General features: G+C 46.2%; 2 protein-coding genes across 2 annotated transcripts; both read right to left on the minus strand.

The window, feature by feature from the left end:
• Positions 1-20,008: 20,008 nt before the first annotated feature.
• On the minus strand, positions 20,009-109,743 carry slc12a3 (solute carrier family 12 member 3). The gene is made up of 24 exons (XM_038806874.1): positions 109,684-109,743; positions 101,905-101,980; positions 98,329-98,424; positions 94,803-94,942; positions 92,802-92,912; positions 88,424-88,535; positions 87,235-87,365; positions 84,613-84,697; positions 81,548-81,702; positions 54,381-54,488; positions 50,569-50,692; positions 48,708-48,809; positions 46,847-47,002; positions 41,877-41,976; positions 40,789-40,900; positions 39,791-39,925; positions 36,543-36,649; positions 33,606-33,688; positions 28,145-28,246; positions 25,232-25,343; positions 23,338-23,424; positions 23,069-23,204; positions 22,630-22,697; positions 20,009-20,376 (listed from the first exon to the last, which is right to left on the minus strand). The coding sequence occupies exons 1-24, from the start codon at positions 109,684-109,686 to the stop codon at positions 20,235-20,237; spliced, it is 2,583 nt and encodes an 860-aa protein (XP_038662802.1). The 5' UTR covers positions 109,687-109,743; the 3' UTR covers positions 20,009-20,234.
• Positions 109,744-128,063: 18,320 nt separating this feature from the next.
• Positions 128,064-131,508, minus strand: LOC119971402 (nuclear pore complex protein Nup93-like). The gene is made up of 4 exons (XM_038806878.1): positions 131,365-131,508; positions 130,715-130,798; positions 129,231-129,359; positions 128,064-128,293 (listed from the first exon to the last, which is right to left on the minus strand). The coding sequence occupies exons 2-4, from the start codon at positions 130,793-130,795 to the stop codon at positions 128,183-128,185; spliced, it is 321 nt and encodes a 106-aa protein (XP_038662806.1). The 5' UTR covers positions 130,796-130,798; positions 131,365-131,508; the 3' UTR covers positions 128,064-128,182.
• Positions 131,509-131,761: the final 253 nt, after the last annotated feature.

Genomic DNA, 131,761 nt, shown 5'->3' on the forward strand with positions numbered 1-131,761 from the left:
CACTCCTACACACAAACCCCCATATACATAAACACACACTCACCACTACACATGTGAGCTGATACATAAACACGCAGACAAACATGTATAAAGATCTACACGCACACACAAGCGCATACATGCGGATCCACACACACGCAAACCAACAAGCACGCATAGAGATCCACATGCACACACACAATCACACACATACACACACAAATTCACACACAAAAACACCCATACAATCAAACCCACATGCATACTCAACCCTGTCCCATACACACACACACACCCACACCCAATCCCATTCCACACAGAAACCTACACACAAACATCCCCACAAACTCCCCAACACAAAAAGTGCTCCACACACTCAAATCCACAGACGCAAAAACATCCACATGGACACACATACAAACTCACAGACACACACACAAACCCACACGCATCCATACAGACACACACAAAACCACACACACACCCTGATGCGACCATCAATTCACACGAGACGGAGAATTGAAGTGAACTGTGGCTTTAATCAGCTAGAACTGTGCCTGCCTGCGACTGCCCTGCACTGAGAGTCGCCTGCAGGGCAGCAGCTCTATATACCCCCCACCCCCCAGGGGGCGGAGGCAGGGGTGGAGCCCACAGGGCACCAACAGGGTCCAAGTGTTGTAATACAATAAAATGGTCCATAGGTGGAGCCCACAAAGGAAACAACATAGTACAATGCAATACAGTGGTGAATGGCTGCCATAATACATTCATCACACACCCCACGCAGATATGTGCAAACACACACACACCCGTGCACACACTGACACTCACACAAATCGACACATCTTCAGACACCCACACACATACATCTGCACACACTCAGTCATCCATACAAACTCACAAAGATACACACAAACTCACACACACACCCAAACACATACAAACCCACACAGATACGCACACAAGCCCACTTGCATCCATACAGACATGCACACAAAACCACACACACCCCACACCCATGTGCACTCTCACACTCACATAAATCCACACATCAGCAGCCACCCACACACATACATCTGTGCACACACAGACATGCACACAAACCCACAAAGACAAACCCAAACACATACACAGACACACACAAACACACACACAAACCCATACAAACACTGAACACCCATACAACCTCGCAGACACACATCTGCCCAGTGTCAGCAATAGTCAGCATTCAAAAGGCATGCTGAGAGTAACAAGATTAGCAGGCCCCCAGATTGAATCCGCCAGTTGTTTGCACTGCATCCTAACAGTGCCAGGGACCTGGGTTCGATTCCAACCTCAGGTGACTGTCTTTCTGAAGTTTCAACGTTCTACCCGTGTCTGCGTGGGTTTCCTCCGGGTGTTCCGGTTTCCTCCCACCATTCATAGATGTGCAGATGAGATGGATTGGCCATGCTAAATTGCCCATAAGTGTTCAAAGTTTAGATGGGGTTACGGAGGTAGGGCAGGGGATTGGGTCTAGGTAGGATGCTCTTTCGGAGGGTTGGTTCAGACTCGATGGGCCGAATTGCCTCCTTCTGCACTGTAGGGATTCTATGATTCATCTGGTGAAATCAGCACATTAGTAGAAACAGTTCACCTGGATGTCTGAGTGATCAGCGGGAGCATACACATGCTAATTTCTAGAGTCAAGGAATTTGAGCAACCAAATACACAGAATGAGGAATCAATAGGGAAATATGATACAATTGCCAGCCCCCTCGGAAGACAATAGGCCAGTTTACATCTAACAGCCGAGGAGGCCATTTTATAACCAAGTCTTAGAGCCATGGCCGTGCATAAACCTTCATAAAGGCAGTTTAAATATCTCACTGGACCAGGAAAATATGTTTCCCAGACCTGACTATCAGCCTTGTGGTAACTGTAAACTGGATCTGAGTTATAGATTTATTTAATGTTTGGAAAAAGGGAAAGTCTTATGGAGTTCAGGTATCTTAGATATATTTTCGAACAATAAACTGTTCGACATAAACTGTGTGTTTGTTTAATGATTCATATACTTAATTGTCCTAGAATATTGTGGTCCTGTTTGTGTGTAGTTGTCTTTTCTTTAATTTAATAAATAATCTTTAATAACTGTTACATGACCACTGGGCTGGTTATTCTCACCGGGGTCTCGGGTGCCTCCTCACACCATTCCAAAAACAAAACTATACAGTCCCATGAACCGATGTTTCAAGTTGGCTTACCCTCGCAGATATCATCAGCATGCTTCGTGACAACCCTTACGCAAACAAACACAGACCAACGCACCCACACAATTACAGTCACATGCATCCACCTGGATACCTACTCAGCCCTGCCCGTGCCCCCAATAAATACTTACACTGCAAGTGTCTTGTCGTATTCAATATTTTCCCCGCTTCTTGACTGTGATAGAGAAATTCAAACAGCATTCATTAGGTAAGCAAAACTGAACTTTATTTACGAATTAGAACTGACTGCTAGCAGTAAATGGCTGAGACTTGAATTCGGAAGGCAGTCAATTACAAACTGCTGAGTCCGTCCCAAGTCTGCGATATTACAGAAAAAGAAGGCGATTCTTATACATTATAGGATCAAGATAACATGAATACAACTTGGTCAGGAATTTAATCGAAAGTAAAACATAAGTAATAATCGTTACAATGGCGTCACCTTGCTGACCTTTAGGGGACTGGAGTCTCATATCATTATCTCGTCTTTGTTTTAAGAACTGGACAAACTTGTTTACATACAGGAAGAGACAATTGATCAGCTTGGTATGTATTGAGACTACTTTTAGTCTCATGATGAAAACACCTTATCTTAGAATTTCAGAGTCACTCGGTTCTTAGGTCAAGTCGACCTCGGCTGTGTATATCTGTGTATTTTGAATCTGTGCCTTAGGTTATGTGAAAATCCGTTTAAATTCAATTGTACTAAGAAGACTTGACTAGTTTTCCCATCATGCAATTATTTGCTTCACACAATACCACAGTCTTTCCTGTTTATTTCCTTTCTTTTTGGTCCATGAACCCATTATCAGAATGTGCCTTTGAGCACAAGATTGCTTGACTTCTTACCAGGACAGTGTGTTCCTAGGCTTTGTATTTTGGAGAGGAGAAACCAAACGCGTCAGCACCGAATGTTAGGAACTGGTTTTGGAGGAAGTTGGTCCGATTGGCTAACTGGCAACCAGTGGATTGGCCAGGGCCTGTGTTCTGCCTGGCAACAGTTGCCGATTGGTTCCTGCCAGATGGATTTCTCGGAGAGAACCTAGCAGAAGCTTCCCCCGAGAGAAGAGGAGTTGTGCTTTGGCCATGTCGGGTGGATTGGCCATGCTAAATTGCCCCTTCGTGTCCAGGGATGTGTAGTGTAGGTAGGGTTGCGAGGATGAGAGGGGGGAGTGGGTCTAGGAAGAATGCCCTTTCTCAGGGTTGGTGCAGACTCGATGGGCCGAAAGGCCTCCTTCTGCATTGTTCAGGATTCTATGGTTCTCCCCCTCTCTCCTGCCAGATGCCTGTTGTCTCTGTGGGTCTGCAGTGAAGATCATTACAAGCTGAAGGATAAGTAAGTACCCAACTGAAGGCCTAATCTTGAGATAGAAACTAACCAGAAGACATCCATCTGAATCTGATGAGCCATCAATTGCACGAGAGACGAGTTGCTATACAAAAGTTAGTCTTTAATAAGCTAGAACTTAGCCCTGCGGTCAACTACAATAAAATGGACGACCGCCGGGCGTTTTGACTATTTATACCTCGGTATGGAGGCGTGGTTAACTCAGCCTCTCGACCAATCGGAGAGCCGTCACATGACTGGTCTCAACCAATCGGTCGAGAGGCACATGACCGACCAGGGCCAATGGTAAGCCGGTGTTCTGCAACAATGGCAGACAGCTATGAAAATCATACCACCACAGAATCAAAGATTCTTTATCCTTTTATTTTATTATTATTTCTCTTCCCTCTCCACCACCCTTTCCCCTTTGTTTTGTTTATCTGTGTGTGTAAGTATAGGGTAGGGTCAGTTAAAAAGGGGAGGGTGGTTGGGAATCAGATAGTGGATAGCCAGTTGTTTTTTTTGGCTATTTCCTTATAATTACTGTTAATAATAAAAGGTTACTTGTGTTTAAATATACAATCCCGGTGACTCAACCAAAGCCGCAGGTATTAATATAAATCTAATCTGAGGTCAAGTGGAGCTGGAGTTGACCATGCACTAGTCCAGGGAAACCTAACAACACCCACTCACAGCCCTCCACTACATCAGATAGCACAGTGGTTAGCATTGTTGCTTCACAGCACCAGTGACCCAGGTTCGATTCCCGGCTTGGGTCACTGCCTGTGTGGAGTCTGCATGTTCTCCCCATATATGCATGGGCTTCCTCTGGGTGCTCCGGTTTCCTCCCACAAGTCCCGAAAGTTGTGCTGTTAGGTGAACTGGGCATTCTGAATTCCCCCCCGGTGTACCTGAACAGGAGCTGGAATGTGGCGACTAGGGGCTTTTCACAGTAACTTCATTGCAGTGATAATGTCAGCCTACTTGCGACACTAACAAAGATCTTTATTATTGTTAAATCCTTTCACAGTTGTGAAGGACGCACTAGGTAGTTTCCAACTTCTAGTTTTGAAAAGTCCCACCAAATTAAATGTGTCATTACACAGGCTGGTTATGATGAACACACTGCCAATCGTGGAATAATAAAGAAAAGTTGCAGACAGAAAAGTCTACCTTGCTGATTAATTCAAACAGCTTACTACTATCTCCCCAATAGTTACTGTAGCATCACATTGACTACTCATTTGATTTGATCCGATAGATGCTTAGAGCCCTCCTCTCTGTATCCCTGCAATAATTTGCTACAATCAGTGACAGCTAGCCAGGATTCAACTTTGGTTGAAAACATCCATTTTTTAAAATATTGTCGATTCTGTTCTCACATTGAATGACCCCGTAGAGAAGTCTGTTCAGTTTCCACAGTGATGTACATTTCTCAGCTATAGAGTTGTAAGGGAGGGGATAGTAGTTAGCTGGATAGTTAGCGTGTGGGTTTATAATTACCCCATCAGCCTTTGGGGGGGGGAGGGGACACTGGGTAGGGAACAGCAGATGAGAAGTTAGACTTTTTTTTAAACAAAAGGGAGACAGTCACCGAGAACCAAAGTACCTATTACAGGAGTGGGATCAAAGAAGACAAGAGGTCAAGATGTTAAAGAAACAACAAAACTTGAGAGTAAACAAAGGAAGTCCACACCGGGACAGAGCTGTACAGATGTACAGGGAGAAAAGGAGCAAATTTTTTTTAAAAATGAACATAAGGGAGTGATGTTTGTGAGGGAGAAGAGTTAGTTGTGGAGGAGGGAAACCACCTTGAAAATGCAAGTCGTCTGTTGTCGAAAAAAGCCATTGCTTGACTTTATCACGGTGCAATAGGGCTGGGAGGACCAGATCATGTGATGTTTCCGATGGCTGGTTGGTGTATCTATAAAGATTGGTGTCACAGTGCTACCTAGTGGGAGGTTCAGCTCAGAGAAATAAACAAGCAGCATTGAATTAACCTGAAAAATTAGGGTGGGGGACATGAGAGAATAATAGAATTTACAGTGCAGAAGGAGGCCATTCGGCCCATCGAGTCTGTGCCCTACTTAAGCTCACGCCTCAACCCTGTCCCCGTAACCCAACCTAATCTTTTTGGATACTAAGGGGCAATTTAGCGTGGCCAATCCACCTAACCTCCATATCGTTGGACTGTGGGAGGAAACTGGAGCAGCCGGAAGAAACCCAAGCAGACACGGGGATGATGTGCAAACTCCACACAGACAGTCAGCTGAGGCAGGAATTGAACCTGGATCCCTGGAGCTGTGAGGCAGCAGTGCTAATTAAACAAGTCTGATGTGTCAGGCAGGTTGGTTCAACGTTGACTGCACCTGGATGCAGGGAAGCTAGAAACAAACGTCTAACACCGGAGATGATCCAACACTGTTTTATTTAAACTATGAACTGCTGTACATGTTCAGCTGTGGGTTGACACTCTACTAATCTTACTGATGACCTCTTACTGGCTGGACCAGACCTACTAGCTGCCACATGGCAATAATGTCCACTGACTTGTGCACTCTGACTGTCTCAGTGTCTGGGTCCCGAAAAGAGCAGGAGCCTAAATGCCTTGTGGGCTGTATAGTGGTGGTGTCTTGTCTGGTGATTGGTTGTTCTGTGTTATGTGTTCATTGGTCATCCTGTGCGTCAATCACTGCCTGTCTGCATCTCATTATATACGAGTGGATATTATGACAAAGTCCTGGGCCGACAACTCACAAAATAAAGGCAACGGGCGCGATTCTCCGCTCCCCACGCCGGGTGGGAGAATCGCGGGAGGGCCAGGCAAATCATGACACGCCGCCCTGCACCCCCCGCGATTCTCCCACCCCCCCCCCCCCCAAAATGGCGTGTCGCGGAATTGCTGTTCGCCGTTTTTCACGGCGACCGGCGATTCTCCGGCCCGGATAGGCCGAGCGGCCTGACGTTCCCGACCTGTTCACGCCGGCGGCAACCACACCTGGTCGCTGCTGGCGTGAACATAGCACGAAAGGTAAGTTTGGGGCCTGTGGGGAGCCGAGAGGGGATCGAGCACCACGGCCGTGCTCGGGAGGGGACTGGCCCGCGATCGGTGCCCACCGATCGTCGGGCTGGCATCTCAAAGGGACGCACTCTTTCCCCTCTCAACATGTTTGACAATCAATAAGTTATTTTGAAGTGTAGTCACTGTCATAGTGTATGGAAACACAATGGAAACACATACAGCAAAGTCCCATAAACAGCAATGAAGTAAATGACCAGATAATCTGTTTCGGTGGGCGGATTGATAAATGTTGCGCAGGACACCGCGGTGTATAAAGATGCTGGCTGCTCTTCTTTCTGAAGTCTCATGGGATCTTTTATGTTCACTTGAGAGGGCAGATTGAGCAGTTCCTCCAGAAGTTGACAGCTCCAACAGTGCCACACTCTCTCAGTGCTGCAATGGAGTGTCAGGCTGTACCATGTGTTCAAACAGTGACCTTCAGTACGACTGAGCCAAGGCTGATATCAGAGCGAGAAATAATCAGAATGTAATCAAATGGCAACAAAAATAAACGTAATGGCAGGCAGATATCAGATTCTGTTTTTCCATAAGAATGGTTGGAATTTATTTGCAAAGATCAGCAATAGTGGGAATTTGGGTCATGTAAGTAGTACAAATGGTGTAATGGCCACTCGAAAGAGCTACAGTTGCAGCAATGGAGAACAGGAAAACCATCAGCCAGAATGAAAATGGCCACAGCAGAGCCAACCCAGGTGTGAAGGCTACCATTAACATTACATACAATAAATCTGGCACCCAAACAAAACAAGGCTGGCAGAAGCCAAATCACTCTGATTTTATGATCCAGTGGCTTTATGAGTCTTCAAATTGTTCATACAGGTGTGCACAAAGTGGATTCTGACCTGGGAGAGCCGTGCATGTTGCCCGCGGGACCACAGTAATTTGAGTGACCAGCCTCACTAGGATTATACCGATGTGCTTGTTAGGTGAGTTGAACTTTCTGAATTCTCCCTCAGTGTACCCAAACAGGCGCCGGAATGTGGCGACCAGGGGCTTTTCACAGTAACTTCATTGCAACGTTGATGTAAGTCTACTTGTGACAATAAAAAAGATTATTATTATTACCCACGTTTCTGGGCAGGGCGGTAGTGATGCAAGTTTTATCACAGCACTTTTTACTTCTGAGAGCAGAAAAAGCAGGGGACGATTCACTTCAGAACGGCCTTGTTTGTCTATGAATACACAGTTACCCTTTAATGGAAGTATATTTCTGCGCAGTGCTGAGAGGCTTTATATCAGTTTAAAATCTGTTGAGAGATTTATTTACAAGTAGGATATAAAGATTAGAAAGACACAGCTAGGTTTAATCCCTAACACTTGAAAAGCAATAAATTACAATTGATTGACAAAGAAAGGATAATGTATCCTTTTCCAATCAAGCAATTCTACCCAATGCCCCTCACCGGAACATTTCTTTCTGTGGAACCGCAGAACAGCAACTGTTCAGCAAGGTGGATTTTGTGGGAACTTTGCACAATTGCGTGTCAGCTTCCTGGGAAACTCAAAGCTTCCTTAAATATTGTGTTGGAATTGACCACGATTTAAAAAGAAACAAGATGGAAGGGATAAAAATCAAACAGCAAACTGATTTAATGCTTTTTTAATTAAAACCTTTTTAATGCTCACCCACCTGGGAAAATTTCATCAACCGTTTCTGAACTGGTCAGTAGAAACTCAGTATTTTCTGAATTGTAAGCCAGAATCTCCAAATCTAAGCAAAACATCCACTTGGCAAAATGCAGGAATTAAACCCACTGATTTTATTTCAACAATGGCGTATTAACCCTCTGATTATCACACACAGGCTTCAATGAGAAGGCCACAGGGTTTAAACTGGAAGATGTAGCATTCGGCAATGTCCCACTATTGTCATTTCCTGTTATTGATTTACGGGATGTGTGCCAGCCTTTATTGCCCATCCCTACTTGCCCTCGACAAGATGGTGGTGAGCTAGCTTCTTGATCTGCTGCAATCCCTGAGGTCTAGATACACACAATGCTGGTAGGGAGGGAATTCCAGGATTTTGTCCCAGTGACAGTGAAGGAGCAGTGCTATATTTCCAAGTCAGGATGCTGATTGACTTGGAGGCGAACCTCCAGGTGGTGGTTGTGGTGTTCTTTGTGATTCTTGTTCTCAGGATGGATGTTGTAGTTTTCACACAGACCACAGAAGCTAAGTTCATAAACAAAGCTAACTTTTATTTACACTACTAAATTAAGCTCGACTACTTACTCCTATAGTAAACAATAAACTAATAATCTATAATCTATACTCAACTACACTAGTCTCAACATTCTATCTATAACTGTACTAAACTCTCTATCATTGCTCTCTCGTGCTCTCTCAGAAGACTGTGAGTCACTGCTTCATATAGTTCTGCATCTAGCTCCATCTAATGGTTAATTATGATATGACATTGACCCTTTGTCTTCTGTACATTTCCTATAATGTCACAGTGGTGTCCCCCGGCATCTGCTGCCCTTGTCCTGCAGATGTTTTGTTGTCAGGGTCCACGTTGGCTGGCCCTTGCTGTCATTCTCCATTGAAGGAGACATCCCGCACAGCACGGAAGTGATCCCGAGATATGGTTATGAAATTAGTATGTGACGATCTCGGCCCCGGGTCACTGGCCGTGTGGAGTTTGCACATTCTCCCCGTGTCTGCATCGGTCTCACCCCCACAACCCAAAGATGTTCAGGGTAGGTGGATTGGCCATGATAAATTGCCCCTCAATTGAATTTTTCTTTTAAAGAAAATAAATTAGTATGTGTATTTCTAATAACCTTCACGAGGCCCATGGAGATGACCCAATTGATCTGCCCATGGGCTCACGGAATACGAGCTCCCCCGCTAATGAGCCATCAGCTGTGGTTCATAGAATTGATTGATCGATTAATTGTCACATGTACCGAAGTACAGTGAAAAGTATTTTTCTGCACCAAGGACATACGCAGTACGTATACAATAGACAAAAAGAATAATCAACAAAGTACATCGCCAAATAAGTAATTGCTAACAGCGCGGAACAAGGGTCGTACAGAGCAAATACATGAGATAGTGGCAGCATAGGGCGTGGTGAATAGTGTCTTGCAGGAAACAGCTCAGTTCAAGGGAGAGTCGTTGAGGAGCCTAGTAGCTGTGGGGAAGAAGCTGTTCCTAAGTCTAGATGTGCGGATCTTCAAACTTCTGTATCTTCTACCTCATGGAAGTGTGTGGAAGAGGGCAAAGCCTGGCTGTGAGGGGTCTCTGACAATGCTGTCTGCTTCCTGAGGCAGCGGGAGGTGTAGACAGGATTGGGACCGCCATGGTCGGTAGTCGCGGTTGGGATCCATGTGTTGTGCACCGCGTTGCGGCCTTTTCTCCACCACTCTCAGTAGAGTGAAGAATTCATTCTGAAGAGGATCAATCTCCTTCTCCAGTCGAAGTGGCTCTATTCAAAGCCCTTATTTAAAATTATTTTTCCTTTGAGCCATTTGGCCCTTTAGCGAACTCAGTTGTCCCTTTGATGGAGAGATTGGCCAGCTGGGGTAGAGTTTGGTCCCAGTGGTCCACCCCAACTGGATGAGTGTCCCTGACCCTGGGATTTAGTATGGGACATGTTGTGTTAAAGATGGTTTCTGCTCTACTGCACTTACCCCAATAACCAGCAGCCCCTGGTAACTCCAGAACTTTCTGTCCATTTCATTTAGTAACCGTGTCCAACTCCTTTAACCCATATTTTAGATCTCTATACATTTAAAGTAATGAAGGGGAAGAAATGTAACATGGACACAAAAGCGAATTAAGCCACCGAAAGGTCGATCTCGTAATCGGATTCAGACATGAGAATTAATTTTATTTGCTTGCATTACACAGTTTACATATCACCTTCAAACTTCAATCCCCAAAAGAATACCAGCTGCTGATTGCATTTTTCATCCCAATATTGAATGTGATCAATGTGTTCAGATTTGGAACTTTGAACTGGCCTTTTCCAGATGGTTTGGGAAGGTACAGTGCTGATAATCTCTCAGACCCAGGGGCTGACCAAACCCTATCCATTAATGTAGTGTTATGATTTTGCGACCTTAAAAGGCAGTTATGATTTAAACTGTCTCTTTTAATTTAAGGTAAAGCAGGATGTCCTGGAATGAGGGAGGGTGATCATATTGAATTATGCCCGGAGACAAGCCCAAGTAATTTTTATTGTCCTGGGGCAGATGCCCAGGTCAAAATTCATAGGACTCAAGGGCCAGTTTTCACACCTTGACACAATAAAGGAGCAGTTGGTCTCGCTAGATATAGACTATCATACTCAGATAGACCGAGAGACCTGGAAAGGAAAGCTGAAAATAGCAGCTGTCCTGCCAAGCAGCAGGAAAGGCTGTAACTTGTGTTAGCCACCAAGCAGAATGCTGGTGAGTAGGGATTCCCTGATGAAGGCTCAAGACTTATACAGATGTAAAGATCATGGAATCACCAGAGGGTCCCTTGTTGCTGGTAGTTCTTTTGAATTTGAGTGAGGGAACTTTTAATAGGAAACTGGAAGACTCACCTTGGTGTGGCAGGGAGAACAGAGCCTGCTAGAGAGCAAGGGGGCATTTATCACTTTATTTACAAGGCCAAATATCTGCTGAGATTGTGATGTAATGTATAAGTGTGGCAAGGGATTTTAAGTTGTGTAAATTATTTAAAGAGGAAAGTACCTACTCTGTAGTTTAGTGTATTAGTTGCCCACTAAGTAAAGTTTAGTCTGTGTTGATTTTAGTCTGTAACAATCGAAGTCTTAAAACATGAAATTGTGTCAGTGTCCGTCACTGGGAAATTTGTATCTCTTTTTAAAAGTTATTGGGCTCTACAAGGATCGTAACAAGAAGTGGAACACTGCTTTGAAGCTTTGGCAATCTTTTGGATTTTTCAGCTCCATAGGACAGGGGTAAAACAGAAAATGCTGGGAATATTCAGTAGGCCAGTTAGCATCTGCGGAGAGATAAACAGAGTTATTGAGTGAGATTTTCCAGCCCCTTCCGTTGGCAGGATATTCTGATCCCACCGAAGCCAATGGAGATTTGAATGGCTTGTTGCATGGCTGTAAAATCCCAGTCAATGTTTCATGTCAAATGACCTCTGATGAAAGGTCTTCTACCCAAAATATTAAATCTGTTTCTCCCTCCATAAATGCTTCCTGGCCTGCTGAGTGTTTCCAGCATTTTCTGTTTTAATTTGTGGCTGATAATCATTGGCAGTGACTGAGGTGGGGAAGAACATAAATAGAACAAGTAATTGTAAATTGTTATATTGGAAAGTCCCGAAAGATGTGCTTATTAGGTGAATTGGACATTCTGAATTCTCCCTCGGTGTACCCGAACAGACGCCGGAGTGTGGCGACTAGGGCATTTTCACATTATCAGAGAACCCTCCCACCTAGGCTTTGCCTTCTTCCAGACCCTTCAATGAGGAAGAAGATACAGAAGTCTGAAGACTCGCACATCCAGACATAGGAACAGCTTCTTCTCCACAGCTACTAGACTCCTCAACGACCCTCCCTCGGACTGATCTGTTCCCAGTAAGAACACTATTCACGATGTCCTATGCTGCTCTTGCTCATGTATTTACTTTGTCTGGCCCCTTGTTCCACACTGTAACCAATCACTGTTTGTCGATGTACCATTTGTCAATGTACTCTGTTGATTATTCTTTTTTTGTCTACCATGTACGTACTGTGTACGTTCCTTTGGCCGCAGAAAAATACTTTTCACTGTACTTCGGTACATGTGACAATAAATCAAATCTTTTTTTTTATAAATTTAGATTACCCAATTATTTTTTCCAATTAAGGGGCAATTTAGCGTGGCCAATCCACCTACTCTGCACATTTTTGGGTTGTGGGGGCGAAACCCACGCAGACATGGGGAGAATGTGCAAACTCCACACGGACAGTGACCCAGAGCCGGGATCGAACCTGGGACCTCAGCGCCGTGAGGCGGTTGTGCTAACCACTAGGCCACCGTGCTGCCCTCCAATAAATCAAATCTAATCAAAATTGCAGTGCAGGGCGGCACGGTGGTGGCGGTTAGCACTGCTGCCTCTCGGCACCGAGGACCTGTGTTCAATCCAGGCCCCAGATCACTGTCCATGTGGATTTTGCACATATTCGCCCCGTGTTTGCGTGGGTCTCATCCCCACAACCCAAAAAGATGTGCATGGTAGGTGGATTGGCTGCGCTAAATTGCCCCTTCATTGGAAAAAAAGAATTGGCTACTCTAAATTGTTTTTTAAACTTCATTGCAGTGTTAATATAAGCCTACTTGTGTCACTAATAAAGGTTATTATTATTATTTTCGGTTACCAGGGAACCAATTCTACTAAAACAAGCTGTGTCTCTCCTGTGCCTGTGTTTGGCTGTACAGTTTATTTTGGTGTTAAAATAGTAGAAATATCTGTAACCATGACTTCAAATAACAAGGTGACAGGTTTTTTCACATGGTGCTTATGAAAGGATGTCAATGAATTGCTTACTCAAAAAAAAATCAGGTAAATACACTGATATACTGGACAATGAGTAATGTAGAAGACATTCTGTGGTTTGGATTATTGGATGAGGATAGAAAGAAAATGTTGATAGGAAGTTTGAAAAGCATTTTCCGGTCATATTTGAGCAAACGTCACCTGCAGATGCAAAGAGAAGGCAAATAGTCAATACATTTATCATTTCATTCATTCAGTGGGTAGCACTTTCCCCTCTACGGTGGATTCAAGTCCCACTCCAGAGACATTAACACAAAAATCTAGGCTAAGACTGCCAAGCAGTACTGATGGAAAGCCGCACTATTTGAGGTTCTACCTTTCAGATGAGATGTTAATTCAAGGCCCAGTCTGCTCTCGGAGGTGGATGCGAAAGATTTCACAATGTGTTTCAAAGGAATCCTGATTTCCTCGAAAATATTTATCGCCCAATCAAAATCACCAAAACAGATAATCTGGCCATTACAGAATAATTACGGTGCCAAAGGAGGCCATTGGCCCATTATGTCTGCACCAGCTCTCCAAACGAGCACTATGACTTAGTGCTATTCCCCTGCCTTTTCCTTATACCCCTCCACATTGTTTCTATTCAAATCATCTAATGTCCTCTTGAATGCCTCGATTGAACCTCCCTCCACCACACTTCTAGGCAGTGCATTCCAGACCCGATCTACTCGCTGTGTGATAAAGTTTGTCCTCACATCACATTTGCTTCTTTTACAAAACACTTTCAATCTGTGCCCTCTCGTTCTTGATCCTTTCATGAGGGAGAACAGTTTCTCTCTATTCTATCCAACCCCCTCATGATTTTGAACATCTCTATCAAATCTTCTTTTAGCCTTCCTCTCTCCAAGGAGAACAGTCCCAATCTCTCCAGTCTATTCCCATAACTAAAGTTTCTCATCCCTGGAACCATTCTTGTAAATCTCTTCTGCACTCTCTCCAATGCGTTCACATCCTTCCTATAGTGTAGTGCCCAGAACTGTACATAATATTCCAGATGAGCTCCAAATAATGTCTTGTACAAGTTCAGCATAACCTCCTTGCTCTTGTAATCTATGCACCTATTAATAAAGCCCAGAATAATAATTGTTTTATTAAACGCGCTCCCCACCTGTCCCGCTACCGTCAACGATATATGCCAAATACATCCAGGTCCCTCTGCTCCAGCACCCCTTTGAGAATTTTACCCCTTATTTTATATTGTCTCTGCATGTCCGTCCTACCAAAATGCATCACCTCAAACTTCTCTGCTTTGAACTTCATCAGCCACCTGCCAGCCCATGCCATCAACTTGTCTAAGTCCTTCTGACGTTGCACACTATTATCACATTGCTGTTGGTGGGATCTTGCTGTGCACACATTGGCTGCCGCATTTCCCACATTACAACAGTGACTACACTTCAAAAGTACTTCATTGGCTGTAAAGTGCTTTGGGACATCCTGTGGTCCTGAAAGCGGCTTTATAAATGCAAGTCGTCCCTCCTTTGAATTAATTGTACTGCCTTTCAGAACATTGTGCTTTGAATAACAAATTAACCTGTGATTGTCCAGGTACAGATCTGCGAGATGCGAAACATTGCAAGATCCCAAGTGGGCAGTGAGATCTCTCGGGAGAATACAATTAATCAGATCTGACAATGCAAAATAGTTGCATCGGCATGCACCTCACAGGTTCTAATCATATCGCTGTCCTCAAAGTACAACTGTGACTAATGTAAAATTCATTATAATATAGGACTCTTCATAATCATACACATCTCAGCAGCATTTATTACTGGGGAAGAGACACAGAGCTAATTAAAGCACAAGATCTTTATTCTTTTTAAAAAGCTGTGTTTAATTCCTTGCTCCATTACAACCACTGCAGAGTAATAGGAGACTGCACAAGATCAAATACTGTTCATTCAGTTAAATATTTTTGATCAATCGAATTCTTTTATCCGACAGTTCAAGATTTCCAAATTTCTTTTTCATTCTGCACTTTGCCAACCTTCTGACTTCATATTTTGTTGCACCGACTTGATCCTTGCAAAATTCCTCAGAAATTGCTGATCGGGAGCTCAGTGCCCAGTTCACTGAAGGCTTTACCTTGTGACAGGCAGTTGGGACAGAAACATTTGCAATCCTGTCCTAAGTGAAAAGCAGAACTGGTCTGAAGAGGCCGAATGGCTCACTCATGTTCCCACATTTCATGCAGTTCCAATCTGGTAGCTGGGTGAAATTCCTGAACATATTCCATTGAAGTTTAGGCTAAAATCATAGATACAAAGAAAATATTTAACAGGAATAACAGGATAACAAAAAAAGAATAAAATTGAATAGAAGAGAATATAATAGCAATAGGCTGAAAATCATTAAAGACCGAGGGAGGGTAAAGCATGTGCTGTCACAGGCCTTTTCTTTCCTTGATCATTTTTGCATTAAATGTTCATAACCACAGTAGTAGTCCATTCAGCGCCTTGATTCAGTTCTGGCATTCGATTCCATCAGGGTTGATCTGCACCTTAACTCCATTTTATGCGTTTTTGTCCGCATTATTTCATTTGATTATCCAACAATAGTATGTCAATCTCAGCCTCGGGATCAGTGTTTAAAAATAAGGAGAGATGAGGAGAAATGTTTTCACTCAGAGGGTTGTGAACTCTTCCAGAAAAGGTGCTGGAAGCAGTCATTGACTATTTTTAAGACAGAGGTGGATAGAGTCGTGGTTAGCAATGGGCTATTGGGAGTAGGTGGGATGCAGACTTGAGGTCGCTAGCAGATCACCCAGGATCTTATTAAACAGAGGACCAGGCTTGAGTAGAAGAATGGCCTACTCCTGTTCCTTGTTCATATGGAGAGCTCCATTGGAGCCAGCATCCACAGCCTTTCAGAGGGGAGTGATCCAGATTTCTCCCAACCTTTCTCTGAAGAAGAGTTTCTAGATGGCCTACTTATTATTATTCTATTTTCAATAATTATTCTTCTGTGCTCAATCAAGTAACAGTATCAAAGGGAATATCTCCCAGTAGGTGGCGATGTTGACCCTATGCAGTTACTCAAAGACAGATCAAGGAACAAGGACATCAGAATAGGGAATTGACATTCGTAGGAACGGGGATCTGGCATTAGTAGGAATTCATTTTGCAGTTTGTAATCTTTATTGGTGTTACAAGTAGGCTTACATTAACACTGTAATGAAGTTACTGTGAAAATTCCCTAGTCACCACACTCCGGCGCCTGTTCGGGTACACGGAGAGAGAGAATTCAGAATGTCACTTAGCATTATTCAATTCAAGGTAGTCCACAGGACACACATGACGGTGGGCAGAATGAGCAGGTTTCTTGAGGTGGTGGACGATAGGTGTAGGTGGTGCGCTGGTGGGCCCGTCCGAAGCTGGAGGGATTCTGGCGGCGGTTTGCTGACGTTATGTCTGCGGTGTTGAGGGTGAAGGTGGTCCCGAGTCCAGAAGTGGCAATCTTTGGAGTGGCCTTTGCCTCCCTGGTAGCCCGCAGACGGATCTTGCTGGAATGGAAGGACTTGGGTTTCCCAAATTGGGGGTGTGGGTGAGCGACCTCGCAAAATTCCTCAGGTTGGAAAAGATAAAGTTTGCGTTGAGAGGGACTGTGGAGGGGTTTGCCCGCAGATGGAAACCGTTTATCTACTACTTCAAAAATAGTTAAGAAGTCAGCGGGGGGGGGTTGTGAAGAGGTTGGGTAGGTGGAGAGTAGTGTCGGGGAGGGTGGACAGTGGAGTGTTAGATATTTATTTGCTATGTGAATTCCTGTTTTCTCTCTTTTTAGTTATGGTTGTGTTTGATGTGTATATACAAATGCTTTAATAAAAACACTTTACTTGGGTTTCACCCCCACAACCCAAAGATGTGCAGGTTAGGTGGATTGGCCACGCTAAATTGCCCCTTAATTAGAAAAAAAAAGAATTGAGTACTCTTATAAAAAAAATTTTTTTATAAATAAATAAAAGCATTTTACGGGCAGCATGATGGCACAGTAGTTAGCACTGCTGCCTATGACGCTGAGGACCCGGGTTCAATGCTGGCCCCGGGTCACTGTCTGCATGGGGTTCACCCCCACAACCCAAACATTTTTCGGTTAGGTGTATTGGCCACACTAAAATTGCCCCTTAATTGGGAAAAAAATTATTGGTTACTTTAAATTTATTTAAAAAAAATAAAAACATTAAAAAAAAAAGAGAATTCAGAATGTCCAATTCACCTAACAAGCATGTCTTTCAGGACTTGTCGGAGGAAACCGGAGCACCCAATGAATGACATACAGTCTCTGTTACAGGTGGGGCAGACGGTGGTTGGAGAGGTGCGTGGGTGGGATACTTGGGTTCCGTGCGCTCCTTTCACTGTCAACACTTTACTTCAGCTTGGTCAGGTAATGAAAAGCGAAGTGTTAATCTCCTTCCTTGATGTTTTTCCTCCACTTCGGATGGTCTCGGGCCTGTGATTCCCCAGGTGCCGGGAGGGATGCTGCACTTTTTCCAAGGAGACTTTGAGGGTGTCCTTGAAATGTTTCCTCTGCCCTCCTGGGGCTCCCTTGCTGTGTTGAAGTTTTGAGTAGAGTGCTTGTTTCAGGAGTCTACGAGTCAGCATGCGGACAATGTGGCCTGCCCAGCGGAGCTGATCAAGTATGGTCAATGTTTCGATGATGGTGATGTTGGCCGAGTGAGAACATAAACATTGGTGCGCATATCCTGCCAATGGATCAGCAGGTTCTTGCGGAGGCAGTGCTGGTGGTACTTCTCCAGGGGTTTGCTTGCTCTACGTGGGCCATATCTCTGAGCCATATACAGTAAGAAGTCTTACAACACCAGGTTAAAGTCCAACAGGTTTGTTCCAAACACGAGCTTTCGGAGCGCAGCTCCTTCCTCAGGTAATTCACCTGAGGAAGGAGCATTGCTCCGAAAGCTCGTGTTTGAAACAAACCTGTTGGACTTTAACCTGGTGTTGTAAGACTTCTTACTGTGCTCACCCCAGTCCAATGCCGGCATCTCCACATCTGAGCCATATAGGAGGGCAAGTATCATTACTGCTTTGTAGTCTCTGGCACCGGGTCTGAGGTCCTAGTCTTCAACAAGGTCAACCAGGTAGATTTCAGGGAGCGTCTCAAAGGAGAAAAGTGGGGTAGAGAGGTGGAGGGAGAGAATTCACGAGCTTGGGGCCGAGGCAACTGAAGGTACAACCACCAGTGGTAGAAAACTGGAGATGTCAAAGAGGCAAGAATTATACCAGCACAGATATTTCAAAGGGCCGTGGAGCGGGAGGGGAGTACAGCAATAAGGAGTGGCAAAGTCAGGGCTGAATTTGAAAACAAGGAAGAGAATTTTAAAATCAGGGTGTTGCTTGACCAGGAGCTAAAGTAGGTCAGCGAGCAAAGGGTGAGACGGGAACAGGACTTGCTGCAAGTTAAGAAAGGGGCAGCAGACTTTACGATTATCTCAAGGTGGAACGTGGGAGACCATTAAGGAGGAGTGTTTGGAAGAGTCGAATCTATAAGTAACAAAGGCACGAATGATGGTTTCAGCAGATAAGCTGAGGCAGGGGGTGAAGTCCAATAATATTATGGAGGTGGAAATAGGTGGTCTTAGTTATGACATGAATAATAGGCCAGAAGCTAATCTCAGGGTCACATTTGACACCAAGATTACAAAGTGATATGTATATATAATTATATTACTTGTTAGTAATATGTCGTTACTCTTTTCTTTATATTTCCAGAATGATCTGATGGTGTGATTCTCAAGAAACCACTAATCTTTAACTCAAAGCAAAATAGGTTTAATGAATAACAAATTGAATAATGTTGAGTTTGTTCACTCTTACAGAACTATAACTAGTGAATAAGTAATTCAGAATAAAGTATTAACTATATTTAACTACACGTGCTAACTGCTATTATCTATCTCTCTAAAACACTGCTGTCTAGTCACTCCTGGTTCGAAGAGACCCAAGATCCTTTGAGTTCACATATTTATGCATGACTCTAGTGCTGCCATCTAGTGGTTGTCTTACACTATGATGTAGTTATTAACCCTTTACATACCTCTACACAAACAGATTAATCTGAGACTGTGACCAGGAAGTGGGATGTACTTGATATAATTCGGGAATGGCGTTTGTGGCAGGAATGGAAAGCATTAACTTCAGTTTTCCCAGTATTTAATTGGAGGAAACCTCCGCTTATCCAGTCCTGGATATTGGATAGGAAGTTTGATAATTTAGCAATAACGGGGGGGAGTTGATAGAGCTAATGGTGAGGTAGAACTTTGTGTTGATGTACGTGATAATTAATGCTGTAATTTCAGATGATATCGCCACGGTCAGCATGTAGATGAGAAATAAGAGAAAGCCAAGAATAGATCCTTACGATACAAGAGGTAATGATGCTGGAAAAGGAAAAGAAGTGTTTCAAGTAATACTCTGGCCATGGTTAGATAGATAAGAATAGAACCAGGTGAGAGCAGTCCTATCCAGCTGGATGTTAATGGAAAGAATTACAGGGGACTGGTGTGCTCAACCATGTCAAAGATGCAGGCAGGACAAGGAGAATGAGGAGGGACAATTTACCTTTGTCACAGTCACACTGTTATCGCAAAAGTTTAAAATCACATCCTATAGCTTTGTTAAGTTTTGTTGTCCTTTCATGGTGAAAATGAAAATCGCTTATTGTCACGAGTAGGCTTCAATGAAGTTACTGTGAAAAGCCCCTAGTCGCCACATTCCGGCGCCTGTCCGGGGAGGCTGTTATGGGAATCGAACCGTGCTGCTGGCCTGCCTTGGTCTGCTTTCAGAGCCAGCGATTTAGCCCAGTGTGCTAAACAGCCCCTTGGTATTGTCATCATAGAATTCATACAATCTCCTTTCATGGTTGTTTTAACTTATACTCTTAAATTTTCTCTGGTCTTATATTCTCAAGTCACCGATTTTATGCTTTCCAATCTCGAACACAGATTTACAAAACTTGATGCAGCGTTACAGATTGATTTCAACATGCTATCGATTGTGTGGTGTCAAATGTTTGTGCAAATATTCAGTTCAAGTGTGTTAAAGTAAATAAATGACCAGTCCTTGAGCCAGTGTTATTGACAGTAGAAGGTCAGGACATTTTGCTGGTTTCCTCTGATTAAGAGGACAGGGGGACGCAAGTCCTGAGAAAGTGTCTCCAGCCATGCCAGGTACAGTGTGCTTGGACATTTATCCTTTCTTGCAACAGGCATAGTACTGAAAAAGATAATAAAGAACCACACAATATCAAATTTCACTCAACAGGACCCCAGTAATGTAAAATAATAAACGTGCTCATTGAGAATTCTAACACCTCAAAACACTTAGACAACACTAATTTTGGTTAATGTAACTTAAATACGGAATCTCACCACTGTTAATCATTTCTTTTTTTTAAATCAAATAATTCTGAAGCATTATTTTAACTTGAATATACTTGAAAATCATCAGACCTATGAAAAGAATTTTAAAGATCCAAAAACAGCACATGACTGAAGAGAAAGGGAGATGTGGACAATTTTCTGTGATAGGGAAGATGTACCCTCTGTCAATGGTACTTTCACAGGCAATAATGAGAGTGAATGGTAGACATTCCTTAAACAAGCTTTGGTCAGGTGAAGGCATCTTGATATATGTAGTGCAGAGAATTTTACGAAAAATTTAAACTATCCAAACCTCAACTCAGCTCAGAGAGGCATGGATAGAAACAGACGGCATCACTGTTTTATTGACCAGTTGAAAATTTGATCAAGCTATAGGTAAATTGGTATTTTATATTTTCCTGTCATCATTTCAATTCTATTTTTCAAACAAAGGTTTATACCCTCATATGTTTAATAACTTCATAGAATTTATTCAAATGCATGTGTGCACATTAGGTTTCTAAGATATATGTATAACTGTGCTCACATAACTTCATAATTTACAGTCATATTTGTGTCCCATTGCTTCATAAAATTTGAATGTACTTTCTTGAGAATTTAGTGTATGTTTTTTTTAAACATTCTCGTTAAATGGTATATTATCAGAGAGCAGATTTGGAAAAATAGCTGTGACTGATAATACAATGGAGCAGAGCTGATAGCAATAAAAATAATTATTAACTCTGTTTCAATATTCAGGTCAGTTCAACCTTGTGGTTTAATTTTGTTCACTAATGCACTGGAATCAGTAACTTTACACTTTAACAAAATAATATTCAAATAACTAACCGACATTAAATGTAAAACTGGTGTCAAAGTTAGTCAGAACTGGTCTCACCACCACCCCCCCCCCCCCCCCCCCCCCCCCAATCCCCGCCGAAAAGTGGTCCTGGATCCAACATGTTGTTTAACAAGGCAAATATATTTTTGGCAGTCTGAATAGTTTATTTCAAATATGCGCATGTCCACGCATGCGCACGGCAGCGGCCTCCGGCGGCCAAGCCGAACGTGATGGCGGACTCAGCCGGCGAACCTGGACCACCAAAACAAGGTCCCCACCATCTGCCCCGCGCCACTCCATTTAACCCGCCCGATCGCCGACCCGGTCGCCCATAAGGCCCCACCCCCCCCGGTACTTGATCCCCCGCCCCCCACCAGGGCGGCCGCGGACTGAGTCCCGACCGGCCAGACGTGGTTATAACCGCGCTGTCGGGAATTCGGCAAGTCGGGACCGGAGCATCGCTGGGAGGGCCTCTGGCAATAGCCCCCCCCCCGCCACGCCACGTAAATCGTGTGCGAGTGATTCTCCGGACACCGGAGAATTGCAAGAGCAGCACCAGGCCTGATTCGCGAGTAAAAGCGGATTCTCCGTCCCCGCACCAGCCCGCGGGGCTGCGGAGATTCCAGCCCATAGTAATTAAATATTTTAGGGCACAGGTCTGACTGACTGAACACAGAGGAAGGGACAAAAATAGTTCAAGCTGGAGATCACAGTGAACAGGTTTTGGACGTCATTGATTAGGCAAGGTTTTATTGCCCATTCCTAGTTGCCCTTCAGCAGTTGGTGCTGAGTTGCCTTCTTGAACTGCTGCAGTCCTGGAGGTGTAGGCACACCCACTGTGCTGTTAGGGCGGGAGTTCCAGGATTTTGTCACAGCGAGAGTGAATGGAACAGCGATATATTTTCAAGTCAGGGTGGTGAGTGACTTGGAGGGGAACCTCCAGGTGGTGGGGTTCCCAAGTATCTGCTGCTCTTGTTCTTCTAGATGGTAGTGGTTGTGGGCTTGGAAGGTGCTGTCTAAGGAATCATGGTGAGTTCCAGCAGTGCATCTTGTAGATGGTACACATGGCTGCCACTGTTCATCGGTGGTGGAGGGTTTGAATTTTTGTGGAAGGGGGAGCAGTCCAGTGGGCTGCTCTATCCTGGATGGTTTTGAGCTTCTGCCTTGTAGATGGTGGAAAGGCTCTGGGGGGTCAGTAGGATTCCTAGCCTTTGACGTGCCCTGGTAGCCACAGTATTAATATGGCTCATCCAGTTTCATACTTACACAACTATAAGTGCAGCATCACGGGAGTAATCCAATAATATCTCGTTCAGTCTGACCTGCCGGAGCGACTGCAAAGAAAACACGCAGAGTGTGAACATCTCCCATAGCAATCATTTCCTCAATTCCAGGTTCGCAGAAGCATAACCTTGATCCAGGACTGTGATTGATACATAAATAAATCAAGTGGAAAAATGTTGGTGGTACACATTAGCACTATAAGCCCTATTGCTGAGTTTATTTAATATGTTACACTTTGTTAGATCATGTCACCAACATGCTTTTCTGAGAAGGGCAATTTAGGTTGCTGCATCAATATCGTCTCACCACTCACTGATCCCTTAGCCATTCCAGTCCACAAGCAGACTAACTCCAGCATATCAAGTCACCTTTGATTAAACACCAGTAACTGAACAGAAACTCCAACTTGATCTTTACATACTTTTATCTTGTTGCTCTTAATCTCCTCATCTGAGATCTTCCAAGGACAATCTTTCCTCAGCTCGTTAACAATGGTTTCATCTTTGAAGCCATCATTCAGTCTGTAGCGAGCAATCAAATCCTCGAATCGCTTTAAACTACAGCACAGGGAAGGGGTGGGGAATGAAAGGAAGGCTTATAAAATCAAAGAGCTGTAACTAGAATCACTATCACCTTTTATGTTGCAGAGGGTTATAAGAACTACAGGAATTGTGCTGAAATATTCCTTACTGTTCAGGACGTGGTTTCTGGTTGATGTCCGGAAGAACATGGACCTCATGGAAACCAAGACGGAATTTCCTTAAGAGAGTAATCATCCTAAAACAGAGAGAGCGCTGTTACTCCAGTATTAACTGTTGATGGGGAAATTGGAGAACTTTATTTTTTAATATTGGCAATGAGACCTGACCTAGGAGCGACTGACCAATATTAAGCAGCCTAAAGTAAGGACAAATCCGTTTTCCACCACTAATCGCCATCACTGTTTTAAGGAGTACAAAATTAAACATCATAATTATGTACTTTAAAAAATTGGTGAAGTTTTGGAGGCTGGTTTTATTTGATTTTTGGATTTTTTAAAAATGTGTTCATGGGATGTGGGTGTTGCAGGCTGTGCCAGCTTTTATTGCCCATCCCTAATTGCCCATCCTTAATTGCCCATCCCTAATTGCCCATCCTTAATTGCCCTTGAGGGGGACAGTTAAGAATCAACCACATTGCTGTGGATCTGGAGTCACATGTTAGGTCAGTCCAGGTAAGGACAGCAGATTTCCTTCCCACATGGGTTTTTATGACAATCGACAATCACTTCACTGTCATCATTAGACTTTTAATTCCAGGTTTTTATTGAAGTTTCACCATCTGCAGTGACGGGATTTGAACCTGGGTCCGCAGAGCATTAGTTTGGGTCTCTGGTTTACTAGTCCAGTGACAATATCACTATACCACCACCTCCCTGATTACAGATACTTACTTGTTAAGCATCTTGTGACAAACAATAAGAACCTTCCTTCCAAAAAAAATGCTAGGGTTAGGGTTAGGGTTAGGGTTAAACTCATGAGAATTAACTCAATACAATTGCAGCATATGTATGATTAGAAATACTTGGAGCTAAAGCCATCAATATATTTGCATAATCATGTGTGCCAAACTAAAACAATGAGGACATAACATGTCATTTAATTTTGGATTATATTTCATAACATGCCTGCTAGTGTAATTGTACTTGTGGTTATTTTGTTTTTTGTATTATTTGAGGGGATAGGCCATAAAATTGCTGTACCATTCACATAGAGGGTAAAGGTACCAGCGTTGTCAACTAAGTTTGGGCTGTGGGAAGTAAAATCTTGGATACACAGTATCACTAACTGAGTAGCAGAGTCCACACCATATGGGTTCACTGGAGAATCCTTACCTAGTGTCTTCACTATAAGGACACAATAGATTACGTAAAGGGATACTACTACTACCATGTTGCCCGAGACAGTCTAGACAGATGTAAGCAGCCTAAAACTGAGTATTCGTGAGGCAAATTCATCACAGGCAGAATTATTTGCCACCACAATCTATAACATCATGACCCAGCACAACATGGGTCTGGTCACATTCTGGTTATGTTCCTGGACTAATAATCCAGAGTGACAATTCCACCACGGCAATTGGGGAACTTAAATTCAATCAATTAAATAAATCTGTAATAAATGGCCAATGTCAGCAATAATGACCATGAAACTACCAGAGCCTTGTAACAACTCATCTGGTTCACTGTTGTCTTTGAGGGATGGAAATTTGCTGTCCTTGCATACTGCAGCCTTGCCCAGTGCGGCCTAGGTGTGACTCTAAATCGACAGCAGTATCATTAACTCTTAACTGCTCTCTGAAATGGCCCAACAAGCCACTCAATTGTCACCAACACATTCTCACGGGCAATTAGGGATGGGCAACAAATATTAGTCTTGCCAGCGACACCCAGATCCATGATTTGAAATCTCATTCATCCCTTAGCCTAAAACTGACCTTGTGAAGAGGAGAATTTGTCATCACAAGGTCTGCATGGTGGTACTCAAAACAATGCTATCATAGCCAGACAACAAACACAAACTAATCCAGATTCTGGTGTACTTACGCCTTTCTCTCCTCATCCATACGATTGATCTGACCTCCCACAAACACACGGACCTTACAATTGCGCCACCTCTTCTTGCGAGTGAGTAAATATGGGATTAAGAGGGTGAGGCCTACAGTGGTGAAAAACAAAGATTAGTACAACAAGTGTGACAATGGGACACGTTGGCTTGACACTTTGAGGTCCTGCAATACTCATTTGCAGCTCTATTCACTTCCCCATGTTGTTTAAATGCCAATCATGGTCATGCTGTATTCCGGCTTGACAGGAGGGAGATCAGATGGAGATTTCGCATACATTCCTGAGGTGGCAGATCAGAGCATCACTGGCAGTGACCTTGAAACAAGTTACCAGTCTATCTTAGGAACATGTCATGCATGACTTTAGACCTCGAAGGATCAAAGAGCATAGGATAAAGACATAAATTTAGAACATCACTATCTGTTGCTCATAAATCATTAAACAAAGCAGACTAACACAGGCAGACGAGGAGAAGGCAGGGGGATATAAAAATCACTCAATCTATCAAACACAGTCCGTGGTGGGCAACCTGTGGCCTAGAGGCCAAATGCGGCCCTTCTGTGTTCTGAGTGTGGGCCACGAGACATTTTGTTGACCATTGTCTATGCTCAGGGTTGTCACATTCCACTGATTTCCATCCACACAGTTATTTTTCTACCGGTATGACTGAAGTGATATGCATGCAAGTGAAGTGCGTGCTGATTTTTCACAACACTGACAGAACCCAGTGCTCCCTTTGCCTAGGTTGTCCATCACCCGTCCACCATCTTCCTAATTATACGGTCTTAATGGGAGAGGAAAATACAGTGCGGCGAAAAAAATAACAAGACAGATTTAGGAAAAATTCTGCAAATTCTCACTCTAATTCACTAGGATAGCCAAGCAAAGCTTCAGGAGAACACAAGTTACCGACTACATGAAAGAAAGATAAACTTGCATTTATATTGTATCTTTTATAACCTCAATGTGCCCCAAAGCACATTACAGTCAGTGAAGTATTATCTGAAACCACCCCCCTCCAAGTGAAGTCAGTGTTGTAATGTAGGAAACATCGCAGCCAAATTGTGCACAGCAAGATCCCACAAACAGCAATGACCAGATAATGATTTAGTGATTTGACAAAGGGGTAAATAAATATTGCCCAGTGATGTACCATCAATTGAACGCGAGACGAGTTGCTGGACAAAAGTATGGCTTTAATCAGCTAGATGTTAGCCCTGCGGTCGATTACAGTATAAGGATGACCGCCGGGAGTACTGGCTCTCGACCAATCGAGGAGCCGTCACATGACTGGTCTCAACCAACCGGTCGAGTGGCACATGACCGACCAGGGCCAATGGTAAGCCCGTGTTCTGCACCAATGGCAGGCAGCTATGCTAATCATACCACCTCACCCAGAACACCTGGATAACCCTCATGATCTTCTTCAAAATTATGAAGGGCATGGACAGAGTGGATAGTCAGAAACTTTTTCCCAGGGTGGAAGAGTCAATTACTAGGGGACATAGGTTTAAGGTGCGAGGGGCAAAGTTTAGAGGCAATGTGCGGGGAAAGTTTTTTTACACAGAGGGTAGTGGGTGCCTGGAACTCGCTGCCAGACGAAGTGATGGAAGCAAGTACGATAGTGACATTTAAGGAGTGTCTTGACAAATACATGAATAGGATGGGAATAGAGGGATGCGGGCCCCGGAAGTGTAAACGGTTTTAGGTTAGTCGGGCAGCATGGTTGGCACAGCCTTGGAAGGCCAAAGGGCCTGTTCCTGTGCTGTACTTTTCTTTGTTCTTTGTTCTAATGCCATGGGATCTTTTATAGCCACACTAGAGAGTAGACAGAGCCTTAGTTGAACATCCCAACAGAAAGGCAGCATCTCTGACAGTGCAGCATTCCCATTGTACTGCACTAGAGGGTCCGCTTAAATATTTGTGCTCAAGTCTCTGGACTGAGACTTGAATCCATGACCTTGTGACTCAGAGGTGACAATGTTATCAACTGAGCCATGTAATCACTAGCAGGAGCAAGCAGCAAAGAAAGCTGAATGAGCTGGATGTCAATGATGTTGATCCGCCTTTCCCCCAGTTGCTGAACTAATGGATCCTCTTCCCCAAGATTGAGGCATTATTTTCAATTAAGAACAGAAAAACAGTTGATGATGGATGAAAATTTTAAAAATTATTTGTAAGTAGGTGGAAATTAGTTCCCAGTAGGAAAAAACTGTCCGGACCAGTATTCTCATCTCCCGGTTTTTCCTGGTGTTCCATTTTAAGGTCGACAAGGCCAGTTCGGACCACTGTTCTCATTTCCCAGTTTTTACTGGTGTCTCCTTCTGGGTTGTAATGTTGTTCCTGACTAAAGCTGATGGAACATTTATGATAATAGTAAAAGGCATCAGTCGATCTTCTCTTCCATGGAGCGTCCTCTCCTCTGTGGTTCCTGCCTGCCTATCATTTTGTGACTACTGATGTCTGTGTACCATGGTCCCACCCAATCCCAACCTCAGCTGATGGACCTGTATCCCTCAGTTTGAACCTATTTCCATCCAGGCAGTCAGACTGCAGTGCTGGCTTCACCCTAAACCTACACCTAGAGGTCGTGCTAGCCTTGATGTCTGATGAAGACCACAACAGCTAATAGGATGGGCTATCCCATTGAAGGTAGACCCACAAATATGACAGGGAATGATGGGCAAGTGACAACTGTAGAAAATCTCATAGTCGATATTTAACTATATCCAAGATAGAGTGGGTAGCATACATACATATCAATTTTAATATATTGTGCTCTGGGACTTCTCTTTCTAGATAATTGTAGTTGCAAAGGCCTACAAAAAAATAAGATAACAATTAAATGTATAGCTCCTCCTTCTGTTATTTATGAACGGTTCTGAACATTACCTCCATCATCAAAGAGCCAGTAGATGTCAATGGTCTTTCTGCCTTGCTCCAACTGGAAGATGGTACTGGCCTGTTGTGTAAATCCAACAGTACTGGAGTCCACTGATTAAAAAAAAAACAGCAATCGCTTTTTTTACATCAGCAAGTGGCAGAAATACCATCCAGTTCAAACCACACAATCCCAGTCAGCTGCCATAATTAAAACAGAAAATGCTGGGAAAACTCAGCAGGTCTATAATAATAATCTTTATAATAAAGCGTGTAGTGACGCAGTGGGGAAGGTAACACTGACAAAGGAGAGTACTTGCAGGCACGGAGATGGGTTGAAGTGTGTATACTTCAACGCAAGAAGCATCAGGAATAAGGTGGATGAACGTAAGGCATGGATCGGTACTTGGGACGACGATGTGGTGGCCATCACGGAAACTTGGATAGAAGAGGGGCAGAAATGGTTGTTGGAGGTCCCTGTTTATAGATGTTTGAACAAGATTAGGGAGGATGGTAAAAGAGGTGGGGGTGGCATTGTTAATTAGAGATAGTATAACAGCTGCAGAAAGGCAGTTCGAGTAGGATCTGCCGACTGAGGTAGTATGGGTTGAAGTCAGAAATAGGAAAGGAGCAGTCACCTTGTTGGGAGTTTTCTATAGGCCTCCCAATAGCAGCAGAGATGTGGAGGAACAGAGGAGCAGAAGTCACAGGGTAGTGGTCATGGGTGACTTCAACTTCCCAAACATTGAGTGGAAACTCTTTAGACCAAATAGTTTGGGTGTGGTGGTGTTTGTGCAGTGTGTCCAGGAAGCTTTTCTAACACAGTACGTAGATTGTCCGACCAGAGGGGAGGCCATATTGGATTTGGTAATTGGTAATGAACCAGGGCAAGTGACAGATTTGTTAGTGGGGGAGCATTTTGGAGGTCGTGACCACAATTCTGTGACTTTCACTTTAGTAATGGAGAGGGATAGGTGCGTGCAACAGGGCAAGGTCTACAATTGGGAGAAGGGTAAATACAATGCTGTCAAACAAGAATTGAAGTGCATAAGTTGGGAACATAGGCTCTCAGGGAAGGACACAAGTGAAATGTGGAACTTGTTCAAGGAACAGGTACTACGTGTCTTTGATATGTATGTCCCTGTCAGGCAGGGAAGAGATGGTCAAGTGAGGGAACCATGGTTGACAAGCGAGGTTGAATGTCTTGTTAAGAGGAAGGAGGAGACTTATGTAAGGCTGAGGAAACAAGGTTCAGACAGGGCGCTGGAGGGATACAAGATAGCCAGGAGGGAACTGAAGAAAGGGATTAGGAGAGCTAAGAGAGGGCATGAAAAATCTTTGTCAGGTAGGATCAAGGAAAATCCCAAGGCCTTTTACACATATGTAAGCAATATGAGAATGACTAGAGCGAGGGTAGGTCCGATCAAGGACAGTAGTGGGAGATTGTGTATTGAGTCTGAAGAGGTAGGAGAGGTCTTGAGCGGGTACTTTTCTTCAGTATTTACAAACGAGAGGGGCCATATTGTTGGAGAGGACAGTGTGAAACAGACTGGTAAGCTCAAGGAGATACTTGTTAGGAAGGAAGATGTGTTGGGCATTTTGAAAAACGTGAGGATAGACAAGTCCCCCGGGCCTGACGGGATATATCCAAGGATTCTATGGAAAGCAAGAAATGAAATTGCAGAGCCGTTGGCAATTATCTTTTCGTCCTCGCTGTCAACAGGGGTGGTACCAGAGGATTGGAGAGTGGCGAATGTCGGGCCCCTGTTCAAAAAGGGAATAGGGATAACCCTGGGAATTACAGGCCAGTTAGTCTTACTTCGGTGGTAGGCAAAGTAATGGAAAGGGTACTGAGGGATAGGATTTCTGAGCATCTGGAAAGACACTGCTTGATTAGGGATAGTCAGCACGGATTTGTTAGGGGTAGGTCTTGCCCTACAAGTCTTATTGAATTCTTTGAGGAGGTGACCAAGCATGTGGATGAAGGTAAAGCAGTGGATGTAGTGTGTATGGATTTTAGTAAGACATTTGATAAGGTTCCCCATGGTAGGCTTATTCAGAAAGTAAGGAGGCATGGGATAGTGGGAAATTTGGCCAGTTGGATATCGAACTGGCTAACCGATAGAAGTCAGAGAGTGGTGGTGGATGGCAAATATTCAGCCTGGAGCCCAGTTACCAGTGGCGTACCGCAGGGATCAGTTCTGGGTCCTCTGCTGTTTGTGATTTTCATTAATGACTTGGATGAGGGAGTTGAAGGGTGGGTCAGTAAATTTGAAGAAAATACGAAGGTTGGTGGAGTTGTGGATAGTGAGGAGGGCTGTTGTCAGCTGCAAAGAGACATAGATAGGATGCAGAGCTGGGCTGAGAAGTGGCAGATGGAGGTTAACCCTGACAAGTGTGAGGTTGTCCATTTTGGAAGGACAAATATGAATGCGGAATACAGGGTTAACGGTTGGGTTCTTGGCAATGTGGAGGAGCAGAGTGATCTTGGGGTCTATGTTCATAGATCTTTGAAAGTTGCCACTCAAGTGGATAGAGCTGTGAAGAAGGCCTATGGTGTGCTAGCATTCATTAGCAGAGGGATTGAATTTAAGAGCCGTGAGGTGATGATGCAGCTGTACAAAACCTTGGTAAGGCCACATTTGGAGTACTGTGTGCAGTTCTGGTCACCTCATTTTAGGAAGGATGTGGAAGCTTTGGAAAAGGTGCAAAGGAGATTTACCAGGATGTTGCCTGGAATGGAGAGTAGGTCTTACGAGGAAAGGTTGAGGGTGCTAGACCTTTTCTCATTAGAACGGAGAAGGATGAGGGGCGACTTGATAGAGGTTTATAAGATGATCAGGGGAATAGATAGAATAGACAGTCAGAGACTTTTTCCCCAGGTGGAACAAACCATTACAAGGGGACATAAATTTAAGGTAAATGGTGGAAGATATAGGGGGGGATGTCAGAGGTAGGTTCTTTACCCAGAAAGTAGTGGGGGCATGGAATGCACTGCCCGTGGAAGTAGTTGAGTCGGAAACGTTAGGGACCTTCAAGCGGCTATTGGATAGGTACACTGATTATGGTAGCATAATGGAGTGTAGATTAATTTGTTCTTAAGGGCAGCACGGTAGCATTGTGGATAGCACAATTACTTCACAGCTCCATGGTCCCAGGTTCGATTCCAGCTTGGGTCACTGTCTGTGCGGAGTCTGCACATCCTCCCCGTGTGTGTGTGGGTTTTCTCCGGGTGCCCCGGTTTCCTCCCACAGTCCAAAGATGTGCAGGTTAGGTGGATTGGCCATGATAAATTGCCCTTAGTGTCCAAAATTGCCCTTAGTGTTGGGTGGGGTTACTGGGTTATGGGGATAGGGTGGAGACGTTGACCTCAGGTAGGGTGCTCTTTCCAAGAGCCGGTGCAGACTCGATGGGCCGAGTGGCCTCCTTCTGCACTGTAAATTCTATGATAATCTATGATTAATCTAGGACAAAGGTTCGGCACAACATCGTGGACCGAAGGGCCTGTTCTGTGCTGTATTGTTCTATGTTCTATGTTCTAATCTTTATTGTCATAAGTAGGCTTACATTAACACTGCAATGAGGTTACTGTGAAAAGCCCCCAGTCGCCATATTCCAGCGCCTGTTCGGGTACACAGAGGGAGAATTCAGATTGTCCAAATTACCTAACAGCACGTCGTTCGGAACTTGTTGGAGGAAACCGTCGCACTCGGAGGAAACCCACGTAAACACGGGCAGACTCTGAACAGACAGTGACCCAAGCCGGGAATCGAACCTGGGACCCTGGAGCTGCTAAGCAACGGTGCTAACCACTGTGCTACAGTCTGGCAGCCTCGGTGGAGAGAGAAACAGAGATAACGTTTTGAGTCTGGATGACCAATTTAGCGTGGTCAATCCACCTACCCTGCACATCTCTGGGTTGTGAGGGTGAGACCCACACAGACAAAGGGACAACGTGCAAACTCAACAAGGACAGTGACCCGGGGCCGGGGACAATCCCGGATCCTCGGCTCCATGAGGCATCAGTGCTAACCACTGCGCTGTTCTGCCGCCCCAGAATGTTCGGAATATTAGATAGAGAATTGGGGTCTGAAGCTGAAAGGGATTGGAATTAGGACTGATGCAACAGAAAAGGGGAAGGAACATGTCTGAGGCAGTAGGAGAGAATCTAAATGATCTGTGACAGTTAAGCACCAGAGACAGTCTGAGAAAGAATAGAGAGAATTAAGAGAAAATAATAGGGAATAAAAGAGAGAAATACGGAATGGGGAGGGTAAGAGAGACAGGAGCAGAGAATAGAGAGAGTAACAATGAAAGAGAAAATATGTGGGAAGACAAGAGACAGACTTACAAAATGGCAAATCTATGATAGATAGATTATGTTGTGCAGGACTTCGGTGAGCCGCACCAAAAGTGTATTATGTGCAGTTTTGATCTTTATACCGGAAGAAAGACATACATGAATGAAGGCGCAATGAAGGTTTACTTGATTGATTCCTGGGCTGAAAGGATTGCCTTTTTAGAAAAATGAGGGGATCATCTCATTGAAATATATAAAATGAGGAGAGGGTTCCAGAGGGTAAATACCGAGAGGTTGTTTCTCCTGGCTGGATAACCTAGAACTAGGGGGCTTGTTATCAGGTTAAGGGATTGGTTATTAAGTAGTGACATGAGCAGAAGCTTGTGAATATTTGGGATTCTCTACCCATAGACAGCACAGAAAGGGGGCATTTAGCCCATCCTGTCCTTGCTGACCCAAAGGCATTCCGGTGCCCTTTCTAATGCCGACTTCCTGCTGTGCATACTCTGTTATTGAGTAAATTTAAGGCAGAGATTAATAGATATTTTGGACCAAACGACATGGGAATTTGACTGGAAAGTAAAGTTGAGGTTGAGAATCAGCCATGATCTTATTGAATGGCAAAGCAGGCTCGAGGGACCATACGGTCCACTCCTGTCCCTATTTCTTACATTTCATAGTGCAGTCTTCATACTGTATTTATTGCTGAGGAATTAATGAAATCCATTACATCGGCACCCACTGGCCTTGGGCTCCACGCCCTAACTACATATCTATGTTGAAATATAGATATAGTGGCAGGTTGTTTCCACTGGCGGGTGACAGCAGAACTAGGGGACATAGCCTCAAAATAAGGGGAAGTAGATTTAGGACTGAGTTTAGGAGGAACTTCTTCACCCAAAGGGTTGTGAATCTATGGAATTCCTTGCCCAGTGAAGCAGTTGAGGCTCCTTCATTACATGTTTTTAAGGTAAAGATAGATAGTTTTTTGAAGAATAAAGGGATTAAGGGTTATGGTGTTCGGGCCGGAAAGTGGAGCTGAGTCCACAAAAGATCAGCCATGATCTAATTGAATGGCGGAGCAGGCTCGAGGGGCCAGATGGCCTACTCCTGCTCCTAGTTCTTATGTTCTTATGTATTTATGTTCTTATGAAATGTCTGTCACATACTCACCATCTGCTTGCATCATCCTTGAAATGTTAAGGCCCTGTTTCATCCTCATTATGCATACACCATAATTCAAGTCGAAAGAGTCGCTATAATTCAGATACAGATGTTAAACATAGCAGCAGGCGATGTCAAGTCATTCAAGAGGTAGCATTAGAATCATATAAGTCACCTGGTATCACTTTTGATCTCTAAGGCGAAGAGGAATCTTCCAGATTCCTTTTTTTGCAATCTGACCTGGGGTTTTATCTGTTTTTCTCAGGAGATTACAGACTGTGTGTGGAGTGACAAGTGTATAATAATGTGATGTACGAGGTATCACAGTTGTGTGCAACAGGCTGGATGGACCGGTGGGTCTTGCCTGTTGGCTTGGGCTCATGAGCCCTGCACAATATATACCTTAGTCATGAGATACCTTAGGACAGAAATCCTTAATTTTTCACAGTCCTCAGGTAAAAGTCAACCCCTGACTTTCTAATCGCTGCTGCGATTCAGAACACCACCCCACTCTGTGTTCAGAGTACAGCAGCAGAGGTCAGGATCTGAAGGGATTTTCTGATCTTGTACTGGATCACAGAGTGCAGTTTGCCCGCCAAGATATCGGGGAACCTTATGAAAATTTAATTTCCTAATTTTAATCTCCATTATTTCAATCTGCAGGGTCAGTATGCCCCAGCTCAGGAGGTATCTAAGGGGAGTACGTCTACCAATGTGTAGGACCTGATGGGGTGGATACGCAGAGGATGTTTCCTCTTGTGGGGGAGGTTAAAACTAAGGGACATAGTTTCCGAATAAAAGGTCTCCCTTTTAAAACAAAGGTGACGAGATTTCTTTTCCTTTCAGAGGGACATTAATCTGTGGAATCATCTTCCCCAGAAAGTAATGGAGGCTGGGTATTTACATTTATTCATGACTGAATTCGACTTTTAATAGACAAGGGAGTTGAGGGTTATAAGGGAAGGACAGGAAGCTACAGCTGAGACCACAGTCCAAAGATGTGTATGTTAGATGGATTGGCCATGCTAAATTGCCCCTTAGGTGTCCAAAGGTTAATTTGGGCTATGGGGATTGGGCGGGGGGACTGGGCCTAGGTAGGGTGCTCTTTCGAAGGGTCGATGCAGACTCGATGGGCTGAATGGTCTCCTTCTATACTGTAGGGATTCTATGGACCTTATTGAATGATGGAGCAGACTCAAATGGTCTGCTCCTTTGCAAGCAGATGGTTGTGTGAACATTGAGCATCAGCAGTTCATAAGCCGCTCAAAAACAATTTGGAACAGAGACTGAAACCCCAGCATGGCTTTCTGCTGGGTATGAGCCCTGAGCAGCGGTAGTTGAAAGTAAGCATCTCGAAAACATTACCCGCGTGAAAGTCGACTCCTTAACATTTTGCCTAAAAAATGGGTCTCAAGAATTCGACTTTTACACGAGTACATATGGTAATTCCATTTACTAACTACAAAACAAAATTCTTCCGCAATGTTCATTATTCGCGGTGTTGCCCCTTTAAGAAGAGGCACTTGGTGATGTCGCTATGGGGCTGAACTTATCCGATCTTACATTCCATTTGGCCCAACTTAACACAGAACTCTTTCATGTTTTCTGATATGACATCTTTATATAAGCACGGTTTATAAGGACAGGAGCCTTAAACCACAATGATAGTGTTAATAACTGCCATCAAACAAGCTAACAGCAAACTTATTGTATGGAGTCTCCCTCCTTCAGGTGTTAATTGTTGTCGCAGATTTGAAAAATGGCAAATTTATTTTTTTTTAAAAACCTTTCCCTTCTGCCTCTCTCTTTCTACCTAATCTTCCTTTTCCTCTCCTTATTTATCAAATTAAACTTCCTCTTAGTCCTCCTTCTTATCAATCGGATTGCTTAAGCAGACACACAGTTGCTTGTCCCAGATGCCTTTGAAACCTAAGGGTTTAAGAACAAGATTAAATAATGTATGGTGGGGGGAGAGAGCAACTATAATCCAGAGATCCAGGCTGCTGCTCTGGAGGTATGGGTTCAAATCCCGCCAGAGCAGTCAGTGGCATTTAAATTCAATTATTAAATCTGGAATTGAACGTCAGCCTCAGTAATGGTGACCTTCAAACTGTTGTAAAAACCCGTCCGGTTAACTACTGTTCTTTAAGAAAATCTACCATCTTGCCTGGTTTGGCCTACATGTGACTCTAGACTTGGTCAGTTCAATGGCAATAAAGGATGGACAACAAATGCTTTTTAAAAAAAAATTTAATTTAGAGTGTCCAATTTTTTTTTTTCCCCCAATTCAGGGGCAATTTAGCGTGGCCAATTCACCTGCCCTGCATATCTTTGGGTTGTGGGGGTGAGACCCACGCAGACACGGGGCGAATGTGCAAACTCCATAGGGACAGTGATCCAGGGACGGAGGGGCAACAAGTGCTGACCTTGCCAGTGATGTCCACATCCCAAGAATAAAGAGAAAAAAGATATGTTACACCACATTATGGCTCAGTATCTAAATTTGATTATCTTGGGACTTTCTGAAACCTACTACCTCATCTTTCTGTTTCTCTTTATAAATGTTTCTTTATTTAAATAGTAGTTTTAAACTGCAGACAGCTGTCCCTTTTTTCATTTTCTTTAGTGACAGGAGACTGTGGTGGGCATGTCACACTCTCCAGCAAGCATTTACCACAATTCAAGGTTAGCAGTTAGACTTCTGCCCACCATAATCAGTGAGTAGCAAAGGTTTAAGTTTCAGTTCATGATACCTTCTGTCGCTAACCTTGAAAGTGTTGGCAATAGCCCAAATACAACACCCTGCAAATCAGAAGATGATGAAACTTGTTAAAATTATAACACTTTGAAGTAAATTCTCATCAACAGTGATTGAAAGTCTGAAGTCCTTTTAAAATGATTGGCCTTTTTGCACACTGACGTAATATAGAGTTGTTGGATACTTACTAGATAACGCCAATGTAATGTTCCACATTCTGTGGGTGATCAGATTGCCAATTCCTTTTAAATCCCATCACAAGTATGTTGGGCTTCATCCTCCCAAGACCTACAGCCTATTAAACAGGTAATATGATTAGTTTTAATATGTATAAAAATATAACATAGGGTTATGATGGAGTTGTATAAAACACTTGTTAGGCCACAGCTAGAGTACTGTATGCAGTTCTGGTCTGCAAATGATAGGAAGGATGTGATTGCACTGCATGGGGTTGGAGCGTTGCAGCTATGAAGAGAGGAAAGTTGGCTGGGATTGTTTTCCTTGGAGCAGAGAAGGCTGAGGGGGGACCTCATTGAAGGGTACAAAACTATGAAGAAGCTAGATAGAGCAGACAGGAAGAAAGTTTTCCCTTTAGTTGAGGGGTCAATAACCAGGGGGCACAGATTTAAGGTAATGGACAGGAGATTTAGAGGGGATGTGAGGTAAACGTTTTCATCCAGAGGGTGGTGAGAATCAGGAACTCACTGCCTGAAAGGGTGGTAGAGGCGGGAACCCTCGTAACATTTAAGAAGCATTTAAATGAGCATTTGAAACACCATAGCATACAAGAGTACAGACTAAGTGCTGGAAAGTGGGTTTAGAATGGATAGGTGCTTGATGGCTGGTGCAGACTCGATGGGCCGAAGGGCCTGTTTCTGTGCTGTAAAACCCGATGACTCTCTAACATTCTTTCAAAGTGGGGGAAAAAATTGGTTAATTTAAACATAAAGAATGGAATTTGTTGTTGTAATAATAGTGAAGCTGCCAGCCTCATTTCGTGGATTGAGAAATCTGGCATTTATTTGACTTTTCTGCAGCAATTTGATACAACCGAATGACTCAGGAGGACATTTATGAGGGTAGCTAAGAGTCAATCAGACTGCCGGGGATTTGGAGTCACATGTAGGCCAGACCGGGTAAGGAAGACAGATTAACTTCTCTAAAGGCTATTAGTGAGCTAGATGATTTTTTTTACGGCAATACAATAGTTTAGTGAAGCAAGTTTCTAATTACAGATTTATTAATTACTTTAAATTCCACCAGTTGCCATGATAGGCTTTGAGCTCTTGTTGCCACACCATTAGCCTAGGCCTCTGGATTACTCATCCAGTAACAGCACTGTGATGCCACCATCCAAATGTCTACGGACAATAAAATAATTTTTAAAAAGGTTTTATTAGAGGATATTTCCAGAGAGGGTACTGTAGCAACCTTTGTTCATTGAAACAAAGCACACACTATTCACCCACTAATCTTACCACAAGGATCAGCAAAAAAGTTAAGTCTTACTTATCAGACTTCACTAAGCTTTTAACATTGGGTTGGTCATAATTACTTTTGAACAACCTCTCTGGCCCTGGCAAATGAATCTTACAAGTGTGAAGTCTTGTTCCCTCAGAAGAACGACTGCAGATGTTAAAAGGTTTTTCTTTGTTTAATTTCTCATGTTGGAGTTTCACCTTTACTCTCGTGTGTACTTCCCTGACTTTATTTTGATTTCTGCACAAGGATTCAAAATGTGATGCATGTCCTCAGTTTTCGATTTCCAACAGAATTATCTGTGCGAATTCTTCAAAGTGATGAGTTGACATGTTGCCTGTCCTGTCCGTGGACATCAGAAATCCTCTGTAGAACGTGTCAAATTCAAACTGATGTCAGAATAGAGGAGGCCTGCACTCTAATGCCTGTTAAATCTTAGTGAGCAGCTTTTTCTAAAGTCAGTGGAGGAGCCATCCTTCACCACCAACAGCAAACTTTGGGCCAATATATTTCAAGATGATAAGTTATTCAATCATTCTGCAGTTGAAGAAATATAAATGTTCTTACACTTGCACATATTAGCTTACATGAGATAGTTGCAGAACATCCATAATTTTTAAAATGGCAGCAAATATGCAAAATAAGAAAGAAGGTTTGAACAATGGCACATTTGGATCATTCTGCATTTTGTAATTCGGGGGCATGTAAAGAGTGAAGGATGATTTTCTTTTCTATCTGTGTCTCAGTCCTTGCAAACCTTTTGCCATTTCTCAACCTAACAATTTGCAAGTGGGCTACTCAAGACCCCTATCAAAAGCCCGACACAACTGGTTTGGGACTTCAGCGATGTATTAAGATGGGCATCACCCAAGCAGCATGTGAAATATTTGATTTGATTGTCTTTTATTTTCATGCTTCTCGTTTATTTTGTTTTATTTTCTTGGGTCGGATTTTTTTTCCCATGGCAGGGTTTTCCACCAATAAAATGCAGGGAACTCACCCCAGCTTCTGATGGCCATCTTGCAGCCAGATAATGGTCTATGGAGAATTAACGGGCTTGAGGCAGGATTTCTGCCCCCATTTTGGGAGGAAGAAACTCCTCTTCAGAGAGCCCATGATGACCTGCTGCGACTATATCCATTCCCAGTGAAGTGGAGCTGGACTGGATAGAAGGTAGGGGGGTAGGGGTTTGTGGGTCTAGGTGGGGCCAGGACCAGAAGCATCCAAGGGGTTTGAGGTGGGATGGAAGCTGTCTTCACCCCCACCCTGCCTCATCTGTTCGCCCCTCAAGCCCCCTCAGCTCTTCACCCCACCCTACCTGACCTCTGCTCTTCACCCCCACCCCACCTCATATCTCTTCACCCCATCCCACCTCATCTCACCTCTCCAACCCTGCCTCATCTGTTCGCCCCTCAACCCCCTCATCTCTTCACCCCACCCCACCTTATCTCTGCTCTCCAGCACAACCCACCTCATCTGTTCACCCCTAACCCCCCTCTCATCTCTTCATCCTGCTCCATCTCTGTTCTTCACCCCCACCACATCTGTTCACCCCCAACCCCCCTCATCTCTTCACCCTGCTTCATCTCTGCTCTTCGCCCCCACCCCGCCTCATCTGTTCACCTTCCAATCCCCCTCATCTCTTCGCCGCCACCCCGCCTCATCTCTGCTCTGCGCCCCCACTCCACTTTATCTTGTCTCTTTGCCCCACCCAGTCTCATCTCTTAGCCCCCACCCGTCTTGTGTTGGCTCTTCGCCATCCTCCACTCTGCCTCGTCCCATCTCTTCACCCCACCTCCTCGCATCTCTTAGCGCCACACCCCGCTTTGTCTTGGTTCTTCGTGTCCCCCCCTCCCCACCTCGTCTCGTCTCATCTATTCGCCCACCCCCCCATCTTGTCCCATCTCTTTGCCCCCACCTCGTCTTTGCTCTGTACTTTGTACATGTCGTGAATTACCTGCATTAACATTTGCGTTCCACTTCGTAAATCATCTGCAGCCACACCTGTATGAAAGGATTTGATCCTCCTCTTGGTCAACCACTTGATGTGCCCACTTGAGCATATTTCAGACGCCTTTTCCTTGTGAGGACCCTTATGTTAAACACAGGGCATAATTAGTTATGAAATATATTACTCCTCCGCATATTTAATTGTTAGCAATTTCCAGTGATCCGTTGAACTGAATAATGAAATTTGGTTTCTAAGTGAATATCAGGTCCCCCAGGTTACACAAAACATACTGGAACTGTTCAGTAAACCCAGCAGTCTCTATAAGAGATCACAAGAGTCTCCCTTTATCAATTCTACAGAGAGAGTATGACAGCCTGATACCAGAAGGCAAATCCTCCACCCTGCTATCAGCTTAGATCCTCACAGAAATACCAGCCACCAGACATAGGCTCACCCAACAAACATCCTCCCCGCTCTCCTGCCCACCCCAACCCTACAAAACTGTAACCTTGAGACACTTGGTATACAGCAACAGCAGAACTCCCAAGTTAAAGACCTTGCATGTCAACAAGCAAAACAAACTGCTGCATCAATCTGAAAATCAATGTAGCATTCTGGTTTTATTTTCTTAAGTTGTTAAATGTTTAGATTTCAGGTACCATGCCACCAAGTTGGACACCCCTCAACTCCAGTGTAGGGGCTGAGTAGCGCAAGAACAGGCCAGAAATCCCTGTCAATGCAGACAGTCCCCTGAGCAGCAGAAGATAATACAATACAAGGTAAGGTCAGCTGTTATTTTCAAGTTCTCTGCACACACATATCTGGTATAGAAGATCTTAAGAAGGAACAACTGAACAGAGTATGCAGCAGAATATTTAGAAGTTCAACGTATGGACTCTGAGTGAAATCTCCCAAATAGCTATTTATTTTTAACAAGGAGAGGACCCTGCTGCAGATTATTCTCGAAAATGAAGGTTAAACTCCAAAGTTTCAACCATACTCACAATTATCACATTACCGCACACCATCAAACTGTGGTTTTTGGTGACAGTCCCCACAAAATCTACCAGTGCTGGACGAAAGTTAGGAGGACCAGTAAGAACCAAGCACTGAGGCCTTGAAAAAATAAATATACAAGCTTTATGTTAGGGGAAAATAGCACAGCTTTTCTGGGACACTATCAAAAATGGAGGGGGACAGATAATAACACACCATGTAGGAAATGTACTTACTCTATTAGAAGCAAACGACAAACACACCAAAATAAATAGACATGAACTTGTCAATAGATACACAACTAATTTACAACACAATCATATTCAGCAGAAGAATGTGTGATGTTTAGCAGGAATATGAGAGATTCAACAGCATTGAACAGAGTGAGGTAACTATAGTAGTTTCTGATGATGTCACCACACCTCAGATTGAGGGGCAAGGTTGAGAAGGCAGGGCCTTCATGAATAACCTCAACTGGTATGGGAATTGAACCTGCATTGTTGGCCTTTCTCTGCATCACACATAAACTGTCCAGCTAACTGAGCTAAAGCAGCTCCCTTCCCCACCGCAATATTTTTAGAGCTAAAAACCAAATGAAAAAAAAACACTTTTTAATGCACCTACGATTGTTCTTCAAGGTAACTTAGCAGCATCTAGGAGATTAATCTTTAATTCATGCTCACTCCAGGCTAATGCTGGAGGATTGACCACCCTAGTATCTGCCAATTAACCTGATAATCTTCACTTTCCACACGAATGCCAGTGGGAGGAGTGAATTATTCTGCCGGTGTTTAAAGTAACAGAGAAATGAATAGACGCTAACACCTGAATCAGTGGGAAGCTGAGATGACCTCCTAGGTTTGGTCCGATCTCTGCTTAGCTGAGCTTTAACAGTCAAACTGGAAGAGGCAGCACTCTCCATGCTTGCATTAATTCAATTTTGTTGTATAAAGATTAATTGACTACTCTTTTGTTTAATTTAATGCAGAATCATTCTTTTGGCCTGTGGTGAAATGATTGGCGATTCCTGGGTGAGAGAAATAAAATTAAGCTCTGTGGCTTCCTGTTGCAAATTGCGCTGTTATTTGTACATTACCTGTAATTTTTAATGTGGTCATCAACTTCATTCAGCCCCACACAATAGGACAGGGCCATGTTATAGGAACCGGCTTGAATGGATGACCCCCAATTTGCAGCTGGAAGGGAAAGTGAGAGATGTACAGAGAACACATTTTTATTCATTAAAGTATTTCTTCTGCAATCCCATTATGGGTTCAATTTTGCTTTGGTTTTAAATGCAAAAATATTATTACTCTGACAACTGAAGCTACTGCAGATAAAACTTGAATGGGGCTATGTGTCAACAGTGAATTAAACACCAATATAAATACTTAAACAGATTTCACCACTGGCTCAGCACCAATGGCCATTATTCAGGTAGCAAGAAAGAAAGACTTGCAGTCATATCGCACTTTATTGCATGTCTCAGAGATTTCACAAAATGCTTGCTATGCGGGGCTTTGAAATGAGCTGCCTTTATTATGCAGCTACCATTTGGCGCAGACTCATCCCCATATAAACTGGGAAGGTCGAAGGTTCATTCTCAGCATGCGCCATGTTAATTGAACCCTGTCAAGGCAACACTTTGGAGCAGAGGCAGACTTACGCTTTTGGAGGTCCCGCGTTCTCCATCTTTATGAGGGCCCCACGTCACACCCTGCCCCCTTGTGACGTGGCAGCTCACCCCCATTGACATGGAGCCCGGTCCCCAAATGACATCAATACCCTTCCTGACCCCATGCTCAACTCACACAATGCAAGGCACAGAAACCCCAAATCACTGCTTGACAGATTGGCTGTTGTAGTACTCTTCAACTTATGACAACAACAAGGCCTGTACTGTAACTGATAAATTGAGATGCACAATATGCACGGCACAGAATACAGAAACCCAACAATCACTGCTCGACAGAATGCTGTCGTGCTCTTTAACTTATGGCAGCAACAAACATGTTGGCTATGATAGATTGAGAAATGTTACTTAAAGGGATGACAGTGGATGGGGAATGGCACACATTCAAGGAGTGCATGGGGGAAACTGCAACAATTATTTATTCCTGTCTGGCACAAAAGGAAAATGGGAAAGGTGGCCAATCAATGGCTTACAAGGGAAATTAAAGATAGTATTCGATTCATGGAGGAAGCAAAGAAATTGGCCAAGGAAAACAACAGAACTGAGGACTGGGAGCAGTTTAAAATTCAGCAAAGAATGACCAAGGGATTAAGAAGGGGAAAATAGGGTACGAGAGAAAACTTGCAGGGAAAATAACAACTGACTGTAAATGTTTCTAAAGGTCCGATTAGAGAAAAAGATTGGCGAAGACAACGGTAGATCCTTTACAGTCAGAAATAGGGGAATGTACTATAGGGGACAAAGAAATGGCTGAGTAACTAAATACATACTCCGTCTTCGCTAATGAGGGCACAAATCAGGGGCGGGATTCTCCGTTTTGCCGGCGCCTGGGGGTTTCCCGATGGTGTGGGGCTGCCCCACAATGGGAAACCGCATTGACCGGACGGCATAACGGAGAATCCCGCCAGCGGGTCGAGGTAAAAACGCGTTGCGGCGGGGCGGAGAATCCAGCCCCAGGTACCAGAAATGTCGGGAACACAGGGCTTAATGAGAGGCTGCAACTGAAGGAGATCAATATTAGTAGAGAAATGGTGTTGGGGAAATTGATGGAATTAAAGGCCCAGGGCCTGGTAATATACATCCCAGGATACCTAAGGAAGTGGCTCTAGAAATAGTGGATGCATTGATGGTCATCTTTCAGGAGACTCTGGAACAGTTCCTCACGGGGGCCTCACGGGGCCTCACGGTAGCATGGTGGTTAGCATCAATGCTTCACAGCTCCAGTGGTCCCAGGTTCGATTCCCGGCTGGGTCACTGTCTGTGTGGAGTCTGCACGTCCTCCCCGTTTGTGCGTGGGTTTCCTCCGGGTGCTCCGGTTTCCTCCCACAGTCCAAAGATGTGCGGGTTAGGTGGATTGGCCATGATAAATTGCCCGTAGTGTAAGGTTAATGGGGGGATTGTTGGGTTACCGGGTATACGGGTTACGTGGGTTTAAGTAGGGTGATCATTGCTCGGCACAACATCGAGGGCCGAAGGGCCTGTTCTGTGCTGTACTGTTCTATGTTCTATGTTCCTGCAGAATGGAGGGTAGCTAATGTAACTCCACTATTTAAAAAGGGAGGTAGAGAGAAAATAGGAAATTATAGACCAGTAAGCCTAACATTGGGAAAATTCTAGAATCCATTATCAAAGATTTTATAGCTGAGCACTTTAAAAAATGTGGCAGTCAGCATGGATTTATGAAGGGAAAATCATGCCTGACAAATCTACTGGAATTCTTCAAGGATGTAACTAGTAGGGTTAAAGAGGGGAAGCCAGTGGATGTGGTATATTTGGACTTTCAGAAGGCTTTGACAAAGTCCCGCATAAGAGATTAGCATGTAAAATTAAAGCCCATGGGATTAGGGGTAGTGTATTGAGATACACCCAACATGGTTAGCAGACAGGAAACAAGAGTAGGAACCAATGGGTCTTTTTCAAATTGGTAGGCAGTGACTAGTGGGGTACAGCAGGGATAGGTGCTGGAATCCCAGCTATTCACACTAGATATAAATGATTTAAATGAGGCAATAAAATGTAATATTTCCAAATTTGCAGACAACACCAAGTTGGTTGGGAGGGTAAGCTGTGAACAGGATGGAGAGATCCTTCATTATGATTTGGACAAGTTGAGTTAGTGGGCAAATGAATAGCAGGTGCGCCTAATTTGGATAAATGCGGGGTTATCAAAAATGAGAAGGCGCAGACTATTATCTGAATGGCAATAGATTAGGAGCGGAATGTGCAACGAGACCACGGAGTCCTCGTACACCAGTCGCTGAAGGTAAGCATGCAGCTGCAGCAGGCGGTAAAGAAGACAAATGGTATATTGGCCTTCATAGTGAGAGGATTCGAGTATGTGAGCAGGGATGTCTTGCTGCAATTATACAGGGCCTTGGTGAGGCCACACCTGGAGTATTGTGTGCAGTTTGGTCTCCTTATCTGAGGAAGGATGTTCCTGCTCTAGAGAGAGTGCAGCAAAGGTTTACCAGTGTGGTGAGATAACCACTGTAGTTATGTGTACTGCAGTAGGGGGATGTATGCCTGTACCTGTAATACAGGTTCCTCCGGTCAGCCCCTGCCGGCTAGCTCCGCCCACAGGGAGCTTATGTATAAATGTATGAGAGCTGCTCAGACCCTTAGTCTACTGTTGCAGATGGAGGGACAACATCGTACAGCAATAAAGCCTCTATTGTACTAGTCTCTCGGCTTTGAGTATAATTGTTAGCGCCACAACCAGACTGATTCCTGGGATAACGGGACCTATGTATGAGGAGAGATTGAATCAGTTAGGATTGTATTTTCACTGGGGTTCAGAAGAACGATGGGGGATCTCATAGAAACATAGAAAATTCTAACAGGACTAGTCAGGTACATGCAGGAAGGATGTTACTGATGGTGGGTGTGTCCAAACTAGGGGTCACAGTCTGAGGTGGACCATTTAGGACAGATTTTTAAAAAAATTTAGAGTACCCATTTCGGTTTTTTTTTTCCAATTAAGGGGCAATTTAGTGTGGCCAATCCACCTAGCCTGCACATCTTTTGGGTTGTGGGGGCAAAGCCCACGCAAACACAGGGAGAAGAATGTGCAAACTCCACACGGACAGTGACCCAGAGCTGGAATCTAACCTGGGACCTCGGCGCCGTGAGGCCGCAGGGCTAACCCACTGTGCCACCGTGCTGCCCTCGGACAGAGATGAGGAGAAATTTATTCTCCATGGGAGAATTTGTTACCACAGGAAGTAGTTGAGGCCAAAACATTGTGAGCGGGATTCTCCGCCAGCGGAAATTTCCATTGCGCTGGCAGCGCACCCACGCCCGCGGGTTTCCTGGGGTCATGGGGCGACCACAATGGGAAATCCCACTGGCAGGTGGCAGGAATGGGGAATCCTGCTGCCGGCGAGGGCATGGCATCCAGGAAAACATCGCTGGAGGACTGGAGAATCCCACCCAGTATGTTTTTAAGAAGCAGTTAGATATAGCACTTAGGGCAAAGGGGATCAAAGGATATGATGAGGAAAGTGGAATTAGGCTATTGAGTTGGATTATCAGCCATGATCTTAATGAACGGCGGGGCAGGCTTGAAGGGGTGAATAGCCTCCTCCTACTCCAATTTTCTATGTTGGCACCCCTGAAACAAGAGGCGATCATGTTCTTGCTTCTGAGCACTAGTTAGTGACCTACCCTGATAGAGGTCTACAAAATTATGAGGGGCATAGACAGAGTAGATAGTCAGAGGCTATTTCCCAGGGTACAGGGGTCAATTACTAGGGGGCATAGGTTTAAGATGCGAGGGGCAAGGTTTAGAGGAGATGTACAAGGCAAGAAGGTAGTGTGTGCCTGGAACTCGCTGCCGGTGGAGGTGATGGAAGCAGGGATGATAGTGACGTTTAAGGGGCATCTTGACAAATACATGAATAGGATGGGAATAGAGGGATACGGACCCCGGAAGTGCAGAAGATTTTAGTTTAGATGGGCAGCATGGTTGGCACAGGCTTGGAGGGCCGAAGTGCCTGTTCCTGTGCTGGACTTTTTTTTTGTTCTTTGTTGTTCTTTACTCTGCAATGTGCATGTTGGGCGATGAATGCATCATATTTTACTCTGATACTTGTCACATTTGAATAACCTGCGTATCCTTGCTGTCTAGGCTCACATTTCAGTAGTAACCACTTAGATGTGGAAACAGGGCTATTGGTGACTGTGGGATTTCTGTACAAGTTAATACTTTCAGAAAAAGGTAATTTATTTATTTGTGCCACCCAACCACAAAGAAAACTGAAAAGCTGAAAGTTGCTCCAGAGACCCAAATAAGTGAGCACTGGATTAGTATGGCATTTGGTATAAAACAGAATGTAGTAATAATACTTACACACTGACAGCTTCCCTTCACTTACCAGGCTTTTTGTATAATGCGTAAGCCAGAAGGAAGCCAACAATTCCAATAGCAATGAGGGCAGCCCACCACGTCAGTAAGAACATGATAACCACTGAGGTTACTGCACAGGACAGCGAGGCCCACTTGTTGTAGTATCTGAATGAGGGTCTCCAGCCTTTTAGAAACATAAAGCAAAATCTATCATTTAAAAGTGGTGTGTGTGATCAGCGCTCACCGAGAGGCTGGATAGCTGGGGGTTCTTTTCTTTGGAGCAGAGAAAGCTGAGGGGGGGGGGGGGGGGCGTCATCGAGGTGTACAAGATTATGAGGGACATAGATAGGGTAGAAAGGGGGAAACTTTTCACCTTATTAGAGGGATCAACAACAGTTAAGGAGCATGAGGTTTACAGGAGATTTGAGGAAAAACATTTTTGCCCAGAGGGCGGTGGGAATCTGGAACTCACTGCCTGAAAGGGTGGGAGAGGCGGAAACCCTCACAACCTTTAAGAAGCATTTAGATGAGCACTTGAAACACCAGAGCATACAAGGCTACGGACCAAGTGCTGTAAAATGGGATTAGAATAGAAAGGTGTTTGATGGTCGGCATAGACGCAATGGGCTGAAGGACCTCTTCCACTGCTGTATGGCTTTATGACTCGAAGAAATTTCATTTGTTTGGCTAACCTGCATGGCCAGATTATACTGTTTTGTTGTTGATGGTCTCTTAGCTGCCCTCAGAAATAGCCGACAAGCCACTCAGTTCAAGGGAAGCTAGGGATGGACAACAAATGCTGGCCTTGGCACACATCCCATGAAAGGATAAATACACTGAAACCTACAGGGACATTTCCAACACATTACTTTTTTCTTTTTCCTTTCATGGGATGTGGACATCGCTGGCAGGGCCATCCCCAATTTCCCTTGAACTGAGTGGCTTGCTTGAGGGCAGTTAAGTGTCAATCACATTGCTGTGGGTCTGGACTCACATGTAGGCCAGACCAGGTAAGGATGGCAGATTTCCTTCCCTAAAGGACATTAGTGAATCAGAAAGGTTTTACGTCAATCGATGATAGATTCATGGCTACTATTACCAAGACTAACTTTCAATTTCAGTTTTTATTAATTGAATTCAAATTCCACCAGCTGCTGTGGTGGTATTTGAACCCTTGTCCACAGAACATTAGCCTGGGCCTCTGGATTGCATTACCACCACACCATCGTCTCCTCCTAACTTATATTAACTGGGATATGATTCATCCCACTGAAAGGTGGTATTCACCGACAACAATATGCCCATAGTGCAGTAAAACACACAGTACCGGGAATGTATATAGGTTATTTACAAAGAGAAAATAACAGATAAAAATATAATTTGCAGAGCATAGAGGGAAAAATTCACCTTCAGGAACAATTATAATTAATTGACAGAAAATCACATCATTTTAAGAATACGATGCTTCCGGAGGTCCCTCACCCCCACCCCACTATTTTTACTGTTATTTTTGAGAAATTTTAGGTTTTTTAAAATGGCGTTCATTTCTTCCTGCGAATGTTTAGTTTTTTAAAAATATGTACTTAAAACCCACATTTTCTCTTCAGAACTCAGAAATAATGATGGCTTCTGAACCACAAATGCTTTTGCCAGGTGGGTGAGCAACCGCAGGAAGGAAATGGAAAGCAGCGGTGCCCACAGTGCGCGTGAACTTGAATGTTAAACAGGCAACCACAAACTGGGGAAAGAGAGGGAGGGTGACATAATCGCACATGGTTTATCCCTAGTTTCTGACACATTTCTGTTCTTAATACCTCACCTGATGCCAGAAATAATGACCAAATCCACAATACAACGTCTCAAGACATAAGGAAAAATTGAAAACCTGCCTGGGGAGTTGGTAGCTGAAGCATGGAAGCAGCTAAAATTGATGAGAGCGTATGAGCACAGGAAAAAATTGGAGATGATGGGAGCGATCGTATTCAGTTCCGCTGCATGAAAGAGAACATAGCATTGGTTACATGTGCTTTAGGGCCTGTTGACACAGGACTTTTAGAATCCATTGCCTTTTGTTTAGAGAATTGTATCATTTCCTTGAATCATGGTTGTATTGTCCCCGAGTCTTGACATGACACAACTAAAGACTTTGATCGTATGTGTGGTTTGTATATCTGGGAACTTCTCTCTCCAAACTATTGTTTTATTAGGTGTTTCCATAGCAACAGTCTCTCTGCAGAACCTTCATGGCTCTGGAGAACTTTTCAGCAAGTAACAGCTTGAAAAGAAGAATTTTCTGGCCTTTGGGATTCTCTTTTCCCACTGGCAGCACACACCTGCCCCGGGTTTCCTGGTGGCGTGTGGTGGCTTCAATGGGAAATCCCAATGACAAGCGGTAGGAAGAAATTCCACTGCCATCAAACAGCACGCCACCTAGAAACACGCAGCTGGGGGGACCGGAGAATCCAGCCCATAATCTCTAACTATTATATTCAGTCATTGTTCTTCGAGAAAGCTTGCCTTGTAAAGAAAATTCCATAAATTTCTAGAAGAGCTTAAAAAACATGCCAGGCGGCACGATGCCGCAGTGGTTAGCACTGCTGCCTATGGCGCTTAGGACCCAGGTTCGATCCTGGTCCTGGGTCACTGTCTGTGCAGCGTTTGGACATTTTCCCCGAGTCTGCATGGGTTTCACCTCCACAACCCAAAGATGTGCAGGGTCGGTGGATTGACTACCTTAAATTGCCCCTTAATTGGAAAAAAATAATTGGGTTCTCTAAATTTATTTTTTAAATAGCTTAAAACATATGCACTCCAACCACTCCTTCATATCTGTGAGTAAATTAAAGAGCACACAATGTTTTATGCAATATATTATTCGATATTTTAGTTCAAAATTAAAGGGCGCGGTTCTCCGCTCCACGCCGGGTGGGCGAATCACGGGAGGGCCGCTCTGGCACCCCCCGCAATTCTCCCACCCCCCCCAAAATGGTGTGTCGCGTTTTGCGACACGCCGCTCGGAGAATTGCGGGTCGGCGTGAATCACGGCGACCCGCAATTCTCCAATCTGGATGGGCCGAGCGGCCGGCCGTTCCCGACCAGTTCACGCCGGCGGCAACCACACCTGGTCGCTGCCGGCGTGAACATGGCACCAGCAGCTGTTTTGTGGCTTGTGGGGGGCGGAGAGGGGAATGAGCACCACGATCGTGCTCGGGAGGGGACTGGCCCGCGGTCGGTGCCCACCGATCGTCGGGCCGGCGTCTCAACGGGACGCACTCTTTCCCCTCCGCGCCATTGCAAGATCAAGCCGCCACGGCTTGCGGGGCAGCGGAGCGGAAGATGGCAGCCGCGCATGCGCGGGTTGGAGCCGGCCAACCTGCTCATCGGCGGCTGACGTCACTTAGGCGCGCCGGTCGCATCATTCTCGGCGCGTCGGGCCTTGACGCCAGCGACAAGGCCCCGCGGCCGAGATTCACAGCACGGCCGTCCCAGCCCCCCGGGGGGAGGGGAGAATAGGGGGCCAGGAGCGGCCTCCGACACCGTTGTGAACCTCACCAGGTTTCACGACGGCGTGGGGCCTTGCGGAGAATTCCGCCCAAAGACTTTGGAATTTCATATCCATTTTTCACATTTGAACTAAACAAATCTTGCCATCATTGCCTCTGATATCACCCGACACAGGTATGGCTTAGTGCAGGTACAGTTTTGGACTTCACCCGTCTAAGATCAGAAAATATATTATGAGATACTTACCAATGAGAATGAAACCAACAGCAATGGCATAGGTGAGGAGGTAACTATAAATGGGCTCGCTGTTCTTCCCATAGCCTTTCCCAAAAAACCCAATACCAGGGTATAGATTGTCCTTGCACAGGCACTGTCACGAGACAAAGGTGAAAAATATTGGTTCAAGTGAACCACCAACTTTCATGCAATAAATAACTTTGAATATTTGTTCTTTTTTTGTTATAAAAATGTTTTTATTCTCCATTTTCACATTTTCCTCCAAAATTTACACCCCACCCACAAACAGTAAACGGTAACAAATACAAAATCAATCCCCTTAACAATAACAACGATCCCATCCTCCCACCACCCCAAACAACGGCCCACCTGTCAATATATGCATCCAATAAAACAAACCCTCCCACGGTGGAAACAAAAAACAAAGGAGAAAAAGAAAAAAGGTGTCTGGGACCGCCCATGGTCACCATAGAGTCCACCTGCCCCGCCCCACCCCCACACTCAACACCGTCCAACCTCTGGAAGAGTGCCACACATGATACCCAAGAGTTGCAAACCAACCCCCCCCCCCCCCCCCCCCCTCCCCAACTACTCCCCCCACTGCCTCTTGTAAAACTCCTTTCCCCAACCTCGATTCCTTCCCCCCAACTTTCCATCCTGGCTAGACCGCTCGGACCCTGTTCCGCCAGGCTCCGATGGTCGCAGCCCCTTCCCCCACCTCACTCCCGTTCACTGGCCGGCTTAGACCCCGCCCGGGTCCCTTTCCCCCTTGCCCGACCCTAGGAAAGCCCAGAAATCACACACACCCCGCATATCCACCTACGCCCCATAGAGCCCTCACTTCGAGTGAAGGTCCCATCACTTCCCGTGTCCAAATATATATAACATCGGCTCCTTTAGCCCATACACACGCATGCAGTGAAACAAAAAAAAAGAAGAAAATACAGTCATGAGGTTACATCGGCACATGGCCATTTCTCAGTTCTGCCACAGTCCTTCTGCCTTCGCAAACTCCTCCGCTGCTTCCACCGCTCCAAAATAAAAGTCCTTGAGCTTGTAAGTCACCCTAAGCTTTGCTGGATATACAATGCCGCACTGCACCTTGCTAATGTACAGTGCCCTCTTCACCCACAGCCCGCTTCCTCGCCAGCTCTACCGTAAAGTCCTGGTATACACGTATACCAGCTCCGGCCCACTGCACCACCCGCTTCTGATTGGCCCAGCACAGGACCTTCTCTTACACACTGTACCTACGGAAGCACAGAGTCACTACCCTTGGCGGCTCACTCGCCTTCGATACAGGCCTCCACGACCGATGAGCCCGATCCAATTCATATTGGGAGGGATCCTCCCCCTCCCCCAATAGTTTCGCCAGCATTGCAGCAAAATACTCAGTCGGCCTCGGCCCTTCAACTCCTTTGGGCAGCCCCACAATCCTCAAATTCTGTCGCCTGGATCTGTTTTCCTGGTCTTCCCTTTTTCCTCGCAGATCCTTGTTAATCTCCATCATCTTCCGCATCTCCATCCCCATCGACGTAAGTTGATCACCATGCTGCAATAATGTCTCCTCTACTTCCTTCAGCGCCTCACCTTGCTCCCGCACCTCCGCCACTGCGCTCGCCACCGCCGTCATCACCGGGGAAATTGCCTCCTCCACCAGCACACTCAAAACCTCACTTATCTCCTTCCTCATTGTCTCCATGTATTTTGTAAACTGCCTTTCGATTTCTGCAGCAATCACCTTATTTATCTCTTCAGCCGTAAGCAATGCGGCCTCCCCGGTGCTCCAGCCTCCATTTTCCTTGGTGACCCCACGGTGACCTTTCTACTCCCCGACGAACTTTCAACTGTTTTCACAGGCGTTTTATTTACTGGCCCGCGACATATCCCTTCCCCGTGCTTTCACCTGGCCTTCACCGCCTTCGCTGCCCCTAGTACCAGGTGTCAATCCCTGACAATGCCGTTCCCGAACGAGAGCCCTCCAACGCACGGCTGCCTCCCGCCCACCGTCACCAGAAGTGAATATTTGTTCTGATGGTAGATATTGTCGGACAAGAGCCTTCACTCCAATGATGGTCTCTGATCCAACATATAGAGTATAGTATATAAAACTGGGAGTGAATCACAAGTTTGGAACTTCACACGAACAAGTAAAAAAAGAATTGTTTATAAACATCATCCCAACCCTTGAAATGGTTTGGGGTCTTAACTCTCAACATGGTTTGCCATATATAAAATAGACTTCAAAAATTCCGGTACTTCATAGTTGTTAGGACATGACAATGCAGGACTGTATAATAATGTTTATTGAAAGATGTTCTGTTCCTTTGTCTACCAGAATCTAATTCACCATGGGTTACAGCAGATCACTGTACAATGGTATCAATAGTTTTGTACCAATGAGCCATATCGTTTGTGCGCGTTTGGTATTATTTAAGTCACAACACGTGAACTGGATGTTCACAATGTTATAAAAGTCAGGATAAAAGAACGCGGAAAATGGCAGGTGCTTCAGAAAACAAAGGTGATGGAATTGGTTTTAGACTGCAGCACAGACAGCCGATAGTAAATAGGCAACCTGCTTTGCATTCTGCACAATTATCTTTTTTGAATGGAATGGAAAACTGGTGGAGCATAAAACAAGAGGCTGGTTCCCCATTACCCATCACGGCTGAGAGATGTTTCACTCCCAACGTTCCTTTATTCTGCATTTTAATGAGTTCCCAGAAGAATAGAAACCAGTAACTAAGACCTTTTCCCCCATTCCAATTTGATATAACTAGATCAGTGTTACTCTGCACATTATAGCAATAACAACTTGCAATTATAAAATGCATTTAACAAAAGTCAAACATTCCACAGCATCTATTACAGACTAATGATGTTCGGCTGACTGGAACATCGCTGGAATGGTACATTATAGCTTAAATCTATCCTCTGTACACAATGGAATGTTAGTTTCAGGTGGGTTAATACAGTACCGATCGGGCGACATGGTGACGCAGTGGTTAGCACTGCTGCCTCACTGTGCTGAGGACCCGGGTTCGATCCTGGCCCCGGGTCACAATCCATGTGGGGTTTGCACATTCTCCCCGTGTCTGCACTGATCTCACCCCCACAACCCAAAGATGTGCAGGGTAGGTGGATTGGCCACGTTAAATTGCCCCTTAATTGGAAAAAATGAATTGGGCAAACTATTCTTAATACCCTCTCACAGAAAGTTTAGTCAATGTATGCTTAAATACACAAAAACATGTGCATTTTTAGAAAACAACAATGTTTTGCATGATCTCTACAAGTTAATATTTGGAGGAGAAAATAGTTGCTGATACAAAGTATTTAGAATTTAGAACAGTACAGCACAGAACAGGCCCTTCGGCCCTCGATGTTGTGCCAAGCAATGATCACCCCACTCAAACCCACATATTCACCCCATGCCCTTAACCCAACAACCCCCCCCCCCCCCCCCCCCCCCCCCCCATTAACCTTATTCTTTAGGACACTACGGGCAATTTAGCATGGCCAATCCACCTCACCCGCACATCTTTGGACTGTGGGAGGAAACCGGAGCACCCGGAGGAAACCCACGCACACACGGGGAGGACGTGCAGACTCCACACAGACAGTGACCCAGCCGGGAATCGAACCTGGGACCCTGGAGCTGTGAAGCATTTATGCTAACCACCATGCTACCCTGCTGCCCCAAATGTGATAACTAATTGTTATCAATGACTTCCACGATTCTAATTGAACAACATTACTCAGATGTACCACAGTTAAATTAGCAATGGCAGTTGAGTATCTTCAGAAATATTTGATACCTGAAAGACTTTGGGGGCAGACACGAGGCAGGCAAGAGCCGAGGAAAGGGTAGCTCCAAAGATCCCAGCTGTAATCAAAGGGCCAAATCCAGAAACCAGTCTCATAGTCTTTAAAGAATAAGAGGGAAAAAGATTGTTACTTCATCAAAAATACTGGAATCACATTACTGTCATACAAGTTGCCTTGATCTCAAATGAGCTGGAAAATACCCATGGTGCACCACTCGCTAACGACATTGATCTGCAGGTGTACTGTAGGTCTGATAGAAAGTGACCACAGCACAACATTCACCATTCACTGCAGCTGTGAAACCACAGACGTGCTCTAGATTTGATGATGTAGAATTGCCTGCCAATAGTTTCTCAGTGAAAAGTACAGCCAACTGTAAGATCGGGGTAGAACGCCTCCACAGGGATATAAACAGGTTAAGTGAGTGGGCAAAAGATTTGGCAGATAGTGTATAACATGAGCCCACGTGGCACGAAGAACAGGAAAGCAGCATATTATTGAAATGGGGAGAGATTGCAGAACCCGGTGGTACAGAGGATCTGGGTGTCCCGGGACACGAATCACAAAGTTAGATTGAAGCTACAACAGGTGAATTACATAAGGTAACTGAAATATTGACATTTATTCCAATATCACGGGAATGGAATATGAAAGTGGGGGAGTTTTACTGCAGCTCTGCATGGCCTTGGTGAAACTCAATCTGGAGTACTGTGTACAGTTCTGGTCTCCTTGTTTGAAAAAATATATAATTGCATTAGAAGCCAATCAGAGAAGGTTCACGTGACTCATTCAGGGGATCTGGGGCTTATTTTATGAAGAACGTTTGATCAGGTCAGACCTCTATCCATTGGGAATTTAGAAGAATGACAGGTGATTGTATTGATTCATACAAGATCTTGAGGGCACTACACAGGGTGGACACCAGCAAGATATTTTCTCTTGGATTGGATTGGATTTGTTTATTGTCACGTGTACCGAGGTACAGTGAAAGTATTTTTCTGCAAGCAGCTCAACAGATCATTCAGTACATGGGAAGAAAAGGGAATTGAACAGAATTCAAGAAAATACATGAGAATACATAATAGGGCAACACAAAATATACAATGTAACTACATAAGCATTGGCATCGGATGAAGCAGACAGGGTGTAGTGTTAATGAGGACAGTCCATAAGAGGGTCATTTAGGAGTCTGGTGACAGTGGGGAAGAAGCTGTTTTTGAGTCTGTTCGTCCGTGTTCTCAGACTTCTGAATCTCCTGCCCGATGGGGTCTTGTGGGGGAAACTAGAACTTTGGGACATAGTAATAAGAGGTCTCCCTTTTAAGACAAAGATAATAAGATTTATTTTTGCGTTGATAGTTATGAGAGCATGGATCTCTCTTCAGCAGAAGATAGTGGAGGCTGGTATTACAATCCCAGACCAGACCCCAACAGTGGCTAGGATACTGGACCGAAACTCCAATATGTTAGCTTATTTTAAAGACTGTACGGATGGTAGATTCGCTCCAGGAGTGATTGCATGAAGAAATAGGGCTTGGTTATTTTTAAAACAAAACTTTCTTATAACTATTATATTAAACTTTTTAAACTTCACACCCTAAAAAAAAACACAGCTTGCAATTTACACCTTAAACACTACTATTCAATTTCCCATTAACTTCTTTAATAAATTTAGAGTACGCAGTTTTTTTTTCCAATCAAGGAGCAATTTAGCGTGGCCAATCCACCTACCCTGAACATGTTTGGGCTGTGGGGATGAAGGCAGATTTTTGAGAGACAACAGTCATGGAGGGCAGAATGGAAAGTGGAGGTGAGACTACAACCAGATCAACCATGACCTTATCGAATGGTGCAGCAGGACGAAGGGCTGAATGGCCTACTTCTGCTCGGCATTCCTAACACAGCAAAACTCTTCAATCTATACATCTGTCTGTTGAGTTGAAACAAGGAAAGTTTTCAGGTTTGATGGGCCATCGTTGTGGAATATGTTGATGTCCTAATATATAATCCAGAAGATTGCGGAGATGGACGAGATAAAAGGCACAGCGGTATATCGGCCCAAGATTAGGAGCAGCAACTCGCGGTGGACAGAAATTGAAAGAGTCAAGTCCGAGCAGAAATGAATGAGCCAACAGAAGCTGCGAAAACTCACATCAGTACAGGTGGCACGTATTGAGGTAAGAAACTAAAATAAAGAACTAGAATAATTAAATCTAGTTTAGGAAAAAACACAAGAGTTTAAGTTTTTAATGTGTTTATAAAGTCTTAAAGTTTCATTGATGGTCATTAACATAGTGACATGGCAGGTCACCTCCAACCCATCAGTACATCCTGCTCCAGTCAGGAACTACTGAACATTTTTTGTGTCCTGGACAACCACACGGGCAGGAAGAGATCACGCTCTCGCGGTCGGAGCCCGAGCAGTGGTAGGTGTCACCACGGCTTATCTGGGAGGCTGAGAGCCGTGTGGATAGCATGCTTCTGGATATAGTCATCTCTGCAGCTTAAGGGTGAGCAGGCAAAGAGGCAACGGCCGACTGCCAGGCGGCCAGGGTGGACCAGGAAGGTAGTGCAGGTGTCACCTGTGTGCATCTCGCTCGCTAACTCGTAGTTAGCTCTGAACATTGTGAGGGTGATGTTACCTCTGGGGAGTGCAGCCAGTGCTAAATCCACAGTACTACAGACAGTACAGGGGAAACAGGAGGGAGAGTCAGTACAGGGGAAACAGGAGGGAGAGTCAGACAACAATTGTGATTTGGGATTCAATGGTCAGGGATAAATGATTTGGAGGAAAATGTAACTGGTCTGATTAGTAAGTTTGCAGACGACACAAAGGTTGGTGGAATTGTGGATAGCGATGAGAACTGTCAGAGGATACAGCAGGATTTAGATCGTTTGGAGACTTGGGCGGAGAGATGGCAGACGGAGTTTAATCCAGACAAATGTGAGGTAATGCATTTTGGAAGGTCTAATGCAGGGAGGGAATATACAGTGAATGGTAGAACCCTCAAGAGTACTGAAAGTCAGAGAGATCTAGGTGTACAAGTCCACAGGTCACTGAAAGGGGCAACACAGGTGGAGAAGGTAGTCAAGAAGGCATACGGCACGCTTGCCTGCTTGCCTTCATTGGCCGGGGCATTGAGTATAAGAATTGGCAAGTCATGTTGCAGCTGTATAGAACCTTAGTTAGGCCACACTTGGAGTATAGTGTTCAATTCTGGTCGCCACACTACCAGGAGGATGTGGAGGCTTTAGAGAGGGTGCAGAAGAGATTTACCAGGATGTTGCCTAGTATGGAGGGCATTAGCTATGAGGAGCGGTTGAATAAACACGGTTTGTTTTCACTGGAACGACGGAGGTTGAGGGGCGACCTGATAGAGGTCTACAAAATTATGAGGGGCATAGACAGAGTGGATAGTCAGAGGCTTTCCCCAGGGTAGAGGGGTCAATTACTAGGGGGCATAGGTTTAAGGTGCGAGGGGCAAGGTTTAGAGGAGATGTACGAGGCAAGTTCTTTTACACAGAGGGTAGTGGGTGCCTGGAACTCGCTGCCGGAGGTGGCGGTGGAAGCAGGGACGATAATGACATTTAAGGGGCATCTTGACAAATACATGAATAGGATGGGAATCGAGGGATTCGGACCCTGGAAGTGTAGAGGATTGTAGTTTAGTCGGGCAGCATTGTCAGCGCGGGCTTGGAGGGCCGAAGGGCCTGTTCCTGTGCTGTACTTTTCTTTGTTCTTTGTTTTGTTGTTGAAACATTTCTGCAGCTGTAGAGACGATTCCAGAATGCTCACTGGTACTAAGCTCAAGGGTGTCACTGAACAGCTGCAGGGCACTCAGATGGATGGGGTGTGGTGTGCGTGCGTGTAAGGGGTGTGTGCGATGTGTGATGCGGGCTGTGTGTGGTGTGTGATGCGGGCTGTGTGTGGTGTGTGTGCAGGGTGTGCGTGGTGTATGTGCAGGGTGTGCATAGTGTGTGTGCAGGGTGTGTGTGGTGTATGTGCAGGGTGTGCATAGTGTGTGTGCGGGGTGTGCATAGTGTGTGAACAGCCAGAAGTCACTGTCCATACAGGTGCATTAGAAAAGAAAAAGGACAGCATGAGGGCTCAGTGGTTAGCACTGCTGCCTCACGCTGCTGAGGACCCGGGCTCAATCAGGCTCCGGGTCACTGCCGTGTGGAATTTGCACATTCTCTCCGTGTTTGCATGGGTCTCACCCCCACAATCCAAGAGATGTGTAGGCTAGGTGAATTGCCCACGGTAAATTGCCCCTTAATTAGAAAAAAAAGAATTGGGTACTTTAAATTTTTAAAAGAGAAATAAGTTGCATAAAGTATCGAGAGAGACAGCTAGATCAGAGTAAGAAACAACATAAGATTAAGTGGGGTCAGAGGCAATGCAATAGGGTCAAAATTCGGTTTACAGTGCATGAAGAATGGTAAATAAGGTGTATGTGTTTCAGGCGCAAACAACCATATGGAAATATAATATTCCGGCATTAGTGGAGACCTGGTTCAAGAAAGGACAAGATTTGGTACAAAGTACACCTGAATATAAGGTATTGAAGAAAGTTAGACATGGTGACGTGGGCGGCACTGTGACACAGTGGTTAGTACTGCTACAGGGCCGGCTCAAGGCACCGGCAACTCGGGCGACTGCCCGGGGCGCCATGTGCTCGGGGGCGCCAGAGACTCGGGTCCCGCGCATGCGCAGTTGGGCCGGTGCCAACCAGCGCATGCGCGGTGGCCGCCCGCCCCCAGGGCGGCCCCCCGGCTCGGTCCGCCCCCCCGCTCAGTCCCCCCCGCCCCGCCCTCGGGTCCGCCCCCCCCGCCCCGCCCTCGGGTCCGCCCCCCCCGCCCCGCCCTCGGGTCCGCCCCCCCGCGTCCGCCCCCCCGCGTGTCCGCCCCCCTCTCGGGTCCGCCCCCCCCGCCCCGCCCTCGGGTCCGCCCCTCGCGTCCGCCCCCCCCCTCGGGTCCGCCCCCCCGCGCCCTCGGGTCCGCCCCCCCCGCGGGTCCGCCCCCCCCGCACCCTCGGGTCCGCCCCCCCCACGGGTCCGCCCCCCCCGGGTCCCCCCCCCTCGGGTCCGCCCCCCCTCGGCCTCGCCCCCCCGCCCCTCCTCGGCCTCGCCCCCCCCCCCCCCCCCCCCTCGGCCCCGCCCCCCCCTCGGCCCCGCCCCGCCTCATCCACGCCCCTCCTCGCCCCCCCCCCTCCTCGGCCCCGCCCCCCCCCCCCCCCCAAGGGCGCCGAAGTTCAGCTTGCCCGGGGCGCCAGCAACCCTAGAGCCGGCGCTGTACTGCTACCTCACAGTGCCAGGGACCCGGGCTCGATGCTTTTGTGGAATTTGCACATTCTCCCCATGTCTGTGTGGGTTTTCTCCGGGTGCTCCAGTTTCCTCCCACAGTCTAAAGATGTGCAGGTTAGGTGGATTGATCAGGGTAAATTTCCCCTTAGTGTCCAGTGATGTGGGGTTACAGGTATAGGGCGGGGGATTGGGCCTAGGTAGGGTGCTCTTTCAGAGGGTCAGTGCAGACTCAATGGGCCAAATGGCCTCCTTCCACACTGCAGTGATTCTATGAGAGACAGACGAGTGGCAGAATTGATTAAGGAAAATATTACAACGCTGGGGAGTATTATGTATTTATATTGAGTTTTGTTGCTGCATTCAGCAGTATGCATTAATATATGCATGTTGTCATCCTTAGTAACATCACAGGTTGCTAGGGCGAGAATCTGCCAGAGTGAAGCAGCATGGCAAACACACCGTGGAAATAAAGCTCCATTAGTTTACGACCCTCTGTACTTCCTCACATAGGTTCGCCACAAACAACACAAAAAACTGGTGATGAGGACTTCAAACAGCACTTGCTAGCCACCCAGAATAAATTAACAGAAGTCGGGTAAGAATACTTAGAGCAAAGCTCTCTCATGTGCTCTGGCCATAACGGGAGAGGTGGACGTGAGTAGCAACCCTCTGCAGTGCAATTATAGAGCTATGGGTGTTTAAAACAGAGGCTGAAACTCCAGTTGTTGCCTTGTTTAAACGGAAAGAGCAAGGTAGCTGCTGAAGACATGTTGCAAAGTGTGCACACGGGGACCCTCCTTTAGCAAGGAAATGGGGGGAGTTTTTGATGCCATCGGACCCTTCGATGAAAATGTGGAGCAATGGAGCGCTTATACTGAGAATTTTGACTATTCTGCGCAGACAGACAAAATGACAGAAGATATTAGGGTTCCTAGGTTCCTGAATATGTTGGGAGGGAAAGAAGTTCAATCGCGTCAGAAGTTTAGTGCAACGGGAGAAGCTAGGTACTGAAACATATGAACAAACTCTAGCAATCCTGTAAGCACACTATTTGCTGGAGCCTTTGGCGATTGTGATTGCAGAGCGCTTCAGATTCCACAAAAGGAAGAAGGAGGAATCAATTGTGCAATTTGTGGCTGTAGTAAAAAGACTTGCAGTACGGTGAGTGAGTTCGGTGATGTGATGAATGATACAATTCGGGACAGATCGGTCTGCGGTCTCTTAAGTGATGCAATTCAGAAACAGTTGCTAACCAAGATTGCTGTTTCAATGGAGATGGCTGCAAAAGAAGCTCAGCGACTGAGTTCAAATACTCAGATACACAAAACGTGGGCTGAATTGGCACCCAAGAGTTTTGAAACTCGTACATGTCACCAATGCGCGAAGCCAGGGTATTCAGTTGCGGAATGCTGGCTTATGGATATAATATGCAGAAGCTGTGGGAAAAAAGGTTACATAAAGCATGCCTACTGGAAGCAAAAGCAAGCTATGTGCAAAAATAATGAGAAGCAAGAGTAAACCAAAACAACATGTATACAGAACAAATGAAGAAGTGTTCATGCTGTGTAAAGGGGTCGAGAGAAATAAGGCGACTCAGTCTGAATATAAATTGTCTCAGATTGTGTGAGCCGTTGCTGGTGCTATGAATAGATATTGGGTCACTCCACTGCTGCATGGAGTCGACTGGGGCAGCAATCTCGCTGGTGCCAGAGACTGGCTAAAAGGAAAAACTCAAGCACATCCCCTTGAAACCTTCAAGAATAGTGTTGAAGACACACACTGGTGAAGTGGTTCCATTGAAGGACCGCAATGTACCTGTGCAACATAATGGGAAAACAGCAGATTTGTCTTTATTTGTATTAAAAGGCAATATCCAGCACTGATAGGAATAAAAGAATGACTAGGGTAAGAGTAGGGCCAGTCAAGGACAGTGGTGGGAAGTTGTGTGTGGAGGCTGAGGAGATAAGCGAGATACTAAAAGAATACTTTTCGTCAGTATTCACTCAAGAAAAAGATAATATTGTGGAGGAGAATGCTGAGACCCAGGCTATTAGAATAGATGGCATTGAGGTGCGTAGGGAAGAAGTGTTGGCAATTCTGGACAAGGTGAAAATAGATAAGTCCCCGGGGCCGGATGGGATTTATCCTAGGATTCTCTGGGAAGCCAGGGAAGAGATTGCTGAGCCTTTGGCTTTGATTTTTAGGTCATCATTGGCTACAGGAATAGTGCCAGAGGACTGGAGGATAGCAAATGTGGTCCCTTTGTTCAAGAAGGGGAGTAGAGATAACCCCGGTAACTATAGGCCGGTGAGCCTAACGTCTGTGGTGGGTAAAGTCTTGGAGAGGATTATAAAAGATACGATTTATAATCATCTAGATAGGAATAATATGATTAGGGACAGTCAGCATGGTTTTGTGAAGGGTAGGTCATGCCTCACAAACCTTATCGAGTTCTTTGAGAAGGTGACTGAACAGGTAGACGAGGGTAGAGCAGTTGATGTGGTGTATATGGATTTCAGTAAAGCGTTTGATAAGGTTCCCCACGGTCAGCTATTGCAGAAAATACGAAGGCTGGGGATTGAGGGTGATTTAGAGATGTGGATCAGAAATTGGCTAGTTGAAAGAAGACAGAGAGTGGTAGTTGATGGGAAATGTTCAGAATGGAGTTCAGTTACGAGTGGCGTACCACAAGGATCTGTTCTGGGGCCGTTGCTGTTTGTCATTTTTATAAATGACCTAGAGGAGGGCGCAGAAGGATGGGTGAGTAAATTTGCAGACGACACTAAAGTCGGTGGAGTTGTAGACAGTGCGGAAGGATGTTGCAGGTTACAGAGGGACATAGATAAGCTGCAGAGCTGGGCTGAGAGGTGGCAAATGGAGTTTAATGTGGAGAAGTGTGAGGTGATTCACTTTGGAAAAAATAACAGAAATGTGGAATATTTGGCTAATGGTAAAATTCTTGGCAGTGTGGATGAGCAGAGGGATCTCGGTGTCCATGTACATAGATCCCTGAAAGTTGCCACCCAGGTTGATAGGGTTGTGAAGAAGGCCTATGGTGTGTTGGCCTTTATTGGTAGAGGGATTGAGTTCCGGAGCCATGAGGTCATGTTGCAGTTGTACAAAACTCTAGTACGGCCGCATTTGGAGTATTGCGTACAGTTCTGGTCGCCTCATTATAGGAAGGACGTGGAAGCTTTGGAACGGGTGCAGAGGAGATTTACCAGGATGTTGCCTGGTATGGAGGGAAAATCTTATGAGGAAAGGCTGATGGACTTGAGGTTGTTTTCGTTAGAGAGAAGAAGGTTAAGAGGTGACTTAATAGAGGCATACAAAATGATCAGAGGGTTAGATAGGGTGGACAGCGAGAGCCTTCTCCCGCGGATGGAGGTGGCTAGCACGAGGGGACATAGCCTTAAATTGAGGGGTAATAGATATAGGACAGAGGTCAGAGGTGGGTTTTTTACGCAAAGAGTGGTGAGGCCGTGGAATGCCCTATCTGCAACAGTAGTGAACTCGCCAACATTGAGGGCATTTAAAAATTTATTGGATAAGCATATGGATGATAAGGGCATAGTGTAGGTTAGATGGCCTTTAGATTTTTTTTCCATGTCGGTGCAACATCGAGGGCCGAAGGGCCTGTACTGCGCTGTATCGTTCTATGTTCTATGTTCTATGATAGGTCGAACTTGGGCCATAGTCAACCCGATGACTAATGAAGAATCACGCCTTACAAAGAAGCATACTGTTGTGTTTGATAGAGTGCTGGAGAGTATGAAAGATATCACAGTTAAATTGAAGAGTAAAGAAGGAAGCCAAGCAAAATGCCTGAAGGCAAGGTTGGTATGCAATGCTGTCAGGCCAAAGGTGGAGGCTGACTTAGAACAATTGGTGAAGACAGGAGTGAAGATTGGAAGACTATGGACTGAATGTCCCCAAGGACAAGTGTGGGTTCTTCCAGTCTTCCAGTGAGTATTTGGGACATGTGCTCGATACCACGGACCTTCATAAGGCATCTGCACCTCAGAACATTAACCAGATTGTGGAACTACTATGGAAGATTTGTTCCAAATTCGGCATCCATTTTAAAAACCTTGTATGACCTGTTCTGCCAAGTGGAAGTGGTCAATGCAATGATGCTCCTGTGCAAGCCAAAGAAACATTGTCCAATCTGAAGTCTTTACACATTTTGATCCGATCCAACCCCTACAGTTGGCGTGTGGCACATCTCCTTATGGTGTTGGAGCAGGTATTGGAAGACCAAATGCCTTTGCATCTCAAAATTTGAGCAAAGTTGAAAGTAACTACGCACAAATCGAAAGGGAAACCTTAGGGAATAGCTTTGGAGTAAAGAGATTTCACCAATTCCTGCATGGAAAAAAATTCACACTGTTGATGGACCATCGTCTATTAACAACAATTTTTGGACCACACACAGGGATCCTGTCACTTTCAGCAAGTAGAATGCAGAGGTGGGCATTACTTTCTCTGCACATGCTTACACCATCAAGTATTAACGATCAAGTCTCCATTGTAATGCAGATGGACTTTCACGATTACCACTACCAAGTAGTTCATCAAACTATTGAACAGAAGTATCTTCTACTTTGAACAGGTAGGCAGTACACCTGTCACTTCAGGAGAAGTGAAGTAGTACACTCGGAGCGATCTGATACTCTAAAGTAATGGATATGGTCCTGTGAGGCAAGAACAAAAACCTGACTTGAAACCGTACTTCACTAGAGCTGCCTGCACAGACAAGGTGCCTTCTTTGGGGGCTCCAAATCGCGCGGGGGCCATTTGGGAATTGTGCACATGTAAGAAATAGTGAACAGTTCTTTCTGTTCACCTGGATTGGACACGGAGATGAAACAGAAAGCTGGAACATGCTCTTTTTTCAAATAAAGTGTACCCAATTAATGTTTTCCAATTAAGGGGCAATTTAGCATGGCCAACCCACCAAGCCTGCACATCTTTGGGTTGTGGGGGTGAAACCCACGCAAACACGGGGAGAATGTGCAAACTCCACACAGACAGTGAGCCAGAGCCAGGATCGAATCTGTGACTTCAGCACTGTGATGTAGCAGTGCTAACCCACTGCACCACCGTGCTGCCCCGGAACATATTCGTCATGTGTGAAGGTACGAAACCTGCCACTATTAGCACCTCTGCATCCTTGGGAATGGCTGGAAGAGGCTTGGCAACGAGTGCACATCGGCTTTGCAGGATCTTTTGAAGGAAGAATTTCTTCATAATGGCCGATGCTCATTCAAAGTGGCCAGAAGTCACCATAATGAGATCAACTTAATTAGAAAAGACGATCAAAAGGCTAGGCAAAATCTTTCATAGGTTTAGATTCCCTGAGCAATTGGTAAGTGATAACAGACCTCATTTTCTCTCCCAAGAATTCTAATGTTTCTTGAAAGAGAATATTGTTCAACATATTAGGTCAGCACTGTACCATCCTGCTATGAATGGACTGGCAGAGTGTTTCATTCAAACCATGAAACACACATTGAGAGCAACCAGGGAACAAGATTCGCTAATCAAAAGCCTTAATCAATTCCTACTGATGTATCGGAATACTGTTCATTCAACAGCTCAAACCTCTCCTGCATTATTAATGATGAAGTGACAACTATGTTTGGGATTTGATTTGTTGAAACCTCCAAACACGAAATAAGTTGTTCAACAGAAACTGCAAGGACAGATAGATTGGTGGGGAAGTAAAGCAAAACATAATTTCTTCTACCAAGGACAATGAGTGTTAGCCAGGAATGGGTCCACAAGAGAAAAATGGGTTCCTGCCACTACCCTTGCACAGACTGGACCTGCTTCATATACCGTGCAGACTAGAGATGATGTCATCTGGAGGAGGCATGCAGGCTAGTGTTGATGGTGAGACCCAATCTGCTGGGAATGGTAACTGCTCTAAATTCAGATTCAACTGTACAGAGTGCTGACCTGAACCTTCCTCCAACCCTGACACCGACAGACACTGTTGCGGAAGACAACACTCCACCTTCAGACCAAGCAGAGTCAACCTCTAGTTACAACATCAACACCAATCAAACAACCACTGATGACATTCGTACAAAGATGAAAATACCTGAGGTTACCACTAGTGCAAGGAAGGAGACGCCAAAGGTTCACAATCAATCTTTCAGAGAGGGACAACTCCAAACTGTCTAACTTATTGATTATTGGGCCGCACGGTGGCACAGTGGTTAGCACACTGCCTCACGGCACCAATGTCCCAGGTTCGATCCGGGCTCTGGGTCACTGTCCGTGTGGAGTTTGCACATTCTCCTCGTGTTTGCGTGGGTTTCGCCCCCACAACCCAAAGATGTGCAGGGTAGGTGGATTGGCCACGCTAAATTGCCCTTTAATTGGAAAAAATGAATTGGGTACACTAAATTTATAAAACAAAAATAAAAACATTATTGATTATTGTTCATGTTGCGCTTGTTTAAATTATTGGGGGTGTTTTATTTAAAATGTCTGTGTGGGTTTCCTGTGGGTGCTCCGGTTTCCTCCCACATCCAAAGATGTGCAGGTTAGGTGGATTGACCATGCTAAATTGCCCTTACTGTCCAAAAAGGTTGGTGGGGTTACTGGGTTACAGGGATAGGGTGGAGGTGTGGGCTTGGGTAGCATGCTCTTTCCAAGGGCTGGTGCAGACTCGAATGACCTCCTTCTGCACTGTAGATTCGATGATTCTATGATACCCAAAAGGAATAGCTTACAATTATCCCTTAAACGCTATTACTCAATTCCCCAGTAAACAACAAGAAAAGAAACACACAGTTCTCAATCCATCTGAAAATCAGCATGGCATAGAGTAATACATTGTATGAATCCTCCTGATAATCTGTTTGTCCCTTGTTTATTCCCTTTATTTTCTTTTGTTTTGGCTTTTATAATTTTTGCACCTGGACAATTACTGGGATTTGCACCTTTAAGATGTACTTCACCTTTATTTTTTTTTAAAAAGGGATCCATCAGGGTGTGCTGGCATCGGTGATGACTCATCTTGATGGACTTGGCTGTCAGCCAATGAGCTGTTTACTTTGCCAGGCTCTTGGTTGATAGTCTGTGCTGATTGGTGCTGGCCATTCAGGAATGTTCTGCCAGGGACAGGAACGCTTCCTTCATCTGTTTTTTTTTGTTTCGGTTTGATCAAGAAGCTGGAGGGCTACAACCCTAATCTCTCTCTTCTACCTAATGCATTCTGTCTAAAGGTTCAAAGTAAAGACCTTTCTTTCTCGACAGTCAGATTGAACTGCAAGGAAGTTCAGTTCAGCAACAGCTGCAGGCAGGGCTAGTTATTTAAAGAACTCCCGTGATGGGAACTCCGTTTATCCTCAGTAACCATAGAACATAGAACAGTACAGTACAGTACAGGCCCTTCGGCCCACGATGTTGTGCCGTCACTTATCCTAATCTAAAATCAACCTAACCTACACCCCTTCAATTTACTGCTGTCCATGTGCCTGTCCAAGAGCCGCTTAAATGTCCCTAATGACTCTGACTCCACCACCTCTACTGGCAGTGCATTCCACACACACACCACTCTCTGTGTAAAGAACCGACCTCTGACACCTCCCCTGTACCTTCCTCCAATCACCTTAAAATGATGTCCCTTCATGACAGCCATTCCCGCCCTGGGTAAAAATCTTTGGCTATCCACTCTATCCATGCCTCTCATCACCTTGTGCACCTCTATCAAGTCACCTCTCTTCCTTCTTTGCTCCAGTAAGAAAAGCCCTAGCTCCCTCAAACATTTTTCATAAGACATGCCCTCCAGTCCAGGCAGTATCCTGATAAATCTCCTCAGCACCCTCTCCAAAGCATCCACATCCTTCCTATAATGAGGCGACCAGAACTGGACACAATATTCCAACTGTGGTCTAACCAGAGTTTTATAAAGCTGCAGCTAAACCATGCGGCTCTTAAACTCAATCCCCCTGTTAATGAAAGGCAACACACCATACGCCTTCTTAACAACCCTATCAACCTGGGTGGCAACTTTGAGGGATCTATGTACGTGGACCCCAGGATCTCTCTGTTCCTCCACACTTCCAAGAATCCTGCATTTAACCCTGTATTCAGCATTCAAATTTGACCTTCCAAAATGAATCACTTCACATTTATCTAGGTTGAACTCCATCTGCCACTTCTCAGCCCAGCTCTGCATCCTTTCAATGTCCTGTTGTAACCTGCAACTGCCCTCAACACTATCTAAAACTCCACCAACCTTTGTGTCATCGGCAAACTTACTAACCCACCCTTCCACTTCCTCATCCAAGTCATTTATAAAAACCACAAAGAGCAGAGGTCCCAGAACAGATCACTGCGGGACACCATTAGTCACCGACGTCCAGGTGGAATATATTCCATCCACTACCACTCTGTATTCTTTTGGCCAGCCAATTCTGTATCCAGACAGCCATATTTCCTTGAACCACATGCCCCCTGACTTTCAAATGAGCCTCCCATGGGGAACCTTATCAAATGCCTTACTGAAATCCATATACACCACATCCACTGCCCGACCTTCATCAATGTGTCTCATCACAACCTCAAATAATTCAACGAGGCTTGTGGGGAGTCCCTCTGCCCCTCACAAAGCCATGCTGACTGCCTTTAATCAAACTATGTATTTCTAAAGAATCATAAATCCTATCTTTCAGAATCCTTTCCAGTATTTTGCTCACCACAGGCGTAAGCCTGACTGGTCTGTAATTCCCAGGGATTTCCCTATTCCCTTTCTTGAACAGGGGAACAACAATCGCCTCCCTCCAATCATCCGGTACTACTCCAGTGGAGAGTGAGGACGCAAAGATCATCGTCAACGGCACAGCAATCTCCTTCCTCGCTTCCTGTAGTAACCTTAGGTATATCCCATCAGGCCCAGGGGACATATCTATCCTGATGCTTTTCAAAATTTCCAGCACATCCTCCTACTTCATATCAACTTGTTCGAGCCTATTAACCTGGTTCACGCTGTTCTGACGAGCAACAAGATCCCTCTCTCTAGTGAATACTGAAGCAAAATATTCATTTAAGGCCTTCCCTACGCCTCAGACTCTAGGCACAAGTACCCTCCACTATCCCTGATCGGCCCTACTCTCACCCTGATCAACCTCTTATTTCTCACATAAATGTAGAACGCCTTGGGGTTTTCCCTAATCCTCCCCGCCAGGGCTTTTTCATGCCCCATTTTAGCTCTCCTTAGTCCATTTTTGAATTCCTTCCTGGCTACCTTGTAACTCTCTCTTGAGCTGTGCCAGATCCTTGATTCCTCAACCTTACGCAAGCTTCCTTCTTCCTCTTGACTAGAAACTCCGCTTCTCTTGCCATCTAATGCTCTCCCACCGAGACATCTGATACCTGGCCTGGTTCGGTGCCAAGCACCAAATCCAATATGGCCTACTCCCTAGTCGGCCTATCTACATATTGAGTCAGGAATCCTTCCTGGACACACCTGACAAAATCTTCTCCATCCAAACCATTTCCACTAATGAGGTTCCAGTCAATATTAGGAAAGTTGAAGTCACCCATGACAACAACTCTGCTATTTCTGCATCTTTCCAAGATCTGCCGCCCAGTTTGTTTCTCCATCTCTCTGCTGCTATTGGGGGGTCTATAGAAAACTCCCAATAAATCTTTTCTTGTTTCTGACTTCCACCCATACCGACTCAGTAGACAAACCCTCCTCGACTACTTCCTTTGCTGCAGTTGTGATGCACTCTCTAGTTAACAGTGCCACTCCCCATCCTCTTTTACCTCCTCCCTACTCTTTTTAAAACATCTAAACCCCAGAAGATCAAACAGCCATTCCTGCCCTTGTGAAATCCATGTCTCCGTAATGGCCACAACATCATAGTTCCAAGTACTGATCCATGCTCTAAGTTCTCTCCCTTATTCCTGATACTCCTTGAAACAGAGACACTTCAACCCATCCCAATGAGTGCAACTTTGTCTTATCAACTGTCTATCCTTCCTCACAGACTAGCTGCATACTATTTCTGCCTGTTCAACAGCTACCCTATCCTCTGATCCGTAGCTCTGGTTTCCATCCCCCTACCAAACTAGTTTAAACCCTCCTGAAGAGCTCTAGCAAACCTCCCGCCCAGGATATTGATGCCCTCCAGTTTAGGTGCAACCCGTCCTTCATGTACAGGTCCCACCATCCCCAGAAGGCATCCCAATCATCTACATATCTGAAGCCCTCCCTCCTGCACCAGCCCTGCAGCCACGTGTTCAGCTGCACCCGCTCTCTGTTCCCTGCCTCACTTGCACGTGGCACAGTAATCCTGAGATTACTACTCTGTTCGTCCTGCTCTTTAGCTTCCAACCTAACTCCCTAAAATCACTCTTTATATCCTCATCCCTTTTCTTTTTTTTCTTTTTGTTAATAATATTTTTTTTAGAAAATATTTTATTGAGGTATTTATAATTTTAACATTTTAAACAAAGAGATCCAACACACACAAAAACCCCACAATAATATACCCTATCCCCCCTCCCCGCCCCCAAGCATAAACCCTAACTATCATGGTTCATGTACCTACTCCATCCCACGGTTCTCCTTTCATTAGATTTCCTACCCTTATTCATCACTTCCATGCCTCCCCTTCCCTCCCTCCCCCACCATCATCCCGTCACCCCCCGCCGATGGTCAATTTTCCCTGAAGAAGTCGATGAACGGCTGCCACCTCCAAACGAACCCCTGTAGTGAACCAGTGAACCCCTTAAGACAAACTTAATTTTCTCTAACCTAAGAAACCCTGCCATGCCACTGACCCAAACACCCGACTTTGGAGGCAAGACATCCGAAAATCCCTGCCAAAATCCCCTCAGCCTCGGACATGGCCAAAACATAGGTTCGCACAACTTCCCCCCCCCACATCTGTCCCCCACCTCCTCAAAAAACCGGCTCCTCTGGGCCGCAGTCGTATGAGCCCTGTGTGCCACCTTGAACTGGATCAGGCTAAGCCTGGCACATGATGAGGATGCATTGACTCTCCTCAGGACCTCCTCCCATAACCCGATTTCCAATTCCCCTCCCAACTCTTCCTCCCACTTCCTCTTCACCTCCCCTATTGTTCCTCCCACTCCATCAGTTCCTTATATATTTCCGAGACCTGCCCCTCCCCGACCCATGTTTTTGACATCACCTTACCCTGTAGCCCCCTTAGAGGGAGGCAAGGGAAGCTCGGGACCTGCCTCAGCACAAAACCCCGCACTTGTAAGTACCGGGACCCATTCCCCCCGTCGAGAGTGGCAGAGGTGATGTTAACAAAGCCTTCAGACTTGTGCCCTTGCAAAATGTCACCTCCACTTGCTCCCACACAGACCTCTCCTCCACTACCCATTTCCTAACCATTCATATATTAGCCACCCAGTAATAGTTAATAAAGTTCAGAAGGGTCAAAACCCCCTCCCCGCAACCCCGCTCAAATAGGACCTTCTTCACCCGCTGTGCTTTCCCGGCCCATATAAAACCCGAGATCACTGCATTCATCTTCCTAAAAAATGCCTTAGGGATGAACATTGGAAACACTGAAAAACGAACAGCAATCGGGAGGACTGTCATTTTCACAGTCTGTACCCTCCTCGCCAATGACAGCAGGAGCACGTCCCACCTTTGGAAGTCCCCTTTCATTTACTCTATCAACCTGCCTAAATTGAATTTGTGGAGCTGACCCCAGTCCTTTGCCACTTGAATACCCAGGTGTCTAAAGCTCCCTCCCACCACTTTGAACAGCATCTCCCTCAGTCTCCTCTCCTGCCCCCTTGCCTGGATCACAAAAACCTCACTCTTGCCCATATCCAGTTTGTAACCTGAGAAACGGCCAAATTCCTCCAATATCCTCAGAATTCCTGCAATCCCCCCAATGGGTCCGTTATATAAAGGAACAGATCGTCTGCATAGAGCGAGACCCTGTATTCCAGCTCCCCCCCCTCACTATCCCCCGCCAAATGTTCGATGTTCACAGCGCCATTGCCAAGGCTCTATGGCCAGGGCAAACAGTAGTGGGGAGAGTGGACATCCCTGTCTTGTCCCCCGACACAGGCTAAAATATTCCGAACGCACCCAGTTTGTCCTTACATTTGCCACCAGTGACTGACATAGCAACCGGACCCAATCCACAAATCCTTGCCCGAACCCAAACCTTCCCAGGACCTCCCACAAATATTTCCACTCCACCCGATCAAAGGTCTTTTCTGCATCCATGGCCGCCACCACCTCGACCTCGTGCCCCTCCGCAGGCATCATTATTACATTAAGGAGTCACCTAATGTTGGACATCGGGTGTCGTTGTAGCCATCTGTGATGGCCACTTTCAGCATATAAAATGGACACTCGCAGAGCATACAGAGAAAAATGGACAATGCAAAGTAACAGGCAGGCACAGAGCCTGAATGTGTATTTAGAAGACAGACTGCTGGCCTTTTCCCTATATTCATAAACCGCCCCCTTTACCCTCCTCAGCTGTCCCTCCGCCTTACTTGTGAACAGGAGCCCAAATCTAGCTGCAGTCTCTGACGCTCTTTCAACAGTCCGTCATCCAGAGACTCCGCATATCTCCACCCTCTCAGCCTTCTTATGGTCCTGAATTGAGATGAATTCCCCCATGATAACCACCTTCAAACTCTTGGCCGATTTGCACATTGATGGCCAATCTCTGATAAACAAAAGACTAGTGCTCAGGTATCCAATACCGTCCCAGACATTCCGGCATCACTACCTCAGCAAGAAGATACAAACAAAGCAAGGCCAACGGCCACTTAGGACACGCCCAGCCATCAAGGCACCCGCTCCTTTATTGGCTCAGATCGATGGCGGTGATCGAGAAGCTGCCCAATTAATTGGGACCAAGTTTAAGGCCCACCTAAAAGCGCGTGCAGTCATAAGAACATAAGAACTAGGACCAGGAGTAGGCCATCTGGCCCCTCGAGCCTGCTCCGCCATTCAATTAGATCATGGCTGATCTTTTGTGGACTCAGCTCCACTTTCCGGCCCAAACACCATAACCCTTAATCCCTTTATTCTTCAAAAAACTATCTATCTTTACCTTAAAAACATGTAATGAAGGAGCCTCAACTGCTTCACTGGGCAAGGAATTCCATAGATTCACAACCCTTTGGGTGAAGAAGTTCCTCCTAAACTCAGTCCTAAATCTACTTCCCCTTATTTTGAGGCTATGCCCCCTAGTTCTGCTGTCACCCGCCAGTGGAAACAACCTGCCCGCATCTATCCTATCTATTCCCTTCATAATTTTAAATGTTTCTATAAGATCCCCCCTCATCCTTCTAAATTCCAACGAGTACAGTCCCAGTCTACTCAACCTCTCCTCATAATCCAACCCCTTCAGCTCTGGGATTAACCTAGTGAATCTCCTCTGCACACCCTCCAGCGCCAGTACGTCCTTTCTCAAGTAAGGAGACCAAAACTGAACACAATACTCCAGGTGTGGCCGCACTAACACCTTATACAATTGCAACATAACCTCCCTAGTCTTAAACTCCATCCCTCTAGCAATGAAGGACAAAATTCCATTTGCCTTCTTAATCACCTGTTGCACTTGTAAACCAACCTTCTGTGACTCATGCACTAGCACACCCAAGTCTCTCTGAACAGCGGCATGCTTTAATATTTTATCGTTTAAATAATAATCCCGTTTGCTGTTATTCCTACCAAAATGGATAACCTCACATTTGTCAACATTGTATTCCATCTGCCAGACCCGAGCCCATTCACTTAACCTATCCAAATCCCTCTGCAGACTTCCAGTATCCTCTGCACTTTTCGCTTTACCACTCATCTTAGTGTCATCTGCAAACTTGGACACATTGCCCTTGGTCCCCAACTCCAAATCATCAATGTAAATTGTGAACAATTGTGGGCCCAACACGGATCCCTGAGGGACACCACTAGCTACTGATTGCCAACCAGAGAAACACCCATTTATCCCAACTCTTTGCTTTCTATTAATTAACCAATCCTCTATCCATGCTACTACTTTACCCTTAATGCCATGCATCTTTATCTTATGCAGCAACCTTTTGTGTGGCACCTTGTCAAAGGCTTTCTGGAAATCCAGATATACCACATCCATCGGCTCCCCGTTATCTACTGCACTGGTAATGTCCTCAAAAAATTCCACTAAATTAGTTAGGCATGACCTGCCTTTAACGAACCCATGCTGCGTCTGCCCAATGGGACAATTTCTATCCAGATGCCTCGCAATTTCTTCCTTGATGATAGATTCCAGCATCTTCCCTATTACCGAAGTTAAACTCACTGGCCTATAATTTCCTGCTTTCTGCCTACCTCCTTTTTTAAACAGTGGCGTCACGTTTGCTAATTTCCAATCCACCGGGACCACCCCAGAGTCTAGTGAATTTCGGTAAATTATCACTAGTGCATCTGCAATTTCCCTAGCCATCTCTTTTAGCACTCTGGGATGCATTCCATCAGGGCCAGGAGACTTGTCTACCTTTAGCCCCATTAGCTTGCCCATCACTCCCTCCTTAGTGATAACAATCCTCTCAAGGTCCTCACCTGTCATAGCCTCATTTCTATCAGTCGCTGGCATGTTATTTGTGTCTTCCACTGTGAAGACCGACCCAAAAAACCTGTTCAGTTCCTCAGCCATTTCCTCATTTCCCATTATTAAAACTCCCTTCTCATCCTCTAAAGGACCAATATTTACCTTAGCCACTCTTTTTTGTCTTATATATTTGTAAAAACTTTTACTGTCTGTTTTTAAATTCTGAGCAAGTTTACTCTCATACTCTATCTTACTCTTCTTTATAGCTTTTTTAGTAGCTTTCTGTTGCCCCCTAAAGATTTCCCAGTCCTCTAATCTCCCAGCAATCTTTGCCACTTTATATGCTTTTTCCTTCAATTTGATACTCTCCCTTATTTCCTTAGATATCCACGGTCGATTTTCCCTCTTTCTTCCGTCCTTCCTTTTTGTTGGTATAAACCTTTGCTGAGCACTGTGAAAAATCGCTTGGAAGGTTCTCCACTGTTCCTCAACTGTTCCACCATAAAGTCTTAGCTCCCAGTCTACCTTAGCTAGTTCTTCTCTCATCCCCTTGTAATCTCCTTTGTTTAAACACAAAACACTAGTATTTGATTTTACTTTCTCACCCTCCATCTGTATTTTAAATTCCACCATATTGTGATCGCTCCTTCCGAGAGGATCCCTAACTATGAGATCATGAAGCAATCCTGTCTCATTACACAGGACAAGATCTAGGACCGCTTGTTCCCTCGTAGGTTCCATTACATACTGTTCTAGGAAACTATCGCGGATACATTCTATAAACTCCTCCTCACGGTTGCCTTGACCGACCTGGTTAAACCAATCGACATGTAGATTAAAATCCCCCATGATAACTGCTGTACCATTTCTACATGCATCAGTTATTTCTTTGTTTATTGCCTGCCCCACCATCTCGTTACTATTTGGTGGCCGATAGACTACTCCTATCAGTGACTTTTTCGCCTTACTATTCCTGATTTCCACCCAAATGGATTCAACCTTATCCTCCATAGCACCGATGTCATCCCTTACTATTGCCCGGATGTCATCCTTAAATAACAGAGCAACACCACCTCCCTTACCATCCACTCTGTCCTTCCGAATAGTTTGATACCCTCGGATATTTAACTCCCAGTCGTGACCATCCTTTAACCATGTTTCAGTAATGGCCACTAAATCATAGTCATTTACGATGATTTGTGCCACCAACTCATTTACTTTATTCCGAATACTACGAGCATTCAGGTAAAGTACACTTATGTTGGTTTTTTTACCTCTGTTTTGAATCTTAACATATCCAGTTTTATTCCTTTTGTTATTACTGGGCCTATTCACTGTGCTCCCCTCAGTCACTGTACCTTGTACTGTCGCCCTTATGGATTTCTGACTATGTCTTCTCTGCCTTGCACTTTTCCCATTACTTCCTTTTGTTTCTGTCCCTGTTTTACTACCTTCCAACTTCCAGCATTGGTTCCCATCCCCCTGCCACATTAGTTTAAACCCTTCCCAACAGCTCTAGCAAACACCCCCCCTAGGACATCGGTTCCAGTCCTGCCCAAGTGCAGACCGTCCGGTTTGTACTGGTCCCACCTCCCCCAGAACCGGTCCCAATGCCCCAGGAATTTGAATCCCTCCCTCTTGCACCATCTCTCGAGCCACGCATTCATCCTATCTATCCTGACATTCCTACTCTGACTAGCTCGTGGCACTGGTAGCAATCCTGAGATTACTACCTTTGAGGTCCTACTTTTTAGTTTAACTCCTAACTCCCTGAATTCCGCTTGTAGGACCTCATCCCGTTTTTTACCTATATCGTTGGTGCCTATGTGCACCACGACAGCTGGCTGTTCACCCTCCCCCCCCAGAATGTCCTGCAGCCGCTCCGAGACATCCTTGACCCTTGCACCAGGGAGGCAACATACCATCCTGGAGTCTCGATTGCGTCCACAGAACCGCCTGTCTATTCCCCTTACGATCGAGTCCCCTATCACTATAGCCCTGCCATTTTTCTTCCTGCCCTGCTGTGCAGCAGAGCCAGCCACGGTGCCATGAACCTGGCTGCTGCTGCCTTCCCCTGGTGAGCCATCTCCCTCAACAGTATCCAAAGCGGTATATCTGTTTTGCAGGGAGATGACCGCAGGGGACACCTGCACTGCCTTCCTACTCTTGCTCTTTCTTTTGGTCACCCATTTTCTATCTCCCTCAGTAACCTTCACCTGCGGTGTGACCAACTCGCTAAACGTGCTATCCACGACCTCCTCAGCATCGCGGATGCTCCAAAGTGAGTCCATCCGCAGCTCCAGAGCCGTCAAGCGGTCTAACAAGAGCTGCAACTGAACACACTTCTTGCACGTGAAGGAGCCAGGGACAGTGGCCGTGTCCCTGAGCTCCCACATCGCACACGAGGAGCATGACACGGGTCTGGGATCTCCTGCCATGTCTTAAACCCTTGGTAAACTTAAACAACTAGAATTTCAAAATAAAAATAAATAAATTAGACAATGAAAAGAAAAAGAGAGACTACTTACCAGTCACTTACCAGGGTTAAAAAGCACCTCCTCACACTCTGCACCGAATTACCTCACTGCACCAAATTACCAAGTTTCAATCCTCACTCTGTACGAGTCTCACTCCGGATGAGTCTCCTGGAAAAGTGCTCGCTGGAATCTCCTGAAAAAGTCCCCCAAGTATAAGAAGGAACCCTACCATGTGTTCCCTCTCTTGGATTCGGCTCTCAACTGGAAAGACCCCTCCACCTGCACCACCAGAATCAAGTAAGTTCAAGTTCAACGCTTGCTACCAGACGGATGACCATAGCTACGTCCTGCTACCTCTTCAAACCCAACAACCTCAGATCCGAACAACGGCCATTGTTCCTCTGACTGAGTGGGCACCCGAAGTTAAGTATAGGTGTTAGTGATAGACATAGTTTAGCTTGTAGTAGTATTGTGCATGAGTAAATCATACTGTGTGTAAATAAAGTACCATTGACTTTGAACTAACTAACTGTTGTATTGGCTCTTTGATTGGTATTCGGTTGAACCTTGTGGCGGTATCGAGAGATACCTTGGCACTCTGAAAGCATATTCATAATTAAGATTAAGAAAGGCGACCTTATTAACTGCCATATGTATAGCCACTAAAAGATAGCAACATCGTCCCTTAACAAATCCCGTCTGGTCCTCCCCTATTACCCCTAGAACACAGTCCTCTATACGTGTGGCCAAGATCTTTGCCAGCAATTTCACATCTACATTTAGCAGGAAGATTGGCCTATACGACCCACAGCTCTCCAGATCTTTATTCCGTTTCAAAATAAGGTGAATCGATGCCTGCAATAACGCTGTCGGGAGCACTTCCAGCTCTTTTGCCTCATTAAAAACCTTTACCAGAAGCGGCCCCAACAACCTGGAAAATCTTTTATAAAACTCAACTGGGTATCCGTCTTGTCCCGGGGCTTTGCCTGATTGCATCGTCCCCAACCCGTCTATAACCTCCCCAAGCCCGATTGTGGCTCCCAGATCCTCCACCAACTCCTCATCTATCCTCGGGAACTCCAGCCCCCCCAGAAATTGCTTCATTCCCTCCTCCCCAGCTGTGGGTTCCGATTTATACAATTTACTGTAAAACTCCCGAAAAACATCACTCACCCCCACCGGATCCAGAACCACCTTCCCTCTGCATCCCTCACTTTCCCTATCTCTCTCGCCACCTCCTGCTTCCTCAGCTGGTGCGCCAGCATCCTGCTGGCCTTTTCCCTATATTCATAAACCGCCCCCTTTACCCTCCTCAGCTGTCCCTCCGCCTTACCTGTGAACAGGAGCCCAAATCTAGCTGCAGTCTCTGACGCTCTTTCAACAGTCCGTCATCCAGAGACTCCGCACATCTCCACCCTCTCAGCCTTCTTATGGTCCTGAATTGAGATGAATTCCCCCATGATAACCACCTTCAGTGCTTCCCAAACCACCCCCGCCGACACCTCACCCGTATCATTGATTCTGGTGTATCCCCGAATGGCCTCTCCCACCTGCTCACACACCTCGGCTAACAGTCTCATTGTGGGTGCTGGGCCTTTCCTTTACTAACTTGCAAGTCCACCCAGTGTGAGGCGTGGTCTGACACCACTATTGCTGAATATTCAGCATCTGGCATCTCTGTCAGCAGCTTCTTGTCCATAATGGGAAAGTCTCCAACCCACCCCCCTCAATCAATCTTCAGCTCACCCCCCCAATTTGCTTCCGTGAACTAACCCGCCAGCTAGGCTGGCAGCCCCCTCCCATGGTGCCTAGCCCCGCTCTTAGTGCAAACAGTTAAAACAAAGGCATGAAGTAAAAACAAACAGACAATCCCTCCCAAGGTCCCACCCCTAATCACTGAACAAAAAACTGTAAACCAGCCTAACCCCCAAAAAAACAGAAAAATGAAAAAACGAAAGAAGCCCAAACACCAAATCTTTCACAGTACAGTACGTGCACTCCACTTCTCCTCCATCAAAGTTCAAGGTCCTCCTTCTCCTGCCAGTCCATTCGCTTTCATAAAGTTCACTGCCTCCTCCGCCGAGCCAATGTACAACTCCTGTCCCCCATGGGTCACCCAGAGGCGAGCCGGGTACAGTAGACCAAACTTAACGCCCTTCTTGTACAGGGCCGACTTGACCTCATTAAAGCTCGCGCCCTCCTCTTCGCCAGCTCTGCCCCCAGGTCCTGATGCACTCTAATCCTGAAGCCTACCCAGGTGCATTGCCTCGTTTGCCTGGTCCACCTCACGATACGTTCCTCATCCAGGAACCGATGCAACTGTACCACCATCGCCCTCGGCGACTCACCCCTCTGGGGCTTGGGCATCAGCGCCCTGTGAGCTCGATCCACCTCCAACGACTGGTCAAACGCACCTTCCCCAAGCAGTTTCTCCAGCATCTTCCCAACATACGCACCCGCATCCGTTCCTTCGCTCCCCTCCAGCCCACGAGAACGGTTCTCCAAGTCGTCCACTTTGTCCAGCAGTCGTTTCTGCTCGTCTCACATCAGTCCTATCTCCACTGTCTTCAAGGTGGACTGTTCCTCATGCTCCCCTGTCAGCTCCTCCAACCTCTGGATTGCCTGTCCCTGGGCTGCTTGTCTTGTTTCAACGCAGTCAACCACCGCCTTGATCATGTCCACCGCCCGGGCCAGGTCCTCCAAACTTTCCTTCCGCTGCTGGGTGAACTTCACGTTCAAGAAGCTCACCAACTGCTCCATCAACCACTGGGCCGGCAGGGCCAGACCCTACCCCTGCCCATCCACCATCTCCGCGTGTGTTGCCAAGCTCCTCACCCAACTCAGCCAACTGGTTTGCTTTTTTCCAGGCACTTCTGGTCCGCCGCTCCATAATCTAAGTGTCACTCTCTTCTGCTCTCACTTCTGCACCTTTTTCCTCCAAAATTCCTGCTACCATCCAGGGTAAAGGGCACAAAAAGACCACCATGAGCGGGAGCTACCAAATATGCGGGCACTAACTCCATGGGCGCCACTGAAAACCTCATCCCTTTTCTTAGCTATGTCGCTGGTGCCTATGTGCACCACGACTTCTGGTTACTCCCCCCCCTCTCCCCCCCTCTCCCCCCTCCCCCCCCCCCCCCCTAAGTATCCTGTAGACTCGATCCGAGACATCCCTGACCCTGGCACCCAGAAGGCAATATACCTTCTGGGAGTCTCGTTCGCGACCACAGAACTCCTATCCGTTCCGCTAACCATCGAGTCTCACTTTCCTGTTCTCCCCCCTTCCCTTCTGAGCCACAGAGCCAGGCTCAGTGCCAGAGACCTGGCCGCTATGGCCTTCCCCTGGTAGGTCTGTCCCCCCCCCCCCCCTCCCCCTCCAAACAGCATCCAAAACAGTATACTTATTTTGAAGGGGACGGCCACATGGGATCCCTGCACTGTCTGCCTGTTCCCTTTACTTCTCCTAACTGTAACCCAGCTACTCTTGTCCTGAACCTTGGGTGTGATTAGCTCCCTGTAACTCCTCTCTATCACCCCCTCTGCCTCCCGGATGATCCGAAGTTCATCCAGCTCTAGATCCCTCCGAGGAGCTGGAGTTGGGTGCACCTCCTGCAGGTATAGTCAGTGGGGACACTAGCTGTAGCCATTACCTCCCACATCCTATAGGAAGTTAGGGAACATTCTGTTGGAGCTTCAAACAAATAAGAATTACACAGGCCTGTGGCGCATCTTCTGAGTGAAGGCCCAGGTTACTAAAAATGAAAGTGACTCCCCAGAGGGAATCCCGCAGTCTGGGGATAGAGCCTCAATAGTCAGCCAACCAGTGGTTCCCAATCACTCTGCATCCTGGAAGGACAATGAGCTGAAAAAACAACTTCAACATCCGAAGCAAGAGCACTCATCTTCCACCTCACATTAATCCACTTTCATTTTCCCCCTCCCCCTCCCTCTGCATGTGTATGTCTTATGTGTTAAGGTATAGGGTGAGACAGTAAAAGGGAGGAAATAGTAGATTAGCTAGCCGTTTTTCCAGTATAATTATTGCATGTTTTATGTCTAATGTTGCTATAAATAATCAATTGTTGTGTTTCACTTGCAAATCTGGTGTCTGTAAGTCAAGAGCCAAGGATCTCAGAAACTTGATACAAAATATTGGTTAATATTGTGTTGGGAGTACGGGGTCTGTGGGGATGGAATTGACCACGCACTTTCGTAACAACTTGCTTTACACAACAGATTTGGACTCCTGTTAGAACCCCTGCAGACTCCGGCTAAAAGTGGTTCACCTGCCATGTTTCAGCTTCTTCCTTGTCATCAGACAAGACTGCTCTGCTTTAAAATACTATTACTCTTTTGAAACTATCCTACTGGGGTAGAAAACTGCCTTTACTTGTGGACTAAACAAGAGTTATCAAATCAGACTTCAACTCTTTTCCAAAACTTTCTCAAAAACTCTCTCTGAATCTCTTAGCTCCATCCAGCAATGACATTTTCTCTCCAAGCTGAAAAATATAAATAACATAACTACAGACATGGAAACCAGAATACTTCCCATAGATTTCCACAGTTCACATATCCAATGCATCAATTCTGATTCACATTCAATGCTATTATACATAATTCCTACATGTCAAAACCATTGGAACTGAGCAAAGGCAATGTACAACACAAACTCCCATTTACTCCCATTGTAAAGAGTTTGAACTGACCCTTTTGTATTCTTAATTCCCCACTCTTGAGCTTTTAAAGCAAAAATACAATTTAAAATAATTGCTGATCCACATTTAAACATACAATCATTCCCACGTTTTTTTTACCTGGTAGTAGTTACTAAGTCCATATTTACAAGTGCCGGCCTGTGTGCACTCAGTGAAGTTCCATCTATAGCCACAGGCAAGGCCCTCACAATCCATTGACCCAATTGGAATGGTATCATTCAAACTTCCAGTGGCATCACGTATTACACAAGATCCTAAAATAAAGGGTGGAAGGAGCTATATTAAAGCTTTATTTAATCAGTTTCTAAGAGATGTCATATCCTCGCCAAATAATCTAGTTTTAAAGATAGTGTATGAGAAGCAGTTATCTCTTGTACTAATAATAATTGTTTATTGAAAATGAAATGAAAATCGCTTATTGTCACAAGTAGGCTTCAATGAAGTTACTGTGAAAAGCCCCTAATCGCCACATTCCGGTGCCTGTTCGAGGAGTCCGGTACAGGAATTAAACCTGCGCTGATGGCCTTGTTCTGCATTACAAGCCACCTGTTTAGCCCACTGTGCTAAACCAGCTCCCAGGGCGGGGCAGAGCTCCCTCAGGAACCGTCTTTGGTGTTTTTGGTAGTATAAGTGAATGTTAAGAACACTTTCACGCAGAACCAAGATTGCAGCACAGGTTCAGAAAGTATCAGAATTCTAGTGCACAGATTTGAAAGGTCTGACATCTACACAGTTCTACATTCCAGTCACACTGTTTCTTCCGTCTCCTCATTGAATATGGGGTTCAAAAGATGTGACTGGTTGAAGATCTTTGTATTGCTGCCAATGTCAATGATGACACACTTCTCTGGCATTTACCATTTGTACAAATCGTTTGTGCTGGTTTTTTAAAATAAATTTAGAGTACCTAATTCATTTTTTCCAATTAAGGGGCAATTTAGCATGGCCAATCCACCTAACCTGCATATCTTTGGGTTGTGGGGGCAAAACCCACACAAACACAGGGAGAATGTACAAACACCACACGGACAGTGACCCAGAGCCGGGATTGAACCTGGGAACTCAGCGCCGTGAGGCAGCAATCCTAACCACTGTGCTGCCCTGCGTTTGTGCTGTTTTACAAATCTACAATTCCATTTAATAAAATAAAGATTACAGCAAAGTACAGACACAAGTATGAGCACCCGGAAGGAAAACCGACAACGAGACAATTGGCATGTGGTCGCTTGAAATGTAACCATGCGATAATAGCATTTGCAAACAAGAGCCAGAGTCTTCTGCTCTGGGTCAGGACCCCTATTTAGATCTTGATCTGACAAAGAAAAAAATACACACTTACCACCGTCTGATTTTTCAGAACAATCTTCCAATGGAGTACCGTGCCTAAATCAAATCAATGCAGGAAACCTTGGAGGGAGCAGTGGAGAGAATCGGCTCAGAAACCACGCTCCCTTTTTATGGCACTGGCTGCCGTATTCTGGAAGTAAAGAATCTAAATTTCCCAAAGCTTCTCTGAAAAGCTATGGAGAGGGGTAAGTGGCTAAGAGGGTAGGATGGTAGGGGGGGGTGGGGGGGGGGGGGGGGGGGGGAGGTGGGAAAGATAAGTGGGTTGGGTGGACAAGGTATGTGGATGAGGAGCTACAGTAGCAGGCCGGTAGGGTGACAGATGGCTGAGTGGGTAGGTGGGTCGAAGGGTAGACTGGTTGGGTTGGGAGGGGTGGTCACGTCTGGATCTGGCGGGGAGGGGTGGGTGCAGAGGAAAGTCGGATGACGGAGGCTAGTCAGGTCAGTATGGTTGGGGGGGGGGGGGGGGGGGAGGGGTTTGTCGGGTGGTAAGTGAGTGATTGGGAAGTTCAGTTACCCAGAAATTGGACTGGGTTTTTCTCTGTCCAACATTTCCAAAGGAATTATCCAGGTAAGTAAGCTGGTACTGTCCGAAATCTCCGACTCTAACTCAGAGTTGGAGACTTTTTCGGAAGATCCCAGGGAGCAGGGTATCACCCACTGGAAGTTCACCCTTCCCACTCCCTGGAGTCCTTGTATTGAGACTTCCGAGGGGGTCCTGGACCACATCTTCTAGGTCTCCAAGATTCCAGAGATCGGAAGATCTGGGCCACAGTGTCACGTTATGCTGCTTTTCCTTCCCATAAAATGTGTTACACGGGTCTTAAAATAATTGTTGAGGTTCAGATGGTGATTTGGTGTCCTGCATGGCATTTGACTGGGCAAATTCCATTCACATTTCAACAGGTTGAAAACTTAGAGAAAGGAATATTTTACATAAAAGTGTTAAGTGTTCTTATACTTGTATCCTTTGGTCTTTTCTAGGTTTATGTTGGTTTAGTTTAATTGGCAGCACTCTTACCTCTGAGACAATGGGTCATAGGTTCAAGCCCCACTCCAGAGACTTGAGCACATGATTTAGGCTGACACAACAATACTAAACGTACCACATCATTGGAGATGCCAATTTTTGATTGAAATGGTAAATGAAGGCCCTGGTGGACCTAAATGTTCCTTTTGTATTATACGCAGTGAGGTTTCCCAGTGTCCTGGTCCACATTTCTGCCTCAACCCATACAACAAAGACAGATGATCTGAACATTTACCAAATTGCTGTTGGTGAGATTTACATGCAAAATGGCTATTTGCCCACACAACAGAAACACCATAATGTAAATGCAATCCATTGTCTGTGAGGTGATTTGAGGTATTTATGAGAGATAAATAAATACAACTTTTTTCTTGTGTTAAAGATGGTTATTGCTGTTGAAATGAAAATTGAAAATGAAATGAAAATCGCTTATTGTCACAAATAGGCTTCAAATGAAGTTACTGTGAAAAGCCCCTGGTCGCCACATTCCGGCGCCTGTTCGGGGAGGCTGGTACGGGAATTGAACCGTGCTGCTGGCCTGCCTTGGTCGCTTTAAAAGCCAGCTCTTTAGCCCTGTGCTTGGGATAGGCGCTTGATAAATGGCAATGATGTTCAGTTAATGCGCTAAAAAAAAAAATTATCCAACACAGCAACCTGGAATCCAATTATTTTTAATAAGCAATTATGAATCCAAGAGAGTGGACTATATATTTTTCATAAGCCAGGAGAGACTTGTAGAGCTGCACAACAATGTGGTAATAATAAATAGTAATTGCTCTGTAGAACTTACCAATGGTTGCAGAGATTACAAGGTAGGAAAAGGCTGTCCAGAAAATAGCCGACAAGGTTCCCTTCGGAATGGATACAGCAGGATCCTACAAGTAGAATGCAATGGGAATGAGGCCATGCAGTATACAAGGAGGTTATTAACGACAGGAAGAGTAAGGCATTCATCTGGTGAATCAATACTCACAGGTATTCAATTTTTAATTCCCCCCATTATTCATTCATGGGATTTGGGTATCATTGGCAAGGTCAGCATTTATTATCTGTGAGAAGGTGGTGAGGTATGGCTTTCTTCAACTGCTGGAGTCTCTGTGGTGAAGGTATTCCCACAGCGCTCTTAGATAGGACATTACAGGGCTTTGACCCAGCAGCAGTGAAGGAACGGAGATATGTTTCCAAGTCAGGTTGGTGTGTGACTTGAGAGGAGAGTTCCCTTGCAATGTGATGCCCTTGTCCTTCTTGGTAGAGGTCATGGGTTTGGGAGGTGCTATCAAAGAAGCCTTGCTGGAATGCATCTTGAACATGATGCCCACTGCAGACACAGTTGAGGGAGTAAGCCTATTATTTTTTCTGTTTACCTAATTAATTTTAGTGTACATTTAAACAAAATGAATTAAATCATATCCTGTTAATATTAAATTAGTGATGTTGATCATAAGCTCATGTACAACATTTCTAACCATCTAAAGGCAGCAATATGAAGAGCACAGATTCAATCTTTCATAGTAGCTTCTGACCTAGGTTTAGGGAGCTAAAAATGGAACAATTAGATATGTTTCTGGAAAAGGAGCAAGTGATATCTTAAAATGGTGAGCGATGAGGTAGGTATTAACAAAAAAGGAACATGTTTGTTTGGCCAAACTGTTTCTAACCTTCTCCTAACGTTCTCAACGTATGAGGTGTGGTGACCCTCAGGTTAAATCACCACCAGACAGCTCTCCCCCTCAAAGGGAGATGGTCATCGGGACTATGGTGACTTTACTTTTCTTATATTCTATGAGCTTAAGAGTTAACGTCATCCACCTTGGCTGTGTCTTACTGAGTCAGGTAAGGCCAGGCTTCATGAGCTTCACTTAAACTTCTAACATTTCAGAAATGGAGCAAATATTCTTTCTTGTAGATGGTTAGTCCTCGGCCAGATGAAAATTTCAGAACAAATATGTAATTTTTCCATTACAATGAGAGTTAGACTTGGGACCTGGGGCGGCATTCTCCCCTACCCGGCGTGACGGAGGGTCCCAGCATAGGGGAGTGGCGCCAACCACTCAGGGGTCGGGCCTCCCCAAAGGTGGGGAATTCTCCCCACCTTTGGGGAGCCGCTGAGCGCCGCTGAGCCCGCCGTTCGAGAGGTGGTTTAAACCTTGGCGGCGGGAGAGGCCTCCCAGCGGCGTGACTTCGGCCCATCGGGGCCGGAGAATCGCCGCAGGGGCCTCTCCAATCGGAGAGGCGAGATTCCTGCCCCCGCCACTTCCCAGGTGGCGGAGAATCTCCGACCCTGCGTGGGCGGGATTTTAGGCGCCCCCAGGCGATTCTCCGACCCTGCGTGGGGTTGGAGAATTTCGCCCCTGGTTTCTAGTTTAAAGGAGCTAGGGTCAGACCTGAAAATCCAACATAAGATTGATTCTCTCAAGCTTCCAATGAGCCTCGTCTCTTTTGGCAGCTCCAACTTTTACTTTCCAAAGCTTTCATTCCCTTTAGTGTGCCTCTCCCAATAAACTTTGTTCATTCCATGAAGGTGTATTTTACAACCTCCCAAACCTGTGACCTCTACCAAGAAGGCAAGGGCATCAGATTGCAAGGGAACTCTCCTCCAGCTCAGGTGTCTGGACAGTTGGTTTGTGATGCAGAGCGAGGCCAGGACCGCGGGTTCAATCCCCACATTGGCTAAGGTTATTCATGAAAGCCAGCCTTCTCAACATTGCTCCTCGCCTGAGGTGTGGTGATCCTCAGAGTAAATCAGTGCCAGTCAGCTCTTGCCCTCAAAAGGGAAAAGCAGCCTATGGTCATTTTGGACTATGGCAACTTCACTTTGCTTTTATTAATTCATAGCCCCAATTCTTTTTAAATGATGGCATTTTTAATACTGTCATAGAGGGACAAGAGAGTTTAATTTTCCACATTCGCGTTCATCGCCTGATGAACGGAAACAAATAAGCTTGGAAGCAAGTTTGGGATTGGTGGCATTTCCCTGTTTTATGAACCCAATACTTGCTCCCCAGTAATATTAGCTAATTGCATTCTCTGGTATGTAACTGGCCCCAATCAGACTGTCTTGTCCCATGATGCATTGGGGAAGGGCGGGTGCTGAATCAAAAATTTAAATCAGAGAACAAGTTACAAGAAAAATAAGCGCTACTAAAGTGCACAGTTACCTTCCTTGATTATACTTCAGAACTTTGTTAATTAAAATGATTACAGTTCCTTTTAATACACAACATTCTCAAATATGCTCCTTCATTCAACAATCATTATTAGTCCCATTAAACATATTTCCAGTCATTGGGAATGTAGGTGAAAGCGTTGCTGGAAGTACAGGTGGGATTTCTCTGCTTCATAACTGCACTGACCTCAAGAGCACAGAGACTGGAAGAAAACCTACCTACTCATTCAGAGAGCTTTGAATTACCTTCAAGTCACCAGAGATGTTCGCACCTGCCAAGATGCCAGTTGCAGAGGGAAAGAAAATGGAAAACATGCTGAAGAACGATGCATCATCTCCTCGCCAGTTAGGCAAAAGGTTTTGGGCAAATATGTCAGCTGTAAAACAAAATCAGTATCACAGTGAACAGGAGAGGTGGGCACCATTGTCTCAACTAAACCACTCACCTCACACCTGCTCACAACCCATGTTATGGCTGCAGCCATCAAGTGTAAAACAATTTAAACAAACTCAGATTGTGCAGCTTTAAGTTAATGGATGCGAATAGAAACAACACTTTAACCAAGCAACAATGTTCCCTATATTGGTCACCACTGCTTTATTCTGCAGTGCCTCTTGTTTTCTCTTCCTCATGAGGAGTGAATAGAGATAATAATGTGTTTAATATTGTATTTGATTTGAGTCATATTCATCAAAACATTATAGTGTAAGAACAGAAGTTTTAAATCCAAACCTTAAAATGTTACACAGTTAACCCCCTACCATGCTGCTCCTCTCTTCTCCACTCCTCTCTCAAAGGCACTGAGCCATGTGGAGGTCATGTTTCATGGATTTTGGCTACCCTCTGTATTTTGCCCCAGTGGCAATTCCTCAATTGCCAGTTTAGGCAGTGACATTGCCAGAGTACTTGTCCCTGAAGAGCCAGATTAGCTCAGTTCACTGGACAGTTGGCTCATGATGCAGAGCGAGGCCAACAGCACGGGTTCAATTCCTGTACTGGCTGAAGTTATTTATTAAGGCCCCGCCTTCTCAACTTTGCCCACCTGAGGTATGGTGACCCTCAGGTTAAATCACCACCAGTCAGCTCTTCCCCTCAAAGGGGAAAGCAGCCTATGGTCACCTGAGACTATGGTGGCTTTATTTATCATGAAGAGCCAAACTCAAACCCCCATCCTCACTCAATAACCACATGTTCCATTTCCAGCAGAGTTCACAGAACAGCAGCTAGCAGCAGGAAACAGCTCCAATTTTCTCATTCCCTAATCCAGAGTACAGCTATAATTTTCCATATTGAATATGGAACGTGCAGAGCAATGGGGAGGAGTGGAGAGGAAGACTGTGCCACAAGGCTACTTATTAAACTAACCATGTTTATTTAGAGGAAATAATTAAAGATGGTTTGGCATTAAGGAAATGTAGCTGGAAAATAAGGTACCTCTATAATTGAAGAAGCCTTTGGCCTGCTTTTCTTTTGATGCTGGGATAATGGTCCCCACAATGTAGTTTGCCAAGGAAATCATGATAATGAAGAAGAAGCCAACCTGTGCCTACGAGGAAGAAAAAGAGGGATTCTTTGCAGCAGAAAACACTGGAAAAATCACAGCATTATTTCTTTCTGCCCCTATTGTTATGGGCCAGGGTTTAGAGAGCCCCAAAGTGTATCATGGAGTTCACCTGACCAACAACTTTGAATAGATTGTGGTATGGGGAGCACACGGCCCACTCTACAGGTGTAGTGCAGCAGAATCTAAAAGTATTTTTTAAAGCAAAACAATGTTTATTCGATGAACTCAGTTAACCTTTTAAAAACATACACTGAACATCTTAGCAACCATCAATTCAAATACAACCCCAAATAATACAACACTCTAAGTAATCCTTAAACTTTCCTTTTAACATCCATAAAGACAGAAAAAAAACATTTTAAAAGAAGCACATCAGGTTTAAATTCTGTTATCAATCTGAATTCACCAATTGATCCAGAGATGGTCTTTAGATTGCAGAGAGATCAAAATTACACCTTCTTTGGCTGGCTGCAGCTCCAACACTAAAAATAAAACTGTAAAACACAGACACACCCAAGCTTTTCTCAAAGTGAAACTAAAAAGCAGAGCCAGAGCCCAGCTCCACCCACACTCTTACATCACTGCAGTCACTTGAGCAGACAAACATTTCTTAAAGTGACATTCCCATAACACAATTCATTTCTGTTATTTATTTACTTTTATTATTCATCAATGGGATGTGGGTGTCACTGAGCCAGTATTTATTGTCCATCCCTGACAGCATTTAAGAGTCAACCACATCGCTGTGGGTCTGGAGTCACATGACAACAGATTAATGATTATGACAATCGTTTTGTGGTCACCATTAGACTTCTTTTAAAAGTATTAAACATATTTCTTATTAAACTTTTATCATTTTATAGCCAAATAAACAAAATTTACACAAATTACGAACAACCCCAAACCACAAACCCCCTTACCACCGCCACCCCCCCCCCCCCCCATACTGTTACCCTGACCACTACCCCCGACAACCGTAGGCCCCGCAATCCCAAACATACAATGGACACAAACTACAATAGATCTCAAACGAACCCCTCCCAAACATCCCCATTAAAGTCTCAATCAAATTCATTTAATCGAGTCCAAGTCCATGCTCCTTGATAAAAGCCTCCATTTCCTCCTCTGTATTGAAAAAATGATCTTTCAACCAAAAGTCACTCTCAGCCTCGCCGGGTACACCACTCCGAGCCTGACTCCAATCCTGAAAAGTGCTGACTTTGCCTTATTAAAAGCCGCAAGTCACTTCGCCAAATTCGCCCCAACATCTTGAATCATGCTTCCTTCCCACTCTGAGTCCCGATTCACTTTGGCCCTTTGCAGAATCCGCTCCTTTTCCTGGAAGCTGTGGAATCCAATAATCACCGTCCATGGCTGCTCATTCGTCCGAGACTTCTGCCAGAATACTCAGTGAACCAGATTCATATCCGGAGGGAATTCTGTCCTCCCCACCAGCTTGGCAAACATCTGAGAAAATACTCAGTCGGCTTCAGGCCCTCCACCTCCTCCAGCAACCCCAAGGTTCTGTCTCCTCGACCTGTTCTCTAAATCATCCACCTTTGCCCTCAGAATCTTGTTCCTCTCCTCCACCACCAGCAACCTCTCAGTTTCCAACAATGTGATTCGATCACCATGCCATGACAACACCACCTCCGCATCCCTTCAGCACTTTTCTATGCTCCTTCACCACCTGAAAGGTTTTCTCCAGCTTCACCCGAATCGGGCTAAGTACCTGGTCAATACGCAGGTAAGGGGATGTTCTTGGATAGGGCTCAATGGGGGGAAAGGGGGAGTTAGCGTAGTCGAGCTTGTTGAACTACTACTGGGCAGCAAATATTGCAATGGTTAGGAAATGGGCGGCGGAGATGGGGTCGGTTTGGCGGGGGATGGAGGCGGCCTCGTGTAAAGGGACCAGCTTGAGGGCACTGTAGCTAGCAGCCCTTCAATTCTTGCCAGTCAAGTATTCCATGAGTCCGGTGGTGGCATCAGCACTGAAGGCTTGGAACCTGTGTCGGCTGAACTGTAGATTGGAAGGCATGTCTTTGTGGGCGCCGATTTGCGATAATGATAGGATTGCGCTGGTGGGGTTGGATGCGAGGTTCTGGTGGGTGGCGGGATAGAATATTTTAGGATTTATTTGTTAGAGGGAAGCTTGCAGACTTGGAGGAGCTGGAGGTGGGGTGAGTACCAGTTGCCCTTGGGAATGGGTTCAGATATCTGCAGGTTGGGGACTTCATGAGTAAGGAGGTGCCATTGTTTCCAGTGATGTTGCCCCCGTTATGCAGGATAAGCTTCTGTCCGAGGATGAAATCGGGGAGGACAGGATTGCGGATATGTATGGGGAGTTGATGAAGAGGGAGAGTGCTGTCATGGAGGAGGTTTTACGTAAATGGGAGGAGTAGTTGGGTGGAGCGATGGGGGCCGGAGTATAAAGTGAGGCGCTGTGGAGGGTGAATGTGTCCTCATCATGTACAAGACTAGGCCTTATCCAATTGAGGAGGTGCACAGGGCCCACATAACGTTGTTCAAGATGAGTCAGTTTTTTCCGGGGGTGGAGGATAGATGTGAGTGATGTGCGGGGAGCGGGGGGAGAGGCTGGCAAATCATGTGCATATGATGTTCTTGCGAGGGGTTGCGGGGGGATCAGGCCCCGGGAAGTGCCCCCACGGTGGCCTGGTCGGCGATCGGGGGTCCACTGATCCGCGGGCGGGCCTGTGCCGTGGGGGCACTCTATCCTTCCGCACCAGAGGCTGTGGTTCTCCGCCATTCCCGGTGTGGAAGCAAATTCCTCTGCACATGCGCGGGGATGGCGCCAGCACACGCTGGCGCTCCTGCGCATGCGCTGACATGCGCCGGCCAGTGGTGGCCCTTCGCCGCCGGTTGGCATGGCGCCAAGCCCCTTTCCCGCCGACCGGCGGGGCGCCAACCACTCCAGGGCGGACCTAGCCCCTGAAGGTGCGGAGGATTCAGCACCTCTGGGGCGGCCCGACGCCAGAGTGGTTCATGCCACTCCGTCCTGCTGGGACCCCCCGCCCCGCCAGGTAGGGGTCAATCCCGCCCCTTGTTATGGTGCCGTTTAGCACTGATCCAATCAAATGTGGACAAGGCTTAATGCCACCTGGGGGTATCTTCCAGGAGATCGGTTGGGATCTGGGCAGGGTGGTACCCTGGCACTCCCAATGCCACCCAGGCACCCTGGCAGTGCCCGAGTTTGTCAGTGCAAGAAATAAATGAATGTAAGTGCGGCTTCTGTGTGTCTTTCCTCGCCGAGGCCTAGAAACTGTTCCCGTTTATTAGCGGATACATTCTCTGTGCGTGATACACCCTGCTAAACCCGTCCAAAACGGGACTCTGTTTTTTCCCCATTAAATAGCACCCATATTCTCTAAGCTTTGAGTGGGAGGTCATTTACATAAATAGTACTTGAGAGCAATTATAATTCAAACCAACACTGGCCATGTTCGTGTTCTGGCACCAAAAGAGAAAATACTGGAAAGTCGCAGCAAGTCTGGCAACATCAGACCTGCTGAGATTTTCCTGCATTTTCTCTTTTAGGTTCAGATTCCCGCATCTGCAGTAATTTTCTTTTATTCGTGTTCTGGCACTTTGCACTGGTTGCCTGCTCCAATGGCCGTAATATACAGGTGTCAGACATGGATTTGCAACTGTGATCCCACAAAAGTAAGGCTCCTGAATTCTGCTGGGATAAGTGCCAAACATTGCTCAGGCACGTTTTTGTTGGGGGATAAGAATATTTGGAGTAGTTGAGTCACAACAGGCGACTTTCGTCCACCTCATCACAGCCAGCTAGGAAGGATAATGAGAAAATATTGCCTACCTCCCAACCTATGGGAGGCATGGAATGGTGCATGGGAGTGGGTGACACAAATATGGAAAAATTACATTGAAATCAAACACAAATAAGAAACAAATGGTGGGGAGTCTGCAGAATTGAAGTAAAATTAAGATGGATCATCAAGGATTCTTGATTTGTGCTGCCTCACGGCGCCGAGGACCCGGATTCTATCCCGGCCCTGGGTCACTGGCTGTGTGGAGTTTGCACATTCTCCCTTTGTCTGTGTGGGTCTCACCCCCACAACACAAAGATCTGCAAAGTGGATGGATTGGTCAAGCCAAATTGCCCCTTATTTGGGAAGAAAAGAATTGGGTACTTTAAATTAGAAAATAAGACTCCTTGTTTTGAATACAAAGAAAGATTGTGTAATTTTACGGGTTCTCTGGCTTTACCTTTGCTTCCCATTCCATTCCAGCGAGTGAAATCCCAAGAAGTATGGTCACTGTTATGACTCCAATAATCCGGATATCATTTGTAGGATCCACCATTGTTACATTGTAATCCTGTGGAAATGTAAATGCACTTAGATTAACAAGAGTTCTTGCACGATGTCCATTAAATCACAACAAAAATGAGAATACACATTTTGGACCCTGATGGCGACTAGAATTCCACATCTCCAATGAACATATTTGTCATTAGACATTCCCAGTCTACCTCATCAAAAGAGCTATTCTTGGGATTAGCAACAGCAGAGGCATCAGTATCCACCTACCTAGGGGAAGCATAGTCCTGTAAAATGCCTTCTTTGCAGCTGGTTAAGCTCAACATTGATCTTGTATAACAAATTCAGGTCAGTTTCACCCTGTGGGGTAAATAAGCTATTGGCTGTTTTTGTGATTCTAACAATGAATTCTATTGGAAAGAAAATGTAAAAACAGACCATTTAAAAACCACACTTGTCAGGATTATGGCCATTTGTCATCTCACTCTGAAAACGGTTGCTATGCAAATACTGATACTGACAGTTTCAGAAAACTGGTCATTAAGCTAATCATTGCTTATTGTCACAAGCAGGCTTCAATGAAGTTACTGTGAAAAGCCCCTAGTCGCCACATTCTGGCACCTGTTTGGGGAGGCGGAAGGGGAATTGAACCCGCGCTTCTGGCCTTGTGCTGCGTTACAAGCTAGCTGTTTAGCCCACTGTGCTTGTCTGAAGCACACATTAAACCAACTTGTCAGAAGCACATATTATATTGCATGATTCCTGAGCAATCATTGGCACCGGATAATGGTGAACCTCCAAATTAGTCAGCGTTTTGTGATTTATCTAGCAACTGAGAAGAGAAATAAATTGACAATAAACCAATTTAAATTAAACAGGCTCGGCAGCTGTTTCATTACTTTGTGAATTAGATTTAATATAAGTCATAATATAACAGTAACTCATTTATTACATTTAATGTTGGGTTAGATTTTTCACCCATTCATAGTCAAGTGATTGACATTCTACATGCATCTCACTTTGTTGTTGAGTATACAGAGACGTGTTGTTCTTGTTGGTACCAGGCCCTTAATTCTGAATAATCTTCACAATTCAAGGAATGTGCACAAATATTGCAGGTTATCAAGTTAATGCCGGTGCACTCCTTGAGACTGCTTTTGTTGGCCTGCCCTTTGCAGCCTTTCTCCTCAATGTCACTCTGAGCTTTCATTCCGAACTCAACTAGCTCGGAAATGTTGGCAAAGCTGAAATTCACCATTATTCTGTCTCCTCATGTTGTTCTCTTGGAAATAAGGCCACAAAATCCTATGAGGCAGGGCTATGCCGTCATCCATAATCTAACAAAGGGACCCTTATGAAATAAGATATGTAATTTTATCATAGCATTTTGGGGAAGCACGGTAGCACAATTGGCTAGCACTGTGGCTTCAGAGCGCCAGGGTCCCAGGTTCGATTCCCCGCTGGGTCACTGTCTGTGCGGAGTCTGCATGTTCTCCTCGTGTCTGCGTGGGGTTCCTCCGGGTGCTCCGGTTTCCTCCCACAGTCCAAAGACGTACAGGTTAGGTGGATTGGCCATGATAAATTGCCCTTAGTGTTCAAAAAAGGTTAGGAGGGGTTATGGGGATAGGAGGGAAGTGAGGGCTTAAGTGGGTCGGTGCAGACTCGATGGGCCGAATGACCTCCTACTGCACTGTATGTTCTGTGTTCATTTGATCCAATTATATTCCCTACTCCTTGCGTTTGAGGGAGTGCCTGGTCTTCAGAGTAATTCTCTATGGTGGGAAATTTAGAGCCTTATGTGGGAATCATGAATGCTGACCTCCATCCTATCATTCAGTGTCACACTATCCTCAAGTATTTTGAGAATGAACCCTCGCAAGAATTGATTGGTATTCATGGTTCTTGCAAAATGTTACCGTGACAATAGTTTGAAATGAATCGAACTTACAATGAGGAGATCGCTCACAGTCTCAGCGAAGCCAACAGTGTGCATAGAAACTGCCACCGCATTCGCAAAAGCAAAGATGAGACCGATGGAACCTCCCAGTTCGGGTCCAAGGCTCCTGGAGATGAGGAAATATGTACCGCCTGAGCAACAACAAAGAACACAGGAATGTAAGCCAGTTTACTGTAAGCACAGGCAGTGAAAATATACAGTACAAAAACAAAGACCTATCATCTTCAACGTGGGCCTGATTCTAACAATAGATCCTCTATAATTACTGATTTAGTCTTAGGGAAATGTAAGCAGAGGCCCTCTGTGATTTCTGCCGGTTATACAGAATCTGTGTATAATTTAAGCATCACTTGTAATTTGCTTCACCTTTGCTGGCCCTTTCCACAATGCGTTCCTCTTAAATTTCAGTTCAAAAACAGAGAAATCGGCAATAGGAAGAGGAAAAATCTGGTTGTGCCTGTGTAAGGCTGTGTAAGACATGATATGCTGTTTGGACATTTTATAAAACCTGTTCCTGTGAAGCCAGACCATCCCCATCCACTCCCCTGCCGCCCTGACCTGAACTCTTGGCCTTCTAGGCTCACTCCCCCACCCGATACTCTCTCCGAGCTCATCTTGCCTGGGACCCACAATCTGCTGCCCACACGTGTCTCTTCCTGAGACCTCCCCTTTCCCAACCCATGCTAGCTGAAATCGTAAATCATTCCCTCACCTCGGGTACTGCCCAACTCACTTTTCACAATTATCATGACAGAACCCCCCTCCCTCAACATTGACTGTTGTGTTGGCCACAACTTCCCTTCCCTCTTCCAAATCCTTGAAAGTGTTGTTACTTCCCAAATCTGTGATCGTTTGTCCTGAAAATCCGTATTTTAATCCCTCCAATCAGAGTTCCATCCCACAGCACAAAAATGTCCCCAACCAAAGTCAAAAATGTCATTCAGAGTATTACTGCGGTAGCTTATCCCATCTCGGTTTTCTCAGCTTCTCTGCAGCATTCAAGGATTTTGAAGAGGGCAGCACTGTAGCACAGTGGTTAGCACATAGCATAGTGGTTAACACGGTTGCAGTGGTTAGCATAGTTGCTTCACAGCACCAGGGTCTCAGGTTCGATTCCCAGCTTGGGTCACTGTCTGTGCGATGCCTGCACATTCTCCATGTGTCGGTGGGTTTCCTCCGGGTGCTCCAGTTTCCTCCCACAGTCCAAAGATTTGCAGGTTAGGTGGATTGGCCATGCTGAATTGTCCTTAGTTTCCAAAAAAAAGGTTAAGTGGGGTTACGGGATAGGGTGGTGTGGGGATGGGGTGGAGGGAAGGGCTTAAGTAGGGTGTTCTTTCCAAGGGCCAGTGTTGACTTGATGGGCGCCAAGTGGCCTCCTTCTGCACTGTAAATTCTATGACATAAAGCTCTATGAAATTTGACATGGTCAACTATACCACCCTGATATAACGGGTTGAATTATTAAGAAAGGTTGCATGGTCTAGGCTTGTGTTCACTGAATTCAAGAGATTCAGAGGTGATCTAATTTAGGTGTTTAAGATGGTTTAAGTGTTTAGGGAGGACAGATAAAGAGAAATCATTTTCTCTGGTGGGGGAGTTCAGTAGCAGGGGATATAAAATTGGAGCTAGGCTATTGAGGAGCGTTGTCAGATAGCACCTCCTCATGCAGTGAAAACTCTCTCCTGAAATACTGTTGATGCACTGGAGTCAATGGAAAATTTCAAAACTACTGTCACAGAACCAAGAGTGGTAAATAGAGTAAAGATGCAGATCTGCAATGTACTGATAGAATGGAGGAGCAGGCTCATGGGGATGAATGGCCAGCTCCTATCCGTTACCAAGGCCACTCCTCCACCATACAGTCCTCCCTTCATTCCATTCTCACCAATTGGATCACAACAGGGCATATCGTACAATAGCTGACATTTAAAAAAAAAATAAAAAAATTTCTAGGCGCAATTTATCATGGCCAATCAACCTAACCTGCACAACTTTGGACTGTGGAAGGAAACCGGAGCACCCGGAGGAAACCCACGGAGACACAGGGAGAACGTGCAGACTCCATCCAGACAGTCGCCCAAGGCCAGAATTGACTCAGGTCCCTTGCGCTGTGAGGCAGCAGTGCTAACCACTGTACCTACAAGCTGAAACTCAGGCCATTGAAATATTGTTTACAGAGTTTCAAGAGGATCTCTTCCTTCAGCCTCTCGCATGATGTGGAGTCAGTTTCTATATGTACAGTGATTTTTTAAAAAAACACATTTTATTAAAGTATTTGTAATTTTATAATAATAATAATAACAATAGAAAAGAAAGCAAATCCAAATATAAACGCAGTACGTACATCATTTCCATCCCTAACAAGTCCTTCCTACCCTTAACAGAAAATAGCCCACCGTCATGTGTGCCCGGTGGACTACCTTAAATTGTATCAGGCTAAGCCTGGCACATGTTGAGGATGTGTCAACCCTGCTAAAGGAATCCGCCCACAGACCCGTCTCTATCTCTCCCCCTTAGCTCATCTTCCCACCTGCCCTTTACCTCCTCTATCTGAGTCATATGTACAGTGATGACATTCAACTCTACCTTTCACTAACTGCTATGACTCCACAGTTGCCTCTGTTATGCTTCCATGTCCAATGCCTTCTTTTAATGAACTCCAATTTTCCCCAGTGAAACATTGGAAGACTCCGCCATCATCTTGGGACTCCCCCACAAACCTTTGCCAATTACAGCACCTTACTCCCAAGACAGTCCCTGTCTTGGCTGAACCAGATTAGTTACTACTGCATCCTATTAAACTCAGAGTTGAGTTTCTAACTCTATATCCACCCCTTCACAAGGATCCCCTAGTTCCTCCTCTAAAACATCAACCCTTCCTGCAGCTATGACAGATCAGTGGAAAAAAAGAAAAGGTTTCCATTTCCACATGACATTTCAAAACCCCCAGATGTTGAGGTGGAGTCATTGATATAATGTAGGAAACACAGCATCCAAGCAAATTCCACAATGTGATCATGATCAGATGTCTGCTTTTGCGATGTTGATTGAGGGATAAAAGTTGTCTGGGAACAGGGAGGAACTCCTCTGCTCTTTGTGCCAATGGATTTTAATATCTATCTGAGCAAACAGATGTGGCTATTATTTCACCTCCGATAGTGCAGCACTCCCTCAGTACTGCACTGAAATGTCAGGCTTGAGCTTTGTATTCAGGCCTGGAGTGGGACTTGAACCCAGAACCTTGAGGCTCAGAGGTTAGAGTGATATTAACTGAGACACGGCTGACACAATTGAGATCCTCATCCATAACTTTAACTATGACAATGGTCTCCTGACTGGCCACCCATCATATATCTTCCCTAAACCTCAGCTCAATCAAAACTCTTCTGTGCATGTCCTATCCCTTCCTTGCTGGTCCATGTTGACTTCAAGTTGAAAAGAATCGGCATGGATAATGTAAGGCTCAGGTGGATGAAACAATAGTACGTAATGGGAGGAAACAAGAACCAAAGAATACCTGATTTGACTTTCCCATTTGTAGATATTGCTGATATGGACAGACCTGTAATGCTGGTTACAATTACAGACATAATGATGATTAACCATGTTAGAGCTGTAATAGAAGTAAACAAAACCAAAATGATTAAGATTTCCACCACCATTGGAAAATAGCCAGGACTTCATACTTAAATGTTTGTGTGACTGTATCTAGAACTAGAAAAGGTCACCAGGTCCATAAATTTTCAATGCATGATTTGCCTGATTTCCCTTTGACATGCGTGAGGAATAGGACCGATTGAAAATTGTTTGGAAAGAGATCACTCCACACGACAACATTCTCGGTACATAATTATATCTCTATTTTATGCCAAGGCTAATATATTATGTTATGTATATGTATGTAATTCCTCTTAGTGAGTCAGAGCCATAGAAGAAGCTGATAGGGTGAAATGATGCAGGATTGTAGGAAAGTTAGCACAGAACAGTTGGGCAGAATGGCCTGTTTCTGTGCAATAAAATCTATGTAAGATTTCCATCTTGCAAGAAATATTTATGTCCATGTATTAATTGGAAAATAAAAATTCTCAGCGATCTTCAGAAAGAAAAGTTGTGATCGGGCCACATGAATTTTAAACCAACTGAATTTCAATATTTTCTATCCAATGCAAGTTGAAATTATTCATTCAAACTAAACAGGCAGTAATAATTTAGGAAAAGCTGTATAGTATACAGGGGAAAAAAATCAGCATCAGAAATTGTGGCCATGCGGGCTATTTACATGCAATTCAGTTGACTTAAATAGCAATCAATACTTTAAATTAAAGAGTGAATGTGAATCAAACAGGGACTCCTTCAGCCAATATAACAACTAAAGCAGATGGAGGCTGCTGGTTGAATGATCAGTTTCTTGCTGTCTTGGGCACAGCATGGAAGCAGGATGTGAGAAGTGGGCAGGAGATGGTTTTTGACAAAAGAACTGATGTTAACCCTCTTCTCTAAGATATAATGACTCGGGTTGTCTTGGAGATGGTTGTGACCCGGTCTCTCCCAGATTCTGCTCTGCCTTTTGCTAAAACATGTTCTCAACGTGTGAGCAGGCCCAGCAAGACACATTTATTGTTTGTCTCTTGTTGCCCTGAGTAGGTAATGATGGCAGTCCTCCTCAAGAGGTGGAGCTCTCGAGCTGAAGGAGCTCTGACAAAAATACAACGGGCTGGATTCTCCGTAGCCCGATGCCAAAATTGTGATCGCCATTCGGGCGGAGAATGGATTCGGACGCCGGAATTGGAGCGGGTGTCGGTCCGCCATGCTCCGCCCGCTCCAATCTGGCATTATCTTTGGTGCGTCATTGGTTGGCCCACCCACGATGCTCTGCCCCCGAAGGACCGGGTTTCCCGTTGGCGCGGGCCGCGTGTGGTCCTAGCGGTTGGGAACCCGGCGTCTCGGCTGTGGACAGCGTCCAGCACCGCCACACGGGATCCGTGCCGCTGGCTGGGTGGCTTCTGCTAGGGCCGGGGTGACTGGTGGGGAGGTTGCCAGGGGGTGGTCTGTGGGGTCGTGGTTGGCGGATTAGGGTTCAGCAAGGCCGGCACCATGTTTTACAGCACAACCGATACAGGCAGAGCATGGGACCCGGCCATTCCCCGGCACGATCTGCAGGGGTTTCACTCGGCACCGGTGCTAGCCCGTTACCAGAATCAGTGAGGGGTTTGTGTCGATCTTCCTGTTGTGAACCTCCTGTGGATTCTTTGGTCGCGCCGGCACTTAGACTCAGAATTGGAGAATCCAACCCAATGACTTTGGTAGACATGGATAGTTTGTCTATTGCGTTAGGGAGGCTGACAACCAAGATAACCTGATTAACCTCATACAATATGCCAACTTAAGTTCATGTCCTGACAAACCCAGTTTCAGTTGAGAACTGTCTTTATATGTCCAGGTCATCAGAGGACCAGATGCAGCCATTGCGAAACATAGCAACCTGAAACTAGGTTCCAGTTCCCTGAGAGAACGCTGCAGTATTGATCCATGAGAAGTGTGGCATGGAGTGGCATAGAGGATAACCCTCCTAAGCTACAGCCTCATGCAGCACCAGCTCTAATTCTGTAGCCCTCAATCAGTGAGTTGAATGCTATGTCGCACAGTTGCTCACTTTTGATTTCTTGACTCTTCATTTTTGCCAGCCACTTCTTAAACTTTCCTTTCAGCCCTGGCAAAAGTTGCTGATGGACTCAGCTTTTTATCCTCAACTGATTATGATGCACCTCTTAACTATCCGTAGAATTCATAGAATACCTACAGTGTAGAATGCAGCCATTCAGCTCATTGAGTCTGCACTGACCCTTGGTATGAGTACCCTACCTAAGCCCACTCCCCCGCCTTATCGCTTTAACCCCGTAAATCCCTTTACATCTTATCAAATTGCAATTTTCCATTTGCACTATTATTGCATTCCCAGCACATGTCTTACACTTGGAGTTGGATACATAATAGTGGTGTAGCTACAGCGGGATCATTTCAAAGTTGGGTAAAATTCATTCATTTTTGCTATTGCAAACCCCATTTAAAACCAGTGTATGCAGGGGCATTACAGTCGAGTTCAGTCCTCTCTGAACACATGCACATTTTCTCTCTGCAGTTTGTGAATGACAATTAGTAGGGGAAATCCTAACTGTTACTTCCCTCCTAAATGCCGGGTCACTGAGGACACAATCAGCTAATACAGACAGCAGGGACCACTACCCAACCCATCACAGTGGCTGTTCACTAGGACATTGTACACACGGACATTGTAAAGAAAAGAAAGTGAATAATACTCAGTGTTTAGAATTTAGAACAGTACAGCACAGAACAGGCCCTTCAGCCCTCGATGTTGTGCCGAGCAATGATCACCCTACTCAACTCACGTATCTACCCTATACCCGTAACCCAACAACTCCCCCTTAACCTTACTTTTTAGGACACTACGGGCAATTTAGCATGGCCAATCCACCTAACCCGCACATCTTTGGACTGTGGGAGGAAACCGGAGCACCCGGAGGAAACCCACGCACACACGGGGAGGACGTGCAGACTCCACACAGACAGTGACCCAGCCGGGAATCGAACCTGGGACCCTGGAGCTGTGAAGCATTGATGCTAACCACTATGCTACCATGCTGCCCTATACATCACAATACTTACTCCAGACTTCCCTTCTCTTTAATTGTTTTTAGTTCCCAAAACATGGCAGACCTAGTTGTAATGTTTTAATCATTTTCATCAGTACAATTTTAAAAAAAATTAGAGTATCCAATTATTTTTTTTCCCCAATTAAGGGACAATTTAGCGTGGCCAATCCATCTACCCTGCACATCTTTGGGTTTTAGGGGTCAAACCCACGCAGACACTGGGAGAATGTGCAAACTCCACATGGATACTGACCCGGGGACGGGATCGAACCCGGATCCTCGGTGCCATGAGGCAGCAGTGCCAACCTCTGCACCACCGTGCTGCCCTTTTTCATCAGTACAATAAATTAGGATTTTCATTAACAGCTTTTTAATGAACATAGAAATACAACAGATTTTGAAGTTTACAAATGTACCTTTACCTATTCCAGCCTGTGCAGTAATCCATGACAATCGCAAATACAAAATAACACCCCAGATATTTAACATACATCGAATCTAGGTAAATGGAAAAACAAGCAATAATTACTGTACATGCATTAAGGAAGGCACTTAGTATTACCTATTCAAGGAAAGGCCACCGTTAGTAGATATGTGTAAAGCTCTTAGAATGATAGAATCATGTAATGGCCCTCTCCATGCAACTCCTTTAAGGAACTGCCCAGCTGGTCCCGCTTCCATGCCCTCTAAATTTCTCTGCAATTAATTATCTTATCCCTTTTGAAACACACATTTGAATTTACCTCCACCAAATTCTCAGAGTGCATTTCAGATCCTAACCATTCACTACATATGGGCATGTCCAAAGCTTTGGGGAGTCTGGCAGGGATTGGCTGAGGTCATGTCCACAGTGCTAAAAACAAGGGTGATGCCGAGTCCAGAGGTGGCGATTTTTGGAGTGTTGGAAGATCCGGGAGTCCAGGGGGCGAGAGAGGCCGACGTCTTGGCCTTTGCTTCCTTGGTAGCCTGGAAATGATATTGCTCGAAACCCCCAAAATCAGAGATCTGGGGTTAGCGACATGGCCGGGTTTCTCAGACTTGGAGAAAATTAAGTTCGCCTTAAGAGGGTCAATGCTAGGGTTCGGCCGGAAGTGGCAGTCGTTTGTCAACTTTTTCGGGGAAAACTAACTGTCAGCAGAGGCAATAGGGAAAGGAAGGGGTGGGGGGAGGAGGGGTGCGGTAGGTAGGCTATTTTCTGTTTAGGGTAGGTGGGATTTTTAGGGATGGGTGGTTCATGCACTATGTTCATATTTGTATTTGTACTGTTTACTGTTATTATTATAAAGTTATAAATACTTTAATAAAATGTTTTACAAATGACTCTTCTTCCAAACTCTGTTTGAGAACACGGGTTGTCAACTCCTCCACCAATGGGGATTGTTTCTCGCTACCTAATCTGTCCCGACCTCCCATACGTTTGAACACCTCGAGCAAATCTCCTCTGAAATCTCTTTCTCTAAAGAGATGAACTCTATACTGGGGAGGGTAATTGGGGTGGCGGGAGCAGCCGGGGTCAGCAGGAGTCAGCTGACTTACGGAAGTACAATGACCGGAGTTACGCAGCTAGGGGGGGCCCTAGCTTGGGGGGCGGATGGGTAGGGTTGGGGGGTGGGGGGAAGAGGGGGGGGGGGGGTTGATCTCCATTCGGGCCCACAGGGAGCGAGGGGAGCAGAGAGAAAGGGAGAGATTGGTGGGGGAGATGGTGAGGGTGGACAGGAGGTACGCGGAGGCCCCGGAGGAGGGATTGCTGAGGGAGCGGTGCAGCCTTCGTGCTGAGTTCGATTTGTTGACCACCAGAAAGGTGGAGGCTCAATGGAGAAAGGCTCAGGGTGTGGTGTACGAGTATGGGGAGAAGGCGAGTAGGATGCTGGCACACCAGCTCCGTAAGCGGGATGCGGCTAGGGAGATTGGTGGAGATAAGGACCGGGGAGGAAATGTGGTGCGGAGGGGGGTAGACATTAATGGGGTCTTCAGGGACTTTTATGAGAGACTATATCGGTCCGAACCTCCGGCGGAGAAGGGGGGGATGGGGCGCTTTTTGGACCGGTTGAGATTCTCGAGGGTGGAGGAGGGACGGGTGGAGGGTCTGGGGGCGCCAGATGAGCTTGAGGAGCTGGTTAAAGGGATAGGGAACATGCAGTCGGGGAAGGCGCTGGGGCCGGATGGGTTCCCGGTTGAATTTTACAAGGCGTATGCAGACCTGCTGGGCCCCCTGTTGGATAGGACCTTCAACGAGGCGGGGGGGGGGGGCTTTGCCCCGACGATGCCTCGGGCGCTGATCTCCTTGATCCTTAGGCGAGACAAGGATCCCTTGCAGTGTGGGTCATACAGGCCGATCTCACTCCTGAATGTAGATGCCAAGCTGTTGGCAAAGATCTTAGCCACGAGGATAGAAGATTATGTGCCGCAGGTTATCCACGAGGATCAAACGGGGTTTGTGAAGGGGAGGCAGCTGAACACTAATATACGGAGGCTCTTGAACGTTATTATGATGTCGGCCGTGGAAGGGGAGGTGGAGATAGTGGTGGCGCGAGATGCAGAGAAGGCCTTTGATAGGGTCGAGTGGGGGTACTTGTGGGAGGTGCTGGAAAGGTTTGGGTTTGGGGAGGGGTTTGTCAGTTGGGTGAGGCTGTTGTATGAGGCCCCGATGGCGAGTGTGGCCATGAATAAGAGGACGTCGGAGTATTTTCGACTATACCGAGGGACAAGGCAGGGGTGTCCCCTTGTCCCCCCTACTTCATGCACTGGCAATTGAACCTCTGGCTATGGCGCTGAGGGAGTCGGGGGATTGGAGGGGGCTGGTCCGGGGTGGGGAGGAGCACCGAGTGTCGCTCTATGCGGGTGACCTACTGTTGTATGTGGCGGACCCGGTGGGGGGAATGCCGGTGGTGATGGGGATTCTCCGGGAATTTGGGGATTTCTCAGGGTATGAGCTTAACTTTGGGAAAAGCGAGCTGTTTGTCGTACACCCGGGGGGCAAGGGGGGGGATTGGGAGGCTCCCACTGAAAAGGGCGGAGAGGAGCTTCAGGTACTTGGGGGTTCGGGTGGCCAGGAGCTGGGGGGCCTTACATAAGCTAAACCTCACAAGGCTGGTGGAGCAAATGGAGGAGGAGTTTAAGAGGTGGGACATGCTGCTGCTGTCTTTGGCGGGTAGGTTGCAGTCAGTCAAGATGACGGTGCCTCCTGTTCCAGTGCCTCCCCATCCTTATCCCAAAGGCCTTTTTCAGGCGGGTTAACAGGAGCATTACGGGGTTTGTGTGGGCACACGGGACTCCAAGGATGAGACGGGTGTTCTTGGAGCGGGGCAGGGATGGGGGGGGGGGACTGGCGTTGCCCAACCTCTGTGGGTATTATTGGGCTGCCAATGCAGCGATGGTGCGTAAGTGGGTAATGGACGGGGAGGGGGCGGCATGGAAAAGGCTGGAGATGGCATCCTGTGTGGGTACGAGCCTGGAAGCGCTTGCAACGGCGCCGCTGCCGCTCCCTCTGACGAGGTATACCACGGGCCCGGTGGTAGCAGCTACCCTCAAGATTTGGGGGCAATGGAGGCGGCACAGGGGGGAGGTGGGGGCCTCGATGGGGTCCCTGATACGGGGGAACCACCGGTTTGTTCCGGGGAGAATTGATGGCGGGTTCCTGAGTTCGCATAGGGCAGGTGTCAGGAGGCTGGGGGACCTGTTCATAGACGGGAAGTTTGTGAGCCTGGGTGAGCTGGAAGGGAAGTTCAGGTTCCCCCCCGGGGAACACCTTTAGGTACATGCAAGTAAGGGCGTTTGTCAGGCGGCAGGTGGTGAGGTTCCCCCTGCTGCCGCGCGTGGGGTCCAGCACAGGGTGCTCTCGGGGGTATAGGTTAGAGAGGGGAGGATCTCGGAAGCGTACCAGGTGATGCCTCGGTGGAGGAGTTGAAAGATAAATGGGAGGAGGAGCTGGGTGAGGAGATTGAGGATTGGAAGTAAGTGGATGCCCTAGAAAGGCTTCTTCTTTGTGTGCGAGGCTTAGCCTCATACAGTTTAAGGTACTGCATAGGGCTCATATGACCGGGACAAGGATGAGCCGGTTTGTTGGGACCGAGGACAGGTGTATTAGGTGCTCAGGGAGCCCAGCAAACCATGTCCACATGTTCTGGGCATGCCCAGCGTTGGGGGAGTTTTGGAAGGGTGTAGCAAGGACGGTATCGAGGGTGGTAGGATCCAGGGTCAATCCAGGCTGGGGACTCGCAATATTTGGGGTTGCAGTGGAGCCGGGAGTGCAGGAGGCGAAAGAGGCTGGTGTTCTGGCCTTTGCGTCCCTAGTTGCCCGGTGGAGGATTCTTCTTCAGTGGAAGGATGCGAGGCCCCCAAGCGTGGAGGCCTGGGTCAACGATATGGCAGGGTTTATTAAATTGGAGAGGGTGAAATTTGCCCTAAGGGGGTATGTGCAGGGGTTTTTCAGGACATGGCAACCATTCCTAGATCTCCTGGCAGAACGGTAAAAACAAAATGTCAGCAGCAGCAGCAACCGGGGGGGGGGGGGGGGGGGGGGGGGCTTGTCTCTGATTTTGTTTTGGGTTGAATATCTGTTTTTCACCAATGATGGGCGTTAATTTATTGTTTCTCTTTTGTATCTACGGCGGGGCGGGTTCTGTTTTTTTTGTTCTTAGAATTTTCTGTTATTTTTGTTTTCTTTTTTGTGAAAATGTGAAAATTTTAATTAAAATTATTTTTTTTTAAAAAATGAACTCAAGGTGAGGTGAAAATGACTGCCCTTGAAATCAAGGCAGCAATTGAGCGAGTGTGGCATCTAGGTGCCCAAGCAAAATTGGAGTAAATGGGAATCAGTGGGGCAAACTCTCCGCAGGTTGTGGTCATACCGAGGGGGCGGAGGGGGGGGGGGAAACCATGATGACACTTGGATCTTCAGCATAGGGAGGGGACAACTGAAAGGAAAACATCCTGAACTATCCTCAGGCATCCTCACAACTACATTTGCAAGGGCAAAAGCTTGGAACTGATTAACGGCAAGTACTTCTTGTTTTACTCGTTCATAGGATGGTGATGGCAAGGCCAGCATTTATTGTCCATCTCTAATCTAATTGCTCTTGAGAAAGTGGTGATGAGTTACCTTGTTGAACCGCTGCAGTCCATGTGGTGTAGGAAGGGACTTCCAGCATTTGTGCAACACAGGTGATATAGTTCCAAGTCAGGATGGTGTGTGGCTTCAAAGGGAATATGTTGGTGATGTCCTTCTAGGTGGTAGAGGTCACTGGGTTGGGTGGTGCTATCAAAGGAACCTTGATGAGTTGCTGCAGTGAAAACTGCTCTACTGCGCAGAGTGAGTGAAAGTTCACACTGGTGGATGAAGTGCAGGAAAAGCAGGTTGCTTTGCCCTGGATGGTGCTGAGCTGGACTATGGTTGGAGCTTCACTCATTCAGGCAAGTGGAGAGCATTCCATCACACTCCTGACTTGTGCCTCAAAGACTTCGGGGAGTAAGAGGGTAATCTGCTTGTTGCAGAACTCCCAGACTCTGACCTGCTCTTGTAGCCACAATATTTACATTGCTGCTTCAGATAAGGTTCCAGTTAATAGTAACTCCCAGGAGGTGGATAGTGGGGACTTCAGCAATGGCAATGCCTTTGAATGTCATGAGGTGATGGTTAGTTTTGCCCTTGTTGAGGATGGTTATTGGCAGGCACTGGTATGGTGCGAATGTTACTTGCTACTTATCAGCCCAAGCCTAAATGTTGTCCAGGTCTTGCTGCAGGCAATGAGGTACAATACAAGATATGAGCTCATGCCTTTATTTTGTAATATATCGGCATGGATAGAGGACTGGCTAACTCGTAAAAAATAGAGAGTTGGGATAATTGGATCATTTTCAGGTTGGCAAACTGTAACCGTCACAGGGGTGCTGGGGGCTCAATTATTTATATCTTATTTACATCATCATATTAATGACTTGGTTGAAGGGACTGAATGAACTGTAGCCAAAATTGCAGACAATGCAAAGATAGGTTTAAAGAAAATTAAGTGGAGGATAAAAGAGCCTGCAAAGGGATGTCGATGAGAGGGCAAAATTGGGCAGATGAAATATAAATGTGAGAAAATGTGAGGATGCCCACTTTGGCAAGAGGAACAGAAAATGGAGAGAGACTGCAGAACTCTGTTGTATCGAGGGATCTGGGTATCAGTGTATGTTCACAAAATTCTAGGTACAGTATGTAATTAAGGCGACGTTGGCTTTTATTGCAAAGACAGTGGAATGCGAAAGGAGCAAAGTCTTGTCCCAACTGTATAAGAGCATTGATGAAACCTTTTGGGGAGCCTTCCCCACATTCTCATTGACCTTCAATTTTTCTAGGGTTCTCTGGTGTCACACCTGGTCAATTGCTGCTTGACATCAAGGGAGATATGACTTGCCACTTATCAGCCCATGCCTGAATATTGTCCAGGTCTTGATGCATGTGGACACGGACTGCTTCATTATCTTTAAACAGGAGTAGGTAAAAATCATTCTTCAACAAAATCATGTCTTCTCTTACAGTTTATCGGGAGATAACTTTACAGATTCCCCCCTATAACTCGACACTGGATACATTAAGTATGGCCGTAAGGTTTATCAACTGTATAAAATGTAATCTGGTGTCATTAAGACAGCCAAATTACTCGCAATGGAGTATTTTTTAAAAAATAATTTTTATTGAAAAATTTTGTATTTATACAACAACATCGAACCATAATAAAATACCAACAATAACAATAATGATAGCAATCATAAACGTTCGCCCCTCCTCAATGAACAACACAGCATATTAACAACAACTTAAATTAACACAATGTTGTTACATAACCATAGAAAAAAAATAGAAACTATAATAAGGAACACCCCCCCCCCCCCCCCCCCCCCCCCCCAGGTTGCTCCTGCTGTTGACCAAGATACCTATCTTTGAGCCAGGAAGTCCAGAAAAGGCTGCCATCGTTTATAGAACCCTTGTATTGATCCTCTCAGGGCAAATTTGACCCTCTCCAATTTTATAAATCCCGCCATGTCACTGATCCAGGTCTCCACACTTGGGGGCCTCGCATCCTTCCCCTGCAGCAAGATCCTCCGCCGGGCTACTAGGGACGCAAAGGCCAGGACTCCGGCCTCTTTCGCCTCCTGCACTCCCGGCTCCACCGCAACTCCAAACATCGAGAGTCCCCACCCTGGTTTGACCCTGGATCCAACCACCCTCGACACCGTCCCCGCCACCCCCTTCCAGAATTCTTCCAGTGCCGGGCATGCCCAGAACATATGGACATGATTCGCTGGACTCCCCGAACACCTGGTGCACCTGTCCTCACCCCCAAAGAACCTACTCATCCTAGTCCCGGACATGTGGGCCCGGTGCAGCACCTTGAATTGGATGAGACTAAGCCTCACACATGAAGAGGAAGAATTGACTCTCTCCAAGGCATCCGCCCAAGTCCCGTCCTCTATCTGCTCCCCAAGTTCCCACTCCCATTTAGCCTTCAGCTCCTCCACTGACGACTCCTCCACCTCCTGCATTACCTTATAAATGTCAGACACCTTCCCCTCTCCGACCCACACCCCCGAAAGCACTCTGTCCATCGCCCCCCACGAGGGCAGCAAAGGGAACTCCTCTACCTGTCGCCTAGCAAACGCCTTTACCTGCAAGTATCTGAACATGTTCCCTTGGGGGAGCCCAAATTTATCTTCCAGTTCCCCCAGGCCCGCAAACCTCCTGCCAATAAACAGGTCCCTCAATTTACTGATGCCCACCCTTAGCCATCCCCTAAATCCCCCATCAGTGTTCCCCGGGATGAACCGATGATTTTCACCTAATGGAGCCTCCATCGAGCCCCCTGTTTCCCCCCTATGCCGTCTCCACTGTCCCCAGATTCTTAGGGTCGCCGCCACCACCGGGCTCGTGGTAAACCTCTTAGGAGAGAGCGGCAACGGCGCCGTTGCCAAGACCTCTACATGACGCCATCTCCATTCTTTTCCACACCGCCCCCCCCCCCCCCCCCCCACCCCCCTCCCCCTCCATCACCCATTTACGCACCATTGACACATTGGTCGCCCAATAGTACCCCACTCGCAATGGAGTATTGATGACCAGAAACTAAATGACAGTCAAGAAAAATTGATCTAGAACAAATAACTCCTCAGTTAACTTTTTTTTATCGAACACAATGGTGCAGGAAATAAGTTAAACATACCATTACACCTTTTATCCAGCCAAATCGGACAGGTTCTCCAGCAAGCTTACTGCCCTTCAATTGTATCGCCCTTTCTTCTTTGCCAAGTTCATCATCAGGTCTATTCTCATACAGTGGGGGTGGGTGTTGTCCCATATCCTGAAAAGTTGTACAGTAACTTTAATAATATGGTAACATGGATTAGCCAGGTTTCATCAGTGTACGTCCAGTAGAGAAATAAGTGAGGTGCAAGCACAGAATTCTGCGCCCACTCTATATATAAAAAGAAACAAAAACATAGCTGCAAAGGCTGAAAACCAGTAACGTGACCAGAAAATGCTGTTCTGAGACAGTTCCAACCCAAAATATTAATTTGATGATTCCTTTCAAATGGTTTCTGAACAATGCATTTCTGGCATTGCGTTTTTATTTCCGTCATTTGTACAACTACTTTCCATTCACATGATGGCAAATTATTTGGAAATATACACTGTCTATTTTTTTTTAAAGATATAAGGCGGCCGGCCACATGTCAAGGTCATGTTCACAGCTCCCCTCATGGCTCATTCTCTGCCTAGCTGAAAGAAATAAAGGTTCGACCAAAGGTCTTCCAGGCTCGAAAGGTTGGCTCAGTTCTCTTTCCACAGATGCGGTCAGACCAGCTGAGATTTTCCAGCAATTTCTGTTTTTGTTTCTGATTCCAGCATCTGCACTAATGTGCTTTCATCTTTGAATTTATATAGAGCCTTTCACATCCCCAGATGTCCCCAAAGTGTCTCACAACCAAGGGGCTGGTTTGGGCTAAACCGCTGGCCTTTAAAGCAGACCAAGCAGGCCAGCAGCACGGTTCGATTCCCGTATCAGCCTCCCCGGACAGGTGCCGGAATGTGGTGACTAGGGGCTTTTCACAGTAACTTCATTGAAGCCTACTCGTGACAATAAGCGATTTTCATTTCATTTCATAAATTACTTTTGAAAACGGCCCGAGAATGGCCGGGTCCCCGACCGCGCACGCGCACGGCTGATGACCTGCAGTGGTCACTCCGTGCAACATGGCGTCGGCCGTGCGCTGACCCGACCTGCAAACTGCGACCCCACAGCCCACCCCCACCAGTCCCCCCAGCCCATGCTGAAGCCCCCCCCCCCCGGCCAGCAGCATGGATCCCAGCCGAGTGTGGCGGCGCTGGATACAGTCTGCAGCCGCTACGCCGTGTTCACGATTTCTGTGAGGACATATGTTCCGCTGATGATGAGGCGCCAACGGCATTGCGCCTGCACATGGCGTGCGTCACAAACCGGCTGCACCGTACTGCTAACTTCTAGGATTTGCAAGGAGACTATTATGGTGTCTACAGTTGAAAAAATCTTCGATCGTTTCCAGGCAGACAGAACTATGTTCACATTATTACCATCCCAGGAACCAGAGTCCCCTTCCCATAGTCAGGAATTTAAACATTAACCTTTCTTCTTTTTCGAACACAAGTTCTGTTCTGTTGTTTCTGTCCCGGTTCTCCCAAGAGTTCTGCTTTCGTTAGAACTGGGAATCTTGCCCTTAAATCAGGACAGCACGGTGGCACAGTGGTTAGCACTGCTGCCTCCCAGTACCAGGGACCTGCGTTCAATTCCTAGGTAGGGTGCCCTTTCAGAGGGTTGGTGCAGACTCAATGGGCCAAATTGTCTCCTTCTGCACTGTCGAGGTTCTATCTATTCCAAATTAATTTAAATTAACGGGAAGTTAGGAGTTAAGGAAAGAATCTGTGTAAATCTGAGAAGTTGATAACAGAGTTGCAGTGAAAGATCAGAATGGGATTAAAATTAGGATTATAGATTTTAAAATTCTTTCCATATCAAAGAAAACCATTCTAAACCATACTTACAGCTGCCACTGGGTAACAGTCTCATACCAGTGACCATGCACGTCAGCATGGTTAGAAAAGAGTGGACAACCTGACCAGTGAAACTCAGGGGTCTGTACTGAAGTAGAAATAAAACATTTCAATGGGCTATAAGGGAAATCTGAATGACTGGCGCTTCAAAGACTAGCTATTAATTAAAATAGTCACAATTTACACAACAATTATATATTTAAAAGGGGGTGGGAGAGTGTAAAAGGATCCCAAAACCAGGGGAAGGGGGAGATAAGTTTGAAATGAAACCGAATTTAAAGGTGCATTTTAAAAAAGTTAACAAGAAAAGTTTGAAGCTCGTGAATTAAAGATGACCTCCTGAAAAAAAGGAACTATACTGAAGGGTGCATTTTAAAATCTTAAAGGGGGAAAGTTTGAAATGTTGACCTGTCTTGTAAATGGTTTGAGTAATCGGCTGTGATTGGAAGGGAGACAGGACCCAACTCTGGAGATGAAGAAATTATGGGCTGCAGAAAGTTGCTCACCATGATGTAGCAGCGGAGATCTGCCAGGGTGGGTCTGCTTCTCTCCTCCTCCCCAGGAACCCTGGTGTTGGCATAGTGCTCATAACTGGGCACTGCATCGATGGTGTTGTAGCCGAAGGTTCTCAGGTGGAAGGTGCTATTTTGGGTCAGGCTGCCGTAGGTGGGCTCTGTCTGGCAGGAGCTGGGCTCTGTCTGGCAGGAGCTGGGCTCTGTCTGGCAGGAGCTGGGCTCTGTCTGGCAGTAGGTGTTGTGTGTGTCCTCTTCATTAGCCAGGACGGTGCTGATGGTGAAGCGGCCCTGGCTATTGCCTGTGCCACCCGAGCTCCCGGAGATTGTGGGAAGTGCCATGGGGTGGGCTCACAGCTCTGGAGGAGTCCCCACCTGGAGGTGAACCACGAGGTTATATACATATGAGAGAGGAACCAATGGACGGAAATCAAAGCGGCCCCGCAGGCCAGTGCTGGCTGGAGGGAGCCAGAAGGAAGAAAGTTTATAGCAAAAGTCAACTGCAATCTTCCATCATTCATCAAGATAAACAACTTTTACATCCATTTAACGGGTGATTAGTGATCAAACTCGCTTTGCTCAAACTACTTCTGGGAAGAAGGGGAGTAATTGCATTTATTGCCGAAGGACATTGAAGCAATTCTGGCAGAAACCCAGAAGACGCTGTCCCCTACCCCCTCATGAAAACACTGCTGAGAAAACTGGTTTGGAAAGGCAGGGGCAGGACCTTTGGGGATGGGGGTGTGGGGAACAGGGACATTGACAACTTCCTCATAGTGGCGAGGACGCGTTTTAAATAAGCTCCCCCAAAGAGATAACTGCATTTCTGTAGCGCCTTTCAGGACTCCAGGTATGTTTGCAGCCAATGAAGTGCTGGGCGCTGTTGGTAAACACACCATCCAGTTTTCCAGTTCTTTCTGCTCAGAAGGGTAGGACATGTACCACAACCTGAAGAGTCTGCAATCGAAACCTCCAAGCAAATCCACACATGCAGACTCCGGTTTCCCTAACATTGGGGGAGGGGGTGGGTAACAGCTTTCCCTTTAAGAACAAATGTATCCATATACAGAGAGCTCAGATGCAGGATGATAAGAGCTAACTCAAGAGTCTCCCAAATGTATGCAAATGTTTATTTCATGTGCCTGTTTGGCTGGAACCACACCACCCAAGAAGAATGCATCACAGTTCAGTGTAACGGACACCATGGGCGGAATTTTCCGACCCCCCGCTGGGTTGGAGAATCGCCCGGGGCCGGCGTCAATCCTGCCCCCGCCACCAGAGATTCGGTGGGGGCGGGAAGCACGCTACGCCAGTCGGCGGGCCCCCCACGACGATTCTCCGGCCCGCGATGGGCCGAAGTCCCGCCGCTGTCAACCTTCTCCCGCCGGCGTGGATCAAACCATCCACCTTACCGGCAGGAGCAGGCGGTGCGCGCGGGCACCGGGGCCCTGGGGGGGGGTGCGGGGCAATCTGACCCCGGGGGATGCCCCCACGGTAGCCTGGCGCGCGATTGGGGCCTACCGATCGGCCGGCGGGCCTGTGCCATGGGGGCACTCTTTTTCTTCCGCCTTCGCCATGGTCTTCACCATGGCGGAGGCGGAAGAGACCCCCTCCCCTGCGCATGCGCCGGGATGACGTCAGCAGCCGCTGACGCTCCGGTGCATGCGCGGACATACGCCGGCCGGCGAAGTCCTTTCGGCCCTGGCTGGCATGGCGCCAAAGGCCGTTCACGCCAGCCGGCAGAGCGCCAACCACTCCGGCGCAGGCCTAGCCCCTCAATGTGAGGGCTTGGCCCCTAAAGGTGCGGCCCGACGCTGGAGTGGTTCACGCCACTCCAACACGCCAGGACCCCCCGCCCCACCGGGTAGGGGGGAATCCCTGCCCATATTGGCAGCACGGTAGCATTGTGGATAGCACAATCGCTTCACAGCTCCAGGGTCCCAGGTTCGATTCCGGCTTGGGTCACTGTCTGTGCGGTGTCTGCACATCCTCCCCGTGTCTGCATGGTCACTCGATTCTTCCATTTTATCAAGACCCACAACCTGCCCTACTCCATCGAGGAAGTCAGGACCGCCGCCAGGAACTGCCAAATCTGCGCGGAGTGCAAGCTGCACTTCTACAGGCCAGAGAAAGCGTACCTGATAAAGGCTTCCCGTCCATTGAACCCCTCAGTGTGGACTTCAAAGGGCCCCTCCCCTCCACCAACCACAACACGTACTTCCTGAACGTGATTGACGAGTACTCCTGGTTCCCATTCGCCATCCCCTGCCCCGACATGACTGCAGCCACCGTCATAAAAGCCCTCCACAGTATCGTTACCCTGTTCAGTTTCCCCGCCTGCATACAAGGTGATAGGGAGTCCTCCTTAATGAGCAACGAACTGCATCAATTCCAGCTCAACAAGGGCATTGCCTTGAGCAGGACGACCAGTTATAACCCCCGGGAAATGGACAGGTAGAGAGAGAGAACAGAACGGTCTGGAAGACCGTCCTACGGTCCAGGAATCTCCCAGTCTCCCGCTGGCAGGAGGTCCTTCCCGATGGACTCCACTCCATCCGATCACTGCTGTGTACCACGACCAACGAAACACCTCATGAATGTCTGCTTGTCTTCACAGGAAATCCTCCTCTGGGACCTCGCTCCCACCCTGGCTGGCAACTCCTGGACTCACCTGCTCCACAAACAGGTCGGACCCATTGGTCGAGAGGATCCACCTCCTTCACGCTAACCCTCAGTACGCTGTGGCGTACCCCGATTGCCAGCAGGATACGGTCTCCCTACGGGATCTGGCGCGCGCTGGATCCCCACCCGCACCCCTCCCCCCCCCATCAAACCCACCCTCCCTCCCACCGGCGCACCCCACGGCTGCCCCCTTCCCAGGTGGATCGGTTCTTCCACTGGTCCCACCCAGGGGTGATAAAGCTGCCGAAGAAGCCAAAGTCACGCTTCCGGAGTCATGGACGCCTGAGCCGACGCCTGCATCACTGCCGACAATCACAGAGGACGTCCAGGGGCCCCGATCGACTAATTGCTTCATTTTGATATGTGCATGTAAATGAATACTGTAAATAGTTCTGACATGTAATAAGGCAAAACCTACCACCAACGGGTACTACCATAACCTCTACCACTGTATAACACAAGACCACCACCCCCACTAGACTTTTTTTAACAGGGGGTGAATGTGGTAGTCGGTATTAGAGGTATTACGGTACCTAGGTTGATGCTGTAAGATCATTGGTGTGGGAGGTACCCGAGACAGTAAGATCATTGGTGAAGCCTGCCTGCTGGTTCCGCCCAGTAAGGCGGTGTATAAGAGTCTGTGTCTCCCTAGCTGCTGCATTCTGTACCTGCGCTGCTGGGGGAAACAATAAAGCCTTCAATTCTACTCCAAACTCGCTTTGAGAGTTATTGATCGTGCATTGGGGGTGGGGGGGGGGGGGTGAGTAGGCAGTTGCCTCAAGTGGGGTCCACCATGCTAGTAGGTAGGCATGTTACTGGGAGTGAAGGGGGTGTTGATCTGTGGAGGGAGTTGGGGTGGGGTGGGTTGGTTTTTTTCCTGTTTATGGGGGGTTTATGGCACATTTAAGGAGCTTGAAGGTGGACGTAGCGTTTCTTTTTTTTAAAAATATTTTATTAGGGTGTTTGTAGTTTTATAATAATAACAGCAAGATAAACCTGGTACATAAAACATTCCGATCCCTATTCTGTGCTTCGCACCCCCAATAATGAAACAATAGCCTAACCCCCCACCCCCTTCTAGATTTCAGCCTCTGCTGACATTTTAATTTTCTCCGAGGAAGTCGACGAACGGCTGCCATCTCCAGACGAACCCCAACATTGACCCTCTTCGGGCGAACTTTATTTTCTCAAGACTGAGAAACCCAGGCATGTCACTAACCCAGGTCTCTAATTTCGGGAGCTTCAAGTCCCTCCACATCAACAGTATCCGTCTCCGGGCTACCAGGGAGGCAAAGGCCAAAACGTCAGCCTCTCTCGCCCCCTGGTTCTTCCGACATTCCAAAGATGGCTACCTTTGGACTCACCACCCGTGTTTTAAGTACCATGGATATAGCCTTAACAAAACCCTGCCAAAACCCTCAAAGCTTCGGGCATGCACAAAACATGTGGACATGTACCTCACACACCTGTCCCCTACCCCAAACAACTTGCTCATCCGGGCCACCATCATGTGTGTCCGGTGAACTACCTTAAATTGTATCAGGCTAAGCCTGGCACATGATGAGGATGTGTCAACCCTGCTTAGGGCATCCGCCCACAGACTTGCCTCTATCTCTCCCCCTAGCTCATTTTCCCACTTACCCTTTAAAAGAATGAAATGAAAAGAAAAGCGCTTATTGTCACAAGTAGGCTTCAAATGAAGTTACTGTGAAAAGCCCAGAGTCTTGTGGAGTATCGGGCCGGCGAGAATGGAAGAGGTGCCGTTATCAGTGCCCTCAAACTTGTGTTCTTACACGATGCCGCCTTTACTCGGTCCCACGCCAACCCCCGCCCCCCCCCCCCCCGCCCCACTTCCTAATCATGACTATATTAGCCGTGCAGTAGTAGTTACAGAAGTTTGGCTGCGCCAACCCCCCCCCCCCCCCCCCCCCCCCCCAACTACGCTCCAACAACACTGTTCACTCGCAGGGTTTTACCCACCCACACTCGTTCTAAAAAGGCCCTTGGAATGAAGATGGGGAGGCACTGAAAAACAAACAGGAATCTGGGGAGGACCGTGATGTTGTGTTTCTTCAGGAGACGCATTTGAAGGTGGGGACCAGACCAGGTGGAGGAAGGGTTGGGTGAGGCAGGTATTTCATTTGGGGTTGGATATGAAGACGAGAGGGGTATCTGTGTTGATCAATAATAGGGTGGATTTTGAGTTGAGGAGTACACTGACAGACCCTGAGGGTAGATTTGTGATGGTGAGTGGGAGGTTGGAGGAGGCACCTGTGGTGCTCTGAATGTATATGCCCCAAATTGGGACGAGGCAGTTTTTTTTGAGGTGGGTTTTGGCAAAAATTCAGGACCTAGACATGAACTGGCTGATCGTGGGAGGGGAGGGGGTGGATTTTAATACAGTGCTGGCCCCTAGGTTGGACAGGTCCCTGACGGTGTCGGCCATGACAAATGAGCTGCTGGAGTTTATGGAACGCCCGAGGGGAGGGGGGGGCAGACACATGGCAGTTTGAAAGGATGTGGACGAAGGAAGTTTCATACTGGGTGTACTCCCAGATTGATTTCTTTGTCCTGGACACGGTGCTGTTTGTGGGGGTGGTTGGATCGGAGTATTTGCCGATTGGGGTGTCTGACCACATGCCGCATTGGATGGAATTGAGAATACAACGGCTGTAGTGGATGTGGGATTATTGACGGATAAGTAGGTTTGCGGAAAGATAGGGATGGCTATCCGGAACTATGTGGAGCAGAATAAGACAGGTAGGTCTCCATACCGCCCCATCCCCCGCCCCATGGGGCCCAGAGGATCTCTGGATCGGTGCCGTGCCCGATTACAGCGTGAAAGTGGATCCTCCACCACCGCGCCTGTGATTTTGGCGCAGGGCTGTGGAAAGTCCAGATACCCTCCTCCCTCCCCCCCCCCCCCCCCCACTGCTTTTTTGTTCAGCAAAATGGCAACCTCCCTCTACTTCGAGTCAAACCAAGTAGGTTCATCAACTTCTTTAAGGAATATTGTTTCATCACGGGGGGGGGGGGGGGGGTATCCGTTTGGGCTGGGGGGGGGGTTAAGTTAAAAAGGGGGAGCAGGCACCGGGGTGGCAGCAGGTACAATGCAGGGGGTGGGGTGTAAGGATGTTGTTTGTGGCTGTTTGCTGTTGCTACGGTTGGTTTTTGTTTTTTGTTATGTCTATATTTGAAAATACCTTCACTAAAATATTTTTTTATTAAAAGTGTTAGAGGGGATACGAGGAAAAACATTTTTATGCAGAGGTTGGTGTGTTTCTGGAATTCACTGTCCGAGATGGTGGTGAAAGCATAGGCCATAAACTCTTTTAGAAAGTACCAGGATCTGTAACCCAAATGTGTAAAGCTGGGCCATGGGCTATGTTCAGGAAGATGACAGTAAGAAAGGCACTTGGGTGCCTTTGGGTCGGCTGAATTCCATATTCTCAGCAGGGGATTTGGAGGAAATGCATGGTCATGAAGCAGTTCCTCCCAGATTTGATCCCGGTTCTCCGCAGGGTTAGCTGATCTCAGCCCGAGCAGTGATAGAGTTTGCACAATTGTCCATGACTGGGGAGGACATTGAACAATTTCTACCAGAGGGAAGAATCAAATTCACCTGTATTCACATCCATCTCCACTGTCATCAGCAGACACTTCAGGCAGTTTATCAGTCCAACGTTTTACCCAGGTGCCCTTATTTGCGATGAACAAAGGACAAACATGGGTTCACAATTCATCCCAAGTTTATTTTCAGTGAAAATTATCCTCCCCCCCAAAAAAAAAATTATCCGTACAATATGCCCAAAATTCTAATACTACCCATGCCGATGAACTGGATCAAGCTGTGGGTCGAATCCACTTGAGTCTCGGGGCCTTCATCTGCAAAGGTGGGCTTCGCACGCTGCTTCCGTCTATCCTCAGGTCAACCGTTGAGTCTTCTCCGCTGCCTTTACTCAGTCTTTGCTGGGGAGGGTCTCTGGGTGTCCTGTTTTATCCCCCTCCTTGCCCCCTTTCAGATGTTTCTCCAGCCCTCAGCCAATGAGGTAACTGGGCGGGGGATGCAACACCCAATGGAGTTGCCGATTGCAACTCTGCAGGACACCAGGAAGTTGATATTTGAGCTTGGCTGTTTGACTTCCCATCAGGCCTGTTTGTGGTTCTGACTGTGGCTTTAAGAAACAAAGTGTCCAATTCTGTATCGGGCCTAACATTCAGGCCATTGGCCATTTTACCACAACACCATACCCCAAGGAATAACTCAACACTCACAGACCAATTGAGCAATTATCAGGAGATCGACTATGCCTGTGGAACAGTATCCAAACATATATTTTTAAATAATTAAAACTATTCTCACTCTTAACTGATCTAATCATTTAAAAGTTAAGCTTCCAGATAACATTAAATGTATTTCACTCGTGTTTTTTCACATCAAACTGGATAGGCATTGACGCAGCTTGTAAGAAATCCAAAATGTATGAGGAGGGAATAAAATCTAAAAGTTTGGTGACTGGGGTTCACATTTCCTATTTTTGTGAACATGTATTTGATCTTGGAGGGATTGTTTTATTGAAATGAGTCCTGGGTATGGCTTTTCTAAAGACTGACTTTTATTTCTTTATGGCTTGTTTGAGTACTTTTCCTTACTCTGTAAGGCCAGTTAGAAGAGATAAGCACAATAATCTATTATGTATCATTAGTTCTGAACCAGAGCTGATTTACATGAAACAATGTGAAAACAAACCCTGTAACCTGTGCAGTTTGCCTTTGGGAAGTCGGGGTTAACTGATTTTGTGAATTCAATGCTGCAGGGCTATTGAACTACATATTCAAGAGTTGTAGCAATTAAGAAATGGAGCAGTGGTAATATTTCCTGTGCGCTGATTATATAGGCAACTATTTCCTTCTAGATCTGCGTCAGTATGTTAAGCATAATGGCATTTAATAAAAATAGTTTTTGTTTTCTTCACCTGTACTAATAAAATGAAAAGATTTTTAAAATACTTATGAAACACTGAAATTTAATTCATGCAAACCTCTATTCCAACCCCAAAGCACTTTAGCTATCAAATAAAACTGAAAAATTGTGTTAAATGTTTCATCAAAAATCTACAATTTACACAGAAGAATAGTTCAAATTCGTTCTTTGAATGTGAGCATTCCTACTCCTTTAAGGTGGCTTGTGGAACCACTGCAGCTGTTTGTGACGGAGCTAAACCCACAGCACGACTGACAAGAGCTAAACCCACTGATGGGAGGTTTGCGAGCCTGGGGGAGTGGAGGAGAAATTTGGGCTCCCCCCGGGGAACATGTTCAGGTATCTGCAGGTAAAGGCATTTGCTAGGCGGCAGGTGGAGGGATTCCCTTCGCTTCCCGCGAGGGGAGTGAGCGACAGGGTGCTTTCGGGGGTCTGGGTCGGAGAGGGGAAGATATCTGATATCTACAAGGTTATGCAGGAGGCGGAGGAGGCGTCAGTAGAGGAGCTGAAAGCTAAGTGGGAGGGGGAACTGGGGGAACAGATCGAAGACGGGACATGGGCTGATGCCCTGGAGAGGGTTAATTCTTCCTCCTCGTGTGCGCGGCTTAGCCTCATCCAATTCAAGGTGCTGCACCGGGCCCACATGACTGGGACGAGGATGAGTAGGTTCTTTGGGGGTGAAGACAGGTGTGTCAGGTGCTCGGGGAGTCCAGCGAACCATGCCCATATGTTCTTGGCATGCCCGGCGCTGGAGGAGTTCTGGAAGGGGGTGGCGAGGACAGTGTCGAGGGTGGTAGGATCCAGGGTCAAGCCAGGCTGGGGACTTGCGATTTTTGGGGTTGGGGTGGAGCCGGGAGTGCAGGAGGCGAAAGATGCTGGTGTGCTGGCCTTTGCGTCCCTAGTAGCCCGGCGAAGGATCTTGCTACAATGGAAGGATGCGAGGCCCCCAAGCGTGGAGACTTGGATCAATGACATGGCGGGTTTCATTAAGCTAGAGAAGGTCAAATTCGCCCCGAGAGGGTCGGTACAAGGGTTCTTTAGGCGGTGGCAACCTTTTCTCGACTTTCTGGCTCAACGATAGGGTACGGGGACAGTAGCAGCAGCAACCCGGGGGAGGGGGGGGGGGGGGGGGGGCGGACGATGACTATGTTTGTTTATTTAATTTAAATTTATTTTGAAGTTCTTTTGTTGTTCATTGGGGTTGGGGGGGTGGGGGGATGTGATACATGCGTCGATACGGTCTGGGGGTGGTACGGTTATTATGGGTTATTTTGTTGCATTTCATTGTTTGTCGTTATGTTTTATATTTTCTGTAAAAAATTCCAATGAAAATTATATTTTAAAAAAAAGAGCTAAACCCACTGCGTGACTGATGGATCTAAACTCACTGCGTGACGGAGCTGAACCCACTGCGAGACTGACGGAGCTAAACCCACTGGGTGACGGAGCTGAACCCACTGCGTGACGGAGCTGAACCCACTGCGTGACGGAGCTAAACCCACTGCGTGACGGAGCTAAACCCACTGCGTGACGGAGCTGAACCCACTGTGTGACGGAGCTAAACCCACTGCGTGACGGAGCTGAACCCACTGTGTGACTGACGGAGCTAAACCCACTGCGTGACTGACGGAGCTAAACCCACTGTGTGACGGAGCTGAACCCACTGCGTGACTGACGGAGCTAAACCCACTGCGTGACGGAGCTGAACCCACTGCGTGACGGAGCTGAACCCACTGTGTGACGGAGCTGAACCCACTGTGTGACGGAGCTAAACCCACTGCGTGACTGACGGAGCTAAACCCACTGCGTGACGGAGCTGAACCCACTGCGTGACGGAGCTGAACCCACTGTGTGACGGAGCTGAACCCACTGTGTGACGGAGCTGAACCCACTGTGTGACGGAGCTAAACCCACTGCGTGACTGACGGAGCTAAACCCACTGCGTGACTGACGGAGCTGAACCCACTGTGTGACGGAGCTAAACCCACTGGGTGACTGACGGAGCTAAACCCACTGCGTGACTGAGCTAAACCCACTGTGTGACGGAGCTAAACCCACTGCGTGACGGAGCTGAACCCACTGTGTGACTGATGGATCTAAACTCACTGCGTGACGGAGCTGAACCCACTGCGAGACTGACGGAGCTAAACCCACTGGGTGACGGAGCTGAACCCACTGTGTGACGGAGCTGAACCCACTGTGTGACTGACGGAGCTAAACCCACTGTGTGACGGAGCTAAACCCACTGCGTGACGGAGCTAAACCCACTGTGTGACGGAGCTAAACCCACTGCGTGACGGAGCTAAACCCACTGCGTGACGGAGCTGAACCCACTGTGTGACGGAGCTAAACCCACTGCGAGACTGACGGAGCTAAACCCACTGCGTGACGGAGCTAAACCCACTGTGTGATGGAGCTAAACCCACTGCGTGACGGAGCTAAACCCACTGCGTGACTGACGGAGCTGAACCCACTGCGTGACGGAGCTGAACCCACTGTGTGACGGAGCTAAACCCACTGCGTGACGGAGCTAAACCCACTGCGTGACTGATGGAACTAAAGCCATTGTGTGACGGAGCTAAACCCACTGTGTGACTGACGGAGCTAAACCCACTGTGTGACGGAGCTGAACCCACTGCGTGACGGAGCTGAACCCACTGCGTGACTGACGGAGCTAAACCCACTGCGTGACTGAGCTAAACCCACTGTGTGACGGAGCTAAACCCACTGCGTGACTGACGGAGCTAAACCCACTGCGTGACTGACGGAGCTAAACCCACTGCGTGACTGACGGAGCTAAACCCACTGCGTGACGGAGCTAAACCCACTGTGTGACGGAGCTGAACCCACTGTGTGACGGAGCTAAACCCACTGCGAGACTGACGGAGCTAAACCCACTGCGTGACGGAGCTAAACCCACTGTGTGACTGACGGAGCTAAACCCACTGTGTGACTGACGGAGCTAAACCCACTGCGTGACGGAGCTAAACCCACTGCGTGACGGAGCTAAACCCACTGCGTGACGGAGCTAAACCCACTGCGTGACGGAGCTAAACCCACTGCGTGACTGACGGAGCTAAACCCACTGCGTGACGGAGCTAAACCCACTGCGTGACGGAGCTAAACCCACTGCGTGACTGATGGATCTAAACTCACTGCGTGACGGAGCTGAACCCACTGTGTGACGGAGCTAAACCCACTGTGTGACGGAGCTAAACCCACTGCGAGACTGATGGATCTAAACTCACTGCGTGACGGAGCTGAACCCACTGCGTGACGGAGCTGAACCCACTGTGTGACGGAGCTAAACCCACTGCGTGACTGATGGATCTAAACTCACTGCGTGACGGAGCTGAACCCACTGCGTGACGGAGCTGAACCCACTGCGTGACGGAGCTAAACCCACTGCGTGACTGACGGAGCTAAACCCACTGCGTGACTGACGGAGCTGAACCCACTGTGTGACGGAGCTAAACCCACTGGGTGACTGACGGAGCTAAACCCACTGCGTGACTGACGGAGCTAAACCCACTGCGTGACTGACGGAGCTGAACCCACTGTGTGACGGAGCTAAACCCACTGGGTGACTGACGGAGCTAAACCCACTGGGTGACTGACGGAGCTAAACCCACTGCGTGACGGAGCTGAACCCACTGTGTGACGGAGCTAAACCCACTGGGTGACTGACGGAGCTGAACCCACTGCGTGACTGACGGAGCTAAACCCACTGCGTGACTGACGGAGCTAAACCCACTGCGTGACGGAGCTAAACCCACTGGGTGACTGACGGAGCTAAACCCACTGCGTGACGGAGCTGAACCCACTGGGTGACTGACGGAGCTAAACCCACTGCGTGACTGACGGAGCTAAACCCACTGCGTGACTGACGGAGCTAAACCCACTGCGTGACGGAGCTGAACCCACTGCGTGACTGACGGAGCTGAACCCACTGTGTGACGGAGCTAAACCCACTGCGTGACGGAGCTGAACCCACTGTGTGACGGAGCTAAACCCACTGCGTGACGGAGCTGAACCCACTGCGTGACGGAGCTGAACCCACTGTGTGACGGAGCTGAACCCACTGCGTGACAGAGCTAAACCCACTGCGTGACAGAGCTAAACCCACTGCGTGACGGAGCTGAACCCACTGCGTGACTGACGGAGCTAAACCCACTGCGTGACTGACGGAGCTGAACCCACTGCGTGACTGACGGAGCTAAACCCACTGCGTGACGGAGCTAAACCCACTGCGTGACGGAGCTGAACCCACTGCGTGACGGAGCTGAACCCACTGCGTGACTGACGGAGCTAAACCCACTGCGTGACGGAGCTAAACCCACTGCGTGACTGATGGAACTAAAGCCACTGTGTGACGGAGCTGAACCCACTGCGTGACTGACGGAGCTAAACCCACTGCGTGACTGAGCTAAACCCACTGTGTGACGGAGCTAAACCCACTGTGAGACTGACGGAGCTAAACCCACTGGGTGACTGACGGAGCTAAACCCACTGCGTGACGGAGCTAAACCCACTGTGAGACTGATGGAGCTAAACCCACTGTGTGACGGAACCGGACCCACCTCGTGACGAGCCGGACCCATCGCGTGACGTGCGTGACGTAGCTAGACCCACCGAGTGACAGAGCTGGACCCAACACGTGACGGAGCCGGACCCATCGCGTGACGTAGCTAGACCCACCGAGTGACAGAGCTGGACCCGCAGTGTGGCGGAACTGGACCCACTGCGCGACGGAGCTAGACCCACCGCGCGACAGAACCAGACCCACTGTGTGACTTAGCTGGACCTATTGTGCTATTAGGGGGAGAGTTCCAGAATTTTCATCTAGTGACAATGAAGGGTCAAACGGTTTTATACTTTAAGTCAAGGTGGTGCATGGCTTGGGGGGCGAACTTGACATTTGTGGCTTAATAATAATAATGATAATAATCTTTATTAGTGTCACAAGTAGGCTTACATTAACACTGCAATGAAGTTGCTGTGAAAAACCTCCACACTCCGGTGCCTGTTCGGGTACACGGAGGGAGAATTCAGAATGTCCAATTCTCCTAACAGCAATCTTTCGGGACTTGTGGGAGGAAACCGGAGCACCCGGGGGAAACCCACTCAGTCGTGGGGAGAATGTGCAGACTCCGCACAGGCAGTGACCCGAGCCGGGAATCGAACCAGTGTCCGTAACGCCATGAAGCAACAGTGCAAACCACTGTGCTACCATGCTGCCCATGCACCTGCTGCCCTGTTCTTCTAGGCGGCAGAGGTCACGGGTTTGTAAGGCGCTGTCAAAGAATAGCTGTTTCAGGCTACTGTGAAATCAAGAAAAAACAAATCAGGTTCTTATGTTACAGTGTAGTGCCGATAGCATCAATAGCCAGAGATACTTTATCAAATACATTTTTAAGTCGCTTATGATCCATATAACAAAACTTTTTTTCACAATTTGATTAAGAATTCTAAATATCTGGTCATTTTGATTTATAATAAAGTCCAAAATCATATTTTTGGTGCAGTTCTTTTCTATCTGATAACATTTGGTATGGCGTGACTATCTGTTACTTTCTACTATATATAAATACATTTAAACAAAAAAGGAACAGTGATTTTCAAAGGCAGGCCAGCACAGCTAACTTTAAACAGATTGGAACAGACTACCAGATCTCTTCAAGCTTATACCTCGAAAATTTAAATGCAAATAAATCCAGAGATGAAGTTAGATTCTTGCTACATTGCGTGTGAAATAAGGTATGTGAATGCAGATGTTTAATCAATAAGGGGACCAAGGGTTATGGGGATATGGCGGGAAAGCAGAGTTGAAGATCATATCAGTCACGGTCTCATTTAATGGACCGAATGGCCTACTTCTGCTCCTACTTGTGGTCAGAAGGACTACAGTGTATTGGAAACATTCTTACCACAAGGGTATATTGCGGGGAGAGGGGTGGGGTGCTGTGGAGTGGCAGGAGTAGTGCAGGAAGAGACCAGAATATATGGGAATAGGTTGGAAATTTTATAATGTAAATACTACTGAAGGAGGGGACAATCTATTTATTATTTCCAAATAGCTCATTAAAGGTAAAAAAAAAATCAGCACATTATTTTACATGAGATTGAATGTAACGGATTTTCATCTTTACAGGGGGGCATTGGAAGTGAAGTGCCGAAAGAGATAAGCAACTAAAATATTTGCAAATAAATGGTACTGGACGGCACGGTAGCACAGTGGTTTCACAGCACCAGGGTCCCAGGTTCGATTCCTGGCTTGGGTCACTGCCTGTGTGGAGTCTGCACGTTCTCCGCGTGTCAGCATGGGTTTCCTCTGGGTGCTCCGGTTTCCTCCCACAAGTCCTGAAAGACGCGCTGTTAGGTAAATTGGACATTCGGAATTCTCCCTCAGTGTACCCGAACAGGCGCCGGAATGTGGCGACTAAGGGATTTTCACAGTAACTTCATTGCAGTGTTAATGTAAGCCTACTTATGGCAATAATAAAGATTATTATTAATTATTTGCAGGCACGCAAATTTTTTGATGCAATGAAGATCTTGCATTACTGAATATGTTTGTGGGCCAAAGTCCCTTACACATTTCCAAATTGGCTGCAATTATTCTGTGGTTTCCATCTACGTTATATTGTACTTCAGTTGATCAGCACTGCTGGCCTGTCCCCATCATGTCCATTTGAGCTCAATGGCTTTCCACCAGGCTGAAGAGAGAATAATAAGTAAGTCACTGCAACAATCTCCAATTTGTGTAAGAAACCTGGCTTCTGCTTTCCCGTTATAAAATTGAGATCGGTAATAACAGCCTGGAAATTGTGACCCACTGCCCTGTAAAGAAGGAATTTGTTGCAACACTTTATAATCTGTAAACATGCTGCCAATTTTTCTTTCAAAAAAGTATAAAATTGTCCAATTGCCTAAACAGAGTGAGTTCCACTTACCCATCTGTCATGGTGCATGGATATTTTGAGAGCGATAGATCTTGCATTGAAGATAGTGGTATGATGCAACCCTGGTGTTGTGAAATAGCCGGATCGTAGCAGTTGCTTTTTACCGGCCTGATTCACAACACCAGCTGCTGCACCAATACCGAGTTCTGAATGGTAATGGCACGTCAACCAGTCAGTTTGGCATTCCTGTGAATCTCCTCGATGGTGGCTATGAAACGGAATTATCTAATGTACAATTTACACAATCAAAATTCATCTGCTCATTTAAAAACAGCAAAGAACATTCTTTAAAAATCCAACATTACAATCAAACACATTTCTGTAAAATTACTAAAAGATAAAAGATAACTAAAGATAAAAGCAATGTCCATTTGAAAGTCTTTAGCTTACAGAGATCCAGCTCACAGCTTGACTTAATGGTCTCTGATACTGGGCCTGTTTTATGTAGACTTTTGACTAACCTTGAAAGGTTCAAAGCAAGTCATTTATAATGATACTAAATAGAAAGATCTCCTTCCCAGATAACTTAATACTTTAATAAACCTATACAAGTTTATAAGGTGAGCTGCTGCACTATTCAAAGCAGGAAAATTCTGGGTTTAATTTCCAGTTTGAGTTAGTGGAATTTGGATGATGCCCTGGTAGGTGCAAAATTGTTCTTGACACTCCAGTGTGGAGGGTAGGGGTGCGGCCGGGGGGGGGGGGGGGGGGGGGGGGGGGGGGGGGGGGGGGGGGTGGGAGAAGAAGCAGCCATGATTTTTGCTCCTATTTTCCATCTAGTGACTCCTGATACAGGGGCGCACAGTGCAGTGTGGGCATCAAATGATGCCCTCCCAAATAACCGGACATTCTCAAAACGTGAATAATGGCCTTTTAAGTGAGGTGCTGGAGGATGGGAGGCAGGGGTTTAAAAGCTCAGCACTACATGGATGTGTGTGTCAGCGAGGAGTGAATGCCTTCAGGAGAGCAGGGGAGGAAAATCTGGTAGTGAAAGCTGACATAGAAACAATCAAAATTCAGCACAGTGGGGTTATTGTTTGACTCCTTGTACCACAACAGAATGAAATTACTTGCTGCTGACCCTCATACAATGAGCTCCCAAAATCCATGATCCCAGCAATAGCTAAGCTAATTGCTAAAGGTGGTAGAAGCGAATGAATGCCATGCTCCTAATGGCCACTGTATATAGTTTGTATCTGAACACAAATTGAATAGTGACATTCAGGCTGCTCCTCCCCAACCAGAGAGGAAATGAGAAATATTACTTGGATTTTGTTTTTGCATTGAATGCTGACCCAGAACGTACTGTGGAATGAGTGGTTGAAGGGAATTGGATATATATTTGAAAATGACAAGATTTTCCAAAAATCAAACGTTATGCAGGAAAGATAATTTTATTTCCAATTTGAAAAATACAAAAAGAATACTGAATATAAAATTCTATTACTACACCACTGAATTTCTACTCCTGTATGAAAACTCCCCACATCTTTGTCAGTTCATGAGGACTTCCATCTGCACCAGGCGTGCATTAGTGTCGCCAGCCATCCTATATGGTATCATCCCCGCAAACGTTATTAGGGCACGTGCCTGACTTCTGAGTTGCTGTAAAGAAATCAAACCAAAAAAACTTGTTAGAGGCACTTCATCAGGTCATCTTTCAAAAGGGTTTCCAAATATACCAAGCAGCAGTTACAGGATGGACTTATGAAGACACAGCTATTGCAAAAACAATTAACATATTCAACTAAAAGAAAGTTTTACAATTCACAAATATTTTATCTGCAGCACCACAGCAAAAGTTATTCAGAAACTGGCATTTCTCATGATCTCTTAAAATGGCATTTCACCTACTCTCGGTTTGCCTGTATTGATATGCAAGTACCGACGGGGTGCTGGGTTTGTGGCAAACGCTTCCACACACATTGCCATCTTTCACCAGCTCAGATTGGCAAACAGTGATACCTACCCACATAATAGGTCAAAATAAACATAGATAACCCTGCACGGTCTCTAAAGAGTGATAAGCTTGGAAAAGGTGATTGCCCCCGCTGCGTACTAAGGGAATGGCGCATGGTTTTGGAGAGGGAGGAAGAAATGAAACATTTAATTACAAAACAGAGCCCAAAGTTTGTTTTTATAGAATTCCTATAGTGCAGGGCCATTTGGCCCATCGAGTGTGCACCAACTCTCTGAAAGAGGACCCTACCTATGCCCACGGCCCCTCCCTATCCCTGTAACCCCACCTAACCTGCGCATCTTTGGATTGTGGGAGGAAACCAGAGCAGACATGGGAAGAACGTGCAGACTTCACAACGACAGTCACCCAAGGCCAGAATCGAACCCAGGTCCCTGGTGCTGTGAGGCAACAGTGCAAAACACACTGTCATCCAATGCTAACAATGACAATGGTGTAACTGTATTACACTGTTTAAGATTTTCCGATTATTAATTGTATCAGTTGACCCAGTTTAGCATGTTTCAACAGTTTGAATAGACAGCAAGGTCTTCTAATGACAACACTTGCTGAATATAATCTTACCGAGTCTCTGTCCTCCATCGCACGTTGAGGTCTAGCTGGGGTGGCTGGGCTTGTACCCTTCAATCTCTTGTACTGGGTAAACAGGATATTCATGGTGGCAAGCAGCACTTCAGACAAGTTGTGTCTAATCTGTATAGAACAAATTTACTCATTAGTATTGCTATTAGTTGCTGCACAATCTCCTCTTATCTCAAGTCTCATGGGCAGGTAGTCGAGACAGATGAAAGTGAGTCATTCCAAATTTTCTGCAAGTAAAAACCTTCTGTTTCCATAATCGAAAAAATATTGTACATTAAAATGTTAAAAAAACAGTATCACCGTCACAGACCACCTCAATGGCCAACCTTGATCGAGAGAGAGCTCATTGTAACATGAGATGTAGTGGATCATAGGAATAGAAGCTTTTTACCATAGACGGCTATAATCCAGAAAGATGTCATTCATCCCATCCTGTCTGTAGAATCATAGAATCTTAGAACCCCTAGTGCAGAAGGAGGCCATTCGGCCCTTCAAGTCTGCACCGTCACTTGGAATGAGCACCTTACTTAAGCCCACGCCTCTACCCTGTCTCCGCAACCCTACCTAACCTTTTGGGCAGTAAGGGGCAATTTAGCATTGCCTATCTACCTAACCTGTACATATTTGGACAATGGAAGGAAACCAATACACCTAGAGGAAACCCACACAGACACGGGGAGAAAGTGCAAACTCCTCACAGTCATGCAAGGCCGGAATTGAACCCGAGTCCCTGGAGCTCTGAGGAGGCAGTGCTGACCACTGCACCACCGTGTTTTTTGAAAGAGCGATCCAATCAGTCCCACTTCCCCTGCCCTGTCCCCTCCATTGCTGTGCAATTTGTTCCCCAAGCGTTTATTTAATTTTCTTTTGAATTTATTGAATTTGCTTCCACCATTCTTTCAGGCATTCCATCAAAAAGGATTGTTTTTTTTTACTGCTCTTTGTACATTTTGATTACATTAAATATCTGCCGCTCGGTTCCAACCTTCGAAGAGAAGCCCCTGCAGTAACAATTAATTTTTTCTCCATTTTCTGTTACATTGTCTGAGCTAGGAAGTCCAAGTGTCAGTAAATGTGTGCTCTAAACCGGTGTCCGAGAAGAAAGCCTAAATTTATTTTGAACAGGGCTCTTACAGCTAGCAAACTGGAGATTTACATCCTGGGTTTAGAGGTGTACCTCAGAACAGAATGGAAATGGTTAACCCGTGCAGTCCAGTCACAATTACTGCAACCTTTTAATACTCTAGATATTAGAAGTAAGGTGGAGTCCCTGAGCCAGAATGGAATACAATTAAATTCTATGTTAAATTTTGCATCTTTTCAAAGCAGCATCAAGAGTACGGCAGAAGTGTGTTTTTATTTTATTTACTAGACCTCTGCAATGAGAGGCCAGAATTTTCACACCTTTTTAAGGATCATACACCAATGTATTAAAGCAAGCTATCCCCAGTTATAAAGCTTCTTACCTCGTCGCTGAAATTTCTGAAAGCTGCCACCCTCTCTTCAACACTCTCCTGACTGAGAGGCACGAGTTTCAGTCTCTCCATGACCTACAAGGGGAAAAGGAGGAAGTACAGTTAGGCAGGCCAAGAACTTTAAAAATCAAACATAATGATGTCTAGCTGAGAAACTTGGGAAGGCCCACAATACAGGACATTTGAGGCTGGAAACAACAGGTGGGAAGATGAGATACGCAAGCAGTGGTTAAGTGCCTGATAATTATAAGAGAAAAGGAAGATCAAGAAAAGGCCTTCCTGTTAGAACTTAAAACAAAACTATGACCATCAAAGTTATCCTAATCAAAATGACAAAAAACGTAACTTGACAGCATGATACTTGGAAAAAAGCAGCATGTTACCACTGCTGGCGTTAGGCTGTTGTTGAGACTACTCCTTAGCCAAGGTTTCCTCCACGGTCTTGGGACAGAAACAGCTTCTCAAGCCAAACCTTTATACAGGGTCGGAACCTCATTAGTTTAGTGAGGGGGAATGGCCTTTTTCACAACCACCAGGCATCTCCGACGTTTTATTGCTAACAAAGTACTTTTTGAAGTATAGTCACTGTTGTAACATAGGAATGTTTATCATTTAATGAAATGAAAGCATAAGCAACTCACATCAATTGCTCTGTCAATATTGCCGGAATGGTACTCATCAAAAAAGGTAATTAGGTCCAGCAGAAGGTAGAAAGTGCAGTCAATTGACTTTTCTGCAGCAACTCCCCGATTCCGATATCTACCAAAAAAGAAAAAGGTTATCCTCGGGAAACCTTATTTGGAAGCTAATTACACTGATTTCTTCATCATGGCAAAGAAACTATAGTAGTGATCCATCTTATCTTGTTTAAATTCTTCAAGGATTCACATTGTTTCTTTACCTCTAACAACAGCATGCATTTGTATAGCACTCTTACTGTCACAGCCCATGGAGCTTCACACGAGAGATCTAAAACATAAACACTGAGTCACAGAAGGCGATATTAGAACTGATGCTTGGTCAAAGATGTAGGTTTAA

Source organism: Scyliorhinus canicula, chromosome 9 (genome assembly GCF_902713615.1).
Source record: "Scyliorhinus canicula chromosome 9, sScyCan1.1, whole genome shotgun sequence".
Taxonomy (NCBI): Eukaryota; Metazoa; Chordata; class Chondrichthyes; order Carcharhiniformes; family Scyliorhinidae; genus Scyliorhinus; species Scyliorhinus canicula.

What these genes read in the sequence shown, in the direction of transcription:
- slc12a3 (XM_038806874.1), bottom strand. An exon ending in GACTTAGTAACTACTACCAG is followed by an intron (nt 54,489 to 81,547) that starts GTAAAAAAAACG and finishes TATTCTTTAAAG; the next exon opens with ACTATGAGACTGGTTTCTGG. An exon ending in ATGGATGAGGAGAGAAAGGC is followed by an intron (nt 23,425 to 25,231) that starts GTAAGTACACCA and finishes TCTCTGTTTTAG; the next exon opens with GATGATTACTCTCTTAAGGA.
- LOC119971402 (XM_038806878.1), bottom strand. Translation starts at nt 130,795, where the DNA reads ATGGAGAGACTGAAACTCGTGCCTCTCAGTCAGGAGAGTGTTGAAGAG. An exon ending in TCAGAAATTTCAGCGACGAG is followed by an intron (nt 129,360 to 130,714) that starts GTAAGAAGCTTT and finishes TGTTCTATACAG; the next exon opens with ATTAGACACAACTTGTCTGA. An exon ending in CGATGGAGGACAGAGACTCG is followed by an intron (nt 128,294 to 129,230) that starts GTAAGATTATAT and finishes ATTTCTTTACAG; the next exon opens with CAACTCAGAAGTCAGGCACG.